Source organism: Tauraco erythrolophus, chromosome 2, assembly GCF_009769465.1.
Source record: "Tauraco erythrolophus isolate bTauEry1 chromosome 2, bTauEry1.pri, whole genome shotgun sequence".
Lineage (NCBI taxonomy): Eukaryota > Metazoa > Chordata > Aves > Musophagiformes > Musophagidae > Tauraco > Tauraco erythrolophus.
This window is the reverse complement of record NC_141466.1, coordinates 15,760,698-15,863,496: the sequence shown is the minus strand read 5'-3', so window position 1 is coordinate 15,863,496 and position 102,799 is coordinate 15,760,698. Positions and strand designations below refer to the sequence as shown.

Sequence of the window (102,799 nt, the reverse complement as noted above, 5' to 3'; positions counted from 1 at the left end):
AGCAGAAGCAGTAGTGTAGATCACATGATCTTTGCAGAGATTTTCAGAACAGTCAGATGCTCAGCCTGCATAAACATCTCCCATAAAAGGCTTTACCTCTAACACCTCCTGGTTTCCATGGTATTCAAAAATACCTGAGCATTTAATCTCCCAGTAGTTTCATAAAAAGAAATTGCTCTTCCAGCAATCTAGAAGAAGCCCCTCTGCATGGAGTTTGCCAGAGAAGCAACAGTGCCCACCAGGAGTAACAGGGTCTGGATTTGACCATTTCAATCACCTGCTTGTGAAAACGGGTTGCTAGAGTGCTGTTTGGATGCACCGCTCACTGACTTTTCATTAAATATCTAGAGTTTCAGTCCCTTTCCCAAAAAAGTTCCTGTCCTCCTCTCCTTGGCTGAGCAGTGCCTCTGGATACAGGCACTGTTGCCGGTCTACAGGAACAAGTAGTTCCCTTTCTCCACACAGTCAAGAGCAAAGCTCCTCATAATAGAAAAAAAAAAAAACCAAAACCTACACAAGTTCTCTAAAATGTTTTTGAGCCTCCATGAGGCAAACACAGACTTGTTGCAAGCAGCTGGAGATATGTTTGATCCCTTCTTGTTTGAGGAACAAGGAAATATCCCCTGGGAAGACCAGGGTTAGCTGTGACTACCGACATGAGAGATCCTGGGGATGATAACCCAGCATGTCGTTTCCACCTGCGCTAACAGGTGAAAAGGTAAATGCTGTGGGAAAGCCAAAATTTTGTCCCGACTCGCTAATGTGTGCTAACACCACAGGCAGCCCAGTTGACTCTTCAGATGTTACCCTCTAAGGGTTCCAAACCCCTTTGGGTTTTGGACAGCAGCAGCTGCCATGATTCGAGACGTGGCTTTTCCTCAGGAGGCACTTGTCACCCCGCTGGGTGGAGAGGAAGGCCTGGGTGCACCTCCGCAGCCCCAGATTTGGATCAAGCCCTGCTGAGAGGTGGCCGGTGCTGAGCCCCACGGCTGCGCTCGCTCCCTGGCTCCGGAGGCACCTGGGGCTGGATCTCGCTGCCTGAGCGCGGGTCGCTGGTGATACCCGCACTGGTTGAGGGTCCCCCAGAGGTGCACCCGGGGCTGGTGGCGTCCAGGCATCACGGCCAGGGGTTCTGAGAACAGGGCGGGTGGGCAGGGCATGTCCCACCCCGTCGGGAGCAGGGCATCGGGGGCACCAGGGCAGCCCGGACCGGGGCATCAGGCACCTCCTGGGGCTGGGGACAGGTCGAGGCCATGATGGGGCACAGGCCCGCAGTTTGGCGGGGCTGCAGGCAGGGCAGGGCTGGGGAAGAGGCTGGTGGTCCCAGTGGTCTGACAGGGTGTCCTGGTTGGGGACGGGCAGGGACAGCCAGGACTCCCTCAGGGCCCGGGCGGCAGGTGGCACTGGAGAGAAATGGAGACTCCTGCCCTACCGACCAGCAGCCGGGAGGCAGGGGGATCATGCCAGCATCTCACAAGGCCAGAGGTGCCTCAGTTTAGGCCATTGAATCAAGACTGACATCCCCATTGATCGCAACAGTGATCACCTGCATTTAAATGTATTGATTTAAAATTAATGATGATGCTTTAGAACAGCCTCAGTGCTACCTATTCCCAGCTGCACGCATGCTGCCCCTCGTGCTGGCATTAACATGCTGTCAGACCCACAGCAGAGCAGATGTTCAGGTGTCCAACCAGCTTTTCCTTTCCCTTTTCTTTGGCTGAGGAAGTTTCCTGACAGCTGAGGTGAGTTTCCTTACTAAGGAAGCGTTCTTCACTGAGAAGTCAAGCAGACCCCAGAGCCAGGAGCAGGGTGGGCACGCAGAGCTGCCCCTGAATACTACAGGTGAGGGTGCACAGCGAGGCTGAGAGGATTTATCTCTGTGAAAGAGAGCAGCTCTGACGTTTTACCCCCCATTTCCCTGCCACCGTGTTCCCAGAACTCAGTTTCCCCTGCCCTGCCCTGGCACTGTAGCCATTCCCCCTTGCACCAGCTCTGGTGCTTGTTTGATCCTCTACTCAGCTAATTCAGGTCCCCAACACAGCAGAAGGCCATTCACCTTGATGTCAAGAAAATGTTCTGCTGGCTCAGCAAGTTGAACGGGCTCAACACAACATCAGGTGAGCACCAGGAAGAGGGGAAGTAAGGCCAAGAAAGGGACTCTTTGACCTGGCTGGTTTGAACCTTCATTCTAACAGCTGCTATTGTTAACTAAATTTAGGTCTCAGGATACATCATTGTCCCTTAACAGAGAGAAGCCTGGAGAGTGGGGTCTGCTGCTCATGATGTGTTTGAATGTGATCTTGCACAATAGAGCAGTGACCTCTTTCTGCATTATGATAATACAAATAATAAGAGTTGGCCTTTAATTGTGAGCACATCTGGAGTCCCAAAAGATTTGCAAAACAATGACACGCTTAAGCTGTAATGACAAATACTACCTCAAAGTAAAGCAGGATAAAAGACCAGAAGCGTTAAACAAGGGATATCATGCTGGTTTGTATGTTTATGCTCCCAAGATTAAAGATATAAATTGGCTTATGAAAAGTATTTTTTTCCAGTATTACTTATATGCACAACCACAAGCACATGCACACACACTCCTAATGCTGAAAGGAGTCAGTGGAGCTCAAAGAAGAAAGGAATGAACTAGAAAGAGAAAATCTCTAGATCAAAACAGATATAACAGAATCACTTATTTTAAAACAACAGTATGGTAATAACTATTTCTGAGAAGATGCTTCTGTATTTTTTTCTTTTCCACAAATGTTTGGGATATGGCCTAAATTACACACCAGAGAGAGTCTATTCTGTTAAAAAGGCTAATGTGCCCTTTTGCAGTAATCCACAGCAGAGACTGCAGAAGAGACCGTATCCTTCAACCTCTGCAGACACGTGTTCACAGTCCAGTGTACTGGTGGATACTCATCCTAACAGCAATTGAAGTGAAGGCTGAATAGCTGAGGTGCATGCACATGCTTTCTTCTGCTGCTCTGTAAGCTGCAGAAACTGAGCAGAGAGCTACAAGTACAGCAATATCTCGAAACGCTACAGCAAGAGCCATCAGAACCTGGAAAGTACGGACCTCAAGGAGCACTCAGCGCTGCTGTCAGCGCAGTCTTCCCTGGTAACTTCCAGGTGCTTTAGATCAGGCCCAAGATCTAAGCTGAAGGCAGAGACTCTGCCCAAGCAGGACTACTAAGTAGTAATGTTTCCTTTGGCAGAGTTTCCAGGTCCAGAAAGAGTGCCCGGACACGTACACTTTAATGTCTGTATGCCAATCAAAATAGCTTACTGCTTTTTAGCAAATGATTTTTGGATAAAGAACATACATATGAGAAACTGTCCATATGTGTATTTCTATAAGACCAGTAAAACAAAATCACTATAAATATTTCCCTTGTGCTGCAACATGTTAATCTTCATTTGGTAGAATGGCTGTTTGCAAATCTTATCACTATTTTCTGAGTGTGGTATCTTTGTCATGCTGGTTTTGTTTCCTTTGCTTCAACGTTTGATATTTTATTACATTAATGTGATTCCACGGATCAAAACAAACAAAAAAAATCCCTGGGACGCTAACATAGAACAAGGAACATCAAGAAAAAAAACATTGATTTTAAAATGCAAGGAAGTAAGTGAAAGTTCATGGTCCACTACAGTCAGCCTCTGCAACCAGAGGAGACCAGTGTGGGATGACCTACATGTGCTTCAACTGTGGTTTGTAACTGAGAGAAGGCTGAAGAGCAGCCAGGCTCCCTGCTCCTGCTTGTTTAGAAATGGTTGAACTGGCAAACCGAGAAGCCATAATTCACCACCTTGCCAGTGATAGGAGTGGATAGTGTGACACAGGATGTTGATCGTAATTTTTCAGTGGCTTTGCCTCTCTAGATTCCAAGTAATGAAGGCATATTGGTGACAGTGCAAGAGAGGGACCAGATAATGCCGTGAGAATGAAGAAAAATCCATTTGACCTCTCTCTTTTCCAAGTAAAAGCTACAAATTCAGTTACAAAACTGTTCAACATGGCTAACACAAATCCTGATGATTGATTAATATAGTATGCTCATCTTTTTTTAAACAATAGGCCAAATACCTAAAAATGCAGAAGTGATACAGTACTCAAATGTAGACAAGAGAAGTCTGAGGCTAAAAGATTGTGGTAACCCCTGAAAAGGCACTGAGTCCTTGTAATTCCCGGATGAGCAGGGTACTGCATGAGAAAGCTGCAGAAGCTGCAGGGACTCAGGTCTTCTCTAGAGACAGAAGACGTGTTTCCACTGCTGGACTATACCAGTTAATTATTACCAGGGTTAGTTTTGCCCTGATTTGGTGCTCACCATTTGGGATTTTGGGTGTGCATCCTGTGTCATTTTGTGCCACACGAAGCCAAGCCACCTCAGGGTATCTCTTCTGTGAAGCCTCCTGTTTCTCTGGGCACATAAGGAACTGTGACTGGGTAGTGGGGATTTTTGCCAGGACTTTGGCCACACACAAGTATTCTCTGCCAGGGTTGGCCATGCCAGCTGAAGGTTTTCTTGTTCTTAGCTGCTGGGCACTGTTCATTCACTGGAAGAATGTCTTCAGGTGAAGCCAGCTGGGTTCACTCAAACCTTTTAAGCTGCTGTGGACAGATGTGTACAGAACAGGTAAGAAAACACGTCTACTGCAAAGCCTTAAAAGTAGGAACTCAACATGCCTGGGCAGCAAGAGCTAGAAATGAAGATTAGGCAGCAGAGCTGCTCACACAGTGAAAGCCTGGCCCTGGCCCTGATGTCTGCCATTCACGCAGGTGAGCAGCCCGCAGGTGAATTCCCAGGCTGAATCCACATAGGCAGTCAGCCCAACCCCACCAGCCTGCACCAAAATCACCACCATGCTCAAAGGAAGGAGGGCAAATCACATCCGATTTTGGTGGACAAATGCCATACTGGATACAGAGGAAACAATTAAAATATGGGCTGAATTTAAGTCTAGGAGGCAGACCTAACTAGGTCTCAACCACATAGATCACATTTCGAAAAAGGCCTTTAGGACCATTTGCGAACCCTGGGGCCAAGAACACCCACCAGTATGCATGTCTGGCATAACTAAGAATACAGTATCTTTAATGAAAAGAAGTAGACAGAAGGATGCCAAAAGTTCTTACTTTGGGAAGGAATATTTGAGAAGTTACACTGTCCACATAAATATAAATTTAAGTAATACATATTCTCAGTTCTTGATCATTAATTATGTTATAAATAATGAATGTTTAGAACAGATTTGAGTGTTCACCAACCTGCTATGTTTACTTGCTCTTATCCAGTTATCTTTGGCGAGAAAACTAAGGTAGGCTCTAAATTGTTTTTATTTCATGCACAGGCACAATAATACATTGAATATTGCAATTAAAATATGAGAAAATATTCAAACTCAAGCCCATTTTTTTTTTAAATATTTTTTAAAAGGCACAAAGATCTTTACAAAGACAGATGGCATTTGATCAGTTTTTTACATTTAATAAATAGCCTGGCCTTAAAAGCAATTGACAGTGAGCCCTCAAACTATATATACAGTTGTAATCCGCAGCTGTGACAGTTATGAATTACAAGAATTTGACCTTGTAATTCACTGGTGTAATGTCCCAATGCTATGTGGAAAAGTTGCACAAGAAGCTTTTTCTCTGCACATAATGATTATTGCAGATTTATGACCCCTGCTTCTACTGTGCATAACTGGCTTACTTCTGCGAAGCTCCCGAGGAGTACAGACTTCCATAGGGCCTGAAGTGAGCACAGGGAGGGGGGAGGGAGCACAGTCCCACACAGCACTAATTACTAAATTAATAAGCATGATTCCCATCCCTCTCTCTTCAAATAAATCAACTGAAGGGAAAGAAGGCCATCTCTGGACTTACTTTTCAACTCCTGAGGCTTTCTGCCTGAGTTCATATCACACCCTGTAAGAAAACTGCAATGTGACATGAACAGTTGAAATTAGGAAGAAGGGATGTATCTGGTATAAACTGGATGATTTCTCTTAAATCAGGCAGTCACTCAGCTCATGCTTGTATTTACTTTAAGCTCTCTAAGCACTTACTTGTATAGCCAGGGATATGGTGATCTATGAAACAGTATGTAAACTGCCCTCTCTAGTTTACGTGAGAGTAAGTAAGTGCCACACTCATTGTATTAGAAACGGGTAAACTCTGGTTACTCGCATTCATCTTCCATCACTCCACAGTTTTTTTTTGAAGAATATAACTAGACCGATTGGTGTCTTTATTAAAAAGGCATGTGATTCAAATGTAATTGGTTATTCCTGGAACTGACCATGGGATTGCTTCGTGTTCTGCACAAGTAATTTCTTAGCTCCTACTTGGATGCAGCCTCATAATAATGAGGAAATGATTAAGACTACTTGTTTCTCATGGAAAAAATCCAAACTATGCAAATTCAGCTGTGAACTCTCCCTCAAAAAAAAAAAAAAAAAAAACCAAAAACCCAAACAACAAGCCAACATGCTACAGTTAAAAATTACATACTACCTATGATTTAAGGGGGAAAAGTTCTTATCTCTTAAATGAATGAGGGCTAATACCTTACAGAAATAGGAAAATTCTTTAAAACACCTATAAAAAGTAATGAGAGCTTTGTCACTGACAAATTGATCAAGGATGCTGCCAACTAGTCAGTTATAAAATAGTAAGCTCTGTTTTGACAGAGAGTGTCATGAATCTTTAGATCACAATATTTTTCAAGACAACCCTTGAACAATATGTTTAAATGAAAAGGAACATTCTGCCCCATATTTCTTGACAGAATTTAAGACGACAGCATGGCACGTCTGGTTGATCATCTTCAAAATCCAGATGATTAGCAACTTTATTTCATTTTGCTTGAAAGTAAGACAAATCGTGACCTAAGACTACCAGGCACCTGTGAGAAACTGCAAAATATGTGGCAGTGGGACAAATCATTAGTCCTAAGCTTGATCTCATAATTACATCATAATAGGTGACATGATTGGATAGGTTACAGTAATTAGAGTGATGAAACGTGCACATTCATCCCCTATATGGCTCTAATTAGAGTCACACCCAACTGCTGCTGTTGTAGTGAATGAGGCTGCATATCCTCCTTAACATCCAATTATCCCATAGGCATCCCCTGCCAGCACCAGTAAGGGCCCTGCTACGGCTTTCACCCAGACAAGACCTACCATTCTTTACTGCTGAAAATAAAAGACAAGAGTCTTGGAGCCTGCTGCAGTTTGCTTTTCTTTCCCAGAGATTATTACCTGAATTTATTGCCTGCAATTTCTTCTTCCATGTTCTTAAGGTCTAAGAATATTTATGGTCTCTCTTCCCTGGGGATTTTTGCTACCAGTGTAATTGCCGGTATTGCGGTTCCAACTCATCCATATGGGTGTGGGCAGCGACCTGTGCCAGTGCAAGTTAAACTGTTTCTTCTATCTGAAGTTTTTTTCCTGTCTGACTTTTGCCTCATATTTCCCCTAAAGTAACGAAACAGTCATGCTATCCTCTTAGTTACTTGCTCAGAACTACTCCTTCACTCCTGTGCATTTTCATACTTGGAGAGGGAAGCTTATAGTAAGCAAGGATGGAGGTTGCTGATGTGAACCTCACCAGAAACAAGGCTGGATCTGACAAGGAGAGCCCGGTACCACCACCTGCTACAAATGGAGACGACCTTTTTCGTAGCGGTAGTTAGGTGAATATCCAGAAGTCCAGAGGAGTCCTGGAGGTCAGTCCGTCTCCAGCTGGTTTAATGGTGCACAGACCTTAACACAGGCTGAAACATCTTTGCTGCTCTGTGGGCATGGCCTTAGCCTTCCAATGATACAAACACAGAACAGTATATTGCGTTCATTAAATATATATATAGAATAATTCAGGTGTGTCTCAAGGAACTTCCTACACTTTTTAAGCCATGCCACAGCCTTGCAGCAGCACTGACTTTGCTGTAGCCTAACCATTTTTAACAAGGAGAACTCCTCACATATCATGTGCAAATGTTGAATCCAGACACATCTCACACTTTTACTTTAATTGTTTCACCTTCTGTTTTTTTTATACAATCACCACATACACTTCTGGCAGGACACAGTATCTGAATATACAGAGATTGGCAGTCAAAGCATTTTGTTCTCAGCTTTATCCTGTAAATCCGTTATATTACTTGCTTTGCACCAATGAAAATGTAAAACTGGGCCCATGTATAAAGACCATTATAAAACCTCTCAATCTGCAAGTTATCCTTCTGCTAAATGACGAGATTAACATACCTCTCAATGTCTAGAATCGTTCTTGCGCTTTGTGATTTGTGACCTTGGGTCCTCTCCACTTCATTATGCCTTACAATTCCTCCTCCTTCTTCTACACAGTCAGCAAAGAAAGTGCTTACAACTTCTGAAGAACAGGAACTTTCCTGTTAGCTGCACAAAAGCAAGGCTGCTCCAATAAGATGAATGTTAAACTTCTTTGTATAAATTAGGGTTTTGGCTTCTTTTTTTTCCCCCTTTTTTTTTCGCCTAGAACAAATGTACAAAACAAGATGCTTTTGAAAGAATGTATGTATACAGTGACAAGCTTGCAAGATAAGCTTAGGCAAACTCTTCAATATGTTTTTTCCTTCCTCCTCAGCCCTTTCTCCCAGACAAACTACCAGCTTAACGTCACACAAGGCACACAAGGACTCATTTGATGCTTTAGGTCTACTTAGAAGAAGCTCTTTCAGTGTGTGTTACACACGAGTATGTAACAGTATTAGCAAGTATAGGTAAGAAGATAAATCCACAAAGCTATCGATTGTGCGAGTCTCTAAATGAAACCTGAGTATGTCCCGGCCATACTGACCAACCACCTTCTAAAGCATTTTGAGCTGATTTTGTCCCGCAGTCCTGTTTTGCTGTTCATCCTGAAGTCAGACACCTGTGGAGTAAAGACGTAATTTCTCATTTGCAGGCAGCTGCACAGTGAAGGTATCCATAATGAATACCAGATGAGATACATTATCTAGCTGTAGGTGACTCAGTTAATACCATTTGCATTAAACACAATACAAACAAATAAACAAAATACTCCTAACAGGTATGCTTGGAAAACTGTGAAGGAAGGGCACGTGCTCAAGCTAAAGAGCAGCCTGTCCACATCCTTGGGTGAATCCTGTCTCTTCCAAACTCAGTCAGAGTTAGTGACCAAAATCAGCTGCATTAAGCTGTCAGGAGTGGTCTGCCAGGGAGTTTTCATGTTGTGAAGCTCCCATTGTGTGACGTACGCACAAGTTGTTAGGCTTGATGTATGCCTTCCTTCTGAATTAATCTTTTGCCTTGACTCAAAGCCCTTGCCTTTAAAACTATTTCTTTAAAAGCTGGTTTTAATTCTCCTCCTTACAAAGGGAAATTTGGAAAAGTACACATGAACCAATGTAGCAATGTGACAGGGGTTACACAAGTCCTTGAATAACAGCTTCGAGAGCTACAGACTACTTCATTCATCTTAATGATTATTTAATCTTGGAAGCTGACAGTAAGTTCCTTGCCTACAGCATATTGAAAACTGACAGGGAGAGGACATGATAAAGTAATGTGAATTTAATAGCAAAATAAATAATAGAAAAGCTCCTGTACTGATTGCGTTATTCATTATCCTACCTAAGTCTATAGGAAACTCATGCTTCCAATACCTTCTGGAAGAGGTGAAGTTCCCAGCTGAACATTATAGACATTTGTAATGAGAAACACATGGCCTTGGACAAGCAACCAGCTCCTGCTCAGGCCAGGGTGGTGAGAAGATTGAAAAGGCAACCTTCCTGTACAGTAAGCTCCTTCACCAATCGCAAAAGGAAAACAAACACCACTCCCAGATATTTTACAGCCTCAATCTCAAGGGCATGACTTATCGTTTGACTACAAGTCATTGGAATGAAAATAACTGTGAAGGGAATTATTCTCTAGCTATCTGTCCCAGAAGGCATTGCCAAGCCTCCAACGCCCAGGAAAAGGAGAAAGCTTCTTTTCCTGGTGTCTGCCAACCCATCTTCCTCCTCCTCATGAGCTTCCTAAAGGCGTGTGGCAGGCAAAAAACGTTTTGACCTTCCAAGGCTGCTAACTTGCCTGTACCAGCTACCAACCACACAAGTTCTGTTGAGAGCTCAGCACTAGCAACATTATCTGCAAGCACCATCGCTGAGGTTTTTGCATGTTAAATTGCCCAAGATCACCAGACACAGTTTATTGCAGCCTCCATGAAGTTACTTGGGATTGACTTGCAGGACTTTTCTGCCAGTATTTATCATAACCCTTAACAAATACATCTACAATCTGGCCCTACTATTACAGAACATATTCTAGACCTGAGTGGATGGAACACAAATCAGTGTAATTCCCAGTACCAACCTGTGTATGACTAGCCAGTTTTGATTGTCCACTGAAGCTGATACAAAACAACGCATGCTATTATGTTGTTACACTGCTTTGCAATAACTGCAACTCTTTCACAAGTGATACATGTTTTGCAACATCTATGTTGTCCTATTTATTTCTCTCCCTCATGTTTTCATTTATGTTGAGTCTTATTCGTAGGTTTTGAACCAGTACTTGGTATTGGAGAAGCTATTTTCTGTGAGCACAATATTTTTACCAATTCTGTGTTCTTTTTAAATCCAATCTTGAGGCTGTCGCAGAGTTTAACTTTCTCACCCCTTCCTCTTTGTAATCATCCTCATTCGCATGGATTTGTTCCCGACAATCTGTGAGACAAGTACTGTAACATGCCACTTTTATCCACATGGACATATTCCTCTTTAAAAGCCTCTCAGCCTTCAGATTATTGAGGCAAGTGACCCACCACAACCTCCTTCAGCCAGAAGGATGCTGGTACTCGCAGACGAGGTCCAGTGAGGATTAGTCTGATCGCTAAACTGCTGTGATAACGAATGCTCTGCCTTACACCATGTCTAACTTTTTATTCTAGATTTCCAACTCTCCTTTGCAAAGAAGGGGTAAGTGTCAACTACTAAGAACCTGTGTTAAATACATATACCAAGAATGCAATGTACTGGGTACATGCTAAAAAAATATGCCTGATCACATACGGTGTCTGAAAAGTTAAAAACCAGACATTAACACTTACAAAACAAGAGCTCAATTAGAATAAATGTTTACTAAACGTGATTTTTTCTAAAATACTACAACAATTATCAGTTGTCTTAGGACATGCAAGTTAATTATGTACTTTGGTTTAGCACAGCATCACAGTATTTCTGACCTGCCAGCAGCGTGAATCTACTTGCCTAGTAGCAACTCATCCCCGAAGAGGCTGTATGGAGTCAGATGGGCTACTTTGAATTCTCCGGCATACTTTTAAAAGGCCAACCGCTGGGGCCTGCTTAATGTGCGAGTCTCCTGCGGCTGCTGGAACTGAAGCCGTTTTCTTACCATGCACCTGCGGTCCTCCCTGTGCCACAGGTCTTCTCCAGAACCGGGCAGCTGAGGCCACCCCACCGGGGCAGGGAGCTGCCCACAGCATACTTTTAAAAAATCCGTAATAAATCAGCGCAGAACTTTAATGCACAAAAGCTCGCACATGTTAAACGTGTATTTTTGCACCCCTGTGCCCAGATGGTACCCCAGGAGCAGGTCACAGGGGCGGGAAGCGCCAGCGCGACCCCAGCTCCGCTGCAGGAGCCGGACGCCCCTGTTTGCCCCGTCCGGCCCCACTCGTGTCCGGCACCCCGCGGCCTCCCCGCACACCCCACCTCGCTGTGGCAGCGGGAGCGCCGCCCCGCCCGAGAATTAGCCTGCAAACGGGAAAATAATGCTGTGTGCTCGAAAATACACATGTATGTGCATGTATGTGTACGTATATACATATATACGGCCGGCCGACTTCGGGGGGCTTGCAGGCGGTGCTCGGGGCTGCGCGGGTTTGGGGTAACCACTCGGCCCGCAGCGAGGAGCCCCCCCCCGGCCCCGGTGCAGCACCCCTAGAGCAGCGGCGGGTGGGAAGAGCATCACTAGGGGAGGGGAGGGGAGGGGAGGGGAGGGGAGGGGAGGGGAGGGGAGGGAAGAGGAGGGGGCGGCGGGGCCGAGCCGGCCCCTCGGTCCACGGCAGGAGGAGGAGATACCACGCGCTGCAGCCCAATGGGAATAGTGGCGCTTCCCTTTCTCCCGTTTCCTTTCTCCACCCCCAGCCCCGGGCTGGGGAGGCGGGAGGCGGTAACGCTGCAGCCGGCGCGGGGCCAGAGGCAGCCCCGCACGGCCCCTTCTCCGCCTCCGCAGAAACACCTGCGGGGGGGGGAAGGATGCCGGGAAGCGGCCGCCCCCCTCCGCGGGAGCGCGGGCTGGCCCCCGAGCCGCCCCGGCTAGGAGGAAGAGGAGGAGGAGAGGAAGAGAAAGGAGCCGGAGGGAAGTGGGGAAGTTGTGCCTTGGCCGCCCCGCCGAGAGCCGGAGCCATGGGCCCCGCCGGGGGGGCGCGGGCCGCCCCCTCGCTGCTGCTCTCGCTGCTGCTCGGAGCCTCGGCCCCGCTCTGGCTGCGGGCGGAGAAGCTGGGTGAGTCCGGGGGGTGGGTGGGCGGGCGGGGAGGGGGTCCGGTCTGCACGGCCTCCCGGAGGGGGTCTGGCTTGAGCCGGGGGTGAGCGGTGGGGTGGGGGGGCTGTCCCCGCCGTCCTCCCCTCGTTGCTCCGCGGGAGCGCAGCCTGAGCCGCTCTCGGGGCTGTATATAGTTGACCTGGTTAATCCTCGCCGGGTTTATCCCCGTGTCTGAGTAGCTACGGGATTAAAGTGGTAAGTGGCCTTACGGTAAATGTATACTACGGCTTTCTTGATCTTTCGTTAATTAGGACTTTTTTTGTTGGGTTTTTGCGTTTTTGTGGGTTTTTTGTTTTTTTTTAAGTCAAGTAAGTGGAGAGAAGTCGCCGGCAAGTGGCAGGCAGGAGGCGGGGAGCGGCTCTGGCCGTTCCCGCTGCTACCTGGGCGTCCGGCTCCGGCCGTGCCTCATCAGCCCCGGCGGGAGCCCCGGGCGCGGCGGCCGGCGCTCGGCCACCGGCAGCACCTCCTCGGCTCCGGCCGGGGCTGGGATCGTGGTTAGGGCTGGCAGCCCCTGTCCCACAGCTGGATATAGGCAGGTCTGCTCGCCTGCTGCCTCACTGAGAAACAGAAATGCCCTTACTCGTGCCGGGACAAAGTTTCATGGGAATCTTGCAAAAACCTTTTGTGACACTGCAGCTTGCTAAAATAAGAGCCCAGGAACTGTTCTCTTTGCTGTGTCGTTATGCAGCTCGCAGTTAGGCTTCCTTGTGAATCACAAGCACAGCCGGCTTCTCCCACCGAGGAGTTGCAGTCTTATAGCTGTGGCATTGCATGGCCTGATGCATCCATCTTAGAATTGGCTGACAGCTACTGGTAAAACAGTTAACACTGGAAATTAAGCATCGTAATGAGCTTGGCAACACATTCAGATAAATTAATAGTCCCCGTATTAATGTTTCAACTTGGCTGCAAATTCCAGAACCCAGAGCTATGTGTTAGCACTGCATCCACGCAGTGGTACAAAGTACTTTGTTCGGCTGATTTATACTTGTTTTTCTCATAACTCCCTATTATCAGAGATTCCTGATACAGATCTCCACAGAAAGGAAAATTGGTATGAGTTGTGTCACCTTTCCGCTTGTTGACTTCATGTGGTAGTCTTTTTTCCTTGAAGATTTGCAGTTCTGTCCTCAATGTCTTTCCCGGTTTGGAGACTCCAGCTTGATATATTCTAAGAAACATGTATGCAGGGAAAAAAAAATGCCTCAGTCCTCTCTTTTCATTGGTGTTTTGTTTTTATTTGTTTTTTCTTTCACCAATGTTTGCCTCACACATGGTGACATCAAGGAGGAAGTAATTTGAAGAGTCAGTTAGCAATAGCTAAGTTTTCTGGGATTTCTAAGGGTTTAAATGCATAAAGTGATAGCAAGCAGTAAGTATGAATCCTATACCTTGTCTGTATTCTCAAATTAACTGGTATAGGCACTTGTATTTACATTCAAAATGTCTCTACTGTCAAACCAACAGCATGAAAACACAAAGGAATATTTTACCTGGTCCTCTTTGGACCAAACCCAAATTTACAAGATAGTCTGTCCAGTGTCTAGAAAGCAAAAGAGATTTTGACCCCCATCCGTCCTTTCTTCTCAGAGGGATAGTTATTCTATTTGTTTGTTTATCGATATCACCCTATAAATTAGGGGCTAAGTGTTCTAAAGTCACACCAGTGGAGAAAGGAGATAAGGGTAAGTGGATACAAACTTCCTGTTACACAAGTTTCTTGACTTGATTGAAAAGTTGTAAAGGAGCACAAGAAGTGCCAGAGTGAATCAGGCTTGAGTTTCAGCTAATTCTGTATCTTGTCACCACTGGTGTCTCCCACCAGCTGGTTCAAAGAAAGATGTGCTGGTTTAAATATATTGATTTGAAAATACTCATTTTTAAAAATAAAGTAGTACATTCCAGCTTCTTGTGAGCTGGTTCCGCAACCTGCTTTTTTTTTTTTTTTTTCTGGATCAGCTCACCTTACTCTTCAGTTTTTCCTAAGGGATGCTACAGAACAACGGTGAAGCTGTTGTTATAGCTTATGTTCTCTTGAGTTTTAAATTAAGGAAAGGCCTCTCTTTATTTTTTTTTTTTCCCACTGAAGCTTGTTTACTTCATAGCATGGCTCATATCTGAGCGTGACTATGCGGAGCCCAGGTGTCAGCACTTTTTCTGCTCTTAAAATATATTATATGTGTATATTGTCCAAGGACATCTATGAAACATGGAATTGTGTTGTTCATAGAATGATGATAAGAAAAGCTGAGCGTTTAGGGAACTGATTTTAATTAAAACATACTTGTGAGCTTAGTAGGTCTCACCTGGGGACAAATATCACATCTATGACTGTGCACGAGTAATAAATATCTTTGGGATTTATAATAAAAGGTTCTTCTTTTCCCTTTTTATTCTGCTGTATGTTGATCCTAACTTCTCTTGTGGTTTCATTTGCCAGTTCTTTGCTGACAACTATGAAATATATCTTGTTCCCAGCCTGCCAACCTCACGCAGCTGTGCCTGACCTGGTATCTGTTCTAAAGGTCTTCCAGTGGTTTGAATCCAAGGCAGACAGGAGGCAAACCTGAACATATTATCTTTGCCTTTTACCATTCTGTTTTTTTCTTCTGGTCTTATTGAGCAAGACCTTAAACCATGTAATTGTGGGCAGCAGATATCTAAATCTGAGTTGAAACTGAGACTTTCTTCTCAGAGTTTTGAGTCTTCTATTACATTTCTGGCCAGTAGGACTTACCACTGACCTGAGGGTTGATTGTTTGTAGGAAAGTGTAAGAGGAATGGGGATTTTATTCTAAGAACAAGATTTAAGCCACTGTTCTTGCTGCAACTCATTTATTTTCACTTCAAATAAAGCACAGCAATGAAACCAGATCATGTGGGATTTGCAGATCAGCACCTGAACGTGAACTTTGCTGGCAGTGTTTCTGGATCTGCTGACAGTTGCACCCAAAGCTAAGTTGGAAGAATCGATGGGCAGCAGACTTTTAAACATTTTGAGGCAAGGCTGTTATTTAATGTGACAACAGCATACGCAGTAATTATGAGAGATTATGCTTGTTCTCAGGGGCTTCTACAAAACCCGTACTGAAGGATATTGGTGTGATCATGCTAATCCACTTTGCATGCCCGTTTCCAGCAGTTTGAAATGGAGAGAGATGAATCTATTCTTGCACCCACCCTCACCCCCCTCCAGTTTCTGAATATAAGCGATTGGTAAATTTTCAGTTTGTTTGCGTTTTGTCCTTATGTCTGCTTCCTTCCTTGGCTCCCTCTATCTTGCCTCGTGAACGCTGACTGGAATTGCTAAGGAGGGAGGCAGCAGTTTTCCGGTTGCCATTCACAAGCAATGCGTGTACCCACCACATCCAAACTGCAATGTTTTCAGTCGCACAGACTTTGCTATAAATAGCTCTAAGGCCTTTATATGTACTTCTCTTTAGGTTATCAAGGGACATATTTCAAACAAGATCAGAGGCAGGGAGGCCACTGGGAGTGTCATTGACAAAGGAGGGAGATAAAAAATGCCTTGGGAAAATTGTTGCCTGCACATGCATGTAACACGCATGGCTACTGAATCATATTTTGTGCAAATTGTTGATTTGCATATGCAAAAATACATTCATTTATATTTATCAAAACCGTTCCACCTTTAGTCCACTGGAGCTTCATGTGTAGCCCAGTAAAAAATAGTTTGAAAAACAGCGACTTTGAGGATGCTCATGCTACTGTATAGAAATGCCTCAAAGCCAATTTAGGTACCAGAAGTAGCACAGTTTTGAAAGCCCATCTGAGCTAACACAACCATGCTAAGAAGTGTGGTCCTGAGTGGTGGTGGGCACTGAAGTCCTCAGCATAGACATCACTGTAGGTTTCAGGCTGTCTATACCATATCAGACACTCTCCTGTGGCCTGGACTCATCAACACATGGGTTTGCACCATCTGCTAAGAATAAAACTAGCCAGACAAAATCAAAATAAACCCCTTCTGACTGGATTCTGTGGAATGGCATTAGATCCCAACTATCTGCAATAAAAAATGTTAATAGCAATGCATAAGAATGAGCACACAACTTCCCCAAAAGGTTTAATTAGCATTACAGCTGGGAGTAGGAAACTTCAAACTGGGACAACCTAATCGTGTTGCTTAAACGAAAAAGGATAGTGGTTTGACTAGTTGGAAGAGTATACAGATATCTTAATTTTTACCTTCAGAATAAATTATGAACTACAATGAAATTGATTTTTGTCTGTGAAAATTGCGTGAGTGCTAAAGCCATTTTTTTTGAGGTTGGCTGGATGCTTGCACATGGAGAGGCTACCAGTAGTTTTGTTTAGGATGGTTGATCCTTTATAATTAAGCCTGGGAGCTGAGACCATTACGAGGAGGAAATACTTTGTCTTTCCTTCCCTTTCTCCCTGTCTCTTCTTTCGGCAGAGCCAGGACCTGCCTCTCGGGAGTTTCCTTCCGAGATGTGAAGGCTTAGTTTGGTAGTGGTGGGACTTTCTCAGACTCCCTGAGCAGGATTTCCAGTCCCAGTGCACCATTACTCATTATTTCTGTTTCCATGATGGGACGCGGTTGCTGTTTGGTGGCAGCTCTGTGCTGCTCCTCTGTGAGGTGGGGAGACAGATGAGGGTGCCCAACCCGTGATCTCTTTGACCACCTCCAAAAAGCATCAGTAAAGATGTTTTCAAGTGCTGCGAGGTGGGACAAGAGAATAAATGGGAAAGGCAGAGTAGGGCAAGGCTAGAAACACAGATCCAGGGCCTTCTACAAGACCAGGATCTTCGTTTTAATATGTGGTATCACACCTTTAGGCTCAAGCTGCTACTGCAATTACAATAATGCTCATCAAGCATTTGGTAAAGCTCTAAAACGCTGTTTCTTCCCTCAGCTGCTGTGGAAACCTTGTTTCCATCACAGTTTTAATCTGTGATGTTCAAGTTGCTGGCACTTTCACCACAAATTGTTCAACAGTATTGGATTTCAGTCTAACGCTTTGACATTAAAGTTGAAGTCATGTTGATGTCATCTTCCAGATGTTCATGTCTACTGAATAAAAATTGTGTTTATTTGTTTTATTTCAAATTACAAAAACACATGGGGAATTCTGGATGCGATCCCTCATGCTGTACAAAGGCCTGTGTGTCCTGTCAGAAGTCAAACAAAACTTTTCTTCATAATGTAGTGAGGAGAGACCTCAAAACACTGGGAACGTAGGTGGGTTTCTTCACCCCTCCGAACAGAACGGCTTTGTTACGCGCCTGAGCCTTGTTGTTGCAGCTGCGGTAACTGCGCAGAATGGAGATGTGCAGCTTCCGCCTGAATCTGCTTGTATTTTGCTCTGATGCCACACCAGTTCTGTGATGGTGGCTCGCTTTGACTTAATAGTCAGCTACACTTCATTTGTAAAAACGAACTCATTACAAAAAAAAAGTCCATTTTGTCCTCCAAGTGTAAAAAATACATTTCAACCTGTAAAATAAATTTGATGATCCTGCGGGTCCCCCTCCACTGGGAGGCTTTGGCAGCAAGGTCCATGGCTAACGCTGGGGCTGTTGCCCTCGCTGTTGCCTCAACTTGCTCCTGAAGCCAGGGCTTTGTATTATCTGATGTTTCTTGTGTCAGCATGGTACAGGGGAATTGAAGTTGCAATGCCTGGGAGCCACAGAACTGAAGACTTAAAAATATTGTAATATGAAGTATTGAGCCACGGGCAATGAGTACTTGGGACATAAATGTTAATATTTTCAAACCCAAGGAGGAGTCAGCGCTTGCTGATCTGTTAGTATTTTGTCACAGACAGAAGAGGCTTGTGGTCTTTAAAGCAGGTACGATTTTCAAGAAGTGCTAATGCTTGTGTTTTGAAAATGAATCTGCTGGTTTTTAGATGAAATTCAGTGCCCGTGTTCTCTATGTGGAAAGTAAAACAATATTGCAGCAAAATAAATTGAGCAGTTACGCTGAGGTATTTACTCTTGAGATGAGTAGAAAGCTGTTCAGACCTTTCTGCTGTACTCTGTTTCAAAACTTGAGAATATGATTATTTAGTACTACCTCTAATAAGAAAATCCAGTCAAATAAAATGAACTTATGGAGTGTCGGTATAAGTGGTGTACACAGGGTGGCATAAAACATTCTCTTCTGCACTATTTTTTAAATCCATTAGAAAATACTTTTTATGCAGTCTCATATTAATGCATCACAGAAGACACAGAAATGACGCTGTGGGACGTGTAGAGGACCACAACCAACACTATAGTACTTAAGTAATAGTGCGGCTGCTTTCCTTTCCACTTTTTTAATTTAAAATATATTTCACAACAACTATATGTAACCACAGCGAACCAAAGAGATTACATAATCTCCTGGTTTATATATCCTCTGAGTGTACTGTTCTGGTTAATACATTGAGGAGTACCAGGCAGGCTGGTCGTGTGAGAATACTGAAAAAAGGCACTTCTTGCTTTCAGTGCTCCAGGTCACAAGTTCTTTGACTGTATCTTCATCTTAGTTCCTTTAGTTTTCACTTCCATTTCTACTGGAGTTGTAAGGAACTATTTGTTGTTAGATTGCAATAACCGTGGAGCTAGTTTCCTAGAAGTTAGGTTGACTGAATAAAAAAAGCAAAATAGAAAACAGTGTCTTGCTAATAAATGACAGTTACTGTTTCCATCACAAACCAATTAAAATTCTCTTGAGATATTTGTTCATTTATACTTTGGGGATAATGAGGAGTTTGCACACTTTGCTTTGAGAAAAGTGATGTGCTTTCTGTTGTCCTTTCTTACTAACAAATTGCATATTCCATCTAGGCATACAGGCAAAAAGGTGAATGTATGATTTTTCAAGTAAGCTGGAACAGGCTTGATTTCAAGAAAAAACACCATCCTTAACCATTGATAACCGTCAATCTTGCCTGACTTGTATCACACTAACAGGGGAATTACATGTTTAAAAAAGGAGAGTGGTAGTTTCATTCTTTCATGTTCAGCCATTTCCTGTTACCCAAATTAAAGCTGTTTTGAAATCTTGCCTTTCCACCTGCTACTGTAACTGGAACAGCTCTGCTTCAGCCTCTCCTTACCCTGGTGCCTCTGAATTTCCTGTCCCCGTGGGTTTGTCAGTCCTTAGCACTGCTGTGAATATTCCTATTCCTGTGCAACCCAATATTCGAGTCTGGCCCTGAGCTTGTAACATATGTTTCCCACACAGTCCAAATTCAGTGCTATATACTGTAAGTTAATCTCCAGTAAAGCACAGCGAAGAGCAAAACCTGGGAAAAAAACAGATGGAGAAAGTAGAGCAAACAATTTGCATATATATGATATGTCTCTCAGTTAAGATTAGCATTTCCTACTTCGGCTGAAAAAGCCCTTAATGAAAATCCAACTGCATGTTTGCCCCAAATCAGCAGAATCAGAGGACGTGCCCTAATGGCACAACGTCCCCCAACCCAGGGGAAGCCCAGCACGGGGTGGAAGGGGGCTGCATCTCCTGGTGTGGCCCCGTGTCCCTGCCACGTTGCTGGGATGTTGTGTGAAGAGGGACAGGGAAGAAACCCCTGTCTGTGGGATATTTGTTCCCCATAGCCTTTACAGCACTGAAGCTTCACCAGGGTCCCGAGTTACTTGACGTGGGTGGCTGGTGGAGAAGCAAGCCTGTCTTACCATTTAGTTATAGTCCTTCAAAGTTCCTCTGAGTGTGCAGTTACAAGTGCTTGGGCAATGAACTTCTCAGTACCTCTGCACTTGAGATGCGTAATGGGGATGTGTATCTTAATCCACGTTCCTTTTGCAAAAAGAGAACCCTACGCTGAAGATTCCTCTGAAATTTCCATAAATGTGTAGCTCCGTTCTTGCTTCTCTTTCGAAAAATGCATAGGCTAATAAAATATTGAGGTGGTCAATCACAGCAATATGCCACCTCCATAAAAGGAAAGCATCAAAAAATATTAAATGCAGTTACGCAGGGAGGGAATAAATAAATAAATAAAAAGTTACAAATCTCTTTTGTTGCAGCAGTTAAAAAGGCATAGAGGTTTTCTCACACCCACAAGCTCAAGAGTGCTGTATTTAGAGTGCTGAAAAGCGAATTCCAGTGCTAAAACTCACTTCTCTGGAAGACTACATTTGGGTATACTGCCTAAGTCCTGGAAGCAGTGACTAAAACATACTTATTTTTGACATGTGCTCTGGTACTGTCTGTCTTTCACAGATTGTGATGGAACCAGATAGTGATCCTAAAAAACAAAGGCAAACTTAGTTTGCTACAATTTGCATATTTAATAGAAGCAAAGCAAGAAAACTGTATGATGTTGTTTACATTTCTGTGTAAACCTTGTTCCTTACATGTTGCAGGATCGTGTTCTTTACAGAATGCAGCAATCTCTTAATCCTGTGTCCTCATAAATAATTCATAGAAAAGCGACTACCAGGCTGTAGCTGCCATTTTCTCCTTTTGGTACTGTGATTTCTATGGTAATCTGAACCACCTTGTCACTGAGGTCTCCTGTGTAAATGTAGCCAGGTACTGTTAGTCCTCATCCTGACACGAGTCCCCAAGATGTATATGCAGATGAGATGGTTGCTCTCCAGAAAGTTATTTTGTTAAGCAGCAAAATTAATCAAGTCTTTATGGTTACAGTGAAACTGAAAGAGTCTCAATGTGAGATTTTCTGGTTCACATTTGTGTTTAAGACTTACTTTATTACTTGTTAAGGTTGCAAACCTGAATGCCAAATGTACTGTACCCTCTTCAGTGGCACATGGCTTCCTGTTGACAGAAGTTGTTCATAAGACTTCTGCTTTCTTTTGACATTCTAGCAGCTGAATAAATAAAATCTCAAGTCTCACTAGGTTTTTGTCTTTGCAGACTTCTGCAAAGATGAGAGGTTTCTGGGGTAGTAAAGGCTGCCCAGGTTGTTTGTGGCAATCCAGCAAAGTCACTCCCATGCAGGTCAGCACAGCTGTAAAGATTTCCCTGGCTACCGGCATATGGCTCTGCCTGCAATTCCTAAAAAAACTCTTTAACTTTGAAAAATGGTAGTACAGTTGTAAGCTACTTTGCTAGATAAGACACTTAGAATTGTTGTCAGGGATTTTTTTCTCTCCTTGATGATGGCGATCCAACTGATTACCTAAATAACTTCTTATATGTTAGAGGCAAAGCATCTCCTGAGGTTGGCTGCAGGGGACACCCTGAGGAAAGCCACAGCCTGAACGGCTGAGGGGCGATCGCAGCTGGGCTCATGGTGAGAATTTGTGATTTATGGAACTGCTGCAGAACCAATTGGAGATCATTTGCTGCTTTCTCATTCCTACTTTAAGAGGGACATTGCAGTAAATAATGTCTGTGAAGAGGAGGGGAAAACACACTGGTTTGTTTGACCTCCTCCTTTTGCATCCCTTTGAAGTTGGTAAGTAAATAATTTGGGCAACGAAATCAGCACTCCACAATGTTCCTTTGTTTCTTCTGCTGCTCTACCTTCCTTTTCTGCTCCCAGCCTTCCTCCCAGCCACTGCTTGGTTAGCTTGGGCAGCAAAATGGGTGTCCTGAGGAACTGCTGCAGCACAGGGGTTAAAATGTTTCCTAGGAACCTAATGAAGTTAAACAGATTTAAATACAACTCAAAAAAAAGTTTACACAATATTTATTTTTCCTTTTGCAGCAGGCTATACTGCAAAGTGGGAAGAATATCTTGAAAAGATATTAGTAATAATTTAAAGGCCATGGAAGATGGCAGTCACTGTTTTTCCAGATGAATATGGACCTGCCTTAATTTTCAGTGGTTCCTTTCGTTATTTGAAAACTGTCTTTCCAGTCTCCATGAAATATTGTGAGGAATGTAAAGCTGGACTTCTGAAAAAAAAAACTGCTGTGGATTTATATACTACTTCACATGCAGGGCTCAGCCAGCTGCTCAGCTGGTGTAAATGACATCTGCCCTGAAATTGATGGTTTGTGAAATCCTCAAAAACGCTGTCACCACCCCCACCTCCCATGACTTGGGTGGCTCTGGGCCCCAGTGCCATTGGGGAGGCAGGTGGAGGACTGGAGGTCCGTGCTCACCCAGTGATGCCTTGAGCCTACAATGTTGCCCTTCGTTTTTGTTGCCTGCTTGAGCCCGTTGCCAAGAAAAGCACTGAGGTCTGACACCTTCATCGTTCTCTAGAGAAGTGACCAGTTTAGGTCCCGATGGCGTGGTGGTCTCTCTCTTCCGTTATAACGGTGCAGTAAAGAGCTGATGCTCTTGACACAGCTTTGTTGACAGAGAGTTAGAGATGAAGTGCTTAGCCCTGGATTTTACTCCATCACCTCAGAAAGCACTGAAGGTACAAACCCGTTCATGTTTGCAACATGCGTGATTCTGTTAGTGATGAAGGTCAGAGTAGCTGTAGGAAAATGTAAAGTGTCGTCTGACCAGGCCAGTAGACTTGGATGGCGCCTGGCAAAACCCCCTGTTTTTCACCCTGGTCTTTTCTCCTATCCCACATGAGCAAGGTGGGCACAAGTTTGACTGGAAAGAGTTGATTTGGTTTTTAGATACTTATCTGTTCTTATGCATAACTTGAATTTTCTTTCAAACATGGGCTCAGAACTCCTTCTTGACTCGGTTATTATTGTACCTTTTAATGAGCTGGAGTTGTTACTTCAGGGAAAGCAACGTGGAAGTGTTCAAGGCCAGGTTGGATGAGGCTTTGGGCAACCTGGTGTAGTGGAGGGTTTCCATGGCAGGGAGGGTGGAACTAGATGATCTTTAAGGTCCCTTCCAACCCTAACCATTCTATGATTCCATTCTATGAAGACAAGACAAATCTCATTTCTCCTCATGGTGATTCCCATCAGAGCTCACAAAGCCATACCCTCGACCCAGTGGCATTTTCTTTGCTTTGGCTATGTCTGTTTGCAGCAATAGCTCTTCAGAAAACATTGATTTTTTTGGCTGAATCCAAAATTTAGGTATAAACACCTCTTTACTTTCAAGGGAAGGAGTGGGGAGGAAAAAGGAGAAGCTGGAAGTCCCCCACCGGCTCTGCACCCTGGTCTCTGGGTGGAGTAGGGGAAGCACACCTTGTCCCAGGCACCACTATGAAGGTGGGCATCCAAAGGGATGCCAAACTTGGAGAGAAATAAGGTTACTCTCAGGGTCTTTGTCCCGGTGGGAAGTGATCAGTAGCCAAGGGACAGCAGGTAGCGAGAGTCTGTAGCCAGAGAGGCCAAGAAAGGAATGCTGGTGCCCGACAGGGTTCATGGAGTGGGGTGGGAGAGGGCAGGGAGCTGCCGGCTGTGTGCGTGAGCACGCCTGGGTATAATGCGTATTTAGCCCTGGAGCGAGTCCAAGTCCGTTATTAATTGCTTAGCGAGGGTGAATCAGATGAAAAAGGCAGCTGTTTGCTGCCAGGATATTGTAGCAATGCTCTTGAAAGCGCACTTTGATATCATGCTATGTAACTGTTTTGTAGCTGGCGGTATAAACATGTTTAGTGAAAGGTGCAGCATTTGGAAACTTTACAGCAGTTCGTTGAAAAACTGTAGCCGCTTCGCTAACTCAGAGGGCGATGCGCTGAGCGCTTGGATGAAGGCGCTGAGCACATCCAGTCGCGTGTGGGAGCAAGGATCGGAAAAGCCCGGGGAGCGCAGGAGTAATGGGCTGGGGCTCAGCTTGTGCGCTGGGCTTGGGAGGAGATGGGAGGAGAGAGTCAGCACAGCCATGTGATTCTGGGTGGCAGGAGGGTACCTCAGGGAACTAGCATTATTTTCAGAGATCTCTGACTCTGCTGTTTCTGGGGCCACCATCGTTTTGCTAAAGCCACAGTATCCGTCAGGGGCTGTGTCCAGGGCAGCTCATGGTGTGGGGCTGCAGCTTGTTTGTGGGCAGTGATTTCATCACCTACACCCTTCCTGGGCAGGTTAGATCCTGGCGATGGCCCTCTTGCCCATATGCCAGCAGCCATGGTCAAACCCAGCCCAGATGCAGCTGCCTGGAGATACTCCTTCACCTTCTCCCATGTACATCCATCATGCGTGTGTCTGAGGATGGGAAGTGGTGCTACCTGCCAGCCACCTGGTACGTCTTCTCACCCTCTCTGCAGGGTCATGCACTGGTTTCTTCTGGTGGGGTCCCAGGTTTGGTTTTACTCTCATGCATTGCCCTCAGTGAGTGCCGTATGAGAGAGGGCAAGGTGCAAGCGGCATGCCCCGCTGCTGCGGCAGAAGGTGCCGGTCGTGGTTCTCACTTCTTGGGGAATTATTTCCACTGTCTACCACAGAGGACTATTTTTATACATGGTAAACAGCCTTAATTCCAGTGCTTTGTGATCTTTGCTACAACCTGAGCATAGGCTAACAGGCAGGCGCTCACGATCCAGAGACCACGATCTTGATCTTGGTTCAAATGCCCGTGGGAACTCGGTTTACAAAGCATATTTGATGTGCTGTTAGTAACTCCTGGTGCTGAGGAGAGGTTTTGTTATATCTAAGCGTGTTTAGACTTTCTGGCTAATGAATATTTTGAGCTCAAATATTTTGCTTTGCTCCCGTCCAGTGAGAAATGATGAAACCTGGATGTCTGAGGCAAGGCTGCCAGCTTCTTGCCAAATGGGGTGATAAAAAGCAGTTCTCAGAAGTAATGCTAAGTGAAAATTTAGTGTTAGCAAGAAGTCCTGCATTGAACTGACTGGTTGAATGCACATATTTCCAGCCAGAAGAGCTGTGCCTATAGAAAAGAGTGTGACATCAGGTATTTAAACCATATTTTTCACAAGGACAAGCAGTTGTGTTTTAAGCTCAATGTGTTTAAGGTTTGGCCAATATATTTCTACTGAAAATCAAGATTTCATGTGGACAATAACAATAAGAACAAAACTAATAGTAGTAGTGTTCATATTTTTCATTTGAAAATGTGAACAGGGATATGTTTTGAATTCCTTACAATTTGCCTCTGTTTACGAGCCTTTGGTATATAGTGGGGTTATATTTATGAGGTTTTTTACTACATTTGGTCATTAACTCTCTCTTTGAATGAATTATCAGATCCTGAGTTTTACTCTACCTTCCCTCTATACGTTCAGACTCCTTTCCTAGGGTGCATTTTCCAGCAAATTTCAGTGTAAGACTTTTCTTTGCTCTGGTAATCTTGCTGAGAAACTAAAAACTTAGACATGCAGTCAGGCTTCTCTGCAAGAAGCAACAGTCACTAGGAGTTGGTCCGACTTTTTGGACATTGCTTCGGTTCTTGTGGCGAACAAGTTTTGTCATAGCCTTTTCCTTTGAGGCAGGCAGGCAGAATAGAAGCCATTACAGGTTCAGAATGATGCTGCACTTGCCTCTCATCAGTTGGAGTGTTTGAATGAGCATGGTCCACCAGTGAAAAGTTGGAAAACAACATTTATTTGCTTTCTTAGCTCAAAAGATATTCTGGTGCTAATATGTTTCAACCATGACTCAAAGGCAGATTTTAAAAAAAGGAGTTTCCCTGGGAACAAGACCTCATATAACCTCGACAGAAGAGGATGGCAGACTGAGGTCTCTGGTGCACAGTTTTGCCTGTACACTTTCTGCAGAAATATAATGCTCTGTGACCTGGACAGTTGTCAGAGTCTTGCCACGATAGCGGTGTTTTTTCAGCTTTTTGAGGAGAGCTTTGTACCACAAAGGATCCTTGGGGTTGTACCAAGGTGACACAGGCCAGAATGTAGCCCAGCGAGATGCGGACTATTAGACCTTTCATTTTAAGGAGTTCATCCCCATGACATTTTGTTGTGGTTGTGTAACTTTTCCCTTTGTTTTCCCTTTTCTTTCCCAATGAGGATAAGTTGCAAACCAAGCTCCAGATTGTAGTTACTTTATTTTCATCAGCGCAGCTAAAGCAAGTGCTTACAGTCAGAAACATGCAGTTTAAACTAATGGACACGGGCAGTTCTTTTTTACTACACAGCAGCTGGCTATAGAGGCAGCAAGATTGTCCTGTGTCCTGTTGGAAGTGATCTGGTTTTACACTGCCTGGGCCTCTGTGGGTCCCTCTCTGGGTTCAGAAAGTTGATAGCTCATGTATTGTATTGCTCTTTATATTTTTATTCCCAATGCAGAAAGTTTTCATTAAAAAGATGATTTGCTCAAGAGGTCAGTTTGTCTTTCATCTTGATTATATTCCTATGCATTTTGAAATCAATAGAGCTTGGATAACAAACTTGAACAACAGATATTTTTTTTAAAGTGTGTGAACAAGGATGTCTGAAAAACCATATTTAATACATTTTACGATTTGGGGTCTATGTCTTGTATTCACCTCTATTCCAAGAATGAACCTGTAAGAAAATCAAATAGCAGGTAACAAAGCTAGTAATAATCATAAAGCTTCCAAATAAATGCTATTGCTTGTGAAAAAGCAGTTGAGTGAGTTGGATGAAATGGCAGTGTAATTATATAGTAGGGAGTCAAAGTTAGATAGCTTGGAGCTTATCTTTGCACAGCATGTCACTTTCCTCACAACCCCCAGTATGGCACGTTTCTTTATCAACACTTCATTTCTAGTTGTTCACCTTTAAATAATCTTATCAAATCTTAAATTTGTTCCTCCTAGTGACCGTGGAAGGAAATTCAGAAAGTAATTAAAATGAACAGACCAAATCAGTTTAACCAAAATATCCCCATATTTTGGGATATGGGTAAAGTGAACATTGTGAATTCCCAGCTCTGCAGGTTTCTTTATTTTATGAACACTTCTAGGACTAACTTCAGTTTCGCAGTGATAAATGGTAACAGTATACAAGACTCCCATGTAAAGAGTGCCCATGCCCTAACTGACCTAAAACTGAGGACTGTCTATTACATGCGTGTACGTATGGCACTAGTTCCACTATTGCAATATTTTCCATTATTTTGAAGATTCAGCAGAATGAAATGGCTTAAGCTTTCATATATCAATTTTAATTTACTAGTACACTTTTAAATAGTTCACTAAAAATTGCTTCCTTTAGTAGTCAAGGTCTCTTATGTGATACCTCCTTCCTTCCCCTCCGTTGACGCTTCCTGTTTTCCATGTCAGTCCCCACAACCCCCTATGTATTTCCATGCTCCTTTTCCTGTTGTCATATGTTCTGCTGCAGCTGCTCCTCAGATGCCTCTCCACCAAGGAAAGGCTCCAAAGCTGGGCTGGCTCCTACACAGCACCACAAAAAAAACCACTTTGTGAGTGCCTACCCTCACCCCTTGAGCAAGGAGGCAGCAGCACTTACATCTCCGGACACGCTGCCGTGAAGTAGCCTGAGTACCAGTAACGGTGCGCATCCCACTTTTAAAGTCCCTCTTGTGTCTTTGCCTTGTCCCTTGTGCTTTTTGCATCATGCAAGTGGCACAAGAAAACCAACAGGAAAATAAGATGAGTCAGGTCCGTGATAGTAAGTAGTTAAATCATGTCTGTGCTTTCATGTATGATTCAGAGACCCTCTCTGTGACGACTCTTTCTACGGAAACAAAATGTGGAATAGTAATTGGGTACAATCTATTTAAGGAAGGATCCTACCTATTACATGTGGAATTCCATCTCCAGGGTTTCAGTAGGGTTTGGCTGTAAAACAGAAAGCCAGAGACACTGTTTGTACAGCACTGTCAAATACATCTTAGCTCATGAGTGTTTCCAACCCTTCTTTCTGCTGCTTTACAGGAGAAATATGACAGTATTTATTTTGGTTACCTATGTTCCAACAACAGCACAAGTGAGGTAGAGTATTACAAAATACTTCTTTGAAAGCTGGAAGCTTACATGAGACATGATTATGTGGCCGGTATTTTCTTACATATTTTTTATTGAGGAGTACGTTTTGTTTCTCTTCCTTGCTTCTTCTCCTACTGCAGGGGATGGATGTGGGCACACGGTGATGTATCAGGACAGTGGGACCCTGGCATCCAAGAACTATCCTGGGACATACCCAAACTACACTCTTTGTGAAAAGAAAATCCAAGTGCCTCCGGGAAAACGCCTGATCTTAAAAATTGGAGACCTGGATATCGAATCACAGAAATGCGAATCCAGCTACCTGACCATCCAGAGCTCTTCAACTTTGCATGGTATGTAAAAGATAAAGCAACAGTCGATGCACGAACTGGTAAAAGTGTGAGTAAAAGCCAGCTCAGTAAAATGCAAGAAATGTTAGCCTGTGTCCTTTCCTCCTCCTTTTCATTCTCAAGTGTGTCGTTCTCAGTATGGGAGGCCATTGCCCCTCACACCGTGCGTTTTTCTGCCAAGGTTGGGGTGCTGCCGTGCTGCGCTGTGGAGGGGCCACCAGGGCCATGGGGGCTTGTGCCCGGCTCTGGCACATCCACCCCGAGGGCTCTGCCCTCAGACCTATAGAGCTGTGCTATCACAGCTTTGGTACAGCAAGTACGTGGATCTATACCAGCCCTGAACCCTTCTGTGGTAGGAGAAAAGCTAGCTCATGAGCTAGACAGAGATGAGAAATCAGAGTCAACGATCCTGAATGTCTCTATTTTCCTGGGCAGTTCAGGGCTCAGAGAGGAGATAACCTTTGTTATTGCTACCTATTAGTCACTGATAACCTTTGCTAATGTACAGGCTTTAATACTTGCAGACATTAAATGCGTGTGGCCAGTCTGCCCTCTTGTAAGAGATTTGCACAGGAAGATAAGTGAGTAATATGCTATAGCTGTGCACTTAAAACAATCATAACGACAACAGAATTCTCTCTAGGGAGAACCTGAGGTCTTCCTCAAATTGGTTTTCCCAACTAGTTTTTGCTGAAACTTTTGATCTGCTCTTTCTGGAACGGTCAAACCAATTTTCAAGTGAGTGTGTCTTTCCAGAAGTCTGATTTAAATTCAGGGCTGCAAGGAGTTCCACAGTGCAGGAGTAAACTCATGAATCAACAGTTCATAAAATTTTGCCTGCTGGGAGTGGGCTGTAGCCCTTCAGTCAGCTGAGGCTGAACGTGCTTGTACTGGACTGAACAGGCAGAATGGATTCAATGGGAAAAGATGATGAAGAGATGAGCTACACAGAGCCTGTGCAGGTTTTCCAGGTCATCCATCTCGTTGCTTGGCTCAGTGACGTGTGTGGTTCTCCTAAGCTGAGGACTCATAAGGTATGTTAGTAGTAAGGAGAGATGATTGTCTTTCATTCATGAGTATGATAGACCTGTCACTCATCTGGTAAGATAAGATCAAGTGAGGTATTAAAGCCTCACTCGCAAATGATGGTAAAGGTAATTATCGTTCTCATGGGGGAGGTATTACATTTTGAAACAGCCTTCACCAAGAGTGGGCAGAGACATGTTGATATCTTAGCCTTGTGTAGAGCTTGATTTGAGGCATAAGGAACATTCCTGTTCACGTGTGCTGGGATTTTTTTATGTTGTTTACCTCATTTCAGAACTGTAAGTAGTGAGTTGCGTTCCCCTCAAGCAGTCTGTCTGTACTTGGCAGTAAGAGATAGGTGTTTAGTATTGCATTATCGTATCTTCAAATAAGTTTTATTGATGCTATCTTGACATTTCTAATCAAAGACTTTTCTGGGAAACAAGGATAAATCAATATATTGTTTTCTGAAGTGAAAAATGAAGCTTGGATGTTGATTGAAATGCTGGTTCCTTGCACATCAGCCTGAAGACATCTTCACATAGTTCAGTCCTGCACTCACTCAGCCTGTAAACATAGAGTACCTGTGTGTTATGCAATCAAATCCATATAATGAATTTCTTTAAAGTATTCCCACACCCATTTTCAGATCTGATTGGTAATGCCTGATGCATGTGGACTATAATTTGCATTCTCAGTAACGAACTGCACAATTAGCAGATTTTGCTCGTATCTGATTAAACAAGTTTAATAGCTTAGGCATGCATACCATCTGTAATGGTTTTTGTGGTCTGCAGCTCACCATAGACTTTCCCACTGGCATACCTACAGAGTCTCTGCTCTACATTCAGGTAAATCCATGCAGAATGACAGTCTGGAAATAGTACTGTATGCATAAATTCATAATATCTCCTGTGTTTTAAAAGACACTGGAATTCATAGATGAGATTAGAGCTTCTTGAAGTCAGTCGTTTCAATAGTTTTGCTGTAGCTCTAGGTTTTTAGACGCATTTATGTAAACAGAAGAAGCTCTGTCAGTGGGCACTGCTAAGTCTGTTCAGTCTCTTAAGTGTCCTTTTAGGTAGCTGTTTCTGAGCTCACATCTCCTCTTCATGAACATCAACATCTTCCCTTTGGCCAAGTAGACACTGACATTTGACATCAAAATTCTTCCACAGGATGATGGAGAGTTGAAAAGATTTTGCAGGCATTGAAAACAACTGAGCAATTAAAAACTAATCTTTTGACCTGGGTTTAAAAAGGAAAATCTAAAAAGCTACATATGAGAGCTGGCAGTGTGAATATTACTCATGTTTCAAATTAGCCAAGCAGTCTTTGTTCTTTATTTAAAAGGTTTGCAATTATAAGACAATAAGGTCCAAAGGGAAATACGTTTTACATACCATGCTGATCCCTTCAACTCTGCAGAAAACAACAGAGTGAACGTCAGTATGCGTACAAATGTCTACTGAGGAGTGTTTCTGAAGCTTAGAAAATTGGTCAGAGGCAAAACACAAGATTATGCATGTAAACACAAAATTAGTGCAACCAAGTCTTCAGATGACAAAGTACTGTTTCCCTTTCAGATTTTTCTCATGTGTTGTCTTTACATTTAACCATGATTCATGCATCGTTATAACCTTCTGTTGGGATTCATGCAACACAGCAAGGAGTAACTCAATTCGTGTTTGGGATATTTACATTCCACGCAGTGAGGGGAAGCTCTTGCACACAAATGAATGGATTAATTGATTTATGTTAGCCATAACATTGAATTCTTCACTTTTGTAAGTCGGTGACTACAGATTAAACCACTTACATGCAAGTCTTATTTAAGTTCAGGGTATTCCTCAAATTTTGTAGACTGATAGAGGAGTACTACGAATCTAATTCCTTCCTAGAAAAGCACGTAGCATGGCGTATGCCAATCTACTGAAGCCTCCATGTTCAGTGGGGACACAAACATGACACTAGTTTTCCTCGCCTTTGATACTTCTCAGCTTTGATGGACCTGTAAAGGCAGCCGTTGTGTTTAGATTTCTCCCAATATTGCCATCAAAAGACAGTCATTAAATAATCTTAATGAAGCTCTAAAACTGGAGACACAGTGGCTGAACACTGAATGCCTGCACATTGTTTTCTTCAGTGTTCGCTGGAGGAAAGAACCCGTAGCAAGCCTTTTCTTTCAAACTGTTAGCTTTGTATCCAGACTTAGACATGAAAATAGCAATCATCAGTCAGCAAAGGTAGTCTAACACCAATTTTGGTGAAACTGAGTCACCTTTGTCTGACAAACCTTTAAATATTAGCACAGATTTGCACGTGTTGTCTCTAGGAGAAATAAACAGAAGATCATTCTGTTTCAAAGGCATAGCTTTCCACTGGATGAAAATACGGGGTTTTTTAGTCTACAATAGAAATCTAGAATAAAAACTAATACGAAGCATGATCTCACAGTTTACACAAGGTGCAACCTTTACTGAAATGCTTTTCTTCTCGTGTTAATTGCATTATCTGAGCATATTAAAAATACTGAGCTCTGAATAAGAGCTTCTGATTTTTTAATTAGTTAAAAGGATATGTGAAAACAAGATTAACCATGTGGTCCCTGTAGTTCACAAGAACACAACTTGCACTGCTTATGAAGGTGTAACATAAATGTTGTGTAAGTTCAACAGGAACTGCTTTTAGTCAGCTTCTTTTCATGTCTTTATCAGATTTCTGTACCTCTTTTGACCCTTTTTTCTTGCTCTTTTTCCTCCTCTTTCCCCAACTAATGGCTTAGCATTTTTTCCTTTAATTTTGTGAGATGATGATCAGCCTTGACTGGAGAGATAGATTAAAGAAGAGATAAATACCTACTTCTCCATTCACTTGCAGTCAGTAGGAGGTTGATGTGTTCCTCTGGGGTGGATGTCAGATCTGCTGAGTGACTAGTAATAATTTGGAAAGATAGTGCAGTTAACTTGTTCTTGCATAATTTACAGTCAGTAACTAGCATGAGACCGATAGAGAAATCACTGAAAATGCTTTCTCCTCCACGCACCCAGTCGCTAAGGGTTGTTAGACAAATTGAGCGTTTAATGATGCGTGAGCATCTGATGACTTCTGAGAGAGCGTGTGTGTGTGCACACGTACGTGTGCGAGTGTGCAGGAGAACTGAGCGCCTTCAGATGCCTCCTACCTGTCATTATCACTTGAGGGCATTCATCAAGCCAGTCTTTCCTTATTGTGTATTGTAATAAAAATCTTGCTTGGATAAAGGGTGTGTCCAGGTTTCTTTTTCATCCCTCAAAGGAAACTTGTTATTACAGTATTGTTTCTGGTATTTCAGGAAATCCAGTGAAATGCCCAGACAAGTTCTTGCTGAAGATCAAGTTGAGCAGTTTCTTAACAGTCAGAGCTCTTCTAACAGTTGCGTTTCGCCTGAGCGGTTGCAGTATCCTGAGGTATCAGCTTTAGGAAGACTTATGCAACAAAGAAAATCTGCTTTTGTTTTATCAAATGAACTCTTTTTCCTCTTAGCTGCATAAAGCGTATCCTGTATTTTTCTGTGGTTTTTGTTAAATAGCTACAGCTCTTTACTAGCAATTCCTAACTGTTGCTGTGCTTCTGTCTTTGGGTTTAGCTAAAACCACAGACATGTTGGAAGTGGGGGAATCTCACCTGAGGTCAAGCAGGCAGCCCTACAGCTGGTGCAGGTGGCCCAGAGCCTCCCTTTTTAAATTGTAATTACTTCTCCAGCCTGACTGCACTTGGATGCCTTTTTCTTTCCTTTATCGCAGTCTTTGGCAACTCTCTGGAAACGCTAACTGAAAGTTATATTTGTTTTTCCTAAAACAAGAAATGCCTACCACTCAGTCTGAGGTCAGACTGTGTTGCACAGGATTAAATGCTGAATAACCGGGCTGTCTCATCCTGACTAACAAAAGCGACTAGCCTGTCAACTCATGTCTGCTGAGTATTAAACACTACCTTCCCCACGTCCTGCAAAGAAGGGCACAGAGCAGCACTTCTCGTCTCCTGGCGCGTCCTTGCAGAATGATGCTGGTTACCCCCAAGCATGCACGTGGCAGGGCTGGAGCAAAGAAGGAAGAGGCCACCTCTCCTCTCTCCTTGGTAAGAGGAAAAGAAGAGCTACTGCTTAGGAAAGTGAAGCATTTGTGTGAACGTGGGATGGGGATGAATTTCAGGAATGCAGATGTTTTCATACAAAGGATCCTTGCTGGCTTTCTGAACTGTTTGTGAAAGACTTGGACTCTGGTTGAGTTTTTAGCTCCAAAGTGAAGCAAGCATAATCCATGTTCATCACATTACTTCCAAATTGCTTTATTTGAGAAAAAGCTACTGAATATAAGGGTCACAATTTAAAACATTGTTTTCCCCAAAGAAACTCCTTAGGAAATTATAATTCTGGAGAGACAAATCCTTGGGATCGTCGCTATATTTTGCTCACCAGTGCCATGCCTTACTCTGCAAATAGACAGAAAAAGGGAGAAGATTCCCCATTGAAGAGAGGACACCTAAACTGGGTTTCTTAAAGACCTCTGCAAATGTCAAACTCTAGATTTCAAATGAAGTTGAGGAATTTGAAAGCAGAACGAGCAGATTGAACCGGACATACAATAGCTTGAGAGGGAAAGAATTGCTTTTAAAAGGAAGCAAAAGCCTTGCAGAAGAGGCAGAAAGTATTAAGAACTACAGAAACAAATGGCATGAGGCATTGCCAGCTGGTGTGAGAGAAGAGTCCTCTAGGCACAGCGCTTCTTAAGGGAAGTAGAAAAAAATAAAGGAACATAATTCAACAAAGCAATTTCAGGAAATATGCCAGAGCCTAGCGGACAGTAGAAGTAAACTAGACCTCATAAAACCAGACAATGCTGTAAAGATAATCAGATTTGCCAAACAACACTATTATGAAAAAGACAAAAGCAGCAGACTGTTGCTAGCATTGGAAAAATAAACAACATGTAAAATAATGTCTTCAGTCTCCATAGGAGCCAGCCAAAGGATATCCACAAGACAATTTACCATGTATCTTGCACGATGTTAATACTGCTTGGAGACAGTGATTCCAAAATAAAAGTATTTCATTTAAGCCACCTAAATCATACCAACAGATCAGGAGTTCTGGACAAAAGGCATTAAATGTTAGTTTAATTATAGAGAATACTAAATTGGGTACATTCAAAATCCCTAGGCCTGTAATAGCTCTCCTGAAGAATTTTAAATAAATAAATATAAAAAAAGGATCTGGAGTGAACAGCTGGAACCACAGTTGGGTCAACTCGTTAATGAGACACGGAAAGAAGAAAAGGCCCTGGCATCTAGGTGTAGTAATACTGAAATATGGAGAACACCTACTCAGTTTCATGAAATGTAACGCATCTGTTTATTAAATCAAACTCTTTTCTTTGTTCTTAGTAAACAAACCAAACAATCTTGCCGACTTATCCCAGCAGAGCTCCAGCCCAGTCACTTTAACAGGAAACAGGGAGCGAGATCAGCATTCACGACTTGTTTTTCAAGCCGAATATGCAAAACAACCCACCTCACAACTAACATTCGAAGATGAAAAACTGATAACATGATCTGGCAGTTCTCAAAAGGGATCTTAAAAAACTTTTGGCTCAGTCCCAAGTTTAGGAACTAAATATTTATCCAGAGTCAAGTCCAAACGCTGTAGTAAAAGTTAACAGGGCTCTATAAACAAGTTTCTCGTTTTCATAGCAGACACAAACCAAGGCTTTCTCCATCATCCCTCCTCTCCGCTATGGTTGTACAGTACTCATAGACAGCCTGGGGAAATCCATAAATCCTAGGTGGAACGGACAGAGAAGACGGGACCACGTATGAGATTTAAAAGTAGATGATAAAGTAGGTTTTTTGTCACCTCAATGGCAAGTGGAAAACACTGACTAGTAAACATAGTTTTCAGATGAAGTCTAATGTCTGTAGAAGCTGATTGGTTTTAATCTTCTAATATCTATAAAATCTCACAATATTCAAGGTAATAGGTAAGTCAATGGAGAACAAATCTGCTGGGTGTTACTGTGTATATAAAAAGTGCATCCAATTCAGGCATACCACAAGCTGAAATGCAGGGAGCCTGGGAGGCTATCCTTTTCCTTCTGGCTTTACAACATAAAAGTAAATGGAGGACTGCTGTATGAAGTGCATAGGAAAGAGTACATGTGGTTAAAACCCAAGATATTATTTTTCTAATGAAAATTAGAAAACAGATGAAAGCATAAAATTCTCTCATCAGTCAAAGCCAAACCCAAAGAATTGCCTTGACCCTGAATCAGTTTTATTTTCTAAGCATTACTAGTTGTCCCCCTGGGGAATTTCTTGGAAGACTGTCAATGTAAGATAAATTGATTAGGAGGAAAATGAGAAGTTGAGGTGAAAAAGGCCTCTCTGCAAAAACTTGGCAAAATGGAGAGAGGTGCTGCTAAACCTAAACCAATATTATCGGGTAAAGCAAACCAGAAAAATGCTTACATTGGTCATTTTAAACACAATAAGCACTGAAAAGAGTGGAATAACACCTTTTCCTAAAAACAGACTGTACATGTCTGTAGTTCTTCAGGTAGAAAAGAACCTCTAAGCCAAACTGGTATCTGATTGGTTTCTCTAAGAAGAGCAATAGAGGAGCGAGGCAATGCTTATACTTTTTTCTAAACCCTACCTCTCAGTGCTCATTTCTGTATTTGATAGCACAGAAATAAACTGCTAGATCTCAGGCCAGTTTGAAGACCTGGCAGTGTAGTGCTGATAGGGTATTACCTGAATTATTGAGAAGAGATGGGTTGAAATATTTTGCAAGGCTGACTTGCAAAAGAACAAAAGAACAAAAGAACACGTGAATGTTTTGTAGTACTAATAAATGCCTTTTTAATATTTTTTTTCCAAATCTATGAAGAACACTAATAAACTTTTGGAAAATATTCCTTCTTTCAGTGGTTACTCTTTCTTGCTTCTACATGCTTTAAGGAATTAGTCCTAGGCCTCCTTAGTTTTGAGCTACCTATGAGAGTCTCTCAGTACACCAGGACTGCTCTTGGCAGAAAATAACCATAACCTGGTAACCCTTCTTGGACTTACACCTTAACGGTAGAAACTTGTCTTTAGGTATTGTATGCTGATTTCTTAAGCTGATTATTTCTGAATTTTTGGCTTTTGTTTGGATTATACAACTCTATGTGTCTAGACTTTTTTATTTTATTTTATTGGTTTTGCTTATGACATGTGTGATTTGTTTGTATAATTACCTGGAACGTATGTAGACTTGCTGCTGAAGGAGACACATAGCCCTGATCCAGCCAGTGTGTGGTTGAGTGAATCAGCCATCTAAATTATACCTACAGAGTAGATAGGTCACTGCCAATCGCTGCGAGGGAGAAAGCCAAAGAGCACTTGTGAGAAAATATGTAGAAACAGCCCTTGAGAGAAGAAAAGGACTAAAGCTTTCTCAGGTGTTTTATTTTGAAGAAATGCAATACCTCCCTCTCTTCTTCTCCTTTCTCTCTCTCTCTCTCTGGGAAAAAAAAAATCTAAGTTAGCACTTTACTTCTCCCACTGCAATCTGACACAAAAGACCTTCTCAAATAAATCACTCGTGCAGTTGTCTGGTATGACACAGTGTCAGATGCTGTCTTTTTGATAAGTTCATTTCCTAAGCAATTTGTTTAACCCTTTTTATAGACATTGTTTTCTCTGACTAAGTCGTGACTCATTTTCAACACATGAGTACTCCAGGGAAATGTCACACTCGTCGCTTTTTTCTCTGCCTGCCTTGCTTCGCCGTATGATTTTTACAAGCCAAAAGACAGAGTTCCTCCTTTGGTTGGTTCCATTCTGCTGACAGCTGGCTGTCGTTGGCTCCAATTAGGGTACTTTATAGGCTGATCTTACAGTTGTTATAAAGCCAGTGAAGTATTTGGAAAAGATCCCTCCGAGGGTATCAAGCAAAATGAAGAGGCTCTTAGGAGCCCATTAGGAAGGGTAACACTCATCGAATTTGTGCTCTGATTGTAATGTCTTGTGTCTCAGAAGTCAGTTCCAGGTTGTCCTAAAGTAGCCACCATCAACAGAATGAGGTTATCTAGGAAGAATCAAAGTGATTCTTTTTCCTCCCAAGAACTTGCTTTAGGATCCAAAAGCTGTCATTCACCAGAACAGATGGGCTGAGGGCTTCTAAAGGGTCTTGTTTGTTTTTTATCTTGTAGGGAAAAAAAAAAAAAAGCTGTTTGCCATTTTACGGGAACCTCTTCTTTGCAGTTTATGTTGTAAGCATCCTCATAAATTCAGAAAGTGTACCCAGCCTGTTTTGGATTTTCTGTGTCATCTGTGCCTGAGGGCAGCCAGGGACAAATGTCTGCATCCAGGTGTGGTGTCAGAAGGCAAGGGCAAAGACTGTGGCAATTTCAAAAGAAAGCTCCCCTCGGGAACTGACTTCTGAAGAAGCAAATGTAATTATTAAGAGTCTTGGGCATGCCTGCTGTCACAAGGAAGGAGTGTCCCAAAGACTGTTCCAAGATACTGCAGTAGGTAGCTATAAACCCCTTATCTAATTGAATGTAAGCACAAGGCTCTTGTCTCCCTGTCCCACTCCCTTCATCTTCCCCTTTCTCTCCCTCTCCTTCTTGCTTAAAACTCTAGAGACTTGAACTCAATACTTCAATGGTCCGATAGTGTTTTTAAAAGGAAAACAAGAAATTTTCTGAGTAAAGTGGTACCCACCTTGTAGTAAAATTTGGCTTGCGGCACACAGGTCCTTGGATACCATGTACCCTGTTTGTGATCTTAATCTTTCCTGAAAGGCTGCTGTGCTACAGCAGCATGAGCTGCACTCGTCTGGAGAGTTTATCTAGGGGACCCTGTGTCGATCCCTTGGATTGCCTTTGAATGTTCTGTTCTTGCCTCTGATGAGTTTCTGCTGGTTGTAAGCATGCTGTACTTCAAAGGCTGAAGGGCGTTAATCATTCTCTTAAGGTTTATGTGATGAGAGACATGGATGCTGGAATTGCTACCATGGAGAGACAATTGGATCCTGGCCACTCCTTGCCAGGGTAACTTTGGAGCTCGTATCCATAAAGGACTGAAGCCAAAACCCTTTTGTCAACGTTTGGATTGGTACTGAAGGAGAATGAGCATGTTATGAAACTTCCCTAATCATGGGAATATTCCAGTCTAATTATGTCATCTAAACTTTTGAAATCTTTGTTCTGTCTGTAGGGCCATACTGTGGTAACGTGATGCCCGTCCCCAAAGAAATCATTCTGGATAGCAATGAAGCGACTATTCACTTTGAGAGTGGATCCCACGTGTCAGGACGAGGCTTTCTGCTGTCCTATGCCAGTAGTGATCATCCAGGTAAATGAAATCCAAAGCACTGTTTCTAAAGGATTAGTGGAATGGTCTGTGTGTGTGTGTGTGTCCCCGCCATTTCATTATCTTCTCTACACACATAGACTTTAGCTCAAATGTTTGGTCCTAAATATTTTCAGATTAGCATGCACCATGATATTTTTAATAGAATGTATGCAAGGAGAAGCTGTAATATTAACCAGATATAATAGCTGCTGAAATCCTACCTAGGCTCTTTGCAACACAGGCCCAGTCAAAGAGAAAACTAGTACCTTCTCCTTGAAGCTCCTCTGTATTCTGGGCTCCAGCATCTACCACACAGTGACAGGAGAAATTGATTTGATTCCTATATTTAATATTCTGGGAGTCTATGCAACTTTGTTGAAGGTATAAAACGTAAGAAGAACAGAAGAGGGAGATGAAAAGAATGAAGGGAAATCATAGGTGTTGCTTTCTGTCTAATAAAATTGTTTAGGTATTATACAGAGAGATCTTTAAATGTAATTTCACCTGTAGCCAAATATTTGTCTGTATTTCTACATCCTGCAATGGGGATTGACATTTGTAAACTTTTCACAGATCTAATAACGTGTTTGGAACGAGCGAACCACTACACAAAGGCTGAATACAGGTAAGAGAGTTTGCAGCTCTCTGCACTGTGGCTTGCTTTGCTGTAGCTGTCATCTGTTCCAATTCTTAGAAAATGTCACATCAGGCAGGTACGGTCTTGGTTTTCTGGAAAAGTGAATTTTTTGAGCTCTGATGCTGTAATAGTCCATGGCCCGGTTGTGAAAAGCAGCAGTGCAGAATGGAAGCCTGCAGTCCAGAAAGACGAGGGAATAGAGTTACAGAGCAATTCTCATTTGGGCATACATATACATGGTATATGTAAAAAGAGTTTCCACTTTGAAATTCAAAGTAGCCTCAAATTCCAGTGCTTCTCCTGAGAGCAGATCACGCCCTAGCTGATACAAGATTATCTGAGGACAAGCTATAATTTCTTGGTTCCTTGAACCTTGTGATAGGATTTGAAGTGGTAATAAATTGTGCTCTTCTGGCTGCTGCCTGGCTGTGCATGTAGGCTTCTTATCTGGGCTGTGCTGAAAACTGGTGTGGTAGCATTTCTAGAACAAGAGAATTAAACAGAAATGCCCTTGCAAAACTGCTTTTCTGGTTCTTTGTGTGCTGCTGTGTGCAGTCCACTCATGAACTCAAGGGCCCATTTATTTACCTCCTACACCCACTGACAGGCCATCAGCCAGAACGTGCTGCTGAAATACGTATGGGTTTGAGAGCGTTTCTTTGTACGAGTTTGTTTCTGTGTATTGTCACTACGGCTCCTATTTTAAACAAGCCTCTCTTCTCTCACTACAGCAGATACTGTCCTGCTGGCTGCAGAGACGTAGCAGGTGACATTTCTGGGAATATTGGAGAAGGATACAGAGATGTAAGTACACAGGATAAGGAAGGGAAATTTATAAAGACAGAAGAGAGAAGCATAGCACAACTTGGTTTCAGCTTTTGCTGCTTGACTTTTGTCAGTAACTCTTCCCAGCTGTGTTAGATACACCTTTTATTATCAGTATATGAGTATGTTATCAGTATATAAGCACACAGAGACACTTTTCAAACAGACCGATCAATTGTGTGAGAACAAAGTCCACTGATTGTCAAATACACCTACTGACTTGTGGTTTCTGGCTTTCTGGAAAAACCCTGCCTAGGGTTTGTCCCTCTTGAGGCAGTGCTCATCCATGTGCTAAATATTTCTACCATTTCAGCTTTTACTTGTTTGGAGTCTATGTGCATTTTTCTGAAGTTATTTCTCGTAGGAAATAAAATACATTTCAGTAACATGCGGGTTTTCCTTAAGGTTATGCCTGCAGTGTCCCAGCAATCTGCTCTGATATGAAATAAATATTATACACTGCCTAATTACATCCCACTGATAACTACCAATGTCTTGAGTTGTTTTAACTGCTCGCTCTTTAAAGCCAAGCATTTGCCTGAGTGGTTGCATTTATCCACAGTTCGTATCACACAGTGCTCTGCCCTCTCTGTGCCCCTCACCCTGGACTCTCCTCCCGTCATGCCTGTGAAATCTTTACGTCTCTCATGGTGGAGTAAGTTAATCATGCCACTGGAGTAAAATCCCACCTTATCACAAATACAGCAGTTGATGAGTTTCCAAAAAGTCAGTGTTCAACCTGTCCATCCAGTTATTCCAGCACGCTGCTCCGGCCTGGAAAGTGGCAGAGCTGCAGAAACAAAGAAATGCCAGGTTACATTCTCATTAGCTGGAGTTATTCCTGCCCTTCGTCGTTCGGGTGATTAGGCAAGAAAAGCAGCAAATGGCATGACCTCATGCAGATCTTATCTCGGCTGAGGAATTTTTGAAAGAAATTCTCCCTCCACTGTTAAGGGGGACTCAGCTTTTCTGATGGGAAGAACCTGTGGGGCTCCCCTGGAGGCCTGTTGCCTTTGTGTCCCCAGCCCTCCCTGGAGGGGACAGCTTGGCACCCCAGCTTGTTGAGTAGCATAGCCCAAGCTGGGTCCATGTGAAGGAGAACAATCTCTTCCAGCAGCCGCTGGGAATGTCTGCTTTGCACCTTTCCGCTGGCCCTTCTCTGCTCTGTCCTAGCCCAGCGGTACGTTATTGCCACCTAGTTGGCACTCGAGCTGTCCTGCCTGTATTTTTCAGTGTTATCCCACCTGAGATACTGGCAAATGAGCTATACTTAAAACCCAGCAGCAGCTAGCCCACACATAGCCAAACTTCCTAATGCATACCATGACTCAAATCCTAAGGAGCCGTAACAGATAGGTCTGCCTTCAGGCAAGTCCATCAAGTAGGTATTGTTTTCTCTTCGCAAAGAAGAGCTGCCTTGCCTTTGACTTTGTTTTGCCGAGGAGCGCCACAACACCCATTAGGTTAAAATCTTACAGCATCTTCTCAGAAGCGGATTATTGGCCTTTTTAAAAGAAAAAAACACGGTAACTTTCGGAAACAGATGTCTATTTTTCAAGGATTGCTGTTCCTTCTCCCCCCTGCTCTGCTCGCTTCTTACTCCTCCTGAGCCTTAGCCAGGTTTTATGAGCTGTAACACTTGCACAGTAGTGGCTCGGAAGTGGAAAGCATTAGCAGTTTGTCAGCTTGTTCCTCCGAGCTTTGGCTTCTGACGGGTTCTGCCTTCCAGACCTCGCTGCTGTGCAAGTCGGCGATACATGCGGGCGTTATCGCGGACGAGCTGGGCGGCCAGATCAGCGTCACCCAGCAGAAGGGCATCAGCCGCTACGAAGGCGTCGTCGCCAACGGCGTCCCCTCGCACGAGTGAGTACCGCTGGCTCCGGGAGCCATCCCCAGGGCACAGCACGCTGCCCAGATCAGCAGAAGCAGGTGGGGATGTTCTTCTGGGGAGGGGAAGATGTTAGCTGTGGGTCTAGGGGTTTTTGGGCTTTGTTTCTACGGCTTTATTAAAATGGTGTTGGCATCGGATACAGGAAAATGTTCCAAGTTTGCAGCAGCTCTATACTGTGTAGAGTGGTATTGTCTTCTTTTTCTTTCTTCTCTTCTTCCAAAACATATTTGCAAATTACTTTGTTAGCAGATACATGAAAGTATGGTGTTCTGCAACAAACACCTTTAATCGATGTGCTAATAAATCATGCTAAATTCGTGTTAAAGTTTAAAAAAAGCTAGGAAGAATGAATAAATAAGCGGTGCCGTTGGGCCATAGGGGATTTAATGAACAAGTTCTTAAACATTGTGCTTTTGACATGTTCAGAGTTTTTCTCTTTTAAAATATTTATAGCAAGGGTGTTGTATTTACCACTTATCTTCTGACTTTTAATTGTACTGTTGCTGAAGTAGAAATAAATTCTCTAATCTCTATCCAGCACAGTAAGCCCTTCCAGCAACTGCCTCTGTCATTCCTGTTGGTTTATATTTTTTAATTTTCAAATGTTATCTGGATTTTACATGAGGCTTTTTTCTTTGTAGGAAGGGAAATATCCTCAGTCTCATAGCCTACGAGAGCTGAGGGAACATGTATTTGTTATACTTTTTTCCTGTTTTCCCCATGATTTCCCCACATCATCCTGACCATTTTACAGTCATGGTTTCATTCACGGAAAAAAAGAAAAAGCAAACATTTGGTCTTTTGCTGTGCTTAAACTTCAGCACAGATTGAAATGCTTTATATATAATGGCACTGGAGTATACAAAGCTGTGTAGCATGTAGACCACAGCAGAAGCCCTGTAAAGCCTAAATATTTTCTATTTTTCTTACACATGTTGCTTGAAAGTTAATTGCCTAAGAAAATAAATATAAACTATAAACTTGTCTCGAGCAAAGCACAACTGAGAGTTCAGCTCAGGCACCAAGCCCTTCCATAAAACAAATAATACAAAAATTCTTTCCATCACACATACCAGCTTAGTGAAACCCTAAATTAAATATTTTGTGCCTAAACTAAAGATATTACAGAACCGTTTACACTCATTCATATGTTCATGATCCTTGAGAATCCCAGAAGGAGTAACTAAGCCAGACAGTAGCGCATAAAATGTTATAATGAACGGCAGCTCGGATTCCCATTTGTATTTTTTCACAGTACAAGAGCTAGCGGGCAACGAATGAAGCGCAGAAGACAGCAAATGTACACGTGCTGGGGGAAAATACTGTTTCCATAACTAACCCATCACCTTAACTGCCAAGCATCCTTTTAATGTTGCTATTCACAAAATATCCTACACATTTTACATGAGTACTAGAAGTACCCACAGAGTTGTAAACTTGTGTCTATTACATCGAGTGAGAAAATTCCCATTTACTTGAAGGAGAGCTGATTCGTGCGCTTCCAGGCTGAAGCCAGCCCCCGCCCGGGGCTCGGATTTAGCCCATTTACTCCCAGTGAGGAGTGCACTCCCTTAGCTCTCCTGCATACCGGAGCAGACAGAGGCACTCCTCAAGCATGATGCACATCTCGAAGGGATTGAATTGCCCTGAGGAGACAACCGTCGCTTTCTACAGATTATACATGGAGCCATAGATAAACAGGCCCATACTATGTCAGATGCCTGCAAACTAGATGGCACAGATTTTGAGAAAAATGGGAGTGTGAGCACGACACTTCTTGGGATGCTTCTGCTGCTGCTGGCAGCTGGGACAATCCCTGGAGCAGATGAACTGTTGGTGTGAGCCCATTATCCCAGGGGAGGGAAACTGTGTGAAACAGGGAAATAATTTTATTTCAAAACATGAAAAAGTGTTCCTAGAAACAGCAGGCCTGTTTACTAGCAAAATGAACCAATGCATTTCATGCTTTAAAAAGTCTTTTATAAGAGCTATTTCCAAAGCTGCATGACGTCCCTGTTCTCAGGATACCCACACGTTGCAAGAAGTTCCCGCGGAGCAGCTAGTGCCGGCGAGAAAAAATTGGTGCTTAGATAGCAGTACTTTAAGAGCTTTTTAGATGCCTTTAAATAGAAGCCTGCTCAAGTTTTTAAAATCTCATTTATAGTGGATTTCAGTATTAAAGATTCAAATTATTTAGTGACTTGAGTTGAAATTGACCTCATCAAAAGCTGCTGCTGGAGTGCATCGAGCTGTTAAATATCTGCCTCGTAATGTGACAGTGGAGTTACGGTTCGCTCACTCAGCAGCCCTCAAGAGCTGACCTTGGCCTCCCTGACTCCATTTCTCAGTGCGCTTGTTACGCTCCAGCATCCCTGAGGTTTTTGGTTCTCATGATCCACATGCCTGGACCTGCACCCGCAAATACTATAATGAAGATCAAGTGGCTGGATTTATTGGGCAGTCCTGATATCCCAGTACAAATATATGGGGGCTTAACTTTGTCATGTGAGCTGACCTGTGACCGTATGTCCCCGCACGTCAAATCATTCATCTTTGAAAATGCTAGAGACCGCATGCTCGTGAATTGTGAAAGATAAGATTCAGGGTTAACCTGCACTGCTTATAAAAAGCTTGCTTGAGACTGACTCTTTTAAAAAAAAAAAAAAAAAAAAAGGATTTGATGCTATCAGAAATTTATTATGGGAGGCAGCATCTTCTTTCTGCAGAACTACTGGCACAGGTCTCTTATGCAGTCCCAGCACCAGTATTGTTGGCTAGCCAGGATCCTGAAGGTTGTCAGGAAAATGAGGAGCACAGGGCAATACCATCCCCTAAAGGACAAAGTGAAATTTGTGTGACAAATGCCACCTGTCACTGTAGGGAACTGATGAATTACCACTTACTGAATTAGTTTGTCCTCTTCGGTGACTTGCAGAATTATAGCAGAAATATTTCAGCTTGATTTCACAGCTTTATAGGCCCAGAAATGTTAACCTCCTCCCTTTCTTTGCTAAAATTGCAGCCCTTTGAAAGAGATCTGGGTGACTTTTTTATTACAAAGCTTGATCTCATAAATAAGTATTCAAGGAGCGCTATAACTTCTGTTTTGGGTAAGTTTTACTGATCACCATAGGTGTTTATTTTCTTCTTTTCTCTTGAAATGGACTGCTTTGCATTCACTAAGAAAGCAAAAATTGTTTTGGCTGTAATGGCAAACTGGTTTGAAGCCAGCAGAGCATATCTGATCACCCCTGAGGACTGCCTGGGGGGGAAGATGTGGGAGGGAGGGCTTGAGTTTCTCCTTCTAGCTACTCTACTGCCTACCTGCCCAAATAAATCAGCTCCCTCCCAGTGCTCTCCGTCATCTCTGAAGGGCTTCGTTTGCCTGTAGTCATTAGTTTTCCCTCAGTGACAAAAAAAGGCAGTGTTTTTATTGACCTTGACATGAGACCACTTTCCTATTCCCCATTTCCAGCACTCTCAAAACATCCAGCCATGCACGCCGCCGCTAGCCCACAGACAGTACCTCAGAGGAATATTTTCCTGGCCAACAACAAAAGGCAGCCTGAAAGGGAGCTGTCTTGATGCTTAAGTGCAGAAGTTGTTTTACTGCTCAGTCACGCTGGCCAAGGCTTTTCAAAAGGGACAAGTGATGCATGCAGCTAATCAGAGCGACGTTGAAGGGGTCAGATTTTCAAGAAATCCAAACTAATTTCATGTTAAACCCCGGGCTTTTATTTTTATTAGGCATCCAGTCACAGTCATCACATTTGGAAAAAAAACTCAGGGGCGTCTCGTTGGAAATCAGAAAGTGACTCCATGAGAGGCCAAAGAAAGCGCAGCTTTCCCTTACAGTGGTGATTTACCTTGTCCAGCATCCTACAGGGTTGTGTGGAGAGGCTCAAGAAATGGCTTTTCTGCTGAAGCGAAGCAGTCCATGTCAGCAGGAGGAAGAAAAGGAGAGCCATAGTTGTGCTCCTGCTAACGGAACAAAAAGAACCATTCCTGATGGGAGCTGCTGGTCATGGTTATGACAGAACTGGTTCCCACCAGATTAAAACAAGGGGCACTTTTTGTTCAGTCTGGCTGCAATACACCTGTACGTGTATTGCAGGAACGGTCAGAGCTGACGTGGTTTAGGCACCATCAAGCGTAGCTCTTTCATGGTGCTTAAGTCTGGATTTTCATCAAACTAGATGTGAATCATAGAATGGTTAGGGTTGGAAGGGACCTTAAAGATCATCTAGTTCCAACCCCCCTGCCATGGGCAGGGAAACCCTCCACTACACCAGGTTGCCCAAAGCCTCATCCAACCTGGCCTTGAACACTTCCAGGGATGGGGCATCCACAACTTCTCTGGGCAACCTGTTCCACTGCCTCACCTCCCTCACAGTGAAGAATTTCTTCCTTATATCCAATCTAAATTTCCCCTCCTTCAGTTTAAATCCATTGCCCCTTGTCCTATCACTACACGCCCTTGTAAAAAGTCCCTCTCCAGCTTTCCTGTAGGCCCCCTTTAGGTACTGGAAGGCTGCTATAAGATCACTCCGGAGCTTCCTCTTCTCCAGGCTGAACAGCCCCAACTCTCTCAGCCTGTCTTCATAGCAGAGGTGGTCCAGCCCTCGGATCATCTTCGTGGCCTTCCTCTGGACTCACTCCAACAGCTCCTTGTGGACTTAGACTAATATAAAGTCACCGATTTCAGTGAATTTGGTCTAATTTAAGCTACTGCAGGTGAGGAGAGGCCTGGCCCCGTGCTGGAGCCCCACCCCGCCGGACCCTGTTCGCTTTCCCATTCCCGGCTTTTTCCAGCGCTCCGATGTTGCTGGTCAGAGGAGCAGAAGGGGAAAGCTCTCCCACAGCGGCACAGGACCTGCGCAGAGTAGAAAAGCAGAAAGGTGCAGCGAGAGTGACAGGCTGACGGGATGGGGAGTCGCTTTAAAGCAACACGAATGCTCAGAACATGCATCTGAATTCAGTCGGGGTGGGAGAGGCACAGGAATGCTCTTACTGGGGTCGGCAACCAGCCAGGAAAGCAAGCGGCTACCTGGCCAGAGATGTTCTGATGGATAAACAGGGATCCTGAAACCCTACCTTGGCACTCCCGTGGCCGCCTCCGGAAAGGCTGAATCACCTTTTTCTTTTCTTACAGTGGTTCGCTGTCAGATAAGCGGTTTATATTTACTTCAAACGGTAAGAATAATGGCCTTATTTTTAGCTATTCAAATTTTACCTTTTCATTTAAGTATTTTCTGCAAAAGTTTTGAAAAGTAATCAGGAGAATGTCAGGCTGTGTCTAAGAAGGATATTTCAGGGCAGTAATTTTTTTAAATTGGCAAGTTGAGTAAAAAAATTGAAGGATGTGAAGTGAGCTAGAAAACAACACAGAACAGGAATAGGTCATGCACACATAGATGAGAAACAGAAATAGTATTCTGCTGCTACATTTCTGGTGCCAACACGTGAAAAATGGCAATCAGATAATCCCATTTTTATATACTTTAGGCGGCAGAAAATGAAAGCAATTTTTCTTCAGACATTTATAAACTCCATCTTCATTATACAAGAAGAGAACGAAAACAGAGAGAGGAATGAAAATATATTTACATTGCACTGATCAGAACGAGTTTTTGGTTATGACTTTCCAAGATGCAAAAGCGTCTTTAATCTGTCAAGCTGTTCATTTGCATAAAACATAGCAAAGAGGGGGGAAAAGTTCGTGCTCGTTCGTTTGAATTATATTTCAGTCATCTGAGATAAAATCATTTACTATTCCACTGAAAACTGTAGAGCATATACAGGCCCTTGAAAGTGCCAAGGAATTATTTTTAACTTCATTGGAACCTTATTCCACTAGCCTGTTTTCTCTGAAGAACCTTGATGTGCAGAAATTTTGTGGGTTCTTTGGTGAAGTTTGTAATACTTACCTGCAGCTATTATCTCCATGATATCACCTCTTGGCAGCAGTATCAAGGAGCTTCTCTAAAGAGTAACTTTCCTAGCCCTAATTGCAGGTGAGAACCATATTTACAGTAAAGTGTTCCTTTCAGTATAGTGCCTTCATCTGAGAAATGTTTTGTACAGCAAAATTAGTTAATGCCAATCTCAAAACATAAACATTGTGTTTCAGAAGGAAAATTTAAAAACATAAGAAGTCTTCACAGGAATGAGACAAAACTGCGGATTTTAAAAACCAAAATGGTAAAAATAGTAGATGTAGTCAGAAGGTGTTGTGTATGTAGGAGTTAAACTAGCAAAGGAGAGGGACCGCAGCACTCTGGTACTGGATCATCCACTACAAATTGACTGGCAAACACCACAGCTAACGGATAGCATCAGGCTAGCACTAGATTAGGCAACATCTGACTTTGCTGTTGTGGGTGGTCTTCATATGTTGCTAGCCTAATATAAAAATAAGCTGTGAAAACGCAAAATAACTCCTTCTGTCTGTCTGTGTGGGGACTCCTAGGCTGCAACAAATCTCTCAGTCTGGAAGAGGGATTCCTCTCCAAGAGCCAGGTTACTGCATCTTCCTACTGGGAGGAGACCAATGAATTTGGGCAACTATTCCAGTGGTCTCCTGACAAGGCTTGGCTTCAAGTCCCAGGACTGGCTTGGGCTTCTAACCACAGCAGCAATCGTGAATGGTTGGAGATAGACTTGGGAGAGAAGAAGAGAATAACAGGTATGTCACGATCTGATTATTAGAAGCTCAGGTTTCAGCTGGAGAGGAAACTGAATGCAGCTGAAAAGCTAATAAAGCACTAATGCAATGTTTCTTTCATTAAATGTAATGAAATGTTTTGCATTGAGGAATACTATTTTCCTATTTAAAAAAATCATGGCTATTTACAAGACTGGTCCTCCTATAGGGATCTAGGATTGAACTCAACGGTCAGGCATGCCTGAACTGTGAACATACTCAGAACAAAATACTTAACACAGGGACCAGTAGAGTCTGAATGGATGATAAACGCTTGCTTGGAATCTATTAATGATGCAGTTCTGGAATCAATAAGAAACATGAAAGTCATAGCTTTTGAAATAATGGGCCAGGTGAAAGAAGTTTCTGTTTCCAACTCCTGGTTTAGTTGTAAAAATGTAAATTACAGTGGCTGTTAAAGATGTAAAGACTGCTGATATGAACCATAATATTAAAAAGCCATTACCATTTTTGGAATCATTAATTTGGGCTCTGTTAAAAATTCCATTGCTTTAAATTCACAATTTTAAACTGATTTCCACTCTTCACCCAACTTCTAAACTCAATTCCAACACAGTTTGAAAAATAAATTAAGACGTTGAAGGCAAAGTTCTTTGAATTGTTTTGGCTTCTGTGTTTGCATTTGAAAATGTTCCTTTAAAACAGACATCTAACAAACAAAAATGTATTTTGCATTTTGTTAAAAGGGATTAAGACCACTGGTTCTGGATCCACAACGCTGAATTTCAACTTTTACGTAAAGACATTTACAATGAACTACAAAAATAACAACTCGAAATGGAGAACTTACAAAGGGATTCTGAGCAATGAAGAAAAGGTAAGGGAAAGTGGGAGAAGCAGGAAAACACAGAGCAATAATGTGTATGCTGTATTGACATTGAAGGACAGGCTTTCACTGTCAAGAAAGATTAGGAGTTTCAAACTTGTCTAGACTTGGGTTGTCTTCACCAGTGTAATTTATGGCCACAGAGTAGATAGCGAGCTTGTTGAAACAAGGAAGTTATCCAGGGCTTGCTGAAGTTGTGAGACACACGCAGGGAGGCATGTGTATGTGTGTATCCTTCTTTTAAAAAAACCCATGGTGTAATTAAAGCCATACAACTGGCTGTTTGGGCAAGTCCTTAGCACAGCTCAGTGCCTGCCCGTGCCAGGAACACTGCACCAGTGCAGAAGCATTGGTTGGTACCAGCAAAGCTGAGATTAAGCTTCAGATGCACTGGGATGGTCAACCCACCCCTCCACAAGCGCAACAACCAGCTCGGGTAAAAGCACAGGGCTGCTGGTGGAGCTGTGCCTGCGGACTGAGCTTCTGCTTGGGCTGTGTTACGGTCACCAGGGACTGCCCCACTCCCTGCCCCTCACTGGCAGGACTCTTCTGACACAAGTCTGCGGGCACAGCCATGTCTGTTAGGAATTGATGTAACTGAATGTAAAATAAATGCTCTTATGCCAAAATACCTGTCCACACAACGGCTTTCACAGACTCTGAGTGACTTTAACACTGAACAGATAAAAGCAGTGCAACTAGTTCCTGCAGACAAAGGATGTGTTCCGTAAGTTTCTCTGATAACATTTTCCCCTGAAAACCTCATGTTTCATTTCAAACAAAAAAAAAAGCCCAAAACTCCCCCTCCTTGCCCCCACAGCATTCAAAGACAGACCTTCCCTCATAATTTCTGAGGGAGCTCAGCTTGCCTCAGAATAAGGCTCTACCTGGTCCTCAGTCCTGATGGCAGTTTTAAAAAACTTGGTAGAGTTATAGAGAGATTTCCTACTAGCTCTGATTTTCTTAGCTTGTACGCCAAGGAATTTCACTCCACATGTTAACAGGTTTAATATTTTTTAAATGTTAAACTGAGGGAGTGTTGGCCCAAAAAGACACAAATCAACCAAGTAGGTGCTGAACTGTGAAAGCTAGCTATTTGAAATCTGCAGGTTTGCAGCTTTCCACAATGACTTGCTACATACAAATAACCTCATGAAAGTATTATATATGATCTTAGTTTCATCTAAGGTGCATGACAAAACCTTCCAGTACTTCCAGTACTTGCAGCCTTCCAGTACCTAAAGGGGGCCTACAGGAAAGCTGGACAAGGACTTTTTGCAAGGGCGTGTAGTGATAGGACAAGGAGTAATGGCTTTAAATTGAAAGAGGGGAGATTTAGACTGGATATAAGAAAAAAATTTTTTACTCTGAGGGTGGTGAGGCACTAGAACAGGTTGCCCAGAGAAGTTGTAGATGCCCCATCCCTGGAAGTGTTCAAGGCCAAGTTGGACGGGGCTTTGGGCAACCTGGTGTAGTGGAGGGTTTCCCTGCCCATGGCAGGGGGGGTGGAACTAGATGATCTTGGAGGTCCCTTCCAACTCTAACCATTCTATGATTCATTCTATGATTCTATAAAACCTGTCCCATCAGAACACCATGTAGCCTGGCATTTTACCTAAGATATGCTGAGCTCACTTTCCTACCTCAACAGGCTTTTAAGTTTTCCTAGATCACACTGAAGCATCTCCAGGAACTAATTTTGCAAGGAGTGTTCTGCACACAGGCTGAGCTTATTCTGGGAAATACTGTGTAAGTGCAGGGAAAATGACACACAACTGCACAGTTAATAGTCACTCTTCAAGCTTGATACAGAAAACTGACCATTTTTCTAAAATGTCTAGAAATATTTCACTTTGATTTTTTCCTTTTTACATTTTTATCCCCTGTTGCCCAAGTAAGGGTGCTGCAGTGCTATTAAAGAAAAAATGATAGCATTATGCCAGCATACATTAACAGAAATTACACAGAATTGAAATAGAATGATAATCTTTCTTCTCCAAGCTAACAGAAAAATGTGATCATCTGTCAGAACTAAAATCTTGCAGCTGCATCCCAGATTATCAATATACTAGTTTTAGGATAATGAAAATCTTTGAAGTTGGATGTCAGGAGCACTTTGAAGAAAGAGACTTTCAAAACAGAGCCAACAACGTGCTTACATTTCGTTGCAGGTGTTCCAAGGCAACTCCAACCCTGGTGACATAGTACGCAATAACTTCATCCCTCCGATAGTGGCCCGTTACGTGCGAATTATCCCTCAAACTTGGAACCAAAGAATAGCATTGAAGCTTGAGCTGATGGGTTGTCGAATAATGCAAGGTATGGGGTAAGCAGCGCTTCCCAGGCATGGTGCCTCCAAAGCCCCCTGGTGCTACCACAGTGCCACTGATGCCCCCTTCTCTTTTGCAGCCAATAGTTCATTTACGCATTCAATGTGGCAGAAACCAAGTCAGAGCACAGAAACCTCTCTTGGAAAAGAAGACAGGACTGTTACGGAGCCCATCCCGTCGGAAGAAACTAACTTGGGTAACACTACCTAGTGCTGCATTTTCTCTAGGATGCATCATGTCTTCAGCTCAGCCTAAGTGAACTTCACACTTTCTCACAAATCACAAGTTTTATTTTCCCTTCAGACTTTACTAAAAGGTTAACAACAGAGAGAAGAGGGAGGAGCGTAGGTTCTTTTCGCCTTAAGGCACAGAAAGAGATTGAAAACCTTAATTTTCTTTGATATGTGAAACATCTGGCTTTGGTTTCCTTGTCATACTGGTTTATTTGCCATACTGGTGGCTCAAGGGACTACACTCAACACTCGTCAGCTTTTTTTGGAGGAGCTCTTCCTCACTCTCCTCCTATATAATTTTTGTCATATGTGGGGCAGTCGTCTCAGAAAAATGTTACCTTCTCTCTGTGCAACCGTGACTCCCTCCCAGAGCAGGTCCCCAGCTCAAAGCAACATACAGTAGAGCATGGTTGGATAGTTAAATGCTTTTTCATAATGCCTCTGTTCACAGGTGTTCAGAAAACCTTAATTCTTATACTTCTCACTGAACGTGCAATCTTCATCCTTTAACATCATGGAGCTAATTTCTTAGATCTTAAAAAGCAAGCAAACAAAATTTGTTGCTTATACTGACTGCTTAGTGGACCCATAGCTGGGCAGGAATTACTGAACCCACCACACCAAACACTGCTACCCATTAGGTAGATGACAGCTGTAGGAATGTCTCTGTAAAAAAATGGTTGTAAGAAGCAATCAACGTTAAGAAAAAAAGCTCTTCTGAAACTACATTGCTCTTGCCAAGAGCAAGCTCAGTTCATCTGTGCAGCAGTATGGGTAAATTGTATCCACGTTCACTGAAAATGAAATCTACTGAGATTTCATCTGCTAAATTGTAAATACCCTGTGGACACACGTACTCCCTTATTCTCACAGCCTGGTAAGTGTCTGTGGGAATAGCAGAAGGCGCGCTCCTGACACAAGAGCCACCCCACTGCTAATTTTCAAATCCTTGCTCTAAACCATGTTGTGTTAGAATTTAGCAGGGGCTAAACAGATTACTCCCTAGCTCCACTCCTGGAAATCTTCGAACTATTTTGGCTGAAATGTTTCAACCAGTTCAGCATGAGCCAGATACTCGGCATGTAAAATTGCAGCCTCATTTGGCAGTTTTATAAGCAACTGAAAGCAGAGTAGTTGTAAGTGGCTTTTTAAAGGTTGCCTAGTGTGTAACAAGAAAGAACTACTCTTTGTAAGGATGCATATAGATATTAAGCCAAGTGTCAGCCTCGAGAAAGTATATTTAACTCTCATCTCAACACTGTTCCACGTAGGTACAAGTACGGCTGAGGACTGGTCTTGCAGTTATATAGTTTTACATTTTCCTGCTCTCTTGCAAGGAGTGTTCCTGCAAGATTGTCTGCCTTTTGCTGTATTCTCTGTAGTAAAAATGACTAGCTTCAGGTCAATTTGCCTTTTAAACATTTATCCTTTTTTTTTTCCTCTTGCAGGCTTAAAGCTTACAGCTATAATTGTCCCCATCCTCATCCTGCTGTGTCTATTCCTGTTCTCTGGAATTTGTATATGTGCAGCCCTACGCAAGTAAGATACTGGCTTTTGTCATAAAAGGCATTTGTGGCTACCTGTCTAGCACATCCAATTACGTGCCCTCTTTTCCAGAGCCTCTTTACCAGGGAGCTGGAAATTGATCCTGTTTGGCAGTCTTCCTTTTAAGCAGAACTCATGTCGTGTTTCTATAAATTGTATTTCTTACTGTCCATATCTCCTAGTCGGACAAAAACGAAGGTAAAGCAGGTCAGAACTGCACACCTCAACTTACAGTCCCATGGAGCCGGCTGTTCTCTTCAGCCCACATATACCCACAAATACTATCGTGTAAAGCAGTCAAAGATGGAATAGTTTCCACAAGTAAAGTAAACCACAAGTTTCCAAAGCCAAGTGAAAATTCAGTGAAGGGAGGATTTGAGTGATCTATCTGGATCATTTTCTTCTCTTTCCCTCCTGTTGTGTTTCTGCTTCCCAGTCCCTTAAGTCAGAGCACTTCACCTCATGGGCTGAAAGCAGAGCCCAGCTGTAAGGAGTGGCACACACACTGGGAAGCAGCTAAAACTAAGTGACTTCACTTCACAAGTCAGAGGACTGGCAGGTGCGCTGCTAACTGTGGTTCCTGCTAGATGCCTGTTCATAACCTGCACTTGCATGTAGAGCCAGGAAATGCTTCTGTCAGCAGATGGGGATCTGGAAGTATAAGCAATGCTCTGGTGATGTTGCTTCATCACTAGCAGTACCTAGCTCTGCCCTGGATTCCCAGTAAATCCATAAACTAGCCAAAGAATTCAGAAGAGTAGACCCAAAACACAACCTGGAGTGATGCGTACAGACAGGGGCACATCAAATTGATGAGCGCCAGACACAAGAAATTTGAACACCAGCACTCACAACTCGCATCTAGATGGGGGGAAAAACAAAATGTCAAAACCCCGCGTCGCACGCCCTATGTTCTAGTAAACACCAGCCTCCAGAAGCTCAGTGAAGCGTTGTCCTTAGATGCTAAACCAGAGACTCTCTGCTGGAGCTACGGCATGCAGCTGAAATGCTGTGAGTGCAAATGTTTATAAATGCTTTCCTCTCCTCACAGGCGAGAAGCCAAAGGACTTTCTTACGGATTATCCAGTGCTCAGAAATCAGGTTAGTGGAGAATCATGCGCTTTGTCCTGTCCTGTCCTGTCCATTGGGCCAAGGGGAAGGGGCTTATGCCACTAAGCATGAAATGCTTATGAAATAGCATCCACGTTTCCTTGTTCAAATTCACCTCTTCATACAAGGGATATGGCAAGCAATAGTCCCACTTGTGTCATCCTAGCACAGTGCCCTGAGAAACAATGTAATTTGGTTTCTATGACAGAAAGGCAATTAGCAAAAGATCTATTATACAGACTGCATAAATTAGCATGGAAGAGTGCTTGCTCCCAGGTGCCCTCCCTTTCCTTCCCTCTTCCAAAATACCTATTTTGCAGAAAATTGCTGCTTTCCCTTTCTTTTCTCCACAGCAGAGGGGATTGCCTTTCTCTGAGAGAGCAAGGGCTAGTAATTTTTTATGGTTTTAATATTTCCATTTCACTGTCCTCCCTGGTTGAGACTGTATTTCTAAAGCCTAACAATACTGCATTGTACTTCACATGTAAAATCTGAATAGGGGATTGGCTTGAGGACTGTGCTTTAGGAGATGCCTGCAAAACTCCGGTGAAGTATATTTTTTGCCTTGCTCAATAACGCTTTCTAGAGTGGGGTCTCTTGTCAGCTTGGAAGTTGAGGTATAGCTGTTTTTCCTGGCCAGCCAACTCTAAAGAGGACTATCCCTCTGAATCTTGGCTTTCCATAAAAAAAGAAACCACCAAGCAATTCACATGTCTCTTGAAAAGCGCCTTGCAATAGCTCAGCTCCAAAATTTCATCCCTCAGCAGGTGCTGACGTCAGTGAAAGGTACACTGTTACCCACTGCAGCTCGCCCTCATTAGAAAATTAATTTGTACTTAACATCATATTTGCTAATATGATTTTTCAAGGTCACATCATAATCCTTCCTCACTTGCTAATGAGGACAAATCCCAAGAAATTGGAGATAGCTTCTTACCCCATCAGTTCATTTGTTGCGCACATGCTTCTTAAATCAAGCTCCTAAGCCCTTGTGAACCAGGCTTGGGACTTAGGAAGCTGGGAGCCGAACCCATTTCTCTGCAGATGTCCTGTCGCAGGCTCCAGGCAAGTGCCTGACACTGGATTTTTGCTTTTCTGTCTCACAATAATCTTGTGAGAACAAATTAATCGATGCGTGCAGCTGCTCAGATAACAAGGAAATGGAAGCCACTCTAGACTACTGAAAAAAAGAAATTTCAAGCATTATTTTTGCCACATAAGCAATGGCAAAACATGTAACTGATTTTAAGCTGGTGTTTTACTGACATACTTTGTTAAGGCATCAATGGTAAGTCTTCTCATCGTAAGCATTCAGCTTGCTGATAAGCCTTCTATTTTTGTTTCTTTATCATAGGTTGTTGGAAACAAATCAAGCAGCCCTTCACCAGACACCAGTCAACCGAATTTACCATCAGCTATAATAATGATAAGGAGACACCACAAAAACTAGATCTGGTCACCAGTGACATGGCAGGTAACAATTGCTCCCCCTGCGATGCCTTCATTTTGCTGAGGGCCAGGAGTGGCTTCATCTGTGTTCATCTCAGACACATAGTGAAGCAGCTAAATATATCAGTGGAAAAAACTCCACTACTTTTGAAATTTTTTCTTGGAGTTTTTGGGAAATATTTCCTGACTCTGAAATAGTTACAGCTGAAGCTAACCACAGGAGGCAGTCAGGCATGGATGCAGTGCAAGAATGTGCCTCAAATAGGACACTTTAGCTTTGCGGACTAATTTTTGTGTTTCAATTTAAACACAAACGTATCTGGAAACAGAACAAAATATCGAGGCTCTTGTTGCTGAGCAAACAGAAAAATTGTTTAGTTGGATTTCAATTGGATTTCATGCTCAGCTGGAAGTTGTGCTGAGATCTCTGTGCAGCTTTCCTGATGCCTGTGCTATTTTAGAGACAAGGCCTCCAGAAGCAGAAACAGACAGATGAGAGAGAAGGAAAACAATCACCACAGTGCTTCTCTCCTGTGCTACCTTGGCTCCAGGTCACTGTCTGGATAGAGCAAATCCGTGCATCAGTAGTATTTGCATCCCAAAGGGATGTTTTTTTTAATTCATCCTCTTAGTACACGTTATCCTCGCCTAGTTTAGTCTGTCTGGAAAGGCTACTGAGACCAGCCATTTCATGGGATCAGTGATCAGCAACCTTCCAGAAAGAGTAATTTGCTATTTCCAGCCTCCAGACCTCAGAAATTCCTTAGAATTTCTCCAATGCATTTGGCAGAGAAATACACTGAAAAAACAAATGGATGGTTACTGTAATTCCATAAGGTGCTACCCTGGCTATCCTTCAAAGATGGTTTCAATCCTTTACAGAAATTTTCAGTATAAAATATAGCAATAAATACTGCTATAAAGCAGTTTTATTTCATGAAGGAAAGGGAGTGAATAAAGGTTGCTCACAAATCATGGTTATCTGGCTCCCCTGGCTGTGTCAGGGGATCCTCTGCCCTCTCCATCCTTCCCTCCTGCCACGCGTGGGAAGCCTCAACTCTCAGTCTGGCCAGGCAGATCCCCAGCCTTAGACAGTCTCCTTGAAAATAAGAAACACGATATAAAAATGTGAACGCAGCCCAGAAACGTGCCATATAATAATTTAATTGCAGTGGGCATGCAACGTGCACAGAGGCTAACACGCTAAACGAAAATCCCCCTCTTCCAATCCCTGGCTGCCTGCCCGTTCTCAAAGGAGCAAGTAGAGACGCTTCATCCTGAGCGAGGGAGATTGCTGGGGATGGCGGCAGCAACGCCGGGAAGAGCTGCACCACTCACTTAGTGAAATATCATAACACCTTCACCCTACACGCTGAAGTCTGGGAAGCAGCCAGGAACTGCCAAAAAGATTCACAGGACATATGGGATGGAATTCGACACTCATGTCAGATGAACCACGATGCCAGCACAGAAACTGAGCTAACTCCTTCGCGCCTGCGTCAAAACACGATACTTCAGCAGTGTCATTTACTAGAGCTGTTCAGGCCACCACATGCACCCGTAAGAGATTGTCACTAGCACCAAAGCGAGAAAGTTAGAACGCTGAATTTTCTCATAATAGTTTTACTGGATTTTTTTTTTAAAAAAACTTTTTAGTCCAGATCTCTTTCTTACACAGCAGCCTGGCATCCACCTCCACAAGAGGTGCAAACATGCACTTCTTGAGGCTTCGTTTCCTCCATCTCGCTCCTTTCTCCTGCTCAAGCCATTTGCCCATCACCAGCTCTACCGCTGCCGTCCCCCTTGACCAGAGTGACCACCCGGTTCCTCCAGCAGCGCCGGTCTCGCTTCTCCTCCCACGGCTGACCCTCCCTCGCGCGCCCGCAGCAGTGCTGAGCTGGCTTAGCACATTTCACACTTCCCTTGACTCTCTTGGCTGCCGTTCCGCCTAACTTCATCCTTCTTGTCAGTCAGCTACTGCGAGATGCCTTTTAAATAAACCCAGCACTTGGTCGGGCTCGTTAAGAATCCTCTGGGCATTTTAATTATTCTAAATGTGGGACACTGCTTTTGGAGAGCTGTTCATTTGTGTACCTTCATGCAACGTCCCTTGTCCAGTTCATTGCTAATATTTTGTTGACTTGTCTCTTTTTTAGGGCTTTGAGTGTAGTCCAAAATCAATGCTCGATTTATTTGGGTGGGTAGGTGGGGAAAGGGAGGGAGGGAGTAGGGAAAAGGGTGGCAGATTGGAGCTGCTCCTCGGAAGAGCTTCTGCCACAAGCTTCTGCAACGCTTGCTCGCTGAAAGAGGTTATAGGACCAGTGCTGGGGCAAGGTTTCCTCACATCCCTGATAACCACAGGTTTGATATAATAACTGAGTCGTTTTTCAACATAAAATACTTATCAGTGCCTAAGTATTGAATACATAAAATAATCCATCTGTGCCTTACTGAGTTCATGCTTCCTTTTAGATTATCAGCAGCCTCTCATGATCGGGACTGGGACGGTAACAAGGAAAGGATCTACTTTTAGACCCATGGACACCGAAGATGAGGGAAGAAGAGGGAGTTTAGAGTTTGAAAATCACTATCACTGCCCGCACAGAGCTAACCGGCATGAATATGCTCTGCCCCTGACCAGCCAAGAGCCTGAATACGCCACTCCCATCATAGAGCGGCACGTAGCAAGAGAAAACAATTTTCCCTCTGAAAACGGCTACAACGTACCTGTCGTCTCATCCCAGAAACACTCCCTTTCTGCAGGCAGCTTCTCTAGTTCGTGCAAGACCGATACCAGGAACGGAGACTATCAGACACCCCAGAGTGTCATAAACTACGACAAACCCAAAGTTAACGGTGTGCTGACCTCCGTGAGCTACAGCACGGACTACCAGAAACCTCAGCCCAACGCCCTCGGGAGCGAGGGTTACTCAACGCCCAGAGACTGCCTAAAACCAATAAGCCAGACAGCAATGACAGCTCTCTTGTGATCCGCCGAGCAGGAGAGACGCCGTGCGCAGGAACGTCGCTGCACAGCTTTCTGAAGCAAAAACAGAGTTTGGAGGGACTCTGCTGCGGGAGGCAGAAGGCAAACAAGCCCTGTGTACATAATATTGCAGTCTTGCTGGGTTCTGACATCTGAAGAAGGCATATGCTGTTTATCACTGTTTATAGCGAGAGAGATGTTATCAGTGAAGACTGTACATCTTATTTTCTGTAACTGATCTCAGTGCTCCATTTGCAATGTGTGCAATTTGTACATAGCTTTTATTTAAGGAGAATTTCTTAAGTTTCCTTTTCACCTGGGGGACTCAAAGGATTGCAGAAATGTCTATTTAAGAGAAACAAGCCTCCTTCTCCTTCTTTATTTTACCTGCTGTTGTACTGGCAGCTGTAAATGGTGTATCTTACAGTTGTGGTGGTTCACCTCCTTTCCTATGATAAGTGAAGATAGGGCATCACTGTAGTTCTTACTGGGAGGGTAAAAGAAGTAAAACTACTTGAAGCATAACGTGCACAAGAGAAGGCAGCTGAGCATTTAAATACTGTGCTCAAACTCACTTTCACAGCTGCTTTTTTAGCAGCGATTCTTACATGCTTGAATTTGATCTAGCGTATGAACTGAGCCTGTCTAACTCGCTATTCATGTCAAAAACAGGTAGAAAGGCTGAAACCAGTTTCGGGGTCAAGCTATGGTGATCACTCTGCATTAGGAAAAAAAGCCAGCAACACACTCAACAACTGTCAGTCTTGGGGTTTATTTCAGGAAGTGTGTGTGGAACCAAAATGTGAATTTACAACTGAGAATTAAATCCTGCTCAAGCTCTAGCTGGTGCTTTTGCTGCTAAACTATAAGGAAATTTGCTCCTTGGCACAAAGCAGCAAGCTTCCTGATCTCTTCATTTCTCCACTAGGTATTTGTCTGTCTTACAAATTTAGTGTAACATTTCTATTTGAAATATTTCAACTAAGTAAAATACAGTGTGCATATGGCTTACCGTTGCAGTTAAATTTGCAAGACAGCAGATCAGCACAGTTGTTTTCAAATAGTTTTTCTTTTGCAGCAGATGTTATCCTTAATTCTGGTTTTGGACAAACTTGAAAAAGCGCGGGGATGCGTGCAACGCGTTGCACAGTGGCTGGCTCCTCTTCCAGCAGAGGCGTCGTCGAAGCAAACCAGCTTCTGGTAGTGACTGGGATCGTCCGCTGCCCTTCTACCTGCAGAGCTTGGCGCCTTACTTTGAATTCAAACCTAAAACAACAAGAAGCAGTGTACTTCTAGGAAGGAAGAATGGTGCTATATGTAAGGCACAAGGTTGGGAAACGAGACCAGTAAAACCTGAGCTCTGGGAAAGTCTCTGTCTGAGGGCCCTCCGTTTCCTCGCGTGTAACTGGGGATAATTTGCAAAGGATGCAATGAAGATTTGTGGTCTGTTTGCAGAGCACACAGGAAAGTGCTGCAGACTTGTTGCAGCGATACTACTCACAGACATTGCCAACTCCAGCCATACCCGACCTTAAGGCAAGCTCTTAGCGGGTTCTGTACATACGCTTGTTCTGTGGCCTCACGTGGTGCCGATCCCTCCCGCTGCCGCACCGTGCATGCCATTCCCGTGCAAAGAAGAAAGAGTCAAGGTAACCTCGTAGCCTTCCTGTGTTTGCTGTCAATACGGTTTCTGTGAAATGTCTAAAACACCTCAGGTCCTGAAGCGAAACAGCAGCAGCCTGTTTGTTAGACCAAGCTGGGCGGTGTTGTTTACCTTCTGTTGTTTACATGTCTGTGTAAATAAAGAACGCTGGTATTTGTAAATCAGTCACACAGGCCTGCTACTTAACTCGGTGACTTGATCATCGCTGCACACCCGCTCCCGGCACATATCCCGCGGGGTGGGAAAGATGCGTTCCTTACACTCTGCAAAAGCGCCAGTTGCGCCGTCGCAATTCACGGTCCCGGCGGGACAGGCTAAAAAAAGATTCTCTCAGCGCCCCATTTAGCCCGGCTTTTCTGTCCGTAAGCTCCAGAGAAGCAGCGCCCACGAACAAACTTCTGCGCCCTGCCCCGCTGCTGGATGCGTATAATTGAGGATAGGATGAGGACGGATGCCCTCCTGATGAGCCTGAAACCACTACTCCACCCACGCAGCTAATTAGCCTGACTTGTCATTTTACAAACAAGCAGAGTGCAGTAATTGGGGCTACTCCCCACCTAATGAGGCACCAAGATCACGCAGCAGTGCAAGGGGACCAGGCAGCAGATGACACGGCTTGTATTATAATAATCTTTCTGCATGCCTCTGCCACGTGCCTTGCGCATCTGCAGCATGCTACGAGTGTCAAAAGGTTCTTGGTAGCACATGCCCCTTTCTGCTGCCATTAAAACCCATCTCGACACAGCTGTTTTAGCCTAATAGAAAGTTAGGTCTCAATTTGCACCTTGCCTCCATCCCCACCCCTTTAAAAACCCCTGCAAAACTGCAAAAAGATGGCTTAAAATAAATCCCCAAACATCTTCATCCTCCCTGTGTCATGGTGGCTTTGGTGCTGATGGGGATGGAAGCAGCACAGCAGCTCTGTAGTCACTCACAGCTCCTCATCACTGCTATGGTGCTTCATGGTTCACATCTGAGCGACTGCAGAGGGCAATAAACATAAAAAGCCTTGGGCTTCTCCACCTGAGCCCAGGAAACACGAAGTTTTTAGTGACCTTAGCAGCAGATATGCAAGGAAACTCCCTATCTGGGTAGTCTATCTTGTTCGTGGTGGAGATACCAAATCCTGGTGTAGGAGGCAGAGGGGGCTGCCTGAATGTTCCCAGTGGTAGTGGCTCATCCTCATGTTCCTCCTCTGAATGGCTTCTCACGTACCAGTACATCGAACTCCAACTCGTTCATCTGTATGAGCCTCTTCTCACCGTCAAACCAGTTGCAGGTATAACACGGGCAGCCTTATCAAACATCACAGATTTAAAAATCTTCCTTCCACAGCGAAGTTTAGAGTATACCCCGTTTTGAAACATTTACACACTTGGAAGGGCTGCATTCACTCCTGGTCTCTCTCCAATGTCTCTAGAGATCGTGTGAGAGCAGTCTGACCTTCTGGTCAACGGAGACTTTCAACAGCATTTCCAGACCGAACTTCTTACCTGAGTAGGCACTCCCAGTAGGCTGGAACAGTAAAGCCAACCCAGAGTTCACAAGAAGGTTAAATACTAACTGATCATAGCACTAAGGGCCTGCCTGTCCCAGCCGCAGCTGATGGCAAGCCTCTGACTTGGCCAGGAACAGGGTCATGCACCGTAACGGCACGTCTCCGACTAAGGGAACTGACGAAGGCTCCTGAGGTAAGAAAGTGTAAAAGGTGACGTACACTACCTACAACTGAAAACCAGAAATGTCAGCTTAGCATGTGTTTCCAGCTAGTGCCTTGTATTTTTAAAAAAACAAAACAAAACCCACAGGAAACAACAACAAAAGTTCCCAAAACACTACTGCAAAAATACAAATGTTCTTTGCTCTCACCTCCTCAGACTGGAAAATATATTGCGAATTCTTATTTCTTCTGCCAGGTACCTTTCCAACACTTAATACAAAAGCTTTATTTTTTTTTCCCCCTTATCAAGTGTAATTCTATATAGTATTTCTGTATTTCTTTTAGTTTTTAGAGTTTTAACATAGAAACATAAAATGGTTAGGGTTGGAAAGGACCTTAAAGATCATCTACTTCCAACCCCCCTGCCACAGTCAGGGACACCTTCCACTAGATCAGGTTGCTCAAAGCCTCATCCAACCTGGCCTTGAACACTTCCAGGGATGCAGCATCCACAACTTCTCTGGGCAACCTGTTCCAGTGCCTCACCACCCTCACAGTGAAGAAATTCTTCCTTAGATCTAATCAAAATCTACCCTCTTTCAGTTTAAAGCCATAGTCCCTTGTCCTATCACTACATGCCCTTGTAAAAAGTCCCTCTCCAGCTTTTCTGTAGGCCCCCTTTAAGTACTGGAAGGCTGCAATAAGATCACCCCGGAGCTTCCTCTTCGCCAGCCTGAACAGCCCCAACTCTCTCAGCCTGTCTTCACAGGAGAGGTGCTCCAGCCCTCGGATCATCTTCGTGGCCCTCCTCTGGACCCACTCCAACAATGATTTTTTTTCCATGGTGCTGGAGACTCCTGTTCCATGCAGTCACATGGCAAGGATTGCTGCACCCTCCCCAGTGCCGCTCCATCATAGCCAAACTCTCTGGAGACATTACCAGAAGCTGAGCTGCTCCAAGACTCACCTCCATTGCACTGGAGGAAAACGGTCTTGCAGCCATGCAGAGAGCAGCAGAAGGCACCAGAGGCCTTTCAGTGCTCAGCTGGTCTAACCTGCATCTGCAACACAGAGCAAACCTACACCCACTGTTGAAAGGGAGAAGTATTAAGAGAAAGCCCCAAGTCAGCTCTGTGGTGACATCCCCAATAAGCCCCAGTTTTGCATCCGTATGATACAAAACAATTTCTGCCATCATCTGGCATGGGGACTCACTTGCTTGCTATTTCTGAGGGATCTAAAAACCACAGCAAGGAAGCGCTATTGCCATAACAAGTTACACTGTTTACACGGAGTTACATCAATATCCTTTGACCCCAAGACAGTAGAGTTGCATTTCAGCAACACCTTCAAAAACGTGCACACAAATTTGCCACTGAGGTAGTTGTTAAAAACTAAATGAAGTACAATTATTTGTCCTGGCTTTTGCCAAAGGCGATGCAACCAGGTGTTTTTTCTCTGGAGAGTTCTAATTCAGTTCAGGAGGGCAAGTAACAAAAAGTGAAAAAAAACGAATGGGAGTTTTGAGGCCTCCAAGAAAGGAGTTAGTGGTCTCACAGAAGTCCTGAGGGTTCAGGCACCCGGTGAAAAGTAACTTCGTAGAAATCCATCAGTATTCTTCTGTTCACCCTCTCTCCAAAAGCAGGGTAGGTTTGCTCAGCGAGTGTGTCTTCAGGGCTCCTGTAGCCTGTAATCAGTCCAGACCTGAGGAATGAGAAGGTTGTTCTGTTGCATTCCTTTATTCCTTATTATTTTCCACAACAAAAATTCCATACTGTCCTTTTCTTTCCAGTGTCAGCTATGATGTGTGTTTGTACTGACCTTCAACCTCTGCTGCGACAGTTCAGCAGGGGGTAAATGAAAGCAGAATTTATCGTTTCATTTGAAACTCATCAGTGTTGCTGGTATCTCTACTGAAAATTTCTCTGCCATAGCCATGTGGGCTTACCAACACTAACAACGTTACAAAGAACCAGCAGCACTGCCTAGGAATTATTGAAGACTGAGGAAGTTTCAAGGAACGTGCTTATCTAAAGGGAAGGTGCCATTTCCGCATAATCACTTTCAGACTTAAAATAGAAACTTCTCCTGAGGGCTTCTTTTTTTGAAGTCCTCCAGTACAGTCCTACCATCCATAAAGGACACGTGGGAAGGGGTCAGATAAAGTATTTCTAAACTAGATAAAGACAAGAGGGAAGACATCCTTAGTTGGGGAAAATCCATGTTATCCATGATAAGGAGGACGCCTAGCATCTGACTTTCTGTGCTCTCATTGTATAGTCTGGGCATGAGAATTTGGAGACTTTTTCATTCAAACTTCATGGTATTTGTTACGGCTTGGCCTCACATTATGCGTCTGCAAGTTCTGAAGAACATTTGCCATCTACAGTATGCAGAGGTTATTCAGTAACCTCTCATCTTGGGCTGAGTTAATTCATTATTTATTCAGATCACTGCAACACAGCTACTGAACTGCCATGTGAAATCCAAGAGGTTATCATCCCATTTATTTTTTTATCAGTCACAAGCATTAAAAAGAGAAATCCGGGAAGGAGACAACTTGATTAAGTTAAAGCACAACATCATTTTTCAGCATAGCAAAAAATAAGCCAACATATATGACATAGTACTAAGACTTTCATGTCCTGACTAACCACCCTGAACTAGCCTCAGGAATACATATTTTTGACTAGACACAATTTTTTTTTTAACAGATCTTACTGGAAAAGCTCCATTAATGATCTGCATTATCTGCTCATCTGAAGAGGATCAGTATCTCTGAATACTCAGTATTTCCACCTATGACTTTGAGCTACTAAAAGGAGTGAGAAAACTTCCAACACAACAAATTATCCAAAACCTGTAACGTTCTCTAAGCCAGATCAGATGACAACAAACAATAATAGCTTCAAAAACACATGTATGATGTTGCCTACTAGAAGGCAGGCAAAAAAGCAATGCCAAAATTCTAAGCTTAAAAGAAACACCAAGAACAATTTAATACAAACAATACAGAAACATACAGCAAGGGCTGAAGCTTGACCCATGACAGGGAGCTTATCAGAAGTCCTCCTCCACGAGAAGTGGCAGATAGCAGAGAAGATGGTGATGCCTGTCATAGAAGAAGAGGAGGAAAGACCGTAGAAAGACAGTGAGTTATGTCAGCCACCACTCAGCCTCCGGTCCGAACGATTTAACGCCTTGCGCATGTATTAGAAACTTCAGCCTTTACAAACATATTTTACTCATCTTAATTTCTGTGGCCCAGGCCACCATTTCACAGATGGGCAAACTGAGACAGACAGATGTATTGCCACTTGTCCAGAGCTGTAGCAACAAATCAAGACCACCCAGAAATGTAAAGGCCTCTGAAAACACCAATCACAAACCTGCAAAAAGTCCTTTTTTGTGCAGAGGAAGAAGACAGGAGTGATAAAGACTAAGACGAGCTAGCAGACCTCACTTGAAGAGGCAGCTTTTCTTCACATCTATGGCTAAGCTTTTTATCCTTAAGTGACACCATCTGTTCTGACAGACAGTTTTATAAAATTTGACTAAGGTGACCTGGATAAAGCATGCCTGTTATATGGAAACGCTAGAGTCATATGTGGAAGTGGAAAGGTTCTGGACAGCCCATGCAATTTCTGCACAGATATCCAAACGCTTTCAGCATCTTCTCACATAAGGCAGCACAAGTCTTTTTTTGACTCTCCACAACACAAAGCGAGCCACGCTTTTGGTAACAATGCTACAATAACTTTTCTACTATCTTACAAATGCCTGGCATTCATAAAAGACATCCCTTCAGGGCATGTATTTAATTTACATAGGTAACTTTTCGACAGATTTAGTCACACTCCATCTCCCAGCATTTATAGTATAATCTCATCAGTATACAAGGACCAGCATCAAGGACATACATATTTTATGACACAGAACATTTGGCTGACAAGTTCACTGATCACCTGGTTAACAACAGCAAACAAGGTTTGGAGACTGCAGTACCGTTTGGTGGTCATTGGAAACCAACGGCAGTAGAGAAAAGATGACGGTGGGGTCAATGTGGACTGGCTTTCCTCTGACCGAGAAGCTTCTGTCTCAAACTGGACTAGAGCAAAATGTAAGCATCATCTCCCTTTTTTGAATTCTCCTCACCACAGTCTGACAGGACCACGGGCAGCCTCTGTTCCAGCAAAGATCCCAGGAACGCGACAAGGCTGGTTGCATATCATGATTGAAGGTGACTGGCAAAGTGCAGGCAGGAGTGTTTACAAACCTACCCGATATCTCATTTTATGTTTTATCAGTGCATTTGGTCCCTGCTTTTGGAAAGACTTAATCTGCCCACAAACAGAGATAAAAAAATCTCACTGCTTGGGTATGAGCTTGTAAGAGAGCAGACCACTAGCTTTTAAAGTAACTGATGGAGATATTTAAGCATTCTTCAACAAGTCATGAATCCATGAAATTATAATTGTCTATGTGTTCATGTGTGCTTGTACATACACTACATAGACATAGAGGACAATTTTTACCATAAGATGTGTCACCTGCAAAGTACGTGCTACAGGATGTGAGCTAGACTGGATGTTTGTTATCTTTAACAGTACATGTTACTGGAAATAGTTCTAATGAATAAAAATTCTTCTATTTTTTAAAATAAAAAACCCCAAAACCAAAACACCACAAACCAAAATATTCTATTTCTTCAAGTCTGGTGAACACCGCAGATTTGAAGGAAGCTGCTGCCCCCTTTTGGCACTAAATACAAATGCAAATACTTAGTACCAAAAGCTTCAGGATTCTGATCACAAATTGCAAAGTAATAGACAAGTTTTCATTTTGAAAATAGCATAAAACTGAGGTAGCTCAAAATACACTTGCCTATTTAACCACATCACTCAAGACAACCACATTAACTTACTATATTACATAATGGTCTTGCTAATATAGAAGTGCTTATATCCTTCATTTTAACATGAAATCAGTTTCAAAGTTAGTAATATGTGACCTGGATTTAGAATAATGACCTTAGGAGCACAACAGATCTCCGATGTGAAAAATTTCTGCTAGCTCCCTGAACTCTCTTATGACGCCCCATTTCTGTGGTAAATTAGCAGAATACCTGAACTGTCACACTGGACAAGAACGAAGATCAAATAAATAGGAAACTGCACAGTAACACTCACTTGATAGTTATACAAAACCCCCTATTTATCACATATAAAAAGTCTGTTCCTCAGTTCCCAGCCCAAAGCTGCCAACACTCAGCAACTGAGGTGCGTACCCACTGAAGGGTTTAAGCCATAGTGCCCACTGGGAATCCCTTCCCACAAAATCATAAATAACCACGTAAATTGTAAATGAAACCAGAAGGACTGGTGCCTTTGTGGACATAACCCAAAGGCTCTGATCTTACAAGAGGATCAACACGTGCAACCCACAGCACCTTTCTACACCCACCCTTAGCCAAAGAGGGGTCAACAGCAGCAAACTCACCGCAGGTTGTTCCAACAGGGAGAGAAGCAGGACATCCCATTTCTCGTCAGAAGGAAAAGCATTCACAGCAAGGATGTTTCCAGCACTGCAAGCCCAAATACATAACTACCCCAGTTCAGCAGCATGACTGTTAATGCTTTCATTCCCCTAAAGAAATTGATAACAAACATAAACACTTAGACAACAGCAAATAAAGTATCATCAGAAAAAAAATATTTTCATGCCATTTTGTTTTATTCCATTTTACGGAAGTAATAGCTGTGCAAATTATTTAGACAGTTAATGGGAAAATCAAAATTCAATCAACAGGACTTATGGAGATTTCCAGATACATTTGTTACCAATTTGAAGACTTGCATTCTTACAGAAAAGTTACCAGATGTCTCCCAAGCACCTCTGACTGCCAGCACCTATGGGCAAGCAAAACACGTCCATGAATGCCTGTACTTTTGCTTTGCTTGTTTTTACGTTTTCCAAACCTCCTGTTTGAGACCCAGTCATAGAAAACGAGACAGCAGAGCACCGATGGCCCCACGACTGATGGAGGGGAAGCTGGGGAGATGGCTCACGCTGCAGCTGAGAGGAGCAGTGCTTTTGCATTTCAGAAAAGAAACTTGGAGAAATACAAAGGTACCGAAAACGTAACGAGGGAAACGTGATCAATACCTACAGTAGAAAGTTACAAAGAAAAAACAGCACCATCTTAACTGGTTTTCCTGGATTATTTTTTAGGGAATCAATATACGTCCAACATACCTCTCATGAGGGACTGGAAGAGCATCCTCCTGAAGAGCCTTCAAAGCCTTCAGACCACTGGCAGCTCCGATGCTTCCCTTCGGTACAGCTGGGACAAGTTTCTGCATGCTAGGCAGAATGCTGACAAAGAGACATCAAATAATTCTGACAGCTGACTGAATTATACACTTGTAAAGTGTGTGGAAAATTCACCCAAGAGACCTAAGTTTTCCCTTAAAAAAGGAAAACCCTCAAAAATATTGCTTGGCCTCCTTCAGCTATTTGGCCTAGAAGCCCCATTTGTGTCCTGCGCAGTACTGGTGTGAGCATCAGGAGCAGATACCAAGGAATGTCGGTGGCAGGGGTACACGAGGCAAACACAGATAAGGCAAGGCTACTCCGAAGCATAAGCAGTAACTGCCTTGTTAAGGAAAAAAAATATTTAAAAAATTACTATTTTTCTTTCAAAGCCAGCAAAACATTTGTCACTTCTCAACTCCTGAACTCCCCTCCAACTGTGAAGCTTCAACAGTTCCTAAAGAATTGGAAATCACATCACATTGGAAAAGACATATTCTGGACAAAAAGCAAGTTTGAAAAATTTTAGATTATTTTCTTTTCAGGTCCTCAAGCTGAGGCTTTAACCAGCAAAAACGGACTCCTTGCACATATCCTGAGTCAGGACACGTTTCTCTTCTGTCATGTGTGGATCTCTGGAAAAAAATGCAGAGGACTATTCAATGAGTGCAGTCACTGGGAGCAGCCTCTGAGGTCCTTCAATAGGACATAGGGACACAAAGAAATTCTGAATTACCTTCCTTGATCTCAGCCAACATAATTATTTTTTTCTCCTGTTTCCATCTGTTTCCAGCTTCATTCATAGCAGCTTCTAATCCTCTGCTAGTTTTACGACAGCTCAGCTAAACGTAAGGTTTCTTTCCTTCTTCCTTCCATCAGCTGAAGGATCCATCTTCCATATCTGAACCCTTCTAAAATTTTTATAGAGCTAAAAAATAAATACTTAACAGTTGTTGCCCTCACCAATTGTGGATTATACATCTTTTCATCTAAGGTGACTCAGCCTTGTCTGTTGAGACAGTTCCTACCCTCACAGTCTTCTACTCTCTACTTACACATTCTCAAGAAATCCTTAATTACTACCATAATTATAGTACTACCAGAGTTACCATACCATTGCCTTTCATTTGAGCATTCTGTTCATCCAGATGAACTTGATGCTTTAGGGCAAGATGACCACTCAAGTATAGGCGAGAGGTGATTTTTTTAAAAAAATACAACTTAAAACACAAAACAGACACTTCATCTGAACAAAAAGACTTTAATATCAGGACTAAAAATTATAATTTATCAAAGGTAAGTGTTTCGTGAATTCAGTAGAAAGATTAGAATATAATTCTTATTCCCAGTGCATGGAAAACAAACAAAGACAGAAAAAAGAAGAAAGGCAGTTTTCACAATTCCACCCAAATGACATAATCCTTTGACAGGTTTGGGTCTTCATAGCTCTGCTAAGTCAAAGGATTCAGAATATTTATGGTATTATTATACAGCCAGATACTGCAAATATTTCCTTTTATTGAAAATCATTGAGCAGAAAATGCATCTCAAATAATGAAATTTGAGACATGTCCTGTAACTCTACCTTTTTAAAAACGCAATTTGCTATTAACCGTTGCTGGCCAAGACTGGACTACTGTCAAACTTCATGTTATGTAGTTTTGGTTTTCCTCATATTCGATTTTTGTCGAGTGTGGACTACATGCTTAATAGAAAAAGATCACGCACAGAGTTAAGCATCTGTATTTTATATATAAATACAGAAGAAAACTAAATATCAGTCTGAATGAGGTGCAGAAATCACTGCAATGCAGAAGAGTACATTTATTTACAGGTTAATAAAAATATATTATATTCAGCTTAACCAGATGCATACATTTGTTGCGAAATGTTCTATCTGCTACAAAAATGAGAGTAATCCGTGATGTGATTATGTTTGGACAGATACAATAAATAACTGAATTTTGTTTGATACAGCTGTGGATTAACATGTATTGAGACGGATACGAACTCTCTTCACTGTCAAGAATACACCTCTACAAAGCAAATACTACGTACAGTCTTTGATCAGAGCTAAATTTATTGCCATAAAGCACTTTCCTTAACTTACATGCTTTTAATTAACATTGGTCCCAGATGCCAACAAACACCGTCCACCTTTAGCTTAAAATACAATTGTCTCACTGAAGATTATTTTTTAATAGGCAAAGAACTATCTACTAAAAAAAAAATTGCAAAATTATCTTCAGAATATTATTTTATTTTTTAAGTAAAAATATATATATACAGACAAGTAAACTGTTTTACACTTTAAAAAATAAAAATGAAGTCTGAATACTGACTTTCCCCAGAAATTTTTCCAAGGCTAATTCATTCAACCTCTGGGAATCAGCAGGACTGAGTCTTCCAGTTACTGACAAAGGAGAGAATTCGCGTTTGTCTATTGAACCTGGAAATCTCAACTTGCAAAACTTTTCTCAGTTTAAATATTCATCTCTAAGCATCACAGTATGACTACAAGAAACCGGTACGCTAAATCAGCTGACAGGAAATACAGAGTACATGGAGACAGACTGTAGTGTCTGAGCAAAATCCTCCCATTCAGGGCTTTCTAAATAAACGTTATAAAAACTGCAGGGAAAGCAAGCTGGTGGTAATTTACTGCTACCTGATTTGTCTACTCCTAGTCACTTTCCTCAGCAATTGCTCCTTCTGTTCATCCCATATATAGGTTAAAAACAGACAAGGTAAGGGCAGAGAAAGGGTCCAGTAACTTCCAGAAGATGAAGAAAAGACAACAGCATCATGAGAAACTGCTGGATAAGGAATGTTAGGAAAATAACTCCAGAAACATTCTCCCACTTCAGGCTAAAACTGATCAAAAGCATTGAGTGGAAAGCAAGGTGTGCCAAGAAGTAAGGAAGAATGAATAAAGTAAAAATTTCACCTTTCCCTCAAATAAAGGGAAACCATACAGGCAAACTTAATGCCTTTTTCAAAAGTTACTAGACTAATTGGATGAGCCTCATTTCTTACAACTGCAGCAAGATTTCATACGGCGGTGATTTTTAAAGACAAGAAGATCACTACTTGGTTTTGAACTATCCTCTCTGACAGAGTGTGTCCAGGCCACCGACAGTTTCAGAGTTCACTCTGCTTGAGTAACTGTGGGAAAAACAGAAATCTGGATGCAAAGCTACAGCAGTGGATTTATCTGCCAATGTGTCCTCAAGTTTCTGAAGCTTCAGAAAAAGAAACATGCCTGGGGACCTGTTCCTTCTTCACACAGCTTTATTTTTAAATACCAGTTTCTGTTTGTTGAAAACCGTACAACTTTTGACTATTTTAAAAACCTTCAACAGTATGCTGTATGACAAGGACTATTATAAAAAAAGAACCAAATAATGTTATTCCACTGAGTAAGTGGAACTCATGCGCGCACGCACACACACACACACAAAATGATCATGTAAATAGCAAAGTTAAGAGATTTATAAATAGCAAAATCTTTGAATAAAGTATATACATTTTTAGGCTTTTTCTATAAACATATATATATAGTGCTCCTAGGAGAGACAAGTAACTGTGTTCTACATCACAATTCAGAACATAAGATTAGTTGATGTTATTCTAAAGGCCTTTGAGGTTTTTTCTTATGCATGTACCTCCTACACAGTAACACTTGCAAAGATGTCTTCTCACATTAGTTCCTCTCTCAGTGTACAGAGTCTTATCTTTTCACATCACAGTTCAACAGCCTGCAGAGCAGCGAACAGGAAAGCTGGCATTGCATGCTGAAATAATAAAAGCGATTACAATGTAGAGCTTGCATGTGGAGAGTGCTGCACTTCACCAAAAGATCTGCAAATGAAGTATGAGAAACTGGTCAAGAAACCATCCTCAACATTCCCATTTGCAGCCATGCTGGGGGCCTTCAGATGTACACCAATTAAAAGCTATTTTAAGATACACTGCTTTTACAAAAGGAGTAACATTTTGTTTCAACAGTAAGACAATTATAAGTTAATACGACTGCCATAACGTAACACGGACAGGGCCAGGCACCATATGATTCTGAGCACCTCCTGTAAAGTACTGTGCACTCAACTTTCACTTCCTTAAAGATTATTTTAATGTGAAATGAATATGTTTGGTACACATCAAAAGCACTCGGCATTTCACAAGGTCAAGCTAATGATGACCAACTCAAACCACTCAGCATTAGCAGTAACCATATCCATTCAAGAATGAATGCTAAATTGATGATGTTCCAAATAATTTTGAGTATTTTTTAAAATTATATTGCTTTTAAAACCTCATAATACTCTGTTCAAATACTTTTGGAGGAAGTTTCAAATGAAACAATTGGCAGTGAATGCATTAAAATGACAATGCCAAAAATCTCACTCATTAAATGATCACGGGCTGAAGGATCACAACTAGCAAATATTCTTCTGTCCCACTTGGGTTTTGATGGTCTTTGCTCAAATAAAAGCTCTGTTTTTTACTATTCTGAGAAGAAAAAAAAAAGTTTTCTTTTAAAAGTTACGGTTCAAAAATCCTAAGTACAGAACTCATGGATGCAATGGTACAATTACACCTCTCATCCTCCTAGAGTTAAAGCTTGCTGCACAACAAACTGAACATCGGTTGTCCCTTGAAAACATCTAAGGGTTAAAACGAAGCTGGCCACATCTCACTCTGCTTCCTTGGGGACATCAATGAGATTAAAAGTTGAATGTATTGAGGTTATCCTTTTTAGAAATCCCATGCTTTGGTGTTTATTATTAAAAGAAAACTCATTTGACATGCCATGTGTTAGCTAACTACTGTGTGTCACGCAAAAGACAGTTTTCCACATTTAGAATTGCTCACGATGAAGCCCTGAGGTAACCGCCTTTTTCCAGGCAACAGTAAGAGAGTTCCCTTTGACATTTAACCATCCTTTTACAACCTACACTAGTATATGCAACTTGGAGCAGTCAATATTGATTATCAATTATTCCCAAAGATGGGATCTGTCCAGTTGATTTTTTGTTTGGTTTTAGGATAAGGACTCAGCAGAACGGGCTAATTTGGGTGCAGTGTCTTCTAATGGTGCTTCAACTGAATTCCCCAGGTCTCCGTTTTCATGTCCATCAATACTTGGTTTCTTATCAAACACTGCAAGTTAAAAAGAAATTTTATTTAAGGAAGAGAAGTAACTTTGGGAAGGACAGATCAGTGAGCCTTATTTCAGAAACTGGAAAGTGTGCTGAAACGACTAATAAAATAAGAGCTAATAGGCTTTTAGCAGAACATAGTATAACAGGAAAACAGGAACTGTCTCTATACCTCTCTGACCAAAAAACTGTGTTTGAAGAAGCCAACGACAAAGTGTTAAGGGGAATTAATTACTTCTAGACCAGAGTCAGGAAAAGATAAGAATAAATTTGAATTATAGCTTTTGTGAAAAGTTGATCACAAAACCCCCGCTACAAATTAATTCAATTAATTCGGTTGTATCTAAGTAAACCAGGTCAGTAAGTGAGAAACCAACCAAAAGAGCTGACAGCCTACTAGTAGGTTAATTGAATTAACAGCAGATTAATTTTACAATGAATATAAAACCAGTATTTTCCAGAAACTGGTTTGCATATTGAGACTTCAGAATTAAACTGCATGTAACACATTTCAGGAGGTTTACCTTGAGAGGGTTTGACATCCACACTTGCATCTTTCCTATTGGAACTAGAATTTGCACCTTCTTCCAATTCATCAAGATATAAACGATAACGGTGTCCACTCTCGTCCTCATATTCTACGTTTTCATCATCCGAATCAACTTCTGGAGCAACATACACTACTTCAAATTCAATCTCGCCTCTCTAAAATGCAATGAAATTTCAAATTTACTTAGTACTGCACAGCTACGTAACAGGATTACTGAGATGAGCTATGTTACTAGAACAAATACATTTGACTGTTGTAAACACATTTACAGCTGTGTTTAATATTTTGGATACGTATTTGAATTAAGTTTTTACTGGCTAAGGAAGTACAGCTCTACAGCAAAGATTTTCCAAAGCTACCTGAATTTCTTAAGTTATGTGCCAATACGTTTCAAACAGTGACTTCTAACCAGTAAGTTTTCTAAAAAAATTAAGTGCACCTGTTAACTGCCCAAAAACAGGAAGCAAGGCAGGAAGAAGACTACAAAGAATATGAGAAACATTATTGGCTGAAGCAATAAAAGAAGAAAACATATGTCACTAAATAATTATTTGTGGGGCAATGCAACAAGCTGATTTCCATCAGACTTACTAAAGAATCATTAGCCAATACATGGGTTAAACTGAACTAGTACTAACCCCGCATTTGCCTCCTTAAATTGCAAGACATGAGAGGATTAAGCATAAGGTGATAGAGCTTCAGGCATCACTATATCTTAGCATAACACTGTGCTTAGCAGAAAACATTAAAATTCAAGGTAATTCAACTGGCAGAACACAGGAAGCACCTAAATATGCCTATGGATAGCAGGTCCCAACTGACCTGTTGGGAAAGAATAGTTACAGCTTCTTTATGTTTGGCATCTCTTAGATTAACTCCATTTACTGCCAGAATAGCATCACCAACATGCAGTCCTCCACATCGATCAGCAGGTTGTCCAGGATGGATTTCAGAGATCAGTATTGGAACACCATGCTCTTTTCCACCCTATTAAAAAAAAAAAAGTAGATTTTATTTAACTGATATGTACATTAGCATAAAATCGACAGTCTGGTAGTTGCTCTGAAAGTGCTTATTTCAACTTTTTTTATAGAAAACTAGAAAGCATGCTTCAGACAAAAAGGATGCTTAAGAAGAACACAAGATGCTTTCCTTAATTCTTCTCCCCACAAAACAATGGACAAATTTCAAATATACACTCAAACAGCCAAAGGAAACAATTCTGAATAATAATAAAAGTATAAAAGTCATATACGAGCTGGTGAAACAACATCAAAACCTCATTAAAAAAGCATGTTATCAGGCACCATATTAACTTGCAATAAACAATATTAATATTTAGGATAGAAGTATACTAGAATTTTCAAAATTTGTTTTAATAAGTTAATACAGCTTTTGTTGGGTGTGAGATGACAATACTAACAATTTAAAAAAAGTTACAATTGCAACAGTTAAGCTTTGGAAGTTAGTTCTCAGATTGTTTCTGCTCTTCTACAGACTTAAAATACTTGAAATTCACTGGCTAATCTGCTAAAGTGTCTATATGCTAAACATTAAGTTGAAATCATAGGTTTTACATAAAGTAGCAATTATCTATTTCCTCATCTATCAAAATGAGTCTTCAAGTTCTATGACCACAGCTATGGATTTGTGTATGCTTTTTTTTTTTCCCACAAATTGCTCTACAGATTCACTGATCCACATATTTTACAGAAGTACAAACAGAAATTTCAATTGCTTCTTCTGTGTTATGGAGAATAAATGCAAGTATTTACTGTGATTGAAATTCCTAGTCCTTCATGGTCTTCTTTAACTAGCAAAACTTTTCTGATTGGACCAACACCTTGACTCTTCTTTAAGGCATCAGGATCCTGGTTTGATAAAAAACAAACATAGCATAAATATAAATGTGTGAACCAAAAAGTGATGCATTTCCACATTTCGGCTTTTTGAAATTGTATACAGGCAGTATATCAGCAACAGACTACGTCCCAGCAGGATAAACTTACAGCATCCCTTTACAGATAGAGTATGAAATCAGAAAAGATTCCTCACTATGCGAGAACAATTATTTCAAGTATTTCAGTGCTGAGTGATGCACAAACTTCAAAAGGAAGAAATTCTATTCAGCATGGAACTGTCCTTCAGCATACAAAACAATTATATATTTAGAAGTGACATTTGAAAGAACACAATATTGAAGCAAAAACAATCACAAAAATGGAGAAATAACTCATATCCATTTTCAACAAATACTGGAAATTATGGAGGAATGGCTTGTCTTTTCAACTTACATGTCCTGGTGGCGCTTGCATTGGTCGTTTTAGATCATTCCGACCTCGACAAGCTCTAATAACGGTTTTGTGACGATGAAGGTGTATTTCTGCTTCAAGCTGATTCCAGAGCTTGTCATGAGCAGGTCCCTTCATATCTCGGCCCAACAACTGAATCTGCTGCACCCTACGTAACGACAGAGAGAGGAACACAACATGGTATATTCCGACTGAAAACCAACGCATCATACAACTCACACACTTCATCTGCCTACAGCACACAACCACGCAGCAACTAGTCCAAGGGCAGTAACTGCAGGATTTTTTGTTTCTTCCTTTCGTTCAATTAACTGCAAATGTGACACTTTTCCTGCTTAGTCTTAACTTTGGACCTGCCTCCGGGGACGCAAAGGAAGAAAACAAGAAAAGCCATCTCATGCTAAGGGACATGGATTGACTTTACATACCTTCCAGCTAGTTCCTTATCTAAATACTTGGCTGCCAATCTTGCTCCATAAACTTCAGCCTGAAGCACAGCTATGTGTCGACGGAGAGCTTCATTTTCCTTCCTCAGCAATTTCACCTCAGCTTCTAGTTGAGCTTCTTTCACTTTTTCTTTCTTGTTAGCTTCAAGTTCTCTCTCCTTACAAAACAAAACAAAAGTTGAAAGCTGTTAGCAAAGTTAAGAATGAAAGATCACTTACTGTTTCTGCACACACACTGTGAAGTAACTCTCCTGTGTACAGGACATGCATGCAGGGAAAAAAAAAAGCAAGCAGGGACTCTGGCACTGCAGCTAGTGGTTTGCATACTCCTCCCTGGGGAGAGGGGGCCTTGCACACAACGTTGTGCTCCTGACATGATTTTTATTCAGCTTATAACTCCTTAGCACAAAATGCTTATAGTGGTTCAAAGTACAAGGACCGAAACTAGCAACAGTGCTTCTGCCTGTCACACAGCTGGCAAAATTTAAGTAGCCTGAATATTGTCCTTACTTTTTCCTGTGTTCAAATGGAATATTAATACACTGAGAGAGGAGATTGTTTTTTAAAATGAAAATTACTAAATATTTTATTTCAATTTGATAATATTCTTTAACTATTTTAATATAATTTTAGTATAATCACATGTCAAGGAAATTTCTTTAAGTCTGTATATCCTTAAAATGACAATTATTTTCATATAAACAACCAAGACATGTCCAGCCAGGGACATTTCCAAATCAGACTCTGAAGACCACAAAAATAAAGCCAGACATTCTACACATGAAGATGCTTACTCTGACAAAACTCAAAAGATAAGTTAGTGCAAAATAGCTTTGTTATAAAAAAACCCCAACCAAACCAACAAAAACCACTCTAAGAAATGTACATTCCCTTTCTCCTCCCTGCCCTCAAAAAAGGAATTATAGAAATACAAATTACTTCCACAGTTGTCCATCCTAAATGTACAGAAAATGCATAGTCATTACCTTTTCTAATACCCATAGTACTGGAGTCAAAGCAACTCGTATGCTCAACTCAGACTGTTATTCTACAAAATTTACTTTAAGAAAAGCACATTTGATTACTTAGATATCTTTTTTATATCACTTTTACAAAGTGAGGGAAAAAACCTACCAGAAACCAGGAAAACAGTAGAGACACAGGATCTATTACTGTTCCCTTTTAAAAATGTCTGTCAGTTGTAATGGCAATAAAAACTAAGTTCACCGTAACACTCTAAAGACATTTAGAGTACCTTAGAAGTGTTCTTTGTACTTGTACCAATTACATTATTAAATAAATAAAACCAGGAGATGCTACTAAAGAAGCAATAGGACAGAAACAAAATTTTACAGAACTGGCAAGAGAAATCATTATCAAATTGTGAATCTGCTTATTCACTATTACAAGCCTGGATATAAAACCATGAATACGGCTGATATTACCATGTTTCAGACATTAAGCAAGGACAACAAGGACAACTGCAAGGTCTCGCACCTGGGAAAACACAATCCAGAAGTGCAGCACAGGCTGGGATCTACCTGGCTGGGAGGCAGCTCTGTGGAAAGGGACCTGGGGGTCCTGGTGGACAACAAGCTCAATACGGGTGAATAGTGTGCTGCTGCGGCAAAGAAAGCCAACAGGATGCTGGGCTGCATCAACAAGGGCATCCCATATTGATCCAGTTTCAGATCAGGTTTTACTCCACATGCACATTACAAAACCTGTCACACAAAGCCACTTCTGGTGTCTGGCCTTTCAGTCGGGGGGCTGTCTTGTGAGATGACCCTTCAACAAATCTCTTAACTGTAGGATCACTCCTAAGCCAAGAATTTCGACTAATCTGCATTTGAAGAATAGGAGTTTCTAAAACGATACCAAGCCTCTCTATTATAATTATGATAGTCTTGGGATATTTTGATTCACATCTACTACCAGTAGCCAAAGGGCAATCACACAAACTGAAGAGGCCAGCACGCTGTGTTGCCTCTGCCACCCATTTCAGCCGTAAGAAGGGCGACAGTTCAGACATAACACTCGTTTCACAGCAGCTGAGTCCCTATACAGGTACGGTGCTCCTGTAATGCTTATGTTAGCTAGACATGTATTGCCAGTATTGAATCAAGGTGCTATTCCAAATAGTACAGGCCCACTGTTTGTGTACGTATGCACTTTTAGAACATCTTTTATTTGACAAACATAAAAAGACAAAGACTAGAATTTGAGGCAGACATATGAAAGTACATTATTCACACCCAACGCCCCATTTTCTTCCTCACTCGATATTTTTATGATTTATTTACTGAATAAAAAGTCATAGCCTGAAAATCATAATATCTTTGCCAATAATTTGTTAGAATGTACCAGTCCTGGCTTTTATTCAGAAAAAAGCTCTAGAGATGTACGAGTCCCTTGATGTATATGTAATACACCTTGGGAGACGAATTCCAACCTCCCCCAGAAAAGTGAATTGCTAAAGTGATCCAAGATATTTGCTTACCCTAGCAAATTCTATATAGTACACTTGATTGTATTTATATGAAGTAGTCAGCTTAAAAATTCTCATCAGGACTGAAATTTTCAATTTATTTTCTTGGAATTTGAGTCATCTTTTAAATTAAACAAAGTCAAATGTTATATTTCTAAGTGGAACCCCTTTTAGTCATGCATTTTAAATGTTATACCTAAAATATGTGGAACGATGTAATCCTATAGAATTGGTTTCTTCCTATTTTCTCCATTATTATCACTATTACTCTGTGACTGAGGTGAAAAATTACACCCGGAAGCCGTTCTTAACACTATTCTGGACTGTCTCCAATTGATCACCAGGAAGAAAAATCAAAGGTTTGCAATACAGAATATCTGAAGATGTACTGAAAGAACATGTCTTTTTTGATCAACTATCATGAATGTTGTAAGGCTCCAAAAATCTTAAAAAAAATAGAGGAAGTTACAGAGTCATTTCATGCTTTCTAGAGCTCATAGTATTGCACAGGTTCTGCAATACAGAAAAAACTGTGTTTTCTGTTGGTAATATAAAGAAAAACCAAACCAAAAACACAACTGCAATGTTGAAGATCAAAGCTTACAGTTACCAGCTATCCTGTGGCTTTTCAAAGAGCAAACACTGAGTGAGCAAATAATAATAATGAGGTATATAACATAGTAAAAATGGAAAAACTGTTTAAAAACCTTTAAAGTCTATTACCGTGAACAACCAAAAGATAAAAGTTAACTCTGCATCATTTTTTCTTCTTATCTATATATTATTGAGTTTATATGCTTTGGGCTGTTACACAAGCCAGTAAATCATACTAAATTATGTCTATAAAATAACTGAGATAAGAGAAAACAAGGAAAAGTTGACAGGCTTTTTTTAAAATAAAACACATAAAATACTTCATATTAAATTGATGATTTATATTTAATACTTCATATTAAAGTGTTTATACTTTAGAAATTGTATAATATCTTAAAAATTTTTGAGATACTGCCAGAATAATCTTTCAGAAAGTCAAGTTGTCAGATATCATCCCACATTAGCTGTAACAATAATAAATAAAACACGCACAGACTTAGGAAAGAAGGCATCAAAACTAGAAAAGGAAAGCTAAAACGCAAAGCAATTCTTTACACAGTATTTTGCTAACTGACAGGAAGAAGGGAAAAGCCAGATCTATTTTGCCAGGCCAACATATAGAAGCTGTTGCACAAAATAAAAGCACTGCTTAATGTAAAAAAAAAAAAAAATGCCATCAGCATACTTACCATCTCATCCACAGAAAGGACAGACTTAAGACAGAAGAAAAGAGTTCCATAATTAGAGAAACAGGCAATAGGAACTTCAAGAAAATGCAACAACACAAATTACTTATTCCACAAGAAATTTACCAGCAGATTGTGTATTTCATTAGAAGGTATAAAGAAAAAGCACACTGCTATAATTGTACTTAGCAGCAATTTTGGTATTTTGCAGTGAAAGTTATTAAAAATCTTAAGAATTTTAATCTTATTGTAGTACTAAAAACAGTACTTTCTCCTAAAATATCAAGAATCTCCATAAAGAATAGCAAGATAATGTGAAATGCATGAAAGTAGTTTTGAAAGCATCACAGAAAAACATATTCCGTAACATAACATCTGTTATACAGATAATAGATTTTCTTCCTTTCAGAAAGAATTACAAAATGTGATTACAAGAGGGACATAAAGGACAAGGAGAATTAGCAAAAGAAATCTATCAACTGCAAAACTCAAGAAAAAAGAGTTCCAGTAGGCAAATTCATATTCTTACGAAGAAAGAGTTATTGTGCCTGGACTAGGCAGACACATCACTCCTAAAAAGGGATTCAGCCTAAACTACACGATGTTATTATCAACTGCTTAGCAATCTGAAACGTTTTAAAATGTCTGAGCTCACCACTACGTACAACTTTACAGTTTGCAGAGCGCACATTTACGCTGAGTGAGAAGAGTGGTTGTCGTTAACGTGGAAAGCAGGAAGTTAACTAGTGCGGAACTTTATTTCCCCGCTGCATGTTCTGTTGACACAGTCCTTCTCTGCCCTCAGAGGCTTTCTGACTGCCAGAAGGTCAGCACAATGGTTTTTATTTACCTAAAACTCGGATTCTCATTTTACTGACATTTAAGCAGCTTCTGTTTTGCTTGTCCAAGCTGCCCAGACCTTTATAGCTTTCTGTATCTAGAACAGTTTAAAAGTGAGCTTCTCTCCATTAGAACTATGAAATCTCTAAAGGAAAGTAAAGCAAACACAAAAGATCTGCCCTGATGTTTATAACAAAGGAGGAACTAAACAGAATTAAGGAGAGAATATCAGTCTAGGCTGTTAACAAATTCAATTTCAACACAGGTAAAATCCGAAGCAATGCAAGTAAAATTTTATTTATTGTCGTCTAGGGGAAAAAGACGGCTGTCGATAGCATGGAGATTTAATATATCTTTAGAAATTGTTTATAACAAGGTCAGGAGAAACAAAAAGGTTAAAAGTATTACACTCTATGTCACATAGAAGTTAAGCCTCGCTAATAAAATTTAAGGACCAAAATCACCCACAGTGATGTGTTGGATTAAAAAAATCGCTACATGTAGACCTGCAGGTTAACACTTACAAAATGCTGGTGATATTTAACTAATGCTTATTTACAGCGCCATACAAATTATTAACAGCTCCGAAAAAGCTTCACCATGCTTAAGCTCTAATTCAATACAGAATAAATTATGTGTGGACAATACAGAAAATATTACTCTTATACTAAATATACAAGTACATAGACCCAGGAACACAGCTCTAAGTCAATTACAGCTTTTGGATCTGAAACAGGAAGAATTTGGGTTACTTCTGCTGTTCAGTGATTAGCCTAGATAGCCTTTAAGCCTTATAGCCTGTTACTGTGTTTTATTGTACATTAATTAAATGTACACTATACAAAAGGTATGTACATACACAAAATTAAATGTACAATGTACAAAAATATACAAAATGGCAGAGGAGACTAACCTAATGTTTCACGTGTGTTGAGAGCAGGTATTTGCAACCAACCTGTGAAGCAATTTTAAGAACAGCCAGAGAGCTGAACTTTGATTTATGCTGACAGGTAGAAAGCGCAATCTATACAACGCTACTTTAGTTTTCTAATTTATGAAGTCTCAGTAGTAGAGTCTGAACCTGTGCTGTGGCTAGTAACATGGCAGACTACACTCTGGTTATCAGTCAATGCCAACTAATTGCACAGATTAATTATTGTTAACTTTCGAAATTATTGTTAAGTTTTGAAAAAACCTATCACACAAAATTTTCAGTGGTTTATTGAGTTCTTTTATGACAGTCTGCTGCATGTAGCGATGGACAGCACGACAGATGCATCTGTAGCGTTCTTAAACAGAAAAAATGGCAATAGAGAGAGGACTACGATGCCATTTACTCTCCCTCTATACAGTAAAACAATCCCATTCTTACTCTTATCAGGTTATAACTACAATAAAACATTAGACTTACCTCACTTTAGGCTTTTTTAAAGATATGTGAAGATTTGGTAGTAATGGTATATTGGAAGCTATTATCTTTTGCACCTTCTGTCTCCAGAAAAGCTTGATAAACCACCAAAATATTTTCTTATTCTACTTTAAGAAACCACTAAAAAACCATTTAAGTTAAAATTCTTCTTAAATTCTTATTCATTATTCTGATGTTATTTATGTTATGTTTAGTGGTTGTTAACAATCAACCATAAAAGTTATTTAAAAAAGAAAAAGTTAACTTCCTCTAACATTTTTTATGTAAATACTTATAACCAGCTTATTCACACCTTCCAAGGAAGAACTTCAGCCAGGAGAGGGAAAAATATAATCTAACCCTCCATTCAAGCCACCATACTCACCAGTTTTGCCTTAATAGCCCCAGAATCAACATTCTGACCAGTTTTGGCATGCAGCTGAAGTTGAACAGCATGGAGTTGCAAAAGCTGATCATGCACTTCCTTTTCCAATACCGCCTTCTCTGCCTGCGTTTCTGTCAGTTCAGACTTCAGATCAACTAACTGTGCCTGTGAAGACATAAAACATCATAGTAATAATTAGAGCAAAGATTAAACGAGGTCATCAGAACTGTGATACATAGATCCATCATTTGCTGGTACATACGTGGCACACACAGTGTAACACAGACAAACCTCCGTGCTGTCGCAAGGTCCTTTGCAGCCCAGCTGAAGCACTGGATCATTCACAGGCTTTTCTCCTCCCCACTGCCACCGAATTCAAATTCACCCACAGTCCCAGCATCAACCAACCATACTGCTGAAAGTAACAGTAGCTGAGTTTTTCCTCATGCAGACAACTGTAGGTGATGCTGATGTCCTCTCCAAAACAGGGCAATGGTATTAAACCTATGCAACCCTTTACAACCATAGCAATGTAAACACAATTTAACACTTTAAAATTATTAAATCTTATTGAAAAAAAAAAATAGCAAAATGACAATTATTAATGCAATGCTGAAATCCCAATTCACAATTAGTCTATTATCAACGGCTTAACTGATACAGCAAATGAGGTGGACAAACCAGAAGCCATGAATTAACATGCCCCTAAAACGCTTTTGTAGAAAATTAGGAACAGTTATTAACTCTTAAAAAACTGGTTTTGAAACATTCTAGACACAGTTTACACATAGTGTGTGTATCTGGAATAAAAGAACAGGTTCTGACATGTTTACCAGGTTACTTGTTATCCTTCAGTTCAAGTAGCATTTTATAAAATAAACATTTTTATATATTTAAAAAATATATAACTAAAACATTCACATAAGCTTTACAGCTACTGTATGCCAAAAAAACTACAGAAAATTATCACAGAAGAGGGTAATTTTGATCATGCTTAATATTTTTAGATCAATTCTCAGATTATATTTTTGCTTCCAAAAATTTGAAACTAAAAAGCAAAACAGAAAAAACACTGATTTTTCAAAAATACGTCTCATATTAAAGTAGGGTATTTTAGATAATTTAGTAACATTATTCTAACGTTCAAATTTGCACTGAATGGCAAATTGTAAGCCAACAATCACCCCATTCAACTACATAAATCACTGCTTTAAAAGGTCTGTATCAGTTTTAAAAAAAAAAAAAAAAGCAGGAAAGATTTGACTGTCAGTGGGGAGTACTTGCTGGGTCTAACTTTAGGTACATAATTCAGATGGACACAGCCTCCTTAAGCTTCCAGCATAGTTATCAGACTTAAGTAGGCCCTTCCGGAGGTGACTCAGAGCACTTAAATTAGAGAGCAAGTGGATGAGATGGGTCAAGCCAATCTCCATCTTGCTACTGCCAGGAAGGATGATCTCCCTTCCTGCCCCAGCTATGACCCCTCACCCCACATCTCCAGAACCAGGAAGCAGGAGATGCCCTGCACATGAGCTCTGCTGATTCCAGACCAGACTCCCCAGAACAGAACAGAACCAGAATCACCTCTCTGTCCACTTAGACAGACCACGTTAGCATTTAGTCTTGTCGAGAAACGGGGCTGCATGCATTTCCACCTTCCAACTGTCGCTATGACAAAAAAACTTCAATAATTTGTAAACCCTCTCAGAAAGCTAAAGAAGAAATTGTCTTCTACAGTAAGATGATATTTAAAATACTTTAAAGCCATATAATTTTAGAGAAATGGGTTACTTTCAAAACCGTGTCGTTCTCCCCAGTGATCAGCCACTGCTGAAGTCTTGCTACTGTGGATTATCTACCCTCAAACAAAAGCAGACACACACCTGAACTAAAGTGGAAAAAAGAAAACAAAACCACCAGCATAAGAGATGATGATATAGTACAGAGCAGATAACTAAGACCTTAATAATGAAGGCACAGTTTGACTCAGTCACAATTGCACATAATGTATAATAATAAAGCAGAAGTAATATTGTTATTTGCTGTTGTTATTATTACACAACAATACTACTTCTACTTTTACAAGAGATCATTAATGTCTTCTTTTAAACAGGTACTAACAGCTAACACACTGATTTCTATTACTTTTTTACATATACACACACAAACACTCATCCACTCTAATTCAAGATGTCTGGAGAAGCACAAAATGGCAAAACAGATATATTACACCAGTTTAATACTGTCCAGCCTCATCTAGTAGAGAATTGCATACAAGGAACAGAATCAAGTTCTGGGGAAAAAAAAAAAGAAAAAAAAAAGGTTACTTCCCTGTGCAATTTACAAAGCAGCAAGAATGATGACTACCAGTTTTGTGACATGCATGATGCTCCAAAGGGATCACAGCGAGACTGTCAAACTTGTAATTAAAAAAAAAACAACAACAGTATTCTGCTTATGACCTAGGATTTAAATTCATATCCTGCTGTTTTAATAAAGAGAGCAAAATGAGAAATGGTGTGAGTGCACATCATGGAAGTAATCTATTTGCACATTATGAAAAGTCATAAATCTACCCTCAGGAACAGATACAGATACAAGAGTCACACTGAAAAGCAAACACAATAAGCTGGTTTCAAGTCTTGTGATCTACTTCTACAAAGGCTGACAAATCTTTACATTATTTCACAGAAGTTCTGCCTTTCTCCACTTGGCCAGCTCACTTAATTCTCCTTTATATTACTCTTACTAGCATCATTTGTTATCCCCATTCCCTCACTTTGTTAGAAAGGAATCATACGGAAAGACCACTGGAAATTCAACAGCTCTACATTCAATTTTGGAAGCTGCTCAGTAAAAACCTAAGAGGGGGCAGAGACAGTAGAGGAAATGACGAGCACTAACAAGAACCGTCTGTAAGGCCATGCCTTCCAAGAGCACCATACACTGCATGAGGCAGGGGTTCTACAGAAAAAGATGGTGCCAGATGATATAATAATATATAAAGTTTTAATTTGCATAAGCACAGTGAGGATAAATTAATGTTACACAAGCAACTGTACCCATCCTTTAATTGGTAGCTTTTTGGATGTACTTTCCAACAAGTCTGCCAAATGAGAGATGTCCTGTATTCTGAAGATCACCTGTGACTGCTCTAGGATTTGCGGACAAGCCAGTTGGGGCAGAAATAACAAACACCCACCCACAGGAGATCACTGAGTTTCCTGGTTAGGAGAGGTTAGAAAGACTCACCAAACAAAGAGAGAACAGAAACTTTCACTGGGGAACAATAAGGGGCAGAGGTCGAAGAGAAGGCAGTGTGTTTACTTTCACAACATCCTTTAACAGCGACTTGCCAATTCAGCCAAAAGAGGAACTCCTCTGTGTTTCGGGCAGCACACAGCTGTGCAGGTGAGCAATCACCACGCGTCAGCAAGCACCACACTGCCAGGTAACACCTTTATTTCTCTATGCTAACTCACTCGGTGAGCCTGTGCCCCAGGCACCGTGTGGTTAGTCGCAGGACTGGACTGTGGCTCATGGAAGCAAGATTTAACCATGAAAACCTACATCGAGCCCTACAGCACAGATGGAGAGAAAACTGGAGAATCAAGCAGACAGGATACGAGAAAGACAGAATTCGCACAGCTCTTTTCTCCCTTTATTCTGACACCTGTTGGCAAGGGTCAATGCCTTTTGAGATATGCTCATTTGTCTCTCACTCACTGGATACTCTTCTCGGATCAAGATCCATAACTGGAATTCAGTGTCAACAGCAGTGGGAAGTGCCCAGTCTGGGCCTTACAATGGCAGCCAAAGCTTGCTGAAATCAATCAGGAAATAACCAAGCTCCTTCTTTACTAAAGGAAGTCAGACCATGCGTTTCAATGCTCCACTTTTCCCACCTCCCTTGTCTGGGGGACAACGATCACTAACTTCTCCTGATGTGTTACGAGAAACGTTTCAGTTCAGTACTGGCTGCTAACTGAGAACTCTGACAAGTTACATAAATGAGACACTACGGAAAAGATTTAAGGAGAAAACAACAGCATTACTGAGAGAATCACTTATTTTTCTAAGTACCTCATTCAAGCACATTCTTCAATTTATCAATAATTACAAGACACATTACTGTTAATTTCTTTGTATCTACTGTCTCGATTACAATTGATACACTATCAACTACACAAGACATACTCCTTGGTTTCTTACCTTTTTTCCCTCATCGTTCTGAATAAAAAAAAAAAAACATAAATCAACCTTAAATACTGATCTAATCTGTCTGGGGTGGGGCAAGGAAAGGTAATCCCACAAGTCTGTTTTTTCCTTTTCTTCCACAAAGTTCCAGGAAATACATGCTATTTCAGAATGAGCTACTGTTTCAGATTATTACATTGAGGGTGGTGAGGTACTGGAACAGGTTGCCCAGAGAAGTTGTGGATGCCCCATCCCTGGAGGTGTTCAAGGCCGGGTTGGATGAGGCTTTGGGCAACCTGGTGTAGTGGAGGGTTTCCCTGCCCATGGCAGGGGGGTTGGAACTAGATGATCTTTGAGGTCCCTTCCAACCCAAACCATTCGATGATTCTATGATTATCATTCCGTTGGTCTATAATCAAACTACTGCTAACTCTAAACAAAAGTCTACAATTTGAGTAAACTGCAGATATTGGTCAAATTAATTAAATAGTAAAACTCAGTATTTATCTTCCAAACAATCTAACATACAGATGATAACAGAAGAATAGTTTTGCAGGGCTAAATAAATATTTACTCATTTTTGGGGCATATTATGCCATTTTTTAAGTATTTTCTAATTCACAGAGATCTTACACCTATGAAAATTAAAACAAAAATTCTATTGCAGCAACTCAAGAATTTATAAATTATTCCCTTTTTTCATAAGTGTCATGGTTTGATGTGTGTGGGGGTGGGGGTTCTGGTGGCAGGAGAGGGGTTTTGCTCCCTGTGATCTCCCCGGTTTTAGAACCAGGTTAGACTTGGTTCTGGCCACCAGATCAGACTGCCATCCCCCTCGGGGTTGAACCAATCAGCGCCTCTGCGAATTGCCCTGTTTAAGTTGGGACAAAGGAACCAGAAAGGGTGCTTTGCCCAGGAGCAAGGAGAGAAGGGAGGAGGGCACTGCCCCCGCTCCCTGGCTCCCAGCCGGGCAGCTGCCTGCGTCGGGCTGGCGCCGCCCACTGAGGATGGCGGCGGCAGAGCTCGCTGGGGAACTCGGGGAGCGCCCTGCTCCTGGGGTGCCCACTGGGCTGAGTTCACCTGGAGAGGACTGAGATCTGAGAGAAACAGCTGCATCGACACCAGGTCAGTGAGGATGGAGCAGGAGGAGATGTGCCAGAGCTGAGTTTCCCCTGCAGCTGGTGGTGAGATGGCAGGCAGCCCCCCTGCAACCAGGACGGCCTCGGTGGAGCAGAGACTCACTCGCAGCCCGTGGGGAGAAGATGCCTGAGCCTGAGGATGGTCGTGTTGGGACGCACAACAAGGCAAAGAGGCATCTGGAGTCTGCGTGACAACCCACGCTGGCGCAAGTGGCTACAACTCCCTAAGAATCCGAGACTGTGGTAAAGCCCACACTGGGGCAATCTGTGGGGAAGAATTGCTTCCTGTGGGCTGGACTCATGCTGGAGAATTTTGTGGATTTTTCCTCATGAGTAGGGGATCCACCGGAGCAGGGAAAAAGGGTGTAAGGACTCCTCCTCCTTTAAGAAAGAAGCAGCAGTAACAGCACAGAATGAACTGACCTGCACTCCCCAGTCCCTGCCCCCTGCGCCGCTAGGGGGAGGAGGTAGAGCCAGGAGGAGAATGAAAGGGTGGGGGGAGGAAGGTGTCAGTTTTAAGATGTGGCTTTGTTTCTTTTTATCCTCTCACGTAACCGGTTTTGTTTCCCTTTGTCCTTTTAAGTAACCATCAATAAATTGCTTTGCTTTTAAGAAAGCCCAGTCTGTTTTGCCCGGGACCATGGTTGGTGGGTGCTCCCTCTGTTCATGTCTCAACCCTCAGTCCCTTTACTATATTTTTCTCCTCTCCACTTTACTGGAGAAGGAGAGACTGTGTGAGTTTTAGTTGCTGGATCAGCCTAAAACCACGACAATAAGATATAAAAGAAAATAAACCATGGCACTAAGCAACAGACAAAATACTTATTCCATAGAGCATTCAAAAATATTATTGCAAAAATTAAAAGAAAAATAAATCTCTACACAAAATCCCTAGTCCAGACATAATGTCCTTCTATTTTTAAGCAAGTTACTTTCTGTTCAAGCAGTTATGAGTTATCAAAAAGTTGTGTTTGATATAAGTTATCTTATGCTAAATACGTATTTTAAGCTGTCAATATAACCAATTTCTGCTTAAATACTGAGTTTGATTGCACTGACAGACATGGACTTGTTCAAGTCTTAGTGTTTTTCATTAGGAGGGAGAGGGCTTTGATTCTTAGAAACAAAGTAAACATCATTGAGGTCTCTTCAAATTATTTTGTAACATATAATTTTTTTTCATGTTGATTTGAACTGTAAAAAAATTATTCATCCACCTGCACATTTTTTACACAAAAGCGGTTGTTAGAATAACTACACAAAACCAGTTTATTCCTGTTAGATCCCAAAGCCATACTCAAAGATCCTATGCTAAGTTTGTACATAATGAAGAACAAAAGCACAGACCTTGCCCTAAACAACTTACAAAGTAAATACACAAAGGAAATGATGAATAAATGTAACATGAAAGAAGTACTGGTGTACAGAACCAACCACTCAACAGGAAGCAGGTAGATGGCATGCTAAAACCACAAGCCACCATTTCTCGTAACCATCATTGCTTGAATGAGGCATTGGAAGACAGCAATATCACGACCTCTGAGATCTAAAGCAGGAGAGGGAGCACACACAGACCGAGAAAGCTTCAGAAAGTAGGATGATGGTGACTAACGTGCCATGTTGACAGGAAACAACCTACCTCTCACTGCTGAAAGGGAAACCAGTTGCAGGGGGTGGGAGCAAACAGAGAGATGGCCTCATCAGATAAAATAATGAAAACGGTTGTAGCTTTGGGAAAAGCTTTCTCGTTTTCTGAGCTATCATTCCAATAATTTCTACAGTACAGAGAAGAGTTTTATTTGAGCTAATAGGTACAAAAAAATATCTAAGACAACCACAGCCCAGACATGAGGACTCAAAATAGAGCTGAACTGAATTGGAAAGCTAAGTCATAGGCCTGATTAATCCCAGGACAAGGCAGTGGCATTATTCACCACATCAAATAAAAATGAGAGGAAGACCTGAATTCCCTCAGTATCAAAGTGTAATGAATGCTTTTTGAGGTTTGTAATGATGCAGTTTTCGGTGTATCAATTTCCAGCTCAAAAAAAGACTAAGCATAATGGACATATTAGAAAGTACACAGATTCTTCAGAAAAGGAAAGCTAGATACATACAAAAATATCCATCGTATTACCAGCCTCCAGTGGCTAAAAGTCATAAGCCAAGCACTCATCAAACGTCTTGAAAGTAGAAAATATTCTTCAAAGATTTTTTTCATTTTCCTTTCATTTTGGGCCTTTAGGGTACATCTAATTCATTCTCATATCAAGCCTTCTAAACTCATAATGGTCTGAAAACTGTCTTTTTTAAATGAAAGATGATTTTTTTCCACCATATCATCTCCAGATGCCAGCAGCTAGGACTTCAGGAAATATCGAACACAAGCAGACTAGCAATAAAAAAAGAACCTACAAAAACTGGTAACATTTCATCATTTCTACTTAGTTTCCTAAACAAGGCATTCTAGTGTCATCGCTTTACCTGTATGTGTACGTCTCCCTATTTCACCTTCCCTCCCTGCTGATTTGAACTGAATCCATTTTTGAGAATCAAACAAATCCATTAGAGGGGTAAAGGTCTGTGTGGTTAAAGTTCCTGCAACAGACAAGCTTTGTGCATAACAGCTGTTCAGCAGGAAAGAGTGATGGATTAGTGCCCTCACGGAGGGAGAAGTGGGAAGAGTCAGATCTCTGCTAGTTTGTCTGACCCACCCAAGGACAACAGCAAGCAGCCCGGTGGCAAGGCACCATGTGCGCAGTTCTGAGCTGGTGACTGTGCTACTGCCTCTCATTCAGCCAACTAGCCAAAACCGTAGGTGGATGAAAAGGCCAAGGACGCTGTGGTGCGGAAGCTCTCAGACCATGGGAAAGAACTGGGGGTGCCTGAATTGGAAGGTGTTAGTGACTCAAGAAGGTGCTCGATATTTGCATTAGGGCAAATTATTCCCACAAATCAGCAGGAAGTGAGATTTCACAAGCTCCCTTGATTCTGTTACCATTAAAACATCTCCAGCATACATATATTTTTACCAGCTAATTTTACAAGAGAGGTCCCTGCGAATCTTGCCACAGGATCAAACCAAAATTCATAGACAAATAAAGTATATGAGGTTTTTTTACTTCTTCAGCAAAGTGTCCTCATGTAATTTATGCTATACTCCAGAAAGTTTACCGACACATCTGTCTCTGTGTTTAAACATTCACTCCTGATGGGGACTATTAACCTTCCAATTTAAAGGCTGAAGGATCTAGGATCATGAAACACAACAGAGCACACTACAACATTGCAATTATTCTGCCCCAGTATACACACAGAAAAGCAATATACATATCAAGATAGGACACCAGCACATTTGCTTACCATTACACTTTGGGGGCTTTTTTTTTTTCCAAAGACAGAAATGTTGCTTAAAGGCAAAAGTAGGTTAAAGAAAACCCTAATTATGCTTTACAAACAATGAAATCATTATTTCTAAGTGTTCCCGTAACATTACACAACTGCAGGATAGAAAACAATTTTTCAGGACATGACAGCTGTAGCTCCCACAGCCTGAGGCCTAAACGTACCCACAGGCACCAGACAGGCAGGTGGTGGTGGTTCGACCACAGAAGAGCCCGTGGTGCACAGTTATGAACCATGCAGACCACAGACTAATAAGTTTTCACGGAGACCTCCAACTTCAGCATCAGCCCCTAGATGTGAAATACCCAAAACTCTTAAGTAGTACATTTCTCTAATTGTTGGGAGAAAGGATTTTCTCCACTATCTCACCAGTGTCATCACTTCACCACTTCAGCTCCAAAAGACAAGAACACTCTACCCTTCTTCAGTCTTGACTCTTGGATTCAACTTCTTCCCAGGAGGGGTAACAGAACACTGGAACAGGCTGCCCAGAGAGGTTGTGGAGTCTCCTCTGGAGATGTTCAAAACCCGCCTGGATGCGTTCTTGCGTGATCTGATCTAGGTGGTCCTGCTCCGGCAGGGGGATTGGACTAGATGATCCTTTGAGGTCCCTTCCAATCCCTAACATTCTGTGATTCCTCCTGCCTATGAAGCAGCATTTGCTGCAGTTTCTCACACAACCCTGTTAAGTTTAATGGACTGGTTTGAGTGAGAAACCATGAAATGGATCAGAGCCCTGTTAATCTCGCTGTGCTCCTTGCAAAACTAAACGTGACAGCACTACAAAGTGCGAGCTGCTGAACAAACGATACACTTGGGAACTGGGACTTTTCTTCCTTAAAAAAACCCCGATTTCAACACAACCAAAGAATGCTTACCACTTCCGAAGGATGAAAATGACTAGCCTGTCTGAAGAAATTATTTTAAAAGACTGTACTCACAAACTTTTAAATTTATTAATTACTTTGTGTAATTCATTCATTTATTTCATTATTATTGCGACTTCAGAAAGGACATCTGTGACTTACATTTTTAGTTTAAGCTTTAAATTTAACAAACTGGTCTTTACCATGTGGCTAATAAGAACACAAACGACAAAATTCATGATTATTGACTCCCTAAATAATGTAGCCATGTAGGTAGTCTTGGTAAAAATGCAGTGTAGGAAATGCACTTAATGAAGCGTCAATTAATTTAGTCCACCTTTAATATGTCCTACACAGAATACAAAGTCCACGAGACCTCTACAGATTAATTGCTCCATTTCTCAGATTCTATTCTAGTCCTGACAAGCATTCAGAAGACTGCTCAGCAAACTAAAAGGATGCAAAACAACATCATACTTTTTTGTTTTCTCTGCTGAATACCATTCTGGATATCTAATTATTTGCACAATTTTCCTCCCAACGATTAAAAGACAACGTAATAATAATAGTAGTAAAGCATCTTGAAAACTTGGTTTCCATTTAAATAAATGGATACATCAACCAACATTTATATGCCAGTCAGTGATCTTTTTCATCTCTATCATTAAAACTCCTGTTACTGCAGCCACCTATTATTGTTTTCACTTTGCTTTACACAGTTTCTTGCCACTGTTTTACTTTGTATCTGACTGTATTATTCTGTTTGCACCTACTTACAGAAGCACAAACTACTTTTTTTTTTTAAATCATTGCTTGTATGCTTTGCTGCCAATGTGAAATTTCTGTCTGCCTCACAAAGACATTTTTTTTCAAGTTGCCCACGCTTCTGGCTCTTTAGTAAGAAGACACAAATCTGGTTTTAGAAGTCATATTCGTAGTTTTATTATTGCCATTATTTTGAAAGTCATACGAGGTATGCAACATAATTCAGTAAATAAAACTAAGAAATACAAACTAAAATACTGGTTCTCTATCACTTACTCTTTGGCAATTCCCAACAAATGAGGCAAAGAAAAGGAAAACACTTTACTACACGGTGACTGAAACTAAAGTAAGCTAGTTAAACTTGTACAGAATTCTAGAGTTTCTGATAAAGGAAAATATGAATTAAGTATAGCTGACCCCTTAAAAAAAAGCATAATTATTGTCAGAAAAGTTGTATGTATCAAACCAATGACAATTTAGTGTGTAAGCCAACTGGAAAATTTATGCAGACCTGTACTTCCACTTCCCACATATCTGAAAACTGCTTACATTTTAGGATATAAAATTAGCTGGATCAACTCTCATTCAGTTGATTTTCCAAAAGACCACATTCTATCTAGTACCAACAGATTTCTATTCCAAAAGAGAAATAATATTCAGAATTAAAAGTGCACTTAATAAAATAACACCTCAATAAATACTGGAAATTTTTATGAAATTTGAAAAAAAATGAAACAATTTACTTTTCTTATGAAGTTATTGCAACTATGCTCCCTGTTCCATAGACAAATCTGCCATGGGGCAAAGAAATGTCTTGGTCTTCAATAGGTGCCTTTCTCATTACAAGGCAAAGGAGAAAGGGGGGAAAAAAAAATCCAAACAGACCCTCATAAGAAGGTGTACGGTCCTACCTTAATTTAAAAAGTACTGTTAAACAACAAAGCAGGACTACAGTTCTGTAACGTGGTCCATAAGACGGACTCACACACTATGTGAAAAGTCACCATGCACATAAAGCCACCTATGTTTAGGTTTTTCCATTTTCAGGTTGTGGGTTTTTGGTTTTTTTTTATGGGGATCTTCAGCTTACCTGCATAATGCTACATACGCTTTAGCTGACAGAGTAACAAGCTACTTACAGAAGAATTCAGCTTACAGGAACATCTTCCTCTAAACCTGCTAACTGATTCCAAGTTGATCAAGGACATAAAACTACATAGGCGATTAACTTCTTAAGACATATACTTAAATGTTTTCCTTAACTTTAGCATGTATGTTGGCTTAACACAACTGCCAAGGCACAGGGCGTGCTCTACCAGACATTCCTTTCTAGCTTGTTCACTTAAAGTTACAGAATCAGAGTGGCAGCCAAAGTGCCAGAGCTGAAGTCAAGCTCAGTTTCACTGGCACATTGACCTATTTCTTTTACTTCTACAAAATTGCACTATACAGAATTTTCACTTTTTGAAATGGACGATTAGGCAATGTCACAGTCAGCATCACGTAATTTTTTCACCTCAAGTGACAGCCAAACAGCAAAAACAAATCCCGTGTACTTCCTCTCACTTAAAAATCTACTGAAATCTCAGACGCTGACTGCCAGTCTGCATCTGCTGATTTATAATGCTTTCCAAAACGCAAAGTATCACAAAAAAATCAACTTTAAAATGGCTGTCATCTCCTTTTGTTCTAACAGCCTGAGGCCCGTACTGTCCTCCATCAACACACACTTCTCCATTTGTTCATACTGAAGTGAAGCTGATCTCAGAAGACGGTGGCTTCTATCACCTAACACTTTTTTTCCTCTTTGATAAGCTACTTAATTCAACTCTGTCCTACTGTGACCGGCAGGAAAAATATGATAACAAATCCTCCTCTCCCTTTGTTTAATTTAGGACTGCGGATGTTATTAGCACAGTACTGAGTTCATAACCTTTCGCTACTCTAAAACACAAGTAAATTTACCTGCATACGTCCACTGTGCATCTGCATACCTTCAGGTTCCTTCTAAAAATAACTCGCCCCTGAACTGGCAACATATAACTCCCTCTTTGGAAACTACCATCTTCCTGGAATACTCCTTTCGCTATTCAGAAACGTCCCTCACACAATATTTTACCTAGGCTCATCTCTCTAGCAGTAGGTATACACCGATGATGCCAAAATATTTTTTGCATCAAAGTCCTACTGCAGGAGCTTCCATTCACCAAACCAACTGCGCTGTGCCTCTTAAAAGCAGCTGTGTCAATCAGAGAATGCACATTAAGCTGTTAAATTTGATAAAGCAAAGTCGGAACTGCATTTCTTTATTCTTGTCTGAAATATTACGGTAAGACCCAACAACTCCGCTCAAGGAAATGGAAGCCACAAGCAACAGAATTATATTTATAATGTCTTACTATTAATTTTGATTTTCCTTTAGGAAATAACATCACTTAGTCAGTATGACAACAGCAGACAAACGCAGCTGCAGGAGTAAATTCTTAGCTTTTAACCATCAATGACACCTTCAGCCAAAGGACTATTTTAATACAAATAAAAGGATATTTCTGAAGATGGATTTAACTTATTGGCTTGAATAAGTGTTTGTACCTAAGTAAACTACGACTAATGCCACTTTTATGAATGTGATGAAAGCTTTGTATTAAAATGTACAAGCACTATGAAGTTACAAAGAAACGACTGCAATTTTAAAAGCCACATGAAATACGGTAACTTGCGCTATAAAAAAGAAAAAAGGTAAATCCACAGATCACATCCTAAACTCCAGTATTAATGTTAGTGACTTCTTTAAAAATATGTAACTGTATCCTTCATTTTGGACACTGAGGCTTTTGATTAGACATCTGTGCACGTAAAAAGACAAGACACTCATTCTCAATAGAGCAGCACCATCTTTTGGAGAATATAAATGGCAGTTTCCATTTCAAGTTTATGGCTCTAATAATCATGAGGTCCTAAAATTAACAACCTTCAAGACAATACTATAACCTTCTAAAGGTTTATTTGAAAGATAAAATCTCCTTTATATGTTTGAGGCCTAATATTAGTATCAGTAACAAAAATATTCCACAATATTAAAGAGTTTTTATTCCCTTCCAAAGCACTCTGGATTCTCAGTATCATTTTTATCAAACAATTGCTTCATGCTCTTAGATATACACAATAATTATGCTATTACAACTACTAACTATGCTCCTTTGCTCTTCAACTGATTCAAGACAGAGGTACAGATCTTCAGTTATTTAGGTGCCCCTGATGATTTTACTTAGATACCAAAATATCTTTCAGGATCTGAGTTTTATAGTTTCCTTTCAAAATATTTAAGCTTGAAACAACTTTTCAATAAATATTTACAGAGTAGCAACTCATTCTCTTAAAATAGCCTGAAAACTCATCTGTTTCACAAGTCTATACACAACACCCACCATCTCTGTGTAATATGTAATAAATACTGATTGTCTACTATAAACTCGTAACTCTTATTTTACTACACCTATACAATTAAGCCCACTGTATAGGTTGATAGCATACATACATACTCCATACGAAAATGTATACGACAGCTCAGTAATATAAACACACAAAAAACATAAACATCACCAGAGTTAAGTATTCTGCTGAAATAAAGACTGCAATGAAACAAGCTCCCAGTTTAATGAGGTCTTTGTTCTACTCTGAAATATCCTATTCCTCTGTTAAACTCTATGGGTTATTTTGCATAACAATATCTTCATACTAGGAAGAAACCTGATTAAAACCAAACCAAATTTACTTACTTTACTTCCTACTGCAAGGCAGACCTTCAGAAGAGCAGGTTACTGTTTGAAGATTCTTAAATTCCTTTATTATAATAAAAGTCTAACACAAAGGACTGAAAGAACTGAATTCTGTGGTTTACTTGACTACTGGAGCTCTTACAAAGCACGTATCCTCACGGTTTTGAAGAAGTTTGTCCCCTTACTCCCACATATTTAAAAGTGAGTAGAACAAGCAATTCAACACTAAAAAGCATGGCCTACAAGAGATAATGAAGAAATCGGAGGATTTTAGCCCAGGGAAAAGCTAACTGAGGAAGGACACATGAACAGCCTTCTGATATGTAACAGAAAGATAAGAGGGTAGTTAACATCCACACCTATTAAGGATACGACAAGGACTAAACCAAAGATGACTCTGGCTGGATGGTTATAAAATGACCATAAAGTTCCCCAGAATCTCCTTCCAGAGCACTCCAGTTCTTGCACAAGTCACAGGACCTGCATCCCTGCCTCTTGAGCAGCATCACCACCAACCAGCTTGGCTCCAGCTGATGCTTCTTTCTTCCCACCCTGACTGAAATTCTGGATTAGGCATGAAGAAAACTTTCCAACAGTAAGGACAGTTATTATTCTCCTCACAGATCGCGCGATCTCCGCTATTAATTTTCTGACACCAAGTCTGGCAGACAGCTACTTACTTGATCTGCCTCGGCGTATGAAGGGACAAGAAGACCTGTCAAAGTCCATCCCTGACGTATTTTTCTCTTTCATTTACTTCTAAATATATGTCTTTGTTCCATTTTTAAAAGGCCTTCCAAATTCAGTAGGGACTTAATGCGAGCAGCAGGCCAGTCAGGGGCATCCGTGGCTCAAGACTGCTGCTTTCAACATCAAAGAGAACTTTTTTTGGCACGTACCGCTTCGTGCCCACGCCGTAACCAAACCCGGAGGATCGGCACGGCCAGGCCGGAACCCCGGGGGGATGGACACAGCCTCCCAGAACACGGGGCCAGGTTAACCCTCCCCAGCTGCTTCCAGCACGGCGCCCCGCAGCCGCGGAACACAGGCGGGACCCCCGTTGCCACCACGGGCAGGGCAGGGCAGGGGCCGCCCCGACGCCTTCTCGAGGGGCGCAGCGAGAGATGCGCCGCCAGACCAGCACGGCCCCGACGGCAGAAGCCCACCGCCCCCACCCCCGACCAGAGGCCCCGGGGGCCTCCTCCGCCACCCCCCGCCCTCACCTCCAGCTTGTGGTTGATCTGGGACACGGTCTGCGCCTTGTGGCAGAGCTGGGCGAAGCAGGAGCTGAGGCTGGTCATCTTCTGCCGCCCCTCGTAGGTGATGTCGGCCTGGTCGGGGTCGATCTCGCCCAGCAGCAGGTCCACGTCCACGAAGGCCTTGTCGAACTCCTTCTCCAGCACCTCCAGCCAGCGGAACATGGACACCCCGCCGCCCGCCGCCGAAGCCGAACCGGCCGCGCCCCCGCCGCACGCTGCGGCGCCCGGACCGCAGGAACCGCCGCCCGCCGCCGACATGCTGCTGCCGCCGCCGCCGCCCCCTCCCCTCGCCCGCTCCGGCCCCCCGAGCAGGGCAGGGCACGGCACAGCCCGCGCCTCCTGCCTCAGCCCCCGCCCCGCCTCAGCCGCCCGCCGCGGCCTGACCCCTGCGCGCGCCCCTCCCGCCCCGCAGGACAAGGCGGCGGCGGCGGCAGCAGCGGGCCCGGACCGGCTCCACCGGGGCAGCCACGCAAGGGAGCGAGAGGGACGCGCCCTGCGCGCATGCGCGGCGCCGCTGACAGGCGGCCTCGGAGGCGGCGCGGCGGCTAGCGGCGCGCGGCTGGCGCTGCCTGCCACAACTCCAGGCGGCAGCAGGCAGCAACAGCCGAGCCCCGAAACGCCGATCGCGGCCGCCGCGCGCCCCAGCGCGTGCCGCCAGGGGGCGCTGCGGCGCGGCCCCGCCCGGGGATGCGCGGCCCCGCGTCGATAGAGCCCGCGCGGGCCGATGGGGCTCCGCGCCGCCTCCGCGGGCCGGCACGGCGCGTTCAGCCCGCGCTTCCCAGCCTGGCTCCTCCCGCGCTGCCCTCTCCTGGAAAAGCCGGTCGAAAACGCCCCGTGGTGCCTGGCGCGACCTAAGCAAAGACTTTCCCTGAGAGGAAAGTTACTTTTACGTGGCGTTTGGCGTTTTTCAGCTTTGATCGTCGCGTGGAAGCGCGTCGCGGCCCCTGAGGAAGCCGGCTGCTCGTTCCGCGGGGTCTCTCCGCTTGGGGCGGCGGCGGCGGGACGCGGGCCCGGAGGGGCCGCTTCGCCGGACGGTTCACCTGGCAGCACTCCCCTCACGGGCCCGTCCCCCATGCCGTGTCTGCCTTCCAGAAAAGTTCTGATTTTTTTTCCGGGTTCAAGGGCATCAATAGCTGAAATGCCAACGAAACCACTAAAACGTACACGTTTCTCTCCCCTCCCCGTCACTACTGTATTCACAAGCGTCGTTAGCAGGTGCAAACCACACAGCTGGATTGGCAGCTGTATGTTCATCACTCGTGCTCTGCAAAGATGCCAACTTGCAAGTATCGTATAAAAAGAACTGCCCCAGGCACCTTTGCATCTCTAGAAACACTGATGAATGCAGTTACACCCCTATAAAAAGCGCGTGCAATTTTTTGGCTCCTTTCGGTTCTGAAAATGAAATAAATTTCAGGGAATAAGCTATCTCTACATGGGGGCTTTCTCCAAGGCATTCGCCTTGGTTACAGCTCCTCTCCTTTGAAATACTGCAATTGATGTTGATTCCAGAGGGAGCTTTACTAGCAGGTCTTGTAGAGAGCTCATGCAGCTTGGCTTTATTGCATCCTCGTAGTAATTCCACCTCAAAAGAGAAAAAGGATCATATTGACCCTGATCAGGACCCTAATCCTGCCTACCATGTGGCCCCACAAACTACTCTGCCAGCACAACAGAGAGGGAGTACAGAGGCCCTCCGCTCAGCAGAGGAGTGGATACCATGGAAATGGTGACAGCACCAGGAACCCTGCACACCCTGCCCCTGGGCTGTAGGGCATCGTGGGGTTTCTATCCTCACTCCACTTTGCATAAATAATTGACTGGGACACAGAGAGACAGAAAGATACCACTTTACAGCTCAGTGGTCAGACCACTCACCTGGAATGTGAAGAGATATGTCAAAGCCGGAAAGAACTGTATTTCCATCAATCTGTGCTTTCAGAAGAGCTGGGTAAAAGCAAACTTCGCCACCAACTGTAGATATCACATTTCCTCTGGGATCTGCCATCGCAGGCTTGACAAGAAGCTTACAGATCGTTATTACAAACCTGCTTGTTTGCCCTTTACTGCTCAAATTGTCTGCGCGGTAATCGAAGGTAGGCAGTAACAAACGGAGCATCTAACGGGGGTGCTCTTACTGTTAAACCCATCTGTGAGGGAAACAAAAGCTACAAACACCTTTACATCTACCCACAGAAAGGAATCTACTGGCTCAGTAAATTGGGGTGTTCGGGATAGCAGCTGAGCAAAGGGTTTCAGAGTCTAAAGTTGCCCAAGTGCTTCTGAGTGAGCCCAGCTTGAGAGGGCGTTCGCTTGACCTTTGTTCTAATGTTCATTCTCCACAGCCATGTCAGCTGTTTCATACACAACAGCATCTAACTGGGAATCAAAGTATTTGCTGTATCAAAAGCTAAACCATTATTATTGTTTAGTTTTATTCGTTCAGCCACATAATAAAATTGTTTCAGCACTAGCAGTTTTATTTGTTAGCTTTGGCTTTGATTCTGGTAGATATCACTCTGGAGAAGTACCTACAGAGTTACCACCTTACATTCTTTGCCTTTTTTTATAATGGAACCGTAATCTAGCACTTAGCCAAGCATTAGAACTTTCTGCTAATATCTGAATCATGCATTTAAAGAATATCTGCTTATCTTGAGAAGGAAGTTTTCAATAGTTACTACATAACATCCGTGTAGCAAACACTGCCTTTAAAAACTTAATGTCATTTCTGTATGTCTGCTTCTTTTTAAAGAATCACATATTCTTAGTTTTTTAGTGTCCCTTGCCTTTAGCTTAGGGGTTGGTCCAGCTCTGTCTTAAATTGCCTTTATCTACAGTGGTATCAGAGTTTTGTGGCCATTAATTTTAACTCTTTCATCCCTTATCAGTGCTACCTTTGTTTTGCATATCCTTACACTTCACAAGTCACACAAGGTTTTGTCTCTGCTTATTCCACTCAAAGATTAGCTTCTCAAATACAATTCTTTTAGAAGCCTACCTGCAGTGTAATAACAGTCCAATACTTGCTGGACTATGGATAAATGACAAGGAATGCTATATATTATTAAAAAAATCTGTGGTTGTGACACGAAATCTTAGCAAATGTAGTTATCGTTAGGTACTATTTATATTCTTTACTGGAAATACCATGTAAACGGTGGTTGAAATCAAAAGCGGATGTCACTGTTATAAGGGTAAACACACGAATAATACAATTATCTCAAAACTGTACTTGTAGGACCCCTAGAAAATTC

General features: G+C 42.1%; 2 protein-coding genes across 3 annotated transcripts; one reads left to right on the top strand and one right to left on the bottom strand.

Annotated features, from left to right (window-relative positions):
- Nucleotides 1–12,308: 12,308 nt before the first annotated feature.
- DCBLD1 (discoidin, CUB and LCCL domain containing 1) lies at nucleotides 12,309–59,630 on the top strand. The gene is made up of 15 exons (XM_086632119.1): nucleotides 12,309–12,555; nucleotides 28,457–28,669; nucleotides 38,933–39,070; nucleotides 39,644–39,695; nucleotides 40,439–40,511; nucleotides 42,262–42,395; nucleotides 47,576–47,616; nucleotides 48,893–49,108; nucleotides 49,834–49,964; nucleotides 52,145–52,292; nucleotides 52,383–52,499; nucleotides 53,985–54,075; nucleotides 55,133–55,182; nucleotides 56,546–56,665; nucleotides 59,113–59,630. Exons 1-15 carry the CDS (start codon nucleotides 12,309–12,311, stop codon nucleotides 59,628–59,630), a joined length of 2,289 nt encoding a protein of 762 aa, XP_086488245.1.
- Nucleotides 59,631–73,715: 14,085 nt separating this feature from the next.
- Nucleotides 73,716–99,800, bottom strand: GOPC (golgi associated PDZ and coiled-coil motif containing). Of its 2 annotated transcripts, XM_086632117.1 has the most exons (9): nucleotides 99,507–99,800; nucleotides 84,133–84,297; nucleotides 81,503–81,526; nucleotides 77,714–77,889; nucleotides 77,268–77,433; nucleotides 76,749–76,844; nucleotides 75,796–75,960; nucleotides 74,948–75,128; nucleotides 73,716–74,424 (listed from the first exon to the last, which is right to left on the bottom strand). In XM_086632117.1, exons 1-9 carry the CDS (start codon nucleotides 99,798–99,800, stop codon nucleotides 74,306–74,308), a joined length of 1,386 nt encoding a protein of 461 aa, XP_086488243.1. In that variant the 3' UTR covers nucleotides 73,716–74,305. The 2 variants fall into 2 exon arrangements, with proteins under 2 accessions (XP_086488243.1, XP_086488244.1); XM_086632118.1 differs by lacking the exon at nucleotides 81,503–81,526.
- Nucleotides 99,801–102,799: the final 2,999 nt, after the last annotated feature.

Coding starts and splice junctions, on each gene's coding strand:
- DCBLD1 (XM_086632119.1), top strand. CDS start 12,309: ATGCCGGGAAGCGGCCGCCCCCCTCCGCGGGAGCGCGGGCTGGCCCCC. Junction 42,396..47,575: donor AACGGCGTCCCCTCGCACGA/GTGAGTACCGCT, acceptor CTTTTCTTACAG/TGGTTCGCTGTCAGATAAGC. Junction 49,109..49,833: donor AGAGAAGAAGAGAATAACAG/GTATGTCACGAT, acceptor TTTTGTTAAAAG/GGATTAAGACCACTGGTTCT.
- GOPC (XM_086632117.1), bottom strand. CDS start 99,800: ATGTCGGCGGCGGGCGGCGGTTCCTGCGGTCCGGGCGCCGCAGCGTGC. Junction 77,434..77,713: donor GATAAGGAACTAGCTGGAAG/GTATGTAAAGTC, acceptor GTCGTTACGTAG/GGTGCAGCAGATTCAGTTGT. Junction 75,129..75,795: donor TAACTATTCTTTCCCAACAG/GTCAGTTGGGAC, acceptor ATTGCATTTTAG/AGAGGCGAGATTGAATTTGA.